Source organism: Meleagris gallopavo, chromosome 10 (genome assembly GCF_905368555.1).
Source record: "Meleagris gallopavo chromosome 10, MGAL_WU_HG_1.1, whole genome shotgun sequence".
Taxonomy (NCBI): Eukaryota; Metazoa; Chordata; class Aves; order Galliformes; family Phasianidae; genus Meleagris; species Meleagris gallopavo.
The window spans coordinates 1-143,814 of record NC_139413.1 but is presented as its reverse complement, the minus strand read 5'-3'; the positions used below and the strand labels follow the sequence as shown (position 1 = coordinate 143,814).

Genomic DNA, 143,814 nt, shown 5'->3' with positions numbered 1-143,814 from the left:
ATTAAAAGATATATATTTGCCCCAAGTGACAATACTTGTGAATGAAAAATCAAAAAAAAAAAAAAAAGCACCAGAAAATAAATATGGAAAAATATTTAATAGCATAAGTTGTAAAGTACCTTCTTTTCCACCAGGATACAGGTTAATGATCAACAGAGGTTTAAAACAATACCTTTGGTGCTAGCTTTGGAACTCGAGAAACGGCACAGCAGGTACACTGTTCATTTAGGGACACCTATATGCACAGCAGTGCTAAATGAGCAGTTGGCCAAGTGTTTGAAGCAATATATTGCATTTCTGCATGAGTCACTTGTTTATTGTCAGATGAATTGATGGACATTGTATATCAAAGTCTCAAGTGTTGATTTGTTTTGGTTTGTTTTCAATATGTTAAGTTTGAAACATTCATTCTTGTTACAAGATAATATTGCAAAAATGTTCATACTGCAATCCACAATAAAATAAATAATCAACAGCAAAACAGAAACCTTACCAGGGCAAATCATTGAGACTCAATGACTGCCCAATCATTGAGAACAAAATGCAATCTTTAAACATTAAATTATTTCTAATTTGAGTTGTTTTTATTTCTGCCTTGGAAAATCCAACCTAGAATGAAAAGGCTCCCTACAAAAATACCATCTTTCCAAGCCTGAATTTCTCTGAAAATTGCAAATAGCCTCATTGTAGGAAGGAAAACAGCAGGACAATGAATCTCCTGACATCTGTGACACTTAGAATCACGGAATCGTTTGATTTGGATGGTACTCTTAAAGGTCATCTCATCCAACTCCCCTACAATGAACAGGAACATCCATCAGGTGCTCAGAGCCTGGTCTAGCCTGGCTTCAAAAGTCTTCAGGGACAACATATCCATTACATCTCTGAGAAACTTGTTCCAGTGCCTCACCACCCTTTATTGTAAAAAACTTTTTCTTTATATCCTATCTAAATCTACCCTCTTTTAGTTTGAAACTATTTCCCCTTGTTCTACCACCAGAGACCCTGCTAAAAAGTCTGCCTCCTTCTTTCCTGTAGCTCCCCTTTAGATACTGACAGGCTTCTCTCAGATGACCCTGCAGCTTTCTCTTCACCAGGCTGAAGTGTTCCATTCCATGATCATTTCTGTGGCCCTTGTCTGGATGCACTCCAACAGATCCACATCTCTCCTACACTGAGGATACAGTACTCCAGGTGAGGTCTCACAGAGCAGAGGAACAGAAGTACCTCCCTCATCCTGCTGGCCATGCTGCTTTTGATGAAGCCCAGTATACAGTGGCTTTCTGGGCACATTTATGGTTCATGGATGGCTGCCATCCACCAGCATCCACAGGTGCTTTTCAGCAAGGCTGTTCTCAGTCCTTCATCCACCAGCTTGTACTGATAGTGGGGGTTGCCTCAACCTAGGTGCAAGACCTTACACTTGGATTGATTGAACCTCATGTGATTCACCTGGCACGCTGCTTAAGCCCATTGTTACAATTGAAAGATTAACACAGTAGGAGGGCAACACAGGAGCATAACAACAAAGGGACTAGCACAGATAGGATGGTATTTCAAAGGGAAAGTAAATGTGCTCACCCACCTCTGAACACCTAGGCTCTCAGGAAAGACTCCACAAGGGAGGGATCTCCAACCAGAGATCCTTCCCCAGTGTCAGTAAGCTCTTCAATGAGGTCTAAGAGACATGCAGCCAGGCTCCTTCCGGTCACACACTGAAATGCCTTCAGCTGTGTTCCCAGGGCTGACCCCCATTCTTCCCCAGCTGATCAATCAGTGGTTCAGGCCAGGACTCAACAGTTACCATACACCTGTCTACGTCTCTCTGGATGGCATCCCATTGCTTAGTTGTGTTGATCACACCATGCAGCTTGGTGTCATTCGCAAATACTGTTTCAAGTCACAATATTTTTTCTTCCTCTGCCAATAATATTTAAATTCAGCTAAAATTGGTTCAAAGAAACTGTACATAGACTATCTTTCTGGGTTTGTCCTTCTGATGAAATAATAATTTGTTCCCAAATACAGCGTGGCTTATCAGCAGAGCAACCCTTTGAGAAATTTCAGTGCACAATTCTAAAAGAAAGCATCAGACACTGAAAATATTTGTCTTCTGAGAACAAAATTCATATTTATATCTGCTGTGAGAAAAAGCCTTCACTATATTATGAATATAATTAATAAAGGCCATATATTTGTAATTCTAGCTTCATTTAGGCCACTAAAATCAATCCTTAAACATTTAATTTGCCTTATCTCTAAGTATTTCCTCTTTCTCTGGGGACACAAACAACACCAAAAGCTAAAACTCCTGCACATACCTCTTTCTGTTTACCCATTACAAACAGGAAAAGGCCCAGAGTTACCAACTGGAGAGCGAGATCTCAGCTGACCCTAAGACCAGAAGTGTCCAGTTCTCAGTGTTGGCCTTCCTCCCATTATCAAGCTCTTAAGTGACAGGCAATTCCTAAGAAGGTAAAGCTCCAAATATGATTCAAGTCAGTAGTAATTTTGATACTGATTTCAGATCTACGTCTGCATCTCTTTCTCCCTTTGAAAGTAAATGCAGGATTTTCAATGAGATTTTCATGTGTCTCTGCAGAAAGTAGATGCACAAATGCCATGAAATAGTCCCATTTCAGGAGTCCAACTGCAGCCTCAGACTTAATTTTCAGTCTCAAGGAATGCAGCCAGAGTGGGCCTTGTAACACTTCACTCCTGTTTTTACAAGAAACATACTTCCAGCAGGGCCTCTTCCACCTCAAGAAGTCAGTTTGTAGAGAAGCCAGTTTGGGATTAGCAGGGACTTGGCACAAACTGAGCTCCTGATAGTTGGAGGATGCCTTTCAGAAGTTGGTGTTAACATTAATCGGCTCCCTGATAATTTGCATAACAGATAAAAAGCAGTATGCTAGAGGTTCAATTTGCAAATTAAAAATGTTCCTCTATAACCCTCAGATGGCTCTAGATTTGTACTTATGTAGCAAAAAGAATATCACCTTATATTTTGCAGCTGTTCACTTCTACTTATGAAATCAACAACAAAACCAACAAATATTGGTATATTTCCTGGGGCTGAAAGCCCCACGTGTTTCCTTTTTGTGCCTTATCTGGCTTGTACATGTGATGTGTATAATGTGTTAGGCCTTTTCTAAAAGTAAATTTTTAATCAATTTCAGCCTCAGTGACCTCCTCTGGAGCATTCAAGGTACAATCCAGTCTTGGATTACACATTGACAGGTCACTCCTGAACAAGATCAGTCAGCTATAGAAGTGTTTCACGTGAAACTTGGACAACAGCTGATTATACTGAAGGTCATCTTGAGCACTCATGCTAACTAACTTCTAGCTGAGCCTGGCTCAGTCTCCCTTTAGGCAGTCATTACTCTATTGCAAGGAGATTTAGCAGTCTCGCATCATTTCATTGGATCCAGGCTAAATCCAGTCACTGTTTCCCCTTTAGAGGTATTTCAGGCATGCCTGCACACAGATTTCCTGTCCCACAGCTTTCTGTAGACATGCTTATCTGTGGTCATTTTCACTTTCCAAAACATGGGGGGAAAAAAAAAAAAAAAAAAAAAAAAAAAAATCAGTGAAATCCTCCCAAACCCAAATGCTGCATAACTCCTTAGGCACCTGGCAGCAGACAGTCTCTTTACTACGAGTGGGATCTGCTGTGCAGTGACAAAGCAGGCAACCAACCTGTGTACACAGCATAGGTAGATCTGTTAGCAGATCCCTCCTCAGTTCCTGCATCTCGAGATGTAGGAAAGCCAAGGAATGGCCATGGGCATAGCACTGAAGGAAAGGCAGAGGGATATGCCAGGCAGCAGGGATACACACTACCATCTCCAGGCCATGAGGAGGAGTTTTCCACAGCACTTGGAATTTTCTCCCTTTGGCAGCCTTAGAGTTGGAACCAAGTGGTCCTAAGGACACCTCGTGCACCTTGCAGGAAAACAGCTGTCAGGTCTGTCTTTTGGTGGTTGTGCTCTGGGGGGGAAAGGGAGAAGCAGCTAGGCATACAGACTTTAATCAAAGCACCCACATATTACAGAAAGAAGTGTTGTTAACATGAGTAATACAGAAAGATCTACACAAAGGCAAGAGAAAATGCAAACCTAGGCTCCCTCAAAATAAATCAAGCTTGCTTGTTCTGCTATCATAGATTATCCTGCAGCTTTGCCTGGACATAGTTGTAAGGTTTCTGACTCAACAGAAATACATCTTACTGTGTTTACTGGAGATAACTCCTCAATGCACCAGCAGGTTTTTTGATTTATTGAAGGTTATACAAGGTTACAGCTAACTAGCAAGATGGATAGAAACCTACATTTCTGTGTTTTTAGCCAGCCTCCCATGAGCTACTTTTAAAGTGTCCTGAACATGGCAAAAATCTGGAATACTACATAAAATTGGACCTACTTCAATGCCAGTCGACCTGTGCTACCTACCACCACTTGCTTTGTATACAATACACAAACAGCACAAACAGTTTTGTATAGTTACTATGGGAATAGTTAGTTCATCTCCATTTCCTCTCTCAAGGCTGCACAGAGTGTTCCCTTGGCTTCACACTTAACCTACTCCTTGTGCTAACATTTTGTTGATTATTTAAATCAGCTGAAATATATTTGTTTTAATGACCCATATGCTGATGTCAGCCTGGCCACAAAAATAATTACAATCATAAAACTACCAGGAAACAGAAGACACAAGTTCAAAGGTAGGCATTTCTGCTTTTCCTGGCTTAAGGTTGTGCTGGCCAGCTTCCAGGAAGCTGTGGCTGCATATTGCTCACACAAATCTGGGCAGACACATTTCAACCATACATATTTGAAAGCCTGCTATCAGGTGGGCTGCCTGCCTGGGGAAATGGGCAAGGCAGGCCAGAGACCTCAAGGTCCTTTCTCCCAGAGTCAGGAGGAGAGCTGAAACAACATCCCCTCCATGTGCATTGTTTTCAATTCTGAATCAAGACTGCAGCCTTGAAAGTGTCAAACCCACTCCCCAAGCTTTTAATGACTCACATCCTCTTTTGAATATTTGCAGCAGAACAGAAAGCAGCACAGGTTTTGGTCATTTTACCCCAGAAGTGTATGTGACTACTGTACAGCTACAACACACGTGCAGTCATGGACTCACCTCACATTGCTTTGTTCAGTGCTTTCTACAAAGATCTGGGCTTACAAAGATCAGTAGATTGGGCCTCTGCAGTAAAACACAGTAGTGCTGTGTCCTTGCGGGGATGTGGGCTGTTTACCTAAGCCTGCTAAAACAGGATTTGCCCTGCTGCATATTGAACAAATATACCACTGTCTTAAAGGTGAAAGGAGAATCTCAGCAGTGCACAGTCAGCCAATCTTTAATCCCTTGCAAAGTCATGCACAAACAAACGTGAAACAAGAATACAGGCTCATTAAAGCAAGGCAACTAGTATGCAAAGGCAACATCCTTCTTGGATGAGGCAAGTGGTCTAGGGGCAAACAGTTTCTAACTTCTTGAGTTAGAAAGGGACATCTCCACAGGGCATTGTCAGGGTGAGCTGTCACTCAGCACATGCCTATGGAACCATAGGTGTACAAGATGCTGAAAAAATTCCTCTCCACATGTAGCCATCAATGGGAGATTTTTAACAGATCTGGGGTGGGGAAATGCAAGTGGGACAATATCAGGCTTAGGGTGAATCTAGAATTCATGTATTAATGCAGTTACTTGGATGAGAATAGAGAAAGTTTGATTACAACACTTGCAAAGCAATTGCAGATGCTTTGGAAGATGGGATAAGAACTCAAAGTTGTCACGACAAGTTGAAAAGCACATCAAAAAGAAGAGAGACAGGCTCCATAAAGAGATTACCTTATTTACCCGCTGACCCACAGAATGAGATCTGCCAATTCAACTCCTTCAATTTTTTTTTGGTCATATTTATTCTTTAATTCCTCTACTAGAGAAAGATTCCACGTGTTCTGTATTTATTTTTGCCACATTTACTGCTAGAAGAACTTTCCAAAAACCAACCCAACTCTCCCCTAATTTAATCAGAGGGCTTCTTTGCTTTTGCCTTGTCTATTGTAGATACAGAGAACATGTTGTTTTTCTTTCTTTCACCAGCTGCCTTTCAAGAGTTTACAGATTTTTGCCTCCTTGAGGTTATGCCCCCACACTCCTTCCTGAAGGAAATGGGTTTGTTTCAATCTTTCCCCAAAAATGACACTCTTTGTATCTCCAATCATACTGCTCTCCTCCTGATGCTCTCTGACCAGCCCACGACTCTCCTGAAACATAGCTTCCATTGCTGGACTCAGTTCTCTAATGCTGAACAGAGTGGATACCTTAATACACCTCATGAAATAACACTCATTCATACTCTCATACAGTATTTACCTTCTCCATAAGAGTACAGCACTGCTGAATAGTGATCTGATCACTGCTGAATTTATGATCTGATTTGGGATTCCCTCTGCTGACCTCCATTTCTTTGCTGCAGAACAGCCTCCTCAGTATGTGTGGTCAAACTAGAAGTTAAGGGCTCTAAAGTCAGAAGTCTACTTTTCCACAAGTGGTTATAAACTTGCCTGGTGATATAGTTGTGACAGTTTTGTAGAAGGGCAAATACTAATACTTTTTGGGTAGAAGGAAGTGGGAAGAGCTGGCTCATTTACCCAAGGGGACTCATCATTGCAATGTGGAGTTAGTTTGCCAAAGGGAAGACTGCGCCCAGTACACTCATAGCATCTTCTGTGTGAATGACATCTCCTTCGAGCCCCTGCTTAAACCAGACTAATCCTGACCTGTTTTGAATCAGTGTCATTCTGCTTACCAAGGAAGTTGCTTCAATCAATGGAGCACCTCGCTGCAGCCAGCAACCTCTTCCCTCTGATCTTTCAGGAAGACCTTTGTACAGCTGGTCTCTCCTTTGATCCCTACAGGTCCCCCCTTCCATCTCTGCCATACCAGCCACAGACAATAAGACCAGTACATTAAAGATTACTGAATCTTTATGAAATATGAATCACCTTCTGCCATATGTTCCACAAGCCATAGAAAGCTAGAGTCCCATTTTCAGTGATATCAATGTCAATGCTTTAAAAGCTTAGAGACATACTTGGCAAATACTACAGTTCCACTACAGATGAGATTTCTATTCAATCATAAATAAACAAGCATACAGAATACCCCAAGTCAGGCTTTCACTTTTTTTTTCCTGCTTAAAATCTATTTCTGTTATTACAGATGCTTTTGAACTGTGACCATACGCACAGGATTCTGATCTTTATCTACAGAAATGTGCTGTATATGACCATTAGCATTTCCACATTACCGTGTTGTGATGGTACAGCCTTTTACAGGCAAAAGTGCAATTTGGGTGCTGTCACCTTGAGGAGACTAATAATTTGTTATCGAGAGGACAAAGTTGAATGCTAATAGAACAGGAGGTGAAAGACTGGAGCAAGAACAACTTTCTAATAAGTCACTGTTGAGCTCCACTAGCCTGATATCTCTAAGCCTCTACTTAGCAGATGGAAAGCCAACCATATCCCCAAAGAAATTGTGGACAATACATCCCTGGAGATGCTCCAGATCAGGCTGGATGTGGCTTTGAGCAACCAGCTCTGCGGGAGGTGTTCCTGTCCATAGCAGGGGTTTGGAACAGGGTGGATTTAAGGTCCTTTCCAGCCCAAAACATTCTGTGATTCTATGACTTTGAGTTTTACAAGCTACACTGTCCAGGAAAAGACTATATAGATAAATGCTGTTTTATTTGTGCATCTTCCTCAATTGGACACAAGAAAGATTCCCTCTTTTTTCCTTCTGAACTTCCAAATCATGCATCACTGCTATTGCCAGTATTCTGTTGCACAATCTTAAAGCAATAGGAAGCCAGTAGAACCACTATTAGATATCCTTATTTTTCTGTTATAATAAACCAAGTAATAAAAATAGCCCACAACAATTGATCCAGGAGAGCAATAAAAAAAACTTCACTTGAAGAAAGATAGGGACGTTGGCTCAGATCATATCTGTTGAAGAAAACTTCTGGAGAACAAGGAGAGTAGCCTAGAAACAGAAAACAACTTAAATTCTATAACAAACCCCATTTGAAATTTTTCACTTCTACTTAAAACTTTTGGTATTGGATCCTACATACACCTCTTTTATGATACAGATCTTTGGAATAGAATAAAGATCAGAAGCTTATCTTTGTCTAGAAACAAACAACAACAAAAATGAAACAACCCTAGGAAGGTAAAAAACAAACAAACAACAGCAACAAACCAACAAAAATCCCAAAACCATGAGCTTACCTTAAAAACCAGATCAGCAAGACCTTCCCAGTGGGATTTTAAGTGGTAATCTGCTTCTAGCAGCACTGCTGCAGCAGCGATAACAGTTACAGCTTGTGGTATTTCCACTAACAAAGCAAGTGAGCTGATGTTAACAACAGTGCAGCTTTTCCTAAATACACACTTATGCATTATGAAAGTCAATTTGCTAATTAGAATTTGTGAATATTTATATATCACACACTAAATAAGTAACCTAAGCAAGACCCCTATTTTGAGATTGACATTAAGCTACAACAGGAAGATTTTTGAAATTGTCTTTTTCACTTAGATTTTAAAATACTGTAAACCTGTAAGAAGATGAACAATGTTTTTGTAGACATTATAATTTTTTCAGAATATACTCAAACAACAAATTTTATATGTTGGTAAGCTCACCTCCATTTCCATGAGGACACAATCCTTGTTCACATTAAATACAAAACGCTTTCCTCTGTACTAAAAGCAAACTAATTCACACATGATTAAGAGCGTAGACATGGTAAATTATCTGGCTTGCTTCGGAATAACACACCCACATCAGCAAGAGCTGAGTTTCACTACTATGCTTACTTTTCTCTACATAGGTGATTTCACTTGGTTTTATAAAAGGCAACTGGTATCTCTCTTGATTTTGCTAGAACAGTTTTCCCCTTGAACATGATGAACTTGCTTTCTAAGCACATCAGCTACTACTTCACTGGTCTGCATTGTATTGGAAACACAGGCAAAGATTAATTTTTTTTTAACCAGGTCATTGCTTCCCTCTCCCTTATATACTTACAGTATGCTACAAGCTTGCTTACTACTTATCTTACTTCACAAGAGTTATGCTCTAATGAAACTGCAAGCTTTTTTTAATACCCTCAGAATAGTTGCTATCAGTAGGTGGAACTGATACAATTCTTTAATTCTTACACTTCATCCATGCTTAAAACAATATCACAAAAAAAAAGATAAATATGAACGTCAGAATTTTCAGAAATTAGTTTCGGGAAAAAAGACAGTTGGCAATTTTCAACTGCTGGATGCAGCAAGCACTTTTTGAGATTTTATATTATATTTGTCTTTGGTGCTGCCTCTCGCTTCCTGTTAATAACCTTATGAATGTAGGTGGTGAGAAAGCCCCATATTTAGTCTTGTGCAGCAGCTCCACAGATTTTCACACTGGTTTGATGTTGAATTGGACACTGAATCTGACCCAGCACATGGAAATAATTTGTGGATGACAGTGACTGTATTTCTATTTGCAGCAGAAAGACTGAAAAACCTGAAATATGTCAACATTTCTCGTTTCCTAAAGAACAGTCTAAGTGTCCTTCCAAAACACTGTGGTCCATACTGTTTGTCATAGAATCAGAATTTTTTGATTTGGAAGGGACCTTTAAATGTCATCTAGCTCAACTTTCCTGCAATGAACAGGGACATCCACAGCTCAGAGCCCCATCCAGCCTGACCTTGAATGTCTTCAACGATGGGGCATCCACCACCTTTGGGCAATCTGTGCCAGTGCTTCACTGCCCTTATTATAAAAAGATACACTCCTCAGTACCCATGATGGGTACATTGGGTCATGATTCCACTGTCAGTGTCACTGATGAAGATATCCCAGATCCCAGTACTGACTCCTGGGAGACACCACTCATCACTGATCTCCATTGAGACACTGCAACACTGACCATTACCCTCTGAGAAATATATTTGTCTGCAAGTACATAGCATTTCTCTTAATACATTTTATATTTTTACATTTCATTACACTTCTCTAGTTCCCACGTGGTTTATTTCCAAGCAGGGTGGCAAATGAACCTATTTTCAAGAACAGTTACAGAATCTTCAGACTTTAAAAATCAAAGTCCTAAAAATGCTATTTTTAAATGAATGAATCAAAGTTGATGTTATCACATACTCCCATTACCCTATGAGGCTTAATATATCACTCTTTTGAAAAATTTGGAAAGCTGAGGGTTAAGAGGTATTATTAGTGCAGAATAATTATTAACTTGTTTTTCCTATTAAAAACAGAAAGAGTAGATACATGTGCAGAGAATCTCCTATAATTCCAAAATCTTTCAGTAAACCTGAAAATATAATTTGGGTTTAAGTACCCAAAGAATAAGACTACTGTAGTTTTGCTGCAGACATTACTGCTTTAAATAACCTCTCTTTTTTTCCAAGATTTTAGCCAGATTCACTTAAAGATTATTCTGTTCCCTGTCCATTTAGGAGTAACTAATGAAAATTCCCTTTTAAAAGTGCTTTCAGAGAGACAGGAATGTTCTTTTATTTCACGATTACCCAAAGCCCTTATTTTAACCCAAAGAGCTACAACTTCAGGTCTGCTACACTCTGCTACAGAACAGCACTCATGCACTGAACAGGGCACACTTTTTGTATGGTCCCCCACAGTACATTTCCTGGCATTACAATCAGCAAGCTCTGCAGTGTGCCAGGAAACACAGACAGAAAATACTAGTGCATTTTCATTGATTTATAGATAGCTGTGACAAACATTAACGATGAGAGATGAATGTGACCTACATCTGTCAGTAGAAACATGGAAGAAAAAAAAAAAAAAAAAGAGAAGTGGGGCACTTCTCAAGCAAGATAGAAATTTTTTTTGTTGTTGTTCTATCTTAATTAGCTTCTATCAATCCTGTTGCATAAACTGATCAAAGTCATTGAATGACTATTTGAATCAAATGAACAGTGAAGCCTTCGCTGCATTTTTTCTTTGTTAGCTTTCCAAAATTCCAAAGGGAACAGAGGTGCCAAGAAAATTACACCCTAGCTACATGTGCTGCATAGCACAGAGCCAGCCTTAACACACTGAAAAAGCAAACCAAGCCTAGAGAACAGCTGATTAATAGTCTGGGCACCAATTTTATGACTAGTATACAGAGAACACAAATTCATTTTTGTCTACCAAGAGAATGCTTATTGATCTAAAAGCATGCTGAAGTATCATTAAGGCAGTCATACAACCATGTGAGCAAACTAATTTACACCTATTGTGAGCACATGGCCAGGCAGCAGCAGCAGGGAGTGAGAAGCAGAGGCTGGGCTTTGTAGAGATTAACAGAGATTTTAACCTAAGCAGAAATTCAAAATGCAACTGACTCGCTGAACATGATATATAAGTTTTGCAGATGTGTATATGCTGTCTTCATTTGTTAAAGACACAAAAAGTCTCAGATGAAAGTACGTTGATGTTCTGCATCTGGACCTGGATCCAGCCTTGTTGAGGAGTCCTTTGAAGAGGCTGAATATCGCCTTTTTTTAAAGCATTCTTTTCATGACATTCTCATATTGCCCAAAGTTTCAGAAGTGCATTTCTACTGATGTCCCATCTCATTCACCCATCAGTGAGTATCACAGCACTGACTTATGGTGGGATTGATTGGTTGTGAACTACAGCCATCAGTCATGAAGGTACAGCAAGAAACGACACATTGCCTCTGCAGGTATTTAAGGGCAGCTCTGCTGTCAGTTTTGCAGACTTTCAAGGAACACTACCACTGTTTCCATGCAAGGTTTTAAAGCAAACATTGCAAGACAGACTTTAACTATGGAAAATAAACAGTGTACTGAACTTCTCTTTAAGCTCACTGCAATGATCTCAGAAGGAAATAGCTATAGAAACAATCTGCTGCATGACTTGGTAAAATAAACAGTATCTTATAGTTGAGAAATGAAGTTGTCTTTGTGCTACAATTCAGTTCTTTATTCAAATTATTTTCTTCAGGCTGGAAGTGCTGTTTCTTTCCTCTACTGCTTTGAGTTTGCTAAACATGCCATCTTCCATTTCTTTGTAGCAGCTACATCTGCAGGCACTGTCAGAAACTTTGCCTTAAACTGAAGTTGGCAAATTTTATTTCTGTAGTCATCTTACTGAGATATTTTAAGCATAAAACACTGATTTCTGATTTCTCTGCACTTTAAGGAAATGACAGTAATAGTAATTTGGAAATCAAATGAAGAATCACTGTATAGAAAGCAATCCTGGAGCCTGATTCTGATACCACACTTCAGTTTTTTAATGCTACTGACTACAGAAGAACTGTAAATATCGTAGGCAAAGCACAAGATCAGAATTAAAAGTTTAAACCAATATCTTGACCAGTTATCAGAGTATCACTTCTATGCAACAGGTAGGCAATGTTTTGACTCTGAAGCGTGCAACATACCCAATAAACAGTGCACTCAATAATCCTGTAGAGGATATGGAGCATTACTGACCGCATGTTACAGATGTGCAAAACAAATGTAAAACTAAGAACTAATGCTTACCTATGCTGAAGCACCAGAAATAAGCCATAGTTCAGTATGGGGCTCTACAAACCAAAGTTAACTTTGACGTCAGCCGATGATATGATAGAAGTGTAGGTTGCCAGTAGGATCAAAGCCCGCCAAAAGTCTAGTTTCTAGTTCTATTTTCAGGTCACTAAACTATCCAATTAGTGCCACTGAGTCTCTGGTGCTGATTTTTGCATAGAAAGGAGGAAAAAAAAAAAAAAGCAAAAATGAGAAGGGAGAAAGGGAGTACAGCATTTGGTGTCTGTGACCACTTAATAATTTTTGAAACAAAGGCAATTTTGGAAACAGAAAAGATTCCAAAATACAATGGAAGATTAGAAGAACTTCCTGCCTGCAGTGTAACCAGTTTTCCAAACAACTCTCTGACAGACCAAAGTAGGTTAACTCCTCACCCATGCTGACACGAGCAAGCTCTTAGCATGCAAACTTGATGAACTGGCAGCATGAGATTCTTTGCTTGCTAACGCCCTTATTATTTTCCCTCAGCAAAGTAGGGTAAAAAGACCATCAGCCTTCAAACTCAATCAGGATTGTGCCTGGCCCACCAGCCTGGCAATACAGCTCCCCTTTCTGGGCTGCTGCACCTTTCAGGATGTAACAGAGCTCTGTCCCTGCCCCCATACCTGCTGAAATCTCCAGGAAAAGGGCCATTCCTCCATCTCACATCTTCCCTTGCACTATTTACCACTGCCAACCTTCCCCTCAGAACAGTTTTTCCTTATGGTTCCATCTGCTTGGTTCAGTATGTTCCAAACCTCCTCCATAGGCTTCAGCTATTGCTCACTGACCCCCTTTTAGGGACCATCTCCAAATTGTGAAGGCTTCCCTGCTGGTATTACACGTAAGTATCTACTATCGTTCTGGTGTCCTTCAAAATGTCCAGTGTCCTTCTCTTGCTTTTGTTGTGAGTCATAAGGCCAGAATTAAAACCTCCAATCAGTAAAGAATTCATCTCATCATTTCCACAGCTCCATCAAAATACTTGCCTGTCAAACAGGATTTTTGTATTTTGCTTCTGTTTCTAGAAGAGGACAGGCTGGTGGAGAATAACCTCAGATACATGCACAGTAGTAGTATTTAATATATAATTCAGGTGGGAACATAAGCCAACATCAAACAGTTGCTGTCTGTTTTTCCTGTCATTATTCTCTTTTTTGAAGTCCCACAAAATGTTACAGGGTGCTGGATTAAGTATAAGCCAACTTCTGTGGACTTGAACAAAGTATAGAAAAAATTTGTCTAAGACAAATGTACAGGGCATCCACAGCCTCTCTGGGCAGCTGTTCCAGTGCTCTAGACAGTAAATTGATTTGAGCTGGCTTGCCCTATTTTTTTTTTTTATTTTTTTTTTCCAGCTTCAAGATATTTTGCTACTAGGTTTAACAGAAACAGAATCAGGCTGGTAAAAAACAAAGTATGCCCAGATTTGTAGAACAATCTATAATTGCATAGATCATAAAAGTACAGGAAATTGTATTTGTTTGAAATAAAGGAATTACAATGCAAGAAAAAAAGCAAGACACAACTGCCAGATGTCGTGTTCAGACCAAACAGTAAATCTAGATATGTCATTGATCTTTCTCTGTAAGAATGTCACTGTCAACTACAGGTAGTACTGGGAAGAATCTCTGCAAGGATATTTTCATCCTCGAGATAGGTTCAACACACCTGCTGTTTGACATAGGAAGTCTGCAGAAACATGCTGTAATATCAAATACATTTTAAAACTTTCTCTCTCTCTACAAAGAGTGTACCATAGGTCTTTCAGAGCCAAAGATTCACCTGCAGGGAAAGGAAAGCAGCAGGAACTAGGTTTAACACAAAGAATTTTGTAAAAATCATCAACTCAGTGCTTGGTAGTTGTTGAAAAGGATAACCAAATGTCACAAATATTCACAATCCTTTCACACCACATGCTCGGTGAGTCTTTGGTCAAATGCAAAATGTAAGAAATGAAAAAGGTCCCTAAGAGAAGGCAATGAAGATGTTCGGATGTATAAAATAACTCCCATATAATGAACAACTGAGTCAAAACTCTACAGCACAGAAACAGCTTGACTTAAAGGTTGATTTTAAAGGTAACCAGGAGGTATAAGTGCTCTTGAATAGCCTGAAGGATATAACCAAGAATCAATCGTTCACTGCATGCACGAGTCCTCACAATGAGGAAGAAGGAGTCAGGTTTAAAACAAAACAAAGTTGTAGATTCTCTCTAAAGCACTTCTTATTTGTCTTTCAAGCTCCTGTCAATTTTTGTCAGCAGCAGCACCTTTTGGTAAAGACCTACCACTAACTGTGTAAAGGACTGCCTTCTCTTACATTTTGGCTGTAGAATTCTCAAGTAAACCTCAGGTGAAAGCTGTCCTTTCAGTTAGTTACCTTGCCCAGTGTAATGATCAGAAAGACCAATGTAGTGGAATGGTGATACAGGAGGTACAATTTCAAAAGGACGAGCACGATGGAAAGAAAAAAGTGCTCACCCAACTCTGAACAGGGAAAACTCCACACGGGAGGGATCTCCAACCAGACATCCTTCCAGGGTGACACTCAGGCCTCAAATAAGGTCTAAGAGAGGTGCAGCCAGGCTCCACCCTTTCCTGTCACACAGCTGAATTGCCTTCACCCTTGCTCCCAGGGCTGACCAATCCTTTCTCCAGGTGCTCAATCAGTGGTTCAGGCCATGACTCAACAGTTCCCAGTTGAGTCACCCAGTTCTCACAAGGCAGCAGGACAAATGTTTAGAAAGAGCTGCAGCTGTCATTACAGAACTGACAAATCAGACTCAGGAACACCCTTTCCTGAAAATGGCTGGGGATGGGAAAGCACAAGGAGATATGTAGGAAGAATGGAGGAAGAGGGAAAAGGGTCATGTATATTTACCCTATTTTTCCATGGTAGCCACCCACTTTTGCTCACTGTTGGAGTCAAGGCAGTGGACCACATGAATCCTCAGTTTGAACCAATATGTCCACTTTTCTGATGGCTATAATCTTGTTGATGTTAAAAAACATTATGCATGTACTTTTACTCAAATAACTATGTAGCATTTACTGTTCTATCTTGGGCTGATATGCTTGGAGCACTGTGCTTAGAGGTAACGATAACTAACAAGAAACAACTGGTAAAAAATGGATAGCATTGGGAATCTTGCTGTACAGTTTATGATTTATGAAGAAGCTTTGTCAAGGTGCTTTTTCATGACTTAGTTTCCCAGGTTAATTTTTCCCTCGGGACTGCCATAAGCTTACCCTGATAGCTCATTCCTGTTACTTGTTCTTCATGAAAAGGGTACAGCTGTTTTGTGAGAACGAATGACAACACTGATGAATTATCATCAAGGTCAAAAGAAAACAGGATCCACAGCTTCAAACTCTCACACAATTTTCATCTTACTATACAAATGGCCCATAAATTGATCTAGAAGACACAAAATTATTCCAGATTTTGAGGTATGACACATGGAAGTTGCTAAGAAAGATCTTATTCCCTATTTTTGATAAGGCAAAGGCCAGAAATGCATGATTCAGTTCTGCAAAATAGCTGACAAGCACAGACAATTGCTTCCTGCTAGATACTGCCATGGATTGAAAGAGCCCATTGTATCCAGTATCAGCATTTGCCTGACACTGACAAACAACTCTTACCTATGCTGTTACTTTGATTCCCTTGATCCTCTTATTTCATATCTACATCCCAAAACTCCTGATTTATCTTCATTTTAGGCTTCTCTAGTGAGCACAATCTTTTAAAGTCCTTGAAACATCTGAACAGTGTGATACAATATATTCTGTATGTAATTTTTGAAACCCAGCAATAGCATTCAAACAGCAAGGCTGGGCTCAAAAACAGGATTGCAACTGTCCGTGATGGCATTTTTATAGAAAATGTGGCTCCCTGTTATAGCAACATAGGTTCAAAGCATATTTATTTCCTCTAACCCTGCACGGAACAAGTTCATTGCAGATGAAAGACAGCCTCAGAAATCTTAGAGCTTCACTGTTTCAGATTTACTCTGCCATTTACAAACTGAGAACTCCCATATTCAAAAGAAAAGTAGACTAATATTCAAGGTTTTTTTATTGGATATCAAACTCTTTTGCTCAGTTCTTCTATTTGTGAAGCCATTCGCTAAATTAGCGTACATGCAATTCTGCTGCATTTAAAAATTCTTTCAGATAGCAATATTTGGAGAGCACTATGAAGAAGATTTTTTCAAAGAACAGACAAACTATGAATAACCAAAAAAAACAGTAAAACTTTCCTGTGGAAAAATAACATAAACTGCATAAGTATTTTTGCATTTCAAGACTGGTAAGCAAACAACAGAAATTCTAGAATTAAAAAGGGAAAAATAAACAGATAAAACAGGATGAAAAATGTATTTCCTGAATGCACTTTGGAAGCTTCCCTCCTGTGAGACTGCACGCTGAGTCACTACCAATAAGTTGCTGTAAGCAAATTACTGTTACGTAGAATTCAGTGGTAGCAGCTCAAATCTCATAAAGCAGAGGCTGTATATTTAATTCTTACAAGGTTCCATTGATTTCCTTCTTTCACAAATAGATGAGTGAGACAAGTGAAGCAAACTTAAACTCATCAGAAGCAAGACCTTATTCCTAGCAGAAACATCCATGAAGTGACATCGCAGAGGGGAGACTTCTCGATTGATCCAGTTTACATTGTCTGATCTTCTCCAGAGACAAACACATTTAATTCCAGGAGAGGTAACCTGAAAGCAGTTTATGAGGCTGTCTTAGTAGGCCAAGCCATCTTTACTAGCCCCAGGTGATCCTACACTCACCTGTAAATTTGGGTCACTTGTATTTTGTCTTTGTGATTGCACATCCTTCATTTGCTTCATGGAAAAGCAAAGTGTGTGTGGAGACCAGCACCTCTCTCCAAGGAAGAAAGCAGGAAGCGGCTGCTGAAAACAACACAGGAGAAAAGAGATTTACCTGTAAAAATCATTGGAAAATGTCTTCAGTAATGTAGACAATACATACAGTAATGTAGTCTGACCACAGAAAAATTATCAGCAAAATAGATTGTGGGATATATTATTTTCATAGAACGTATGACTTTTCAAGCAGCCTCTCTATACAAGAGTTGTTATTACTAAATTTAAAAGCATAACTTCAGGTGATTTGTTTTGTTTGGATTTTTTAATTTTTTTTCCCCTGAGATGGAAACACAATATTTATCTAAATTGCAGCAATCAGTGCTGCTGTAGCCAGATGCTTGGGAGGGACAGCAGTTCCCAAAAGTCTGTGGAGAGGTATATTTTTCCTTTGTCTACTCAGGCAGCATTTCCTCTTAGCCCTGTCATAGTGCTCTTCCCACCAGATGGTTTGCTAGTTCCTATCCTAGCTAAGAAGGATTTAACCAGCTTGAATTAATCCTTACAGTTGTCATCAACTAAGTGCTAATGCACTGACACTGATCTAATCTGGTAGCATTTCTCTCCCTCCTGGCCTCAACCTGCCTTTTGGAAAAGAAAGGTGGAGAAATGCATGGTGTGAAGCTGGGAGAACAAAGGAGCGCTGTGCTCCATTTCTACAAGGCTGCTGATAGCCTGCAGGCCGTGGTGCTGATATCACCAGGTACAACCAGACGGGAGATGCCAATGGCTGGGAAGGGGCTTTTCCTGTCATAGGAAAACTCAACAATTAAACTGATTATATGTGAAGCAGAAGCTAATACATATGTAAAAAATTGGTTTGACATTTCTTAATGTACTCAGGCTATTTCGAGGTATCTGCTGTCTTAGCTTTAAAAATTTTATTTCCCTGACTTAATATATTCCCTTTTCAACTTTTAAAACTATAATCTTCTTTAAGCAGCCCCAACCGGTTCCTTTCCTACTAGAGACTGCATGCCCCACCGTACTGCTGGGATGATACACCTGCATATGCCCTCTGTGTGCATTAAGAACAGCTCCTGGAGTCCAGGTCATCTCTGGAAACTAACTATGAAGCACATGTTCAATTTCCCACTGACTGTTTCACTACAAGATAGAATCCGGCTAAATAACTGACAGACACTTTTTCAGCTTCCACTGTCCCTTTGGGTAGACAAGGTTAGCAGGTTCTTTCAGTACATACACCTGGTGGGCAAATGTTGTAGCAGATGGTAATGTCTTTTGTTTCTTTATCAACAAAAGCTAATATTTGAGAAGGAAAAAGGGAGGGCCACCAAAACAAGCATCTTTGCTACTGATGCAGCTCCTCTGTGCTAAAATTTGCCTCCAAAACTCATTCACAAGTGAGAACTTAGTATCTGTAAATGTCTGCAGGATGAAGTGTTAAAATAATCATTTCCAGATATTGAATGAGTAATTTCAAAAGAAAATATAAGCATTCTGTGGTTATGGCTGGGGTCCTGTACAATCATTCATATTTCCAATGTTAACTTTTCCGCCCATTTTTTTATGTTAGTGGTGGCTCATTTGGTTTTCATTTCTTTCTTTCTTTATTTCCATCAGAGCTTTAAGGACTGTGGTCAAAATGTTTTTACAATACAAATGTATAATTATTCTAATTTCCTGCAATGGTTGAAAAAAGTAGCAAAGGGATTTTCCTTCAGTTTTTCCAAAACACTGATCTTCAAGAAGCAACGTCATGCAGGGCTGCTGCCCAGAAGTGAAACACATGAAAACATGCTATAACAGAAACTCCAAAAAACCTGCAGTTGGTATTACCAAGTTCCAGTATTGAGCTTTAGCTTATATTTATATTTCTAGATGCATATGTTTTCCAGAGGCCTCTCCTATTGCTGTGTGTGTTTGTACACATTCCCTGTACATTTTATGCTGTATTTCAGCAGGCTTGCTTTCCCTCCCTTCTGGAACGCCTTAATTTTCACCCCTCACTAGTTTTACCAAGGAGAAAAGAAACAAACACTTTTTAATCAAATTGTGTGTATTATGCTTCCTGAATTTATATAGTAGAATTAATTTTAAGTATACTCTTGAATATTGATACTAGAACATAAAAAGGTAATGCAATTACAAGTGGGGTTGCTAGGCTAGAACAGCCTCTATTATCCATTTTTCCACCACAAAGAAGTGTGCTGTATACTTTTAATCCAGACCAGCATTTCTTCCTCCTGCTGCGTCATTCTAAATAACTCTGATAGGGCTGAAAATGTTAAGGCAGAAAATTTTTAGGTCCAAAATTCTTTCTCTCTCACAAGTATAACGTTTGTTTGGAGTTAGGAATTGGCTCTACCATCTCACTTGCTCTTTCAAGAGCTTTTGTTAGTGAGCATACTGTGTTTTCAAGGGTCCCAGTTCAGCAGAGCTTAGCTGTGGAACTGGTTTCTGATGTAGGTCTCCCTAAAGCAAAATGATTATTCACACAATTGTGGTAAATCTCTGGTGTCAGCCTGAGAGACGCAAACTCAGGAATAACAATCACTGTGCTTCTCTTTATATTTCTGATCCCTTTCCTCTAAAAATTGAAGGTGTACAACTAAAAATTAAAAGCAACCTAGAGGTTTCTTTATGCTGTTCAATTTTTTAAACACCCCAGCAATGGAGACATAAATGGCAGCTGCAGCACTGTTTCTTCTCACTGGAAGAAACTTGAAAACTTTAGTTTGACTCAAGTTTAAACATAATAAAAGCACAGTGATGATGAATTTACCCTGAGTTTGGCAAGAGGCTGTTCTTGGGGGGAGGGACTACCAGAAATCCTAGTTCCAGTGACACTACTTAGCACTGCAGCCCCCATTGAGCAGTTAACCCCAATTCTGGCCCCACTGCCAGTTTTTGCATTCTGATCTGTCCAGGATCAACCAAACAGCAAATTTTCCCCAAAACTGCTTTTCCTTGTCTGCTTTGGCATGCAGCCATCTCTTTGTTCCCTCCGTCCCTGAGGGAAGTGTTTGCACCTGCACTGATTGGTAACAAGCATACAGGAGATGTCAGTTTTCTGACAAAATGGTGCCCACCAGGCCATCCCTTGAGGTGGAGAGAGGCTGAGTGCAATATAGATGCCACAAAGGCAGATTAGCAGGTACAACACGATGCTGCAGCCAGAACAAGGGGCCAAGTAGATTTGTGACTTAGTTTCAGCTAGGATGGAATTGTCTTCTTCAGAGTGCCAGGTATGATGCTATATGTTGGTTCTAGGAGAAAAACAATGTTGATAACACATGCAGCAAAGAACTCAAGGAGCTGAGAGGGAACAGAATTAGGACAGCTGACTGAAATTGGCCAAAGGAATGTTCTGTACCATATGACATCATGCAGAAGGAGTTTTTAAGGGGGGTGGGGATTCATTTGGCTCTCTTCCACTGCTCAGGGGATTAGCTAGGCATCGGTCAGGACAAAGGTATCCAGTACTTGAGGAAACTAGCTGTGGTAGAAATTATGTGTAGTATTAACTTGAACAACTCCCAAGACCTGGATGACAAGGTTTGTGCACAACTGACACGATGGACAGTTGTACAGAATGTACTACCACAGTATGCCAGCACCCTGGCTAGAATGATCTGGAAAGATAACCAAAGGTGGATGAAAGTGGCAAGCCTGCTTTGACAACATGAAGATAGGCTCTATTCCTCCATATGGGTTTGTATCTTGGCTGTGGAAGAACTGTTCCAGGAATTCCAGCAGTTCAATGATGATATGTCTTACTTCCCACCTGTTCAAACCAATGTCTCACCTACTAGCTATAAGCATCTGCTGAAGAAAGAGGGCATAGTGGGTACATATCAATAGGTGCTGGGATTTTCAAACATTGGGGCATGCATTTAGCAAAAGCCACCTAGTTAATCGACACTCAGGGATCTACCAGTTGAGTTGGTCCTGCCCATTCAAACCTCCTACATACTGTAGAAGAGGACAAAGCCCTGATGGTACGCATAAAGAATATGCTGGGTGTATAACAAAAGAAATGATGACAGTGCCTTCAATCGGGATACAGACACTGCAGAGCAATAACAGGTAATAAAGGAAAATTGCCTCATTCCTTCCAATGACTGGTGATGGCTGAAGAGGAGTGCAATCTCTATCCAGAGAAATGCTATTCCCTCGGCTGCTAACACTTAAATGAGAGTGAGGAAGGGTGGATCCAGGCTCCACCCCTTCTGGTCAGTCGGGTGCATTTCTTGCACCTGAGCTCCCTGGTTTAGCTACGCCTTCTCACCTGGTGCTCAACCATTGCTTCAGACTGTAACCTGGCAATTCTACTGCACTGGGAAAGAGAGTCTGGGTCATTTCTACCTTAGGCAAAAGCAAGCCTGTTCATGGAATTGCTTTTGCTCAGGGACCTGGTTGTACATAGTAGGCAATGTAGAAGGATGGGGATGTTTGTTGTGTACCTCAAGATAATTTGATGCTGAGTGACAATAACCAATAATTTAAATTGTGTTTGTTAAATTGCTATGTAATATTGTGTGTCATCACTATTAAGGTTTTTGTATGCCTTGTTAACAGCATTACAGTAAGAACCACCCAGGTTAAAGAACAAACTCATAGAACCAGAACTAGCCTCTGCATGCAGTAACCTAGCACTGTGAATCATCCCTTCTCCACTGAAGGACTGTTAGGAGAGATGGAGCTTAAAGTCATGAACTAAATGAATACCGTGGATAATTTAAAAGGATGGTCCACAGACAATGAAAATAATGTGTGGAAATTATTTAAATTTAAAAAAAAAAGAAAAAAAGTTAGGTACTTAGGTAGGATGTATAAAAACTGTGGAACCTGAACACGATGTAAATTATATAGAATAAGGGGTCAATATTGTCTTAGTATCAGCTGAGATGGAATTGTTTTCTTTGAGTGCCTGGTATGATGCTGTGCTTTGGTTCTAGAAAACCAATGCTGGTAACACACCAATGTTTATAACTGTTGCTGAGCAGTGCTGCACAGAGCCAAGGCTATTTGCAGCAAAGAGCCCAAGAAGATGGGAGGGAACAGAGTGAGGACAGTTGACTTAGACTGGCCAAAGGGATATTCCATGCCATGTGACATCGTGTGGAAGGGATTTTGAAGGGGATGGGAGTGCATCTCACTCTCTTCCACTGCTCAGGGGCTAGCTGGGCATTGGCTGGGGGGTAGTGAGCAATTGCTTGTGCATCACTTGTTATATTTTCCTTTTGTTCATTTTACTTTTTTCTATCTTAGTAAATAGTTTATAGGAGTCAGTGAATGACTGTGTGCTGCTTAGCCATCTGTTGGGTCAAACCACAACACTTTGCCATTATGCAGACACTTAAGAGAGACGGATGAGGAAAGCAATATCCTAAGCTGAAAGGACTGGAGCAATCACTACTGAAAGGCTATTCTGTATGCCATGTGTGGAAACTGGAGACTGTGACCTCAAGGAAAATAGAGCTTCACATTTTATGATGGTGTCTTTCAAATTTCCTTTTCAAATTCTTCCAATCTGAGGAGAAAAGATTTCTTTTATTTTCTCTAACAGCACCATGAAGGCACCCACCATCACCCCCTCACCTCACCAGGCCCAGGCCAGGAGCTATGGCATTGCAGGGCTCTATCCTGGCATCAGGCAGTAGAGAAGTAGTAGTAGAAGCTTTCTCTGGAGAAAGGAAATACATTCCTGGTATGAAGACAGCTATGCAATGGATTTACAGAATGATTTAAGTCTATAAACACAGACATTTTGCTCAAATCTGCAGATCCTTGGAGGAAGGTGGGAGGAGCAGGCAGCATGGCACACGAGTCTTCCAGGTTGTTTTCTTTTCCATTATTTAATCCATCCTTCATGTTATGGGGTTATAGAACAGGCCAACCCCAATACTGTTCGGGCTGGATCTATCCCCCTGTGGGCCAAAAGAATCCATTCTTCACATCCTACTTTCTCCTCTTGCTTGTCTGCATAACAGACATCTAAATGTAGTTGCTGGACTTATTCCTTATGGAAGATAGTACAGAAACATTTTCAGGATTTTATCCGTTGATTCTTTTAAAGAGCAGGAATTCATATTCAGTCCGCTGTGAGTTTTAGAATAAAGCAGATACGTGTTAGGGTACCCTATCTACTCAGTCTTAATTAATGATGTCTTCCCTTTCTATTTCTGAATGAGGTGTTGATTGCATGCCAGCGCACAGCCACCACACAGACGGAGCAAGATGACTGATGGCTCTTCTGCTGCCCTCAGTTTTCATGCTTTGTACTCCAAGTCTTTCATCAAATGTCTTTTCATTTGGACTTGTCTTTTCGTGTGGACTGGTGGGAGCTGGTATGAACCTGACTGAAAAGGAGTGCATTTTTCCCTTTATTCAGATGAATGTTGGACCAGAGAATGAGACTCGCTTGGCATCAACAGCAGGGACAGCTGTACCTAATCTATGATTTAATAACATTTCCAGATCTTAAGTTGTTCAACAGATAAAAGTTACCTACTTCCTCTCATTTAATTATCCATAATGTCAATCACCGTCAACTCGTTACTCCTGTGAAAATGCTTATGCAGACATAGTATTTTAAGCTTATGAATAGAGACTGATCAGTACCAAATAATCATTGTTCAGATCATCACAAGAATTTGTCTTCCATCAAAGATGTTTTGTATCGTGCTGCAGAAAGCCTGGGTCAAACACTGTGTGTGTTAGTGGCAAAAGCTTTATGTGATAAATGGTGTACTGACTGATGCACGGTGATCTAATATTTGTGATTTCCCTGAGGTGCTGATGGAAATAGCACTCTACTTTAGGAAGATTATGTTTTTATGGTAATGCTCTGTGTCTTTATATTGAATCTCTAACACTTTTCTCTGCTGTGCTTCAGAGGTTTAGATTTGCTTTGGTTACATATAGTTCATTTACTTGCAAATGCAAGTTATAATCATTATTGTTATCTCCTAAATACTGTTAATTAAAAAATAAATCTATTCATTAACATTGCAGCATTATTTTGCATTATGTCAATGATTATCTCTGCTGTTACTCAGAACAACACCTTGTACAAACCTGCATCCCACAGTTAACAGGATGGCAAGAGGGTCAACAATTATTTTACTCATATTCTTTCCTGAAGTTAAGCCCTGGCATGTGAACATGCTCATGTTAAATACCTGTATGGTTACAAATTTTATTAAAGGTAAGCATAGATGTATTATTATATGTAAAACAAACATAGAGATCTGGCTAGAGCATGTAACAACTAATATCCTTGGTCTTGTTGTAACCTGTAATGATCACCATACTTTCCAACAGTCTGGTTTAATGTTTGCTTTTAGGAACAGTTAAAAAAGATTCAAAATAGAGAGGGAGGAAGTTTACCTATAATAGTGGATTTATGTTACCCAACACATTTTGTCATCTTCTGTGAAGATGGGGACAGAGGAGCACACCTGCCATGTTGTACAGAAAGGAAAAGAGCTCTTAAAATGAATAACTGTTCTTAAAATGAATAAGATGTCCCCTTGTGCTGCTGCTGGCTCTTCACTCAAGCAGTCTCTGGCAGAGAGCAGAAGAAATTCACAGAGCAGTTTGCTTCCCTGCAAGGGAAATAAAGATAAAACAACAAGAAGTTGAGGTACTTGTGCACTCAAAAGCCCATCAAAGCCTGTTCTCTCAATTGTCCCTCATAAGAGGAAGATCTGGAAAAGATAAGAGGCAGTAGATATCTTCGGCATTAAAACTGCCTACTTGGCCCTTCCATATTGATTTAACGACACCGGTAGAGAGGAAACAGAAATTCTGCACTCTACTGGAGTGCATCTTTACCCTCTTTGTCTGAAAAATCTCTGTGCCTCGAGGAACTGGAAGAGCTCCAGGGTACCACGTACTTCGCTGCTCAAAACAGTCAGGAACTAAAGAAACCACCTTTGATTTAGACAGTTTACCAGAGCTCTGTCCTTCCTCTCTGCATACTGTTGAAATGGTCACACAATTACAGTGCCTGTTGGGCTGGGCTTTTTCTGCCTGGAAAGGTAAAGTAAGTCCCACACAGCTCTGCACTAACAGCTTGCACAAAGGACTGGAGCTACCTGAAGACCTTTTTATAGACCCCTGGCCAAAAAACGTCAGTAATTTAAAATGCTCAGTTTATATCCCGCTGCGGATAATTGCAGAAAACTGCAGATTTATTCTAGTGAAATGTGCTATAACTTAACCAAGTCAAATACTTTGTTTTGTCAAGTTAATAAGAGGCTTTTATGTTCCTGGTTTTATTACAGAAATCTAGAGCTTTGCTTTCAAAGGAAATAGGCTGTATCACATGTTATAACTCCATATGGTGAGTTATAAAACCCTTCCCTTAGACATATCCAGGAAAACTCAAAGTTGCTGTCAAAGCTGACAATAGTCTGCTTTATCTACTTAACGCATGAACAGACTAAAATAGCCTTTTTCTCACTGAATGCTAACATGGTTCTTATTCTTCATAAAAGGTATGGAGTTACTGCAAACCTACTGATAAAACTAGCACTACAATAGCTTCTATGGACTACTTAGTGATTTTTTTTCCCCTGTGGAAAATTCAAATATACTTGGAGTACCTCTCATTCTAAATCTTTTTAAGAGTTTATTTAGGAAAACAAAGTATTTTCAGTGCACTCCAACATTTCCTTATTTGACAAACATCTCCAAAAACAAACTCAAGAATGCTAATTCACACATTTGAACTGAATCCACCAACTACAGAAGTGAAGTTAGCATTCTATGTAGGCATAAATGTCCAACTAGCAGTATCTTGTCCAAACCAATTGCCAGTTTTGTTGACAGCAGCAATTTCTGGCTGGGATTTAAACTGGTGGCCAGTTTTCAGAAGACTGCACACCACTGCCAGTCGTAGGAGCTGTGCCAGCTGCCACAGACTTTCCTCTCCTTTATAGTTTAGTCACATAATCTGCATGCATCCTACTGATAGGCAGTGGTTTGGTTTGTCAGCACCATTTCCCATTTCCAGTTCGCCAAACAAATTTTTATGCACGTAAGTTTTCAGTAAGCTGGGGAGAGGAAGAAGAAAAAAAGAAGGTCACTTATTGTAAGCTTTAAGCTCTATTCCTTCCAGATTCTTCTTCCAAATGTCTTCTTTCTGTCTTCCTATCTTTCTTTCTGCCTATGCTACTGGCAGGCTCTAGCTGCTTTCTCATAGTGTGCGTGCAAGCTGGAGATGATGTAATTATGACAATAGACTGCGCCTTTCAATGGAAAGTTTCTAAGGTGTGGTAACAATTACAGCCTGTGCTGCTTGGAGGGATAGTTAGATAGGCACGGTGCAGCTGGATCTCAAAGCGCTGTTGCGTAGTGCACTCAGCTTAGCTGTGATTGTCTAGTAGATAATTTTTTGTCTTCTTCAACGTCTCCTGGGTAAACTTTTTTTTTTCTCCCCTGTTGCATTTTAAAACAACATAGGCTTTAAGTGTGAGAATCTGCTTTTAATGCTGCTGTTCAGCTAACATGCTCAATTTCTTGGTAATTAGCAAGTGTTGGCCTAGATATGCTAGAGCTAGAGAAGAATAAGGGCAAAAGCAGTCTTGGATAAAGCTAAAGTGGGGGCATACTGTGTCTTGCCTTCTATCTTGACAATTTTTTTATGCGGCTTCTTTCTTTTTGATGTTGCAGTGGAGGTTTTGGATTTTTTTTAAGGTATTTTATTTTCTCTAAATACAGAAAATCACATAAAAATACAGTTGGCCACTGCTGCTACATATTAGCACCAGATGTAAATTTGCACAGAAAGGCCATGGCTAGTCAGATGTCTGAAGCACATCTTGAAATTCAGGAGTAGGAGGGGTGGGCATTTCTGTGTCTGCTTGGGTATGATACTTGAATTCTCCTTTGTTAGTTACACACTGACTAATAAAAATCAATTTTACATCAAATAATTGTATTACTGCTCAACTCTGATATTTTGCTTTTAATGCTCCTGTGTTTTGCTCACTTCTGTTTAATGGGGTGGCATTGGTTTTTGGGAAGGACTGTTTAAAGACTGTCACAGAACGTGAAATTGAGCCAGCCAGAAAAGTACAGGTTGTTCCTTTCTCTAAAAGAAAGTCAAATAGAATAAAAATGAAGAACAGATCTTGCAGCACAGTTCATATTTTCCACTGCTATTTGCACTGCCTGCACATTGGAGGCGTCAAGAGAAAATAATTCTGCTCTGAAATCTCTTTTCATTGCTCTGAGTAACCTTTTTCATCCATTTCTCACCATTCAGACAGATGTTCCTATTGCTTTCACCTTCTTTCTTTGTTTATCCACGAAGGCATGTTTGTGTTGATTTCTCCTTTATCATGCAAGTAGGTGTTACAATTTGTGCTTTGTTTTCTCAAATAACCTCACACATCATACACATTCATCTTCCACACACAATCTGCAGTGCAGTTGTATTTTTCACAGGCATCAGATTAGGTACCATTCATGTTTTCATTTCTTTGATCCCTGAAGAGGGTCAGGCTGGCTGGAACTGAGCATGACCTACTCTAGTGAGGCCTGCCAGCCACATCCTGGATGTAAAAAAGGTGATGGAGTAGCCATGGAATGAAGGGAGTTCAGTCTTCAAATCTCTTCAATCCTTGTCCTTTTTACTGAACTTTTGGTAACAGAAATACTCGTCCCTCTGAAGTAGAACAAGTGTCACATTTCTAGCAGGCCAGCACAAATTGTACAGTTTTTTGCCCAAGCTAACCTTGGCATGGTAAACATATAGATGAAAGTAGTAAAAGCCCATCATTCAAACCAATGTCACTACAGGACATTACACATTCAGTTCCTTAGTGCTATATCATCAATTTTTTGCTCAAGGAAAAGAAAAACTTGGCACCTACTACCGAAACAGAACAGGGTAAATAGCAGGACCGATACAACGCACTTCACAATGTGATCTGCTATTTCCCAAATACAAGGAAAGTATTTACATTACAAACTAATTATACACTGAATGAAAGTATTCTGAAAACTTTATCACTGGGTAAATATCTTAAGCTAATTGTTAACACTAAATGCTAGAATACAAATTCTCAACTTCTTTATACAGTATACTTTATACAGTATACTTTCTTCAGTATGTTTTTCTTTTAAACACATATTTTAATTGATTTTGCTTTGCTTAACCAATTACTAGAGGAAGTTCACAGGATAGGTATATGTATAATCAATGGATATACAGATGGTGGGTGGGTGTGTGTCCGTCCGTCCAGGAGCTTGGCTAATATAATTTATATTGGAGTAATGAGAGAAAGTCACTCACCCTATCCTGGGCTCGTGAGATGAACTCCAATGGAGCAGATCTCCAGAGAGATCCTTCCCCACTGGCAGTCAGCTCTTAAATGGGTCTAGGAGAGGTGGAGCCAGGCTCCACCCCTTCCTGCAGCACAGGTGATTTGCCTTCACTTGTGCTCCGTGGCTGACTCATTGCTTGCCTCAGGTGATCAATCAGAGGTTCAGGCCGTGATTCAGCAGCCCCATACACCATGACTTTCCAATAAAAAGATGACTCTCTTAAACCATGAAGTCCTAACAATCATAAGGTCTTCTAGCCCTATGTTGTAAGAAAAAAAAAAAAAGTACCTATATGCTCACAAGATTATGAATGTTTAAGTTTACAAAGATGCAAAGCTAATTGTATGCTACCTTAATTCAAATATCCCATATGGCTTGCCTTAAGAAGCATTTGCTCTGCCACCATCAGTGCAGAGATCTAGGAGGGAAGCTGATGGGAACTGCTGAATCACAGCCTGAACCTCCCATTGATCCCCTGAGCCAAGGCCTGGGTCAGCCGTAGGAGCACAGGTGAAGGAATTCAGCTGTGTGACCAGAAGGGCTGCAGCCTGGCTGCATTCCTCCTACATCCCATTGAAGGGCTGACTGCTCTGAGGAAGGATCTCTCTCTGGAGATTGCTCCTTTTTGGAGGTTTCCACTGTGAGACTAGATCCTCAGATATGAGTTATATTTCCTCTTTTTCACCACAATAATCTTTCCAACTGTAACGCCTGTAAAGTACCATCTTAACTGTGCTACTCTTCCAACTGTACAGAAGCAAATATTGAGATTTTATTTCCCTATGTTTTTTCTTCAGACAGAACCATGTGTCCATTTTATTTTTTTTTTATAAAGTGGAGAAGCCTCCATCTTTCTCTGGTTCTTCCATATACAGAGGCTGTCTTGTAACATAACTTTGTCAAAACCTACTATGTTCTAAGCATGAAAAAAAAGGTTGTAATAATAAGGCAGAAAATTTATTTTAATAGAAAGATCAGGCAGGTTTATACTACTTCATCAGTACGAGGTAGCTTCTGCTCAACTAAAACTGAGGCTATTTCTTCTGCGTCTCAAACTGTGTTCACAATTCTTGTTTGTCTTCAAATCTAGCCCTTTGGCCTATCACAGTTCCCTTTTTTCATCACAGAATGCTACTGATAGTTACATACCCTTATTTAAGCATAAGTGCTGAATGGTACGTACCACATAAGTGTGCTTGCTCCAGAATTCTGTTAAGTTCCCCAATGCTCTATTAGTTATCACTGCCATTAAAAAAACAATATGTATTTCAAAATAGGTCATTTTCAGACAAGTGCATCCAGCAACACTTGCTCAGTACAGACAATGCTTCCTACTGATTGTGCAAACAGCTAATGTTTCTTACACCTTGAACTACAGTCTTTAAAATATTTGCTATTTGTTTTTATCTTCCCTTTTTTCTCCTTCTCCCATGGTGTCATATGAGATCTGACTGTGTACTGCTAACTGTTTGAAATGTTCTGGATGTAATTTGGAACCAGACTGTTTTCATGAGAAATTATTTTAATGGATTTTAAATGAAAAGTTCTAACTCCACCTATTAAGTATGTTTATGTTGGCTTCACCTTTGAAGCTGAAATGCATGAAATCTCGTAAAAATTTACCATGCACATACTGTGAAGTGATACCTAATTTAGTTTATGCTATGATATTCTGGCCCAATTCCCATAGAAATAAGTGAAAAGGACTGTGTTGATTTAATGAAAATTGACTTTGACCCTAAAAGAGCAGAGACCTGCTACACTATGTGGTATTTCTCTTGATGATTTAAGTAAGTATGAAAATTCAGGAATCTCTTCTCAGAGAGGAGAGAGATAAAGACATAATACCAGTGAAGTCAGCAGAGATAAACTGATATAAATTATTTCAAATGAATTGTTCTGTTGTAACAAATGAAGCAAAGCCACAATAGCTGTTACAGCCTAGGTAAAAATCAAGACAAAATAAAAATGACTTGCATGATAGAGATTCAATTGCATTTATATTCAGCTCATATTTTCAACTTTTTTTCACTTTATGCTTGCGTTTATGATCTCATCTAGACTTCCTGCCCTTGATTTCTTAGCAGTTGAAACCTGCCATGCTCTTTGCTTAGAGACTTTCTGGAGAGTGTGTATTTCAGTCCCTACAAAGTACTGCCCCAGCATTATAAGCTGGCTTTTTGTGTAATTTGTGTGGTATAGCTTCCATATTTGCAAATTGTATTTCATGTAGGGATAAAGAATTCCTTGAAAAAATGCTTGGCCATCTCAGTAGAGGTCCAGATGTCCTCCTGTGCTCTGCATACAATGTGCTGAAGAAAGCAGCCCTCCTAAAGGTTATGGTACTCTGCTCTTGCTTCCTTGAATCTTCCAGAAGGAAGTATACTGACTAAAAAAAAAAAAAGCTTAAGATTTAAGACTGTGTGATTTTGTATTTGTGGCTACCTATGATTAGCAATGATAGCTAATAGGTCATAGTGAAGCTGTTACTACTCAGTGGGTGTGGAACATAGTGGCACTCACTTGTTTCCTCCTTCTCTAAAACTCCCTACAGCATTACACTCTAATAAGACAACTACTGTGTATCTAGAATCATCCTGTATTACAGATAGTCTTTAAATGTGAATAATCATCATCAATGACATGACAAAGCATTATCTGCTAAAGCTTCAAATACTTTTATACTTACATAAAAGAAAGCAATAATTTACCCAAATCTGGATTTTTGGAAAATCATATTTAAAAGAGAAGAATCAAGAGCCATTGTTAGAGAAAATCACATTGCGTAGGCTAGAATCAGATATAGACTTTTTAGCAACCAGGTTTGATCTGTTTCTGCAAGTGAATTAGTGTATTAGATGTTAGGCCCAGCCACTCTTCAGTGTGACAGTTCCCTTAGCTATAAAGAGAAAATGAAATCACATGTTCCTTGTAACACTGAGGGTCTTCATTAAAAAGGTACACAGTAAGCATGGAGTGTAAATAGTGTTTACAGAAAGAAAGGGAATGCTCTTAGTAAAGGCAGTGAACAAGAAAAGATAGCTGAGATGCATTTGGTTATACACTATGAATCACAAAATAATCCAGGAATGTTAAGCTTCTCAGTGTTAAGTAACCTCAATTAGATTCTACTTCTCTAACACAAACCTATATGCTTACTGCAGCTATGTTGAAAAATAAATTATATTTATATACTTCTTAGTACCAGCAGTCAGTTTTAAAAAGCATAATAAATTAATAGTAGTTTGTATTTAGGGGTCTGTTTTATAGCCCTTACAGTCAAATGCAGTCTCTCACTGAATCCCCAGTATTAAACTGAACCTCATCAATTTGAAATATTTCATACTGCATAGTATAATAGCTCTCAGATCTGTCTGCCATTCACCGAAGCACCGTATTTACCACTCTTCTGCAGGTGAGAAATTGAGTACCAGAATTATAACTCAAGCTCTCTACCAGGTTCAACAGCTCTGTATACTGCAAGGGGGTTTTGGAGAGCAACTGTGACCAGGAAAGATTTGGTACTGCTGGATCCTTAGCAGCTCAAACTCAGCACAACTTAAGGCAAATGCAGACTGCACTCAGTTCTTTCACTTGTGCCCAGCCAGTTATGAATTGGTGAATGTTGTGTGCAGTGGAGCCCTGGGCCCCACTGGTTCTTCCCAGATGTGCTGTGCCCTCTCCCCTTTCAAGACCTGAAGCACGGCCAGCCTGATGCTATTCAGTTGCAAGCATTTGCCATTGCTCTTTAGCATATGCACACTGCCAATTGACTGAAGACTCAACCCCCAAATGAACTGTTAAAGTACAAAGAGGTCCAAGGTAAGAGATAACACGAAGCATTTGAAACCATGTTCTTCTATTTGTAAATTCAGCCCTTTTCACATTTCTCTGAATGAAAATGATGAAGGGAAATAGATAGGAACTGTTTATAAAACTTGTAGCATGTGTTGTTACTGTGAAATAAGAGCAAGTCCTAAAAAATGTAAAATTATCTGCAGTGTGAGAGAGGATGCTGAAGTCCACAATGCTGACACTTAGAATGGTAAATACTGGAATGAAGCAAGAAGTGAATAATGCCTTTCCACAAAACACTGCACATAATAATCAGCCTTTTTCCAGTTCCAACCTTATGCCTTGCTGTATGTGAAATACTATTGCCACGTTAAAATATATATTTCAAATAATATAGAAATAAGTCTTGCTACCTTGAGGAAAGATTTTAATGTCAAATGCAATGAAGTCATCAGCAAAACAACAGCTTATCTTCTATTATGGACACCGCAAAGATGCAGGAAAACATTTGTACAGAAGTTAATAGGTTTAGAGCAGAGGATTACAGTATCACTGGAGGAATTTGCATGTATTACAAATATATAAATACCCGAGTTCCCTTCTACCTGTGGTTATGTTTATCATGCATACTATGAATGAATTAGATATAATTACTGCTGGTGTGAGGAAAGGTACAGGGAAGGATAGTGAAAAGGGACAGGGAGAAGGGAAGGAGAGTCACCTTCCACATCCTCTACCTACCTCTGCCAGCCCTCCAACTCCATTCTCCTGCCTTCAGCTGCAGAAGCACAGTCTGGCAGCTGTATAGGCAGAGGAACTCTTCTGAGAGAAATCTTCCCATTTTCTGTTTTCAGGTTTTTGTCTACAGAGTGCGAATACCACATTCTGCAGTCCAGCACTCAAAGCAGTGAGAAAATGTAAAATCCATAAATCCCTGGATAGCTCTTCCAGACCTCATGGCCCTGCAGCTCTTCATAGGAGCAGGGGAGTCTGGTGGGGGTTAGGAAAAGAGTCTGCTCCAGAGGGCAGTGGGCACAGCCCCGAGCTGCTGCAGCTCAGGGAGTGCTGGGACAGTGCTCTCAGGTATAGCGTTTGAGTTTTGGAGGTTCCTATGTGGAGCTAGGAGTTGGATTCAACAATGCTTGTGGGTCCCTTCCAACTTGGGCTATCCTACAACACTACATAATTTATACTACAAACGCGATGCTCTGGGTACAACAGAATCATTGTATTGAGCCTATCCACTACTATGCATTCAGTTTTCATTGCTGAATATCTGAGGTTTATGAACAAAAAGTACTTTTAATATTTATTCTGCTCATTTATGTGCTATAACTAAAGCCAATTTTGTACTTCAAAGGGAATTGCTGTATTTATCCCTTCTTTTAAGGAACTTATTTTTCAGCTGGAGACAGGTTTCCTGTTTTGCAGCTTTAATATTTAAAACTAATATCATCTTATGTTAAGGAAGTTACCTAATGATTTAAACAGAGATCTAGCTTAACTGGTCAGGTTACTTCCTCTCTCTTAAAAATGCCTGCTTTCACAGAACTGTAGACTCATGGAATGGCTTGTGTTGGAAGGGATCATCTAGTTCCAACTCCCCTGCTACAGACAGGATTGCCTACCACTAAACCAGGCGTCAGGTCAGGCTGCCCTGCGCCCCATCCAACGTTGCATTGAAAACGTCCAGGGATGGGGCATCCATAACCTCTCTGGCTAACCTGTACCAGTGCCTCACCACCGTCTCTGTGAAAAATTTCCCCCTTACATCTAATCTAAATCTCCCCTCTTTTAGTTAAAAACATTTCCCCTTGTCCTACCACCATCTACCCACATAAATAGTTGATTTTTCCTCTTGTTTATATGCTCCCTTCAATTACTGGAAGGCCACAATGAGGTCTCCCTGGAGCCTCCTCTTCTCCAGGCTGAACAAATCTGAGCTCCCTCAGCCCTTCATCGAAGGAGAGGTGCTCTGACCCTCTGAGCATCTTAGTGGCCCTCCTCTGGACCCACACCAACAGCTCTGCATCCTTCTCATGCTAGGGGCACAGGCCTGGATGCAGCAGAGGGGCCTCATTGAGGCAGAGTAGAGAGGGACAATCCCCCCCCTCCCTGCTGCCACCCCTCCTTTGATGCAGCCCAGGATTCCATTTGTCTTCCAGGCTGCGAGGCCGTACTGCTGGCTCAGGTCCAGGTTTTCTTCTGGAATAAGACCCCAAGTCCTTCTCCACAGAACTGCTCATGAACTGAGATTGTTCACACCTGTCTCCCTCATGCCAAGTCAGTATAAGGTTTATTAGTTCTTTGTAACATTTTTTTCAGTAATGGAAGTGAAGGAGGTTTTGCTCCTTATTGTACCCTATCCTCCTGAACCACTGACCAGCTTAAGACTCATGTTTTGCATTCCGTAGCTGGCGTTGTTGGGCTTTAGTAACCCACTCAGACCCTAAGGTGATGTGAGTAGCATGTAGCTGAGCACTTGAAGATGAAAGCCTCTTTTGTAGAAGGAAAACTGGTATCAGATTAAGTAGCACTCAAGAATTTTAGCTTTTGCACTGAATAGCGCACAATACGTATGAGGCAGAGCAGCCCTCTCCTGAGTTTAGCTGTTTGGGTAACATTTCTCAGTGTCACAGCTCTGAATGTGAAGGCTCTGCTAGTGTGATGTTATGGCTTTTGACATTTTTTCATTATCATATTGATTCCCAGAAAGTATTCACTTTGTGTGAAGGAGGTATGTCTGTTTATTCTTAGGTTGTTTCTGACTCATGGTCCTTTCCCAGTTTAACTTTTATATCCAAGATACAATCCTGGTTTCAAGTTTAAGCAGAACGAGCTAATTGCTATGAGACTTCATGCACATGTTTCTTAATTGCTGAGTGTATAATAACACACGGGAAGTCTGACAGAGATTGAATTTTGTTATCTGGCTGCAACTAACTCACATGGGCTGGGGCTGTAAACTTTATTTCCCATCATATGACTTCTTTCTCTGTTCCTTGGTAGACAGCCTTGAAAGATGCCAGTTATAATCTACAAGTACAATTAAATATTCATAAATGTACTTTTATAATGCTTAATCTTATTAATGATAGTATTAAGTATATGGAATGCTTTCTTAAGAAATGCCTGCAGCTGTTATTCCCTTGCTCAAAGCCCTCCAAGGGTTGGTGACAGTGTCAACATGAGTTTGTACAAAAGCAGCCTTCAGGGCCAGAATGAGACCTACTAAAGTTTGAAATTCTCCACTAACAGTTCTTAAACTGATGAATGTATCACTTTACTTTTAGTATAAGTTAAAAAACATCATCATTAAGAATTTGCAAATGTTCTCAATTCTCTTCTTTTTTAAGGGAAAGCTGTCACCGTTCTACTGAAGATTGCCAAGTCTTATCAAAATCCTCCCTGCAAAAATTTCTGATTTTGTTTCCTTCCACTTGCCAGGCAATTCTCCTGTCTTCTTCTTTGCTGCAGCTGCAGGAGTCAAGTTGGTTGCCTTTGGCTTCCGTGAACAAGACCATGCAGACATAAATCAGATAAAATCACCCAGCAAGGGAATGAACAGAATCAAAGAACGCCAAGAAAATCTGTGCGTCCACTCCCCTCTGATCTCTGCTGTCACCTCTCTAACCAGTGCAAGGCCAAATCTGCTGAGCTCCTCCTGCTTTAGGAACTAATGTATTTGGATGTCTTGCAACACTGGGCCGAATTCTTATAGGTCACGTGTGATCAAATCACCAGATAAATAATCACTGAGGCATTTTCAAGGAATAAAATGATAGCTTTCTTGTTAATGGAAGTGTATAGCAAAACAATCTGTTCCTTGCTGGTTGGACTTTCAAAGTAAGGCCACAATTTTAGCATCTAAGGTTGGTTTTCCTTAACAGTATATCCTTTATATCAGTTGTTTGGAAGCATTTGAAATGAAAATTTTCAGATGCTTTTGAAAATATCATCAGGCCTCTGTGTTTTTCACATGCTAAGCAGCAGCCTTTTCTGCTGGAAGAGATGCAGGGATTATCTCTCTGCCCCAGCATCTTTTGATGAGGAGATATAGAAAACAGTGGGGCTTTTCTGCCTTGTTGAACATTTGGGCAGAATTTATGTTTACTGAGACAGGTATTGGGCCATGACTGTGTGATGTGGTTAGAAAAAGTGAGAGGAATAGAGAGACACATACACAGATATCAGGTCACACAGATATACTCTACAGCCCACCTGGGAAGTGTAATGTGAGGTGGGAGCATTTGTACTGTGAGTGAAACTGGTTTTTTTTCTTCCACTTTACAAAACAGACAGAAAAGGATATAGCAGTGCATGTTCACAGGTGAGCAGATGTGAATCAGGGATTTACTGCATCTATGGGATGACAGGCCAGCTGAGAAGGTGAATGAATGTGGTAGAACAGCAATCTGTGTAATGGGGAGTCAGCCTGAGTCAGGCTGGGGTGTGCAGGCATCACACTGAGAAAAGATGCTTCAGATCTGTTCCCTGCAGGCTCTCCATCTTGCTGTTTCCAGATTGCAAACCAAGGGGCTTGGCCACTTTCCTGTAGCCAGTCATGATCAAAGACTCACATTACTTGTAAATCATGTGAAGAAATTACCTGGTTGCCTACCTTGCAGCTCTCTCCAGTTTGAGCTGAAAGATTTCTGTTTGAAAATGTCTAGGTGACAGCTACATTTCTGGGGATACAAACATCTTTGTAAATCTGACTGTTAACAACTTGCTAGTGAGCACCTTGCTATCAGCAAGCAAACTCCAGAGCAGCAGCTCTCTAGCCTGGTGACAGTGGCTCTCTTTTCAAAGACTTGAGCATTAATGAAATTTCAGTGCATGAGTGTCTCTGACTGATATGAATAAAAACAACTAAATAAATGCATCAGAGGCAATTTCACATCTGCTCCATTCCATACTGAGGTTTTTTTGGGGGAAAAAGAACAGATATTTGTAATTACTACAGTAGGGTAAAGAAAAAATAAAAAAGAAATACTTTAAATCCATTTTAGATTTTGAATATAGAAGTCCAAATTTGTTATGCTCTACAGTGGCTGAAAATTCTCAGTGCATCATATTTCTTTCTTTTCTTTCTTTTGAAACCCCTCCTCGAGTGTTCCGAGCCCTATCCTGTTTTTGCTTGATAGGAAATTTTACCATGGGAAGAAAAAAAAAAGAAGCAGACTGAGTTAGGCAAAGAACACCACTTTATTTCACTTGGCCTTTGCACAGACCTGCGTATTTGTTTATGATTTGCAAGGTTTCTGCTTTCATCCAGGCAGAAAATGATTGCTAAGCAGCACTGCTTTTTGAAATGCTGACCCAGGGCCTGATCCTGCACCAACTTGAATATGTGGTTATATAGCACGGTGCCAAGGAATGGGAAGAAGTCAGCTTATGTGCACCTCCCACCTACAGACTAATTTATCTCAGTAAAACTCACATAGGTGTGTACATGTGAATATTTATGTGCCCAGAGTGAGAAGAAGAAATACTGTTTGTCTTATATGTAATTCTGGGTACACTGGGATAATTTGACCTAAAATCTAGTATCTGTCTTATGGAATGGAATGCCTAAAATTGTTGTGGAATGAAGTAGACCCACTGATCTTTACCTTCAAACTATCCACCACAAATGCTTTGCATGAGCAGGTTTTTTTTGTTTGTTTGTTTGTTTGTTTTTTTCTGCAGGCTTCTTGCCAGACTTCAAACAAACCTGAAAACCTTTGAAACAAACGTATATGACAGCTATCCAGCAATGCATCAGCCATTCTTGCATTGTCACGTCACTGCCATTTATTTTTACTAAAAGTTACGTATTTGTTGAAGTTTATGCAAGTGTGTGAGATGCACGGCTCTAACAGCACCTGCACATTTCACTCAGTAATCTTTTACTGGATTTTTTTACTTTCGATCTTGAACATGGCAGCCAGGAAGGTTCATGCCGTGCTTTCAGCACATAAAACAGACCAAAAGCCTTAGAGAAGATCAGTGCAAATATATGGACTAATTTTAGATGTGCAAGATGTGGCTTTAGCAAATGCAATCTAAATTGCTGGAAAGCCACTGCTCCCCTATAGTACTGACAACCTTGCTGCCTTGCACGCTCTAGCTAATTCTCAGCAGTGCTATTGAGAAGTGAGTTGAGTATCTTCAGTGCTTGTGTGGAACCTGGGAAACCTAAGGACCACAGTGGCTTTTTAAAATGTTGTTGGGTTGAGCAGAAGTATCATAAATTCCTTCCTTATAAACCTTGTGGTAAACAGGCTAGTCTGCAACTAACTCATTTCTCAGACCTGGAACAGGTTGCCAGCTGACTTAGAGTGAACCACACGTCATTTTTTTCTTTGCATTTGTAATGCACTGCTCTGGCTCAGCTTTGTGGCCCATGAGGGGAGAGTGTGCTAGCAAGCTGGGCTGCACACATGTGCCAGGCAGCTCTGGGTCAGTACAGGACTCCATGCATGCACACATAATTCTGGCTCCAGATCACTGTACTCTCTTTCCTCCAACAACGTCTGCATTTTGTGGCAAATCATGCAGTCGCTAGTATTAAGGATCTGAACGTTTTAAAGTGTAGATACAACATCTGACAAGGAACGAGGTTATTTTTTTGGACAAGCTTTGGTCTCACTCTCTTTCTCTCTACTTGTATAAAAACAAGAGACTACAGAGAACTGCAGCTCCTTTGCACAACTGGAAGAAAGTTGAGCATCAAAGGCTAGGAACTGAGTTCTGTCAAAATAAGTCCCACATGTGATTCTATGGACACAGAAGGGAATGGGATGGCGTTACTTCAGAAGGGCACAATGAATTTGGCTGTACATGGCAGTAGCAGTCAGCTCCTGGCACAAAAGCTGGAGGAAGACAAATCAGGGTTGAAAAGTGAACACTGGTACTGGTGCCAGGCTGTCATACCTCTGCTAGAAATACTATAGGAAAACCCAGGGTTAACCATCAGGGTAGTCTCCTTAATGCAGACATGATTATACAATATACTTCAATGAGCTTGCTTTGTATCCCTGTCCAAGCAGGCCTCTTTAGTAGTTATAATAGTTAAAATTCATTAACTATGTATAAATACATTGCCACGAGAGTGGGACTGTAGCCTAAATTTCTCTTCTTTTTTTTTTTCTTTTCTTTCACAGAATCACAGAATCACAGAATTGTAGGGGTTGGAAGGGACCTCTAGAGATCATCGAGACCAACCCCCCTGCCAAAGCAGGTTCCCTACACCAGGTCGCACAGGTAGGCGTCCAGGCGAGACTTGAATATCTCCAGAGAAGGAGACTCCACAACCCCCCTGGGCAGACTGTTCCAGTGCTCCGTCACCTCACCGTGAAGAAGTTCTTACGCACAGTCGTGCGAAACTTCCTATGCTGCAGCTGATGTCCGTTTCCCCTTGTCCTGTCTCCACGTACCACTGAAAAGAGACTGGCCTCACTGCTATGGCCGCCACACCTCAGATATTTATAAACCCGGATCAGGTCCCCTCTCAGACGTCTTTTCTCAAGGCTAAACAGACCCAGTTCACTTAGCCTTTCTTCATAGGGGAGATGCTCCAGGCCCTTCACCATCTTTGTGGCCCTCCGCTGGACTCTTTCCAAGAGATCCCTGTCTTTTTTGTACTGGGGAGCCCAGAACTGGACACAGTACTCCAGATGAGGCCTTACCAGGGCAGAGTAGAGGGGGAGGATCACCTCCCTCCACCTGCTGGACACGCTCTTCTTAATGCACCCCAGAATGCCATTGGCCTTTTTGGCCACGAGGGCACACTGCTGGCTCATGGCCAACCTGTCGTCCACCAGGACGCCCAGGTCCCTCTCTGCAGAGCTCCTCTCCAGCAGCTCATCCCCCAGCCTGTATTGGTGCATGCAATTATTCCTCCCTAGGTGTAAGACCCTACACTTGCTTTTGTTGAACCTCATCCGGTTTCTTACTGCTCAGCTCTCCAGCCTTCGTATCATCAGAAAACTTGCTGAGGGTGGCCACTATCCCCTCATCAAGCTCATTGATGAAGATGTTGAACAAGACCGGACCCAGCACAGACCCCTCGGGGACACCACTGGTTACAGCTCTCCAGACAGACTCTGCACCACTAACGACGACCCTCTGCGCTCTGCCAGTCAGCCAGTTCTCAACCCACCTCACTGTCCACTCATCTATCCCACACTTCCTCAGCTTTGTTATAAGGATGTCGTGGGAGACAGTATCAAATGCCTTTCTAAAATCAAGGTAGATTACATCTACCGCTCTTCCCCCATCAACCCAGCATGTGACAGCATCATAGAAGGCCACCAAGTTGGTCGAGCACGACCTCCCCTTGGTGAACCCATGCTGACTACTCCTGATAACCTCCTTTTCTCCCAGTTGTCTGGAGATGGTATCCAGCACAAGCTGTTCCATCACCTTTCCAGGGACGGAGGTGAGGCTGACAGGCCTATAATTACCCGGATCTTCCTTCTTGCCCTTTTTGAAGACTGGAGTGACATTGGCTATCCTCCAGTCTTCAGGGACCTCCCCTGTTGTCCAAGACCTCTCAAAAATGATGGAGAGCGGTTCGGCAATGACCTCCGCCAGCTCCCTCAGCGTGGGGTGCATCACGTGGATGCACCCCATCAGGTCCCATGGACTTGTGGACCTTAGTACTGCCTAGGCGCTCACGCACGTCCTCTTTCCTGACTAAAGGGAAGTCTCCCATTCCCCAGACCCTCTCACTAACCTCCAGGGTGTGGGATTCCTGTGGGAGAGCCTTTTCACTGAAGACGGAAGTAAAGAAGGCATTCAGTATCTCTGCCTTCTCAGCATCCCCCGTTACCAGAACCCCCCCCTCACTTAGTAAGGGGCCCACATTCTCTCTAGTTTTCCTTTTGCTGTTAACATACTTGAAGAAGCCTTTTTTATTATCCTTTATCACTTTAGCTAGATTCAATTCCAGACGAGCTTTAGCCTTCCTCATTGCATCCCTGCAGGCCCTGACTACATTCCTATATTCTTCCCAAGTGGTCAGACCCTTTTTCCACATTTCATGGACCTTCTTCTTTCCTTTGAGCTTGCGCATGAGCTCCTTGCTCATCCACACAGGTCTCTTGCCACCTTTTCCCGATTTCTTGCTCACAGGGACGCACCGATCCTGAGCTTGGAAGAAGAGCTGTTTAAATGCTGACCAGCTCTCAGAGGCCCCCTTACCTTCTAACACCTGAGCCCACAGGATAGCTCCAAGTAGGTCCTGGAAGAGATTGAAGTTGGCTCTCCTAAAGTCCAGGGTAGCAATCCTACTTATTGCTTTGCTTCTTCCACTCAGGATCTTGAACTCCACCACCTCATGATCACTACAACCTAAACTGCCCCCAGCCTTTACTTCCTTAACAAGTCCATCCCTGTTGGTGAAAATAAGGTCCAGTAACACCCCTCCCCGCGTCGGTTCCTCCACCACCTGCATCAGAAAGTTGTCTTCAACGCACTGCAAGAACCGTCTGGACCGTGCGTGCCTGGCCATGTTGGTCGTCCAGCAAATATCTGGATAATTGAAGTCCCCCATAAGCACCAATGCCTGGGAACGTGACGCTACATCCAGTTGCTTTTGGAAGGCCTCATCAGCCTCCTCATCCTGATCAGGGGGCCTGTAGTACACCCCCACAACAGTGTCACCCTTACCAGCCTGCCCCTTGATTCTCACTCATAAGCTCTCCACTGCTACATCACTCTCTCCCAAGTGAAGTTCAATACATTCTAGCTGCTCTCTCACATAAAGAGAGAGAGCTTTCTTCTTCACCTCTTCTCCCCCCCACCTGCTAACATTATTTTGCTTTTAGGTATTCCAGCAACAAACACTTTAACAACTCTGATGCTAGCTTGGTCAGAGGTCTTGACTGCCTGGTTATCTAAAGCAACTTCAGCAGCCAGTCAGTCTCTGTGTTTCATCATTGCTTAGAGACAACAATTTAAGTGCCTCCAGTCTGAATTTTACATGTATGCAATCATATATACTTTCCCATATTTCATAGCATCGTGTCAATGTCAGAATTTAAAACAATTTCACAGCACAACATTCCCATGAAAATTTTGTTTTGGCCAAATCTTCTGTTGGGAGAACTTATTGCTGTTTCTCTTCACTGTTGAAAACCAAAACTGATTTAACTATATTTTTTAAAAGCCAATGGGAAAATAAAAGAGAAGTCATGCTCATGACCCATGGTCTTGGGAACAGCTGTGCTGCTTTTGGTGACAAAGGGCCGCTTTTATGTCTTACATAACTAGCAAAATCAATATACAGCAAATACCCTGAGCCAGAAAGAAATTTGACCCAAAATTTTAAAAATAACATAAGCTGTCCCGTCTTATTTCTTTAAAAGAGACTTCTGTGTCTCTCCAAAGATGTTACTTTCTGTCATTTCCAAGGAAAAGAAATTGCAGGGTCACTGGGGAACACCATGGAGGAATGTGATATTCAGAATTTATCACTGCTACACTGAGAGAATTTAAAAATATAAGGCAGTCAATAAAAAATGAACACCAAGTTGCACCTAGTCTAAATGCAGGCATCTTCATGAGAGATAAAAACGATTATATGGCAACAGCAGTTGAATGCATTTGTACAGCAGCTACCTTTCTCTGAACTCTCTGCATAGGACTCTCAAAGCCCCTCACTTCCACACCTCCCAAGTATTGTAGGTACCAGAGCAGGAATACTGGCAGACTCATTTAGGCACAAATTCTGTCTGATACCAAAAATGAAAGAGTAAGTTTTCTTCAATGTGTATTTCAAATGGTTCCATGTGTGCCTGGCTATACTTTGTTGCCCAAAATCTTAACAATTTTATTTTATTTTTTTTAACTATAGTATTCTGTTCAGATGCTCTTGAGCGCTGTGCTGCTCAAAACTAAAGCAAATCCAAGTACCTGAGATGCCTATTTAGCAATGCTAAATCTACACTTACATAGTGGGTATAAGAAATGCCCTCAGACCTGGTGCCTGCCTCTTACACGGTCAATAGGAAATGCAAATTCATTGATCAATTTGTCTAATTCCATTTTAGATTTGCAGATATCATTTACCTCCAGGACCTCTTGTGGATACAAATGTCAGATATTCAGTCCACACCTTCTAGAAAAGTACTTTCTTTAGTCGGAGTTTTAACTCTGCTTCTTACTAGTTTCAACACCTGGACCTTCCCACTGAAGGATTTAGTGAATAGCAGTTCTGCATTCATCCTCTGTCTCTATTATTTTGTACTTATTTTGCAGCACTATTAACCAAAAAAATACAAGTAGCCACTTTATGCTATGGCACTCTCTCTGCTTTCTACTGATCTTCTCATATATCAAGTTGGTGATACCTTGGACTTCACTGCATGCTGTACAACTGTCCTGACACCACACACCCTTGTGCATCAGCTGTAGTGATAAAAGTGCAAAGAGTGCCAGCCCGCTGTTCATTCCCTGCAAACTCCAAAAGAACTCAGATAGAAAAACAGAAAAAACTCCCTAGAAGTTGTACTTCAGCCCGTATAATTTACACGTTCTCTGTTACAGCACAACCCAGCAAATAATTGTCTTCGTGCAACAGAGGGATAAAAAACAACGGGGTTGCTCTTCCCAACCATTCATTTCTTCAGCTGGATTTGTAGAACTACAGCAATGTTGGTAACACTAAGAAAGGCACACGTTTATCATATTCCTGTTTTCTGTTAGAAGCAGGTCTAGATCCATGTAAATAACCTCTTTTTCTCATTATGAATATAATCACAGAGGACTGTAGAATATGTTCAGTTTTATCCCTTTTTAACCCTAATTTGCAGAACTTCTTCACTCTGCATCAAACAGATGTATATCCTGACGTGTTTGTCCTATTGTATCTCTCAAAACTGTTTATTTGTTGCAGGTTTTGGATCTGCTCCTGGAAAATAAAAAGCCATTCCAAGTAATCCAGGGGGCTGTGCTGCAAGAAATGGATCCCTTCTTGTGGCAACTGACACTCTCATCCTCTAACATTCTCCTGAACAGAAAAGAATACAGCTGCAGCTCGTCTCTCTTCCTCTGTAGCTCATCTTCTGTACGTCATCCATATCGTACATCCACCACCAAAACTATAATCCTGGTAGTGAAGTATCTACCAAAAATCACATGGCAGTGCTGTACCTAAAATCACATGTGGAGACAAGTGGGGTGCAGTGGATCCTACAGGTCTGTTTCCTGTCCTCACCTCGTGCCTGCAAACTGCTGTCAGAGGCATACTGGAGTTGCTGTAGTCCTTGAAATGCACAGTGCATGTGCTTCTCACACAGCGGTGCCAGCACCACAGCAGAGAGGAGGCAGGCTAAACATTGCTCTGCAGAGCTGACTTTCTTCCGCCATACAAACTACAGACATCTTTTCCATATCTACAAGGGATAGTTTTTTGGCTGCCTAGTATGTTCCTCTAGCTATGGCAGCAGCTGCATGCATAGTGTACGAGCGATCTGAGAGAGAATGGCAAGCATCTGCCTGTGGGTTTGTGGAAGAATAACATCTCACTTCACCAACTGCTTCTCTGACCTAAATTCTGAGTAAGGGGGAGAGCAGTGAGCTTGGGAGCAAGCAGGGAGAGTTCAGAACTGAGAGGTGATGAAAGGCTTGATAATTAATGAAAGGTTTTCAGGCAGCAAACCTACAAGTGTGCCTAGAAATGTGAAGAGAGAATGGATAAAGTGACTTTGGATAAAGATGAGCTAAGCAAGTCCCAAGTCAAGGAGGAGTCAGGGCTGGTGAAGTCAAATTCATTAAGAGTCTTCATTAAGAGAATTTTAGGATGAAGATGAATTGAGTCTGTAGGTTGAAAATGGTAAAGGGAAGTGCTGTATGGGCTACATCTGAAAAAGGAAAGACATCACAAAATTACAAATACTATTTCTTCCATTTTGGTTTGTTTCTTTGTCTGCTCTTTTTCAATTTGGAATCTGAGGAATCCTGGTAAGATTCAGAGCATTTCCTTTTTTTATTTCCTTCCTCAGACTTCTTGCTATGATCCTGCTGTTACCAATTCTTTCCCCAAAAATACATTTTCCCAGTCTCAACATTTCATTTCTAAAGCAGTGGCTAGGAAGTATAAAAAGATACCATATCAATACCTGCAGGTAGCAGATTATTTGGTCAGCAGCCTTCACTGATGAATTAAAAAAAAAACTCAAACGTTTAATTTTAGCCAAACTTGTTTCTGGATATTTCTTGCTCAACGTCATGCTGAGATACTCATATCTTTAAGGCAGTACTCTTCTAAATAGTTATACAGAAGAGAAAAAGAAGCATATATCCATGAATCATTCCTCTTATTCTTTGCATCACATCAGAACAATATCTGTATGTTGAAAGTGTTGATAGAGGAATTGGGTAATCTGAGTCTAACTAATGATTTTGTTACATACCTCCTTTGTTACTAAAATCCACAGTTTAGCCTTTTTGAGCCTCAGTTGCTTAATCTGTAAAACGAGTCTATAAATCCCTCTGTGCTGTTGTAAGACAAGAGTCATTGATCTTGGCAATGGGATCAGAAACTATAGTGGGAAAAAACTTAAAGAAAGGTAAGTATACTAGAACTCCAAATAATGACAGTACATAATCCTGATCAGCTCATAAAAAGAGAATGACTGCAGAACAGGATCAAGCTTTCATTTAAAGATTTTAATTGTGTTTCCTTCTATACAATGCAACTGCAACTCTACAAATAGCTATGATGCTTCCCTTTTTCCATCTCATTTTCAAATCTCATGCAGGCTGTCATTCATAACTGAAAGGAAAAGACAAGACATCCCATAAAAGTGCCACAACAGTAAAGACACTGGTGATGGGTCTCTGTAATGAAGAGTCTATAATTTATCACTTCAGTTTTTGCCAAGTGACATAAAAATAGACAATGAAAATCACTGAAGAACATTCAAAAGACAGACCATAAATGAACAAGACAAAACAAGAGAAATGAACAAGAGACAAAATGTAATAGATGAAGATAGATGATTTGTTAACTTCCTTAGAGAAAAGCAAGAAAACATTATCAGTTTCTCTTTGGAATTCAGATCCCAGCTATACAAATTGAAAATATTTCTATGAACAGATATAAAATGAGCATCTGCCTTGTTTCCTCTTGTAACCACCAGAATTCATATAAGCTGATTACACACTCTATTTTTTCTTAGAATTGCAGAACATCCCGAGTTGGAAGGGACTGACAGGGATCACTGAGTCCAACTCCTAGTTCCACACAGCATCACTCAACCACAAGCCCTATGTCCGAGAACAGCGTCCAAATGCTTCTCGAGCTCTGGCAGCTCGGGGCTGTGCCCACTTTCCTGGTGAGTCTGCATGTTATAAAAGGAGAGGTTGTATGTTTTATTTGGTCTGAGGGCACTATCTGAAGACAACTGATAGAAAAACACTAGCAACTTTCTCTCTTTTTCCTAAATATATATCTTTCTAATATTATAAACTTGCAAGATTATTACAAATGTACAACCATAAATAAATCATGCTGCAATTATTAGAGTAACATAGTAAAAAACAGCACATAGGACCGATCAGATGTGTGAAGTCTATTATTTCATACAATTACCCAACAGGCCAGTTCTTGTTCCCAGAGTTGAAAGGTAAACATGCTTTCAGCTACAGTAGGAGTAGGAACTTGATGTTGCCTGGCAGGGATGGCTGATGAACTTTGAAGATGGAACAAGACATGTATATCACTCACCAATAATTATCTTGGCACCAGAAACATTTTTTTTACCAGCATGTTGCAAACTCTTTGTCTTAGGTATGATAACAACTTAACATGAAGGCCAAAGTATTTCATCTTAATAATCAGACTGCTTTTTTTTTCCAGTTTACTTGTATTTAAATTCTCCATAAGGAGAAATGTGGAACTACTCGTGTCTTTTAATTTACATGGTGATGATATCCTTATGTATAAACAGCTCACGCTGCAGACATTAAATATGAACATCTCCTATTAAAACTGTGAGAGATCTACTCATATTAACAATGCAATTGGAAGCTACTAGACTAATATTAAAACAAAAACTGGGAATAGTCACTTGCACAGCTTTCAAAGGAAGTATGCAAGCAGAGGGATCTCAGTTGCCTCACTTATCCTTTTATCCCAACCAATGAAGAGGTTCCTACTGCAATGAAGAATATAATAAAATCCCTATACCAGCAAGATTTACAGCATTCCTTACACATCCCCATCTCTCATATCCTCTAACATGAGTCCTGACCTCTTCCAGGCTCCAGGGAGAGAAGAGAGCTGCTAAAGACACACGTAGTTACCGCCTCCACAGAACAGAGGAGAGGTCTCCCTGCCAGGTATTTTGTATCACCCCTAGAATGGGAGTACTATGCATCCAACATAAGCCCTATGCTGTACTTGCTGATGTCACACATAACGTCTGATTCAGGAGTTGGACAAGTCACTTTTTGTCAGCGTTGCTGGTTCTTGCACAGACCTCATGCAAATTAGAATTCTCTTCAAGCAGCTGATTCATCTGTGAAAAAAAAACAAACACAACAAATAAGAAAGCAGAGCGTAAGTATAAAATGGTTGTCTCTCTCATGCATTTCTGTGCTGCCAAATTTGTTTCCATACGGTTCTGAGGTTGTAAAATAGAACAGAATTGCAAGATATCATGACTCACAAAAGAAATAAGACATACTCTAACAACTAAGCTCTACCTTTGGTTCAATGACAGTTCATTTCCACCAAAGCATTACTGAGCCCTATCAAAATCGGAGATTAAGTGCAGGCCAGTTGTAGCACTCATCACTGTTTTTGGAAACAAATCCTACCTGTAAAAGAAACATTTGACAAATGTTAAACAAAAAGCCATAACTCACATGGATGAAATCAAAGAGGATCTAAGTCCATGCATGTTATTTATTCGGACACTGTCAAACTGCAGCATAATACAGAGCAAGGACACAGTTATGTCTTCTTTGTATCTCATGGAGGGAACAGATTATATGAGTTTTTAAGATTAATTCATTGTTATTGATCAAGAAACAATATCACTCATCTTTGGCTTGTTCCTGTCCACTTATGAAAAAAAAAGCCTGAAAGGAGTTTCTCTCATTAACTTCTGCCTTCCTGTCAGGATGATCTAAAAAGGACTTTCCTTTCACAGGACATAAAGGACATTCTGTGTATTTCTTCTGCTATTTTGAAATTAAGTCTCATAGCATTACTGTGGCTAAAACATATTAGCAGAGTTAAAGTAACCTCAGAAATAATGCTGGCCTTCTCTTTCTGAAGGAGACATGCAGAGCCCAGATTTTAAATCAATTTTATTCACATTATTTTTAGAAGCCAGCATCATTTTAAAAATAAAAAAATAAGGGCAATAGGTTTTTCTGCAAGTATGCAGAAACACTAAAAAAAAGAGCTTTGCTTGAAAAAAAAAAAAAGCCTGTTAGTACAAATCAGTTTCTGAAAAGGGATTAAAAGGAAAAGAAAGGAAAAGGAAAGAAAGGGAAAAAGGAAAGAAAGAGAAAAGGAAAAAGGAAAAGCTAACTGGGAGCTACCATGTTGCTTGATTGTTTAGCTTCGAGAAGAGAAGGCTCCAGGGAGACCTCATTGTGGCCTTCCAGTACTTGAAGGGAGCGGATAAACAGGAGGGGGAATGGCTGTTTGTGAGGGTGGATGGTGATAGGACAAGGGGAATGGTTTTAAAGTGAGACGGGAGGTTTAGGTTGGATATGAGGAGGAAGTTTTTCACCCAGAGGGTGGTGAGGCACTGGCACAGGTTGCCCAAGGAGGTTGTGGATGCCCCATCCCTGGAGGCATTCAAGGCCAGGCTGGATGTGGCTCTGGGCAGCCTGGTCTGCTGGTTGGTGACCTGCACATAGCAGGGGGTTGGAACCGAATGAGCACTGTGGGCCTTTTCAACCCAGGCCATTCTGTGATATGATTCTATGTTGCAGTAAAGTCCACAAACATATTTTGTAAAAGCAACACTAAGGATAAATAGTACAAAGATCTTAACTTGCCTTCACAGCCAGAAGCTGGCAGGGTCACACACAAAGAATTTAAAAGCAAACAGTTTTACAGCCTTCTAGTGCAACACTCTGAACAGGATGTTTCTGCCAAAGAAAATACTGTCCTTATGAAGCCAAGAAAGACATACAATGCAAGTATATGGAACGAGTCATCATTTTTATATTAGACAAGTAAAACATATTTGCAAATTTCCCCACCTAGCAACCATAATTCAATACAACTAGAAAATAGGTAAGAGTTCATTTCATTTTACCAATAACAAAATTCCAAGTTCTACAGGAAAGCCATAAACTGGAGATTTTTTGAAGGATGGTTCCTGGCCAGTCTTCTGAACACACATAGTTCAAAGGACCAGACTTTAAGCAAGCTTCCTTTACACGTCCATCACCATTGTTGGGGAATCAGATTTACAAATCAATTTTGATTTGCTTTCCTAGAGAGCAGTAGCATGGCAGATACTGCTTTGTACATGCTATTACATGGTTTACATAAGCACATCCATTCTTTCAGATTGGTATTACTTGTTGGTTAAACACTGTTGAACCTGTCACAAGCAAGTAAAGATAGCTTCTAACATAAATTAAAGCAGTATCTCTATGTACTGAATGCATGTGCTCACAGCCACAAGGTGCAAATTGTCTTGAAAGAGTTGAAAGAGCTATAATTTTTCAAAAATTGTAGTTATTTTCTGAATGCAAGCTACATTTTCAGACTGGAACTCCCACGATACTTCATCCTAAAGGCTGTGTTTTTGAGATTAGATCCTTCAAGTTAAAAAAATGGTGGGTTTTTTTTTAAGACTTTAACTAGTGGCTCTGACAGAATCCTGTGCATGTTTCCTATGGACCTAATCCAGTTTAATTAATTAAAAAGACTTCTGTTTATTTCATGGAGATTAGATGAGATGTAATTTATAGTCTTGGTGTGGGAGTCTGGTTTTCCATCAAACACAACACTATCTCTAATCAAAGAAGGTCACTGTAGTGTCTCATGAAATTTAGGAGGAAAATTGTTTACATCACTTAAGAAGAATGAACAGAGACTCAGTAGAAAACTGGCTTGTAAAATGCATGGACACAGCTACTAACACCGTTCTCTCATATCATATCTAAATTTTCTCAACCAGATATTTCATCTAGATAGAGTGATCTCACACGCTTCAGTATTTGCCAGCAGTCAAGTTTTAACTCAACCAGTTTTTAATGTGTTGAGTAGTAGAGGGAATGGGGCAGCTGCCACCTTGGACTGGTCACTTAAATGATTATGATATTCACATAAAATTGCTAATGATCTCTAAACACGCTTTCAGCCAAGCTACTTGGGATCCTAGATAAAGTTCAAGCAGAAGATGCATTTGCATCTGCAGTGTTAATTCTACCACTGGATAGCTTTATATGAAAGACGAAACAATTTAGAAAACCAGAAGAGTAATACCTTGTCTTTCTGAAATAAGGATTTTGTTTTCTTGAACAAAAGTGACAGCTGAGGACAGCCTGTTTCTCACTCTACTGCTCTCTTTTGTAGGAAGAATGATAACTGTTTAACATTTAGCACAAACTTCATATGGAAGAAAACACATTGAAATTTGCATGTTACAGAAGTCTTCACAGGACACATAGCCACATCTTAGCTGTAATAATGATGTTTTAAGGAAACTTATTTGTTTCTTATTTATTAAAACTTTATTTCATGGAAATTAGATGAGATGTAATTTATAGTCTTGGTGTGGGAGTCTGGTTATATAAATTTCTTTCTTTCTTATTTATTAAAACTTATGTTTTAAGTGAAACTTATTTCATGTTAATTAGAAAGCAATCTTTTGGGCAATGAGTTTCAGTGACCAAAATGCATCTGGACCCAAGAAGACACTGCCTGAGCTCAGAGTTTAGCCACAGCTTCAGAAGCCCAAGTGCATCCCTTGTCACAATGACCTCTGTGAAACCAAGGGGAGAAAGCCATCTGTTAGCTCTGTGCTGTAAAGAAGATGCCATACTTGCTCTTTGACTAGCAATAGCTGATAATTAATTGTAATTATAAAGACAAATCCTTTCCCGAGAATACTGTAACAGCATTTTGACTAATACTGAGATTCTAAGGAACATCCCCAGGACAGCTTTATTTGATCACAGAACTTATGTCTTGTCTTCACCTCCTTCCTTCTCCCAGCTTTACCACAAGTGCCTTTGATTAACACATCCTTAATAAGATACTTCACTGAAAAAGAGCAGAAAGGAAGGCACTGAGTTGTGGTTGTAATTCAAGAACTGAAAGGAGCAGAGAGTGGAAATACATCAGGGATATAAGAAGCCAAAACAGTCACCTGCCTTCCAGATGACCATGGCGCTTTTCAAGAAATAAGCCCGTGGAGGAGAAATAAGAGGATCAGCCCAGATCCACCTGCACATTTTAGTTACGGTGACACTGCAGGAGCACTGAGGACTCCAGCCATGAATCAGAAACCCAGCACGCCACCTCACACGCAAACACATAATAAACAGATGGAGCTTCAAACACCCTTCATTTGTCATAGCGACGTTTTAAAACTGCTTTAGCCGGGAAAATCTGGATTTGTCTGGAGGAACAGGGGCACATTTCTCCACCACAACAATTAAAAGCCGAAGGCACCAGAGGGCCGGTCTCGTCGCTACAGAGATCGGCCCTCTGCCCGCCCCCGGGCCGCGCGGACTCGACGCAGTTTGGGGGCAGGTTTACGCTACGAAGGCTTCCCGCCCAGCCGTCAGCAGGCCTGCAGCCCCGCGCCGCCCGGCCTCGTTTCGCGGCAGAGCTCCGCCTCCCATCCGCGCCGCAGGCGGAGGGCAACGGACTACGGGCTACAGGCTGAGCCGCGCCTGCGACGAGGCCTCTCTCTTCAGTCGCCCGCCCGCCGCCCCCCAGCCCCGCTCTCCCCCGCAGCCCGTTCTCGGCGGACTGGGGCTGCTTCTCAGCGTCGACTTCCCCCGCAGCCTGGAGGCTTCCAATATGAGCTGCGTCCTTCGCGTTGAGAGACAGAAGGTAGGGGCGGCGGGCCGCGAGCGCGGCCCTTTGTTCCGGCGCGGGGCGCGGCGGCGGCGGCGCGGCCTCCCTCCCCCTCCTCTCCGCTCCCGTCGCCGAGGGAACGCGGGCCCGCCGCCTGCCCGCCGCTCTCTGGGGCTGTTCTCCGCGCCTTTTTCACGTTCCGGAGGCGAGGCGGAGCGGGGAGAATCGCACTGCGACTCGCGCTTCCCCTGCGCCTGGGGCGGCGCGGCCGGCGGCCGTAACTTGGCGGGTGGGAGAGGGGCGCCGGAGGGCGCGGAGCACAGCCCGGCCGCGGGGCGAGGCGGTGGGGCTGCCGGCCGCCTGCGGCCGCACGCGTCGTTCCCGTCTCTTCCGGACGGACGGAAAAGATTTCCGGTTGCATGCGAGCGATCGAGGAGCGAGGGGGAGCGGGGGCCGGGGGGAGAAAGAAATCCGCGCGAGGGGAGGCGTGGGGGAACGGAAAGATCGGGTTTGAGGAGGCTGCGGGGTTGGCACCGCGTAGCAGAGCTGTCGCTCGAACTGGAGGCCGGCTTTGGCGCGGCGCTGGAAGCATGGGACTGACGGCCAAAGCGGGGAGCGGTGCGGCTGCGAGCGCGGCGTTGCGCGGCCGTGGGAGCGGCGGGGCTCCGCTGCAGGAAGTGCTGCGGGAAATGCTGCTTCCAGCCTTTCGGACGCACGCTTATGCACGTGGAGCTCCTTAGGCTGCTCGCTGTAAGGACGGCCCAAATACTGAATTTCCTTGTACTGTACGTCAAAGACACGTACTGCTTCGGAGAATGTGCTTCCTCCTTCAGTCCTTCACCGCTGCCGGTGATGCTGTGTGCCTCTCTCCGTTGGTGGACCGTAACGAGGACACTGCTTAGGTTGACAGCAAAATATATCTGCAGTTACAGCTTGTAGTTACCAACAGGACAAAATCTGTAATGAAAAACAACCAAAAAGCGAACGTGCAAAGGAAAATTGACCCAACATCCACTAGCGTTAACTTAAATTACATCTCTGATGTAAAGAAGTTGAGTCTCTTCAGTGGTGTCAATATTCATCTTAGTCTGTAATATTTTACCCAAATACAGACTCAGACATGAATCTACATTCTGACACAGGCAGTGAGCTGCAAGTGCTGCAGCTCTGACACGTTTCTTCTGAATGAGGCTGTGAAAAGCCAGAGGGGCCATGGTGAGCAAGAAGTCTTCAGGAACACCAGCTACAGTACTGAGTTCCATTCTGCTTTCACTGTGTTGTAGCTGTCACTCATTCTATCACCAAGCATCAATTGAAAAAATAATGTTTTGGTGTGAAGTTGGAGAGGTAGTGCCTTAATTGGCAAGTGTTAAAAACCAATAGCTTTGACTCCTTTTTTTCTTACTTTCACCTGAAGTAATGAAAGTCCCACTGAGTTGTAGCAAAGACCACAGTGCTCAGTGGGGGAAGAAGGCATGCACAGCCACCATGAAGCAGTGGGCTGGGGGCTGTGCTCCTGGTGCCACACTGCTCTGTTCCCACAGTGGCTGTGTGGTGAAGAGTCCTGGCCTTGGAGGGCCTAACAGAAATTCAACAGCGGTCACAGTGCAGCAGGTTTGTGGGTTGGGTTTTTATGTTAATGTTGAAATGTCTTCTGCAGTGATGTAACAGTTTATAAACAAAACAACAAAAATACTCATCTTGGATGAGGGAATCCTATGTTTTCAGCACAATTAACAATGTGAAGTTTGTTAATTTTGACTTCTGTTTGCTCTTACAGCTACCTGAGCTAATAGTATTTCAGTATATTTGCATTACAGGATGCAGGTAAGAGGATAGCATGGTCAGCGAAGGATAAAAAGAACTAATTTCCTGTGAAGGTGACAGAGCTGCCCTGGGGGTGGTGGAGTCTCCTTCTCTGGAGATATTCAAGACTTGCCCATACACTTTCCTGTGCAACCTGCTGTAGGGAACCTGCTTTAATAAAGATGAATTTAAAAGGGGAAAACTTCACATCTCAAAGTCAGTTTAGGGCAGTGGATTTATCATGGAGAATTTATCTGTGAACTGTGAATCCTCCAAAAGATTCACCCCAGATGTGAGAGCCTCAGTCTCTGCACAGGCAGAGTGTTTGGGAAGCAAATATTGGGCTGCAAGGAAGCTCTGCTGAGTGAGGTGCAGGTATGTGGGTGCTAGGCTCAACTGTGGTGCTGGAACTGCAGCGGGAAGCAACCCAGTGTTTGCATTGCTCCTCTTTGCTTTGGTTTAAAAATAAGTGGAGGAGACGTTTGCTGGAGATGAGGCCTTTTCTCAAATGGAAGTTCCCATTCTGGAATGCTGATCCTGTAGCTTTAAAATATTTTAATTTTTGTGGGGTTTTTTTTGGTGGAGCTCAAAAAGTAATCATTTCAGGGATGTCAGGCTTCATGTATGCATAGTTTACAGTGACCTCTCATTATTGCACTTGATTTAAAAAATAAGGCCTTGGAAAGTTGCAAAAAGAAATCCAAAGCTACTGGTAGTTCTAGTGGCAGTCATGGATGGGGAGCTGGAAGGGAGTGTAAGCAGTAATCAGAAAAGTTGGAAGTGACAGAGTTATTTAGGTTTTTAAAATAACTGTTGAAAGAAATTTTATTTACATTAGTTTAAGGCAGGAAATGCTGCCTCTTTGCTGAATTTCATCTCATTGAAACCGTTGTTGTAGCAGTAGTGTGCTGAGACAGCACAAGTAAGTAACATAAATCTGCATCCAGGGGTGGAGCTTGATGATCCTCGAGCTTCCTTCCAACCCAAGCCATTCTATGATAAGCATATTTGTTATTGTGAATTTTGAGTAATTATGTTAGCCACTGTTCGCACACCCCACAGTCTTGAAGCTTTGTAGTACTGAGGTAGTTGGGGTGTTGGGATTTCTTGGCACTGATGGTGAGGTCTGGAACTGCAGGGCTACTTGCAGAGGGCTGTCGTGAGCCCAGTCTGCCTTTGGGCCAGCATGGGCCTGAGACAGAGCTGCATGAAACAGTGGTGGTGCACTTGTATCTTCTTTTTAAGCTAATTCATTGTAACGCTTGTGTCCTAACTGCATTTTTTTTTACCGATTGTATGTTTCAAATAAGGGGATTCTTAAGGGGAAGCATGTAGGCCAGTCTGTTTTGGCTTTGTTTTTAGGAAATGAAATGTTTAGTTTGCTTTAGGAACTGAGCTGTACCTGTTTTGCCAGCAAGGGAGAAGTGCTGACTTCCAAACAGTTGGTGCTGAATAATATTTGGTAAATAGAGCTTGTGGAGGTGTTTATCCTCGCAGAGCGCGCTGCCGTGCAGGCAGAGGGCCGGGGCGCTTTCCCAGTGGTGCCGCTGCCGTCCCAGAGCAGCTCTCCTGTGTGCGCTTCTGCCTTCTCCAGCGGCCAGACGCAACTTCTGTGCGCCGGGCTGCTGCTGGCCCCGCCGCCCCCGCGGGCTGCTGAGCCGCTGCCGAGCTGCGCGAAGGCTGAGTGGCTGCGGCTCCAGGCCGCCCCCTGGAGCCGGCGGTGTGCTGCCGGCAGCGCGGGGACTTGGCCTTACTTCCGAGATGGAAAGAGCCGTGCCTGTTTTCAGGAACGTGATTCCAAATGCCACGTTTAATCTGTTGCTGCAAGGATGGTTTTGGAACACAAGCGGTAGAAGAGATTGATAATTCCTGAGGCAGCAGCAGGGTCGTGGAAAGTTCCAGAATGGGCATTTGTTGCCTGCCCCCTCCCCGCTGCTGCTCCTCCTCTCCTCCCCTCCCTGAAAAGCCCGGCATAAACGACTCACCCACACTTAGCGTCCCAGCAGCCTGCCCTGGGATGCGGTGCTGCTGGTTGTCTTCGGGCACTGGAGAGACTTGTTAGCAAGAGGCTGTCGGAAAGAGTGGCTGGCTCTGACTTTTCCATGTTTGGTTTGGAAGTACCTAGGACTGGAGACATTCCCCATCGCTTCAGACATGTCTGTAGTCCATCCTCAGCCCATTTTAAGCATTTAGGAGAAGAAGGATACAAGTAGATGAGTTACGGGAAAATAAAAAGGTAGGAGGCATATGGAGTGGCTTTTTTTTTTTTTTAATGTAATAGTTCTTGTTGTGTTACATAGGGATTGTCTACTTGTGTAAGCAAGCACTAATGTCTAGGTACAGAAAGCACTGGAGTTAGGCTTGTCTCTCTCTATGGATGCACAGAAGGATACCGTTCATCTCCTGTTAGGCAGGTGGACGTGCTGTGGGTATGGATTCTATAGGTTGTCTCACCTTTGTAATGGAAACCTGGGTTTAGCAGGGCTGAAGAAATTCCTCAGGAGACCTGAAATTTGACCTGATAGTACACAGCTGTGTTGTGATTTGTCCTTACTTGATAACTTCTCCTTTATTGCAGATTATGACGCACGATTATCACAGAAGAAATTCATGTCTATAGCTTTTAAGGACTTGATTACATCATCTTCAAGCCTGGTAGTTTTGGAATCCATATTGCAGCTGCAAAGACAAGTTTGCTTTTGCGTTTCAATAAACATCTTTCCTATTAGAAGATATTGAAGTGCTCTGTTTAACCACAGGGATACCACTGAAATTTTGTAAGATTTCCCAGTTGCAAATTTACAGTCATATATTTAGTAGGTAAGTTATTACTGTTAGCTGTGTTTGTGATCCTCAGAGTTCTGCTGAAATTCTGGGACTCTAAAAACTTGATGTCACTTTTATTTTTGTTTGCATTCAACAAAGCATGACAGTTGAAAATGTATGCAAACTGAAACACTTCTGGGACTGTTGTCAGCTTGGGTCAAATACTTGTAGTAAGTGAGGTGAAAACAAGTGGATTCAAGCTGCAGTTACTTGTATAGGCCTTGCTGTAACACTTACATTTTGTCACAGGTGGCTTCTCTTAAACTTCAGATGGAAATGCAGATCATTGCTGATAGTGTTAGCACTATCCCATGAACTCTTTCCTCTAAAACTGTTGAGGAAATCCTTCTCTTGCTACACTGGCAACTCAGACCTGCAGATTCAAGAGAGACAAATTTAGTATGCCATCTCAGGCTTATGTTTTAGTATTAATTAGCTTCCTGTTTGCAAAGTGGAGTTTTCCTAAAGTACTTGACAAAATGAAAATTAATTAAATGATAATGAAACAGCTTTCAAATTCAGAAGTCAGTTTTCTGAAGTTATTTTTTCCGATTTTGACCCTGTGTGTTTGCGGTGGCACCTTTGTGTACGGGTGAGATGCTCTGGGAAGTTATTTTGGCTTCACAGTGACTTAGATTTATAGTGGCTTTATTGGTGCTGATGTTCTTTCATAATTTTCAGCTACTCTGAAATACTTAAGTTGTTACTCTCAAAATTTAAAAAAAATTGAGACATATTTTTTTTCTGTAGCTGTTCTGCTTCTCTTGTTAATTTAATTTCTCAATTCTTAGTTTTCATTTTAGCTGCTCTTCAGGTCTGTGCAAACGTGAAGCTGGCTGATATAACGCCTCGTGCAGTGAGCAGGCAGTGGCAATGAAGCTACCAGATTTGGTCTTTACAGAGGGCCATAAAGCTGTTTTTGTGATCCACAGGTCTTACACAGTATCTAGTTTTGGAGCTGTTACCTGCCGAAGTGATGTGCACTACCTTTTGGTTATTTATCTTATTTTATTTTAAAAAGTAGTGGCTTCTCTCACTCTGAAAAATCATTGATCTGGTCAGTCCAGAGAATTGTTGTCAGCACACCCTGCAGCAGTAGAACTCTTACAGTTTGTTTGTGTTGTGAGGGAGAGGCTGCTTTGAAACAGTTATGGCCAATGTCCAGTGTTAAAAACAGTCTGTACTTCCGTAGCAAAGCAAAATGTTTTATCTGTAAATGACACACGTTCCGTTTTCAGCCAGGCCAACGCCAAAATGATTCCTAATGGATATCTGATGTTTGAAGATGAAAATTTCATCGAGTCGTCTGTTGCCAAACTAAATGCCTTACGTAAGAGCGGTCAGTTCTGTGACGTCCGACTCCAGGTAATTCTTTTCTCTTCAGAACGGCGCTTATGTTTCTTTATTCTTTATAGCATGTAAAGCTATATGTTTGTGCTGGGATGTAGTGTCAGCTATGATGCTGTGTTTTGGCTTTTGGAGAAGAGTAGCGTTGATAACACACTGATGTTGAGTTGTTGCTGAGCAGAGCTGCACAGAGCCAAGGATGTTTCAGCTTGTCCTGCACTGCCAGTGAGGGGCTGGTAGGGGATGGAACCAGAACAGCTGCCCTAAGCTGGCCATGGGGATCTTCTGTACCACATGGGATTGCCTGAAAAACTGTGAAACTGAAGGGTGTTGGTTGGGAGGAGTGAGGACTGCTGGGCGTGCTTGGCTGGTGCTGAGCAATTGCTTGTGCATCACTTGTTTTGTAAACATACTTTTGTTACTGCTATTGTTTCTCTCCACTGTCTTGGTAAATAGCTTATATCTTAACCCACAGGTTCTTCCTTTCCTTTTCTGATTCTCTCCTCTGCCACTGGCAGGGAGATGGTGAGCCAACTGCTGGGTGGTGCTGGGTGGCCTGGAGGGTTAAAGCACAGCAATAATTTTTCCTCAAAAATCCATGTTAAAAAAGTTCAGGTACTACTTTGAGAGGAGCAATGCGCCACACTAATGTGTTCTTTTCAGGTGATGTAAACTGAAAACTATTGCTTCTAAAGTAAAATACAAAGTAATTGAACTGTGCTGTTCATTTGGGTAAGCCTTTACGCTGTTATAATAGAAATGTATTTCTATAGAAATGTATTCTTACGATTCTTATTTGTGTTTTAAATAAAGGTGTGTGGGCATGAGATGCTGGCGCACAGAGCTGTGCTAGCGTGCTGCAGTCCCTACCTGTTTGAAATCTTCAATAGTGATAGTGATTCTCATGGAATTTCTCATGTCAAATTTGATGATCTCAATCCAGATGCTGTTGAAGTTCTATTGAATTATGCCTATACTGCTCAGTAAGTATTCTTCTGAGAATTTAGAGAGGGCAGACTTGAAGTTTGAAAAATCAAAGTAGTGAAGTTGTATTTCTTTCAATAGGTTGAAAGCTGATAAAGAACTGGTGAAAGATGTATACTCTGCAGCAAAGAAGTTGAGGATGGAAAGAGTAAAGCAGGTACAGTTCCTAGCTATTCCATGTGTCCTGTATGGTTTCTCAGGCAGGCAGTTCTAGGCTTTTTGGTGGCAAAAGGATAAAAAATGGACTGTGGAGAAAGCGCTTGAGGGGATGAGCTTCTGTTTGTATTGGTTTGAGTGGTGTCAGCATCTGTTCCTTCTGTGGGTGTTATCTTTGTGCCAAAGGGCTCTCTGAAGCTGTTTTTATTTGTGTGCTTGTGTAAGTAAAATGGTATATGAATTGTAGCTGGCTCCCTTCGTGGGAGGCAGTGAAGTGTGTGGTTGTTTTGGGGGGCATAATTAGACCTGCAGCTCTGTGGCTCTGGTATGCAAAAAGGGTGTTGCTGAACATTAAGTTTGCCAGTGCTTGGCTTTAGAAATGCTCATTCTTGCTGCAAATGGGGATTTTGACAAGAGAATTTGCAATTGAGTGTAGACGCAAATCCCTATGGGCAGTTTTGAATAGGTAGAGAAGTTTTGAATAGTAGAAAAAGATGGGATCAGAATGTTATGTCAGTAACTTTTGTGTGTATATGACTTTTTTTTTTTTAATAAATGTATGCTTTAATGGAAGGGGACATTTCATTTACAGCAGCTAGCATGGGGGGCATAGCAACAGACAGTCACTGTTCTGCAGTCAGAAGTGAGTTGCTGTATATAGGAGTGGATAATTTATACATACCAAGACCTCACAAACTAAGATATAGCCTTGTTTCTGAAAGGTCTGTGGTGACTACCTGCTCTCCAAGATGGATGTTCAAAGCTGCATCTCTTATCGAAACTTTGTAAGCTGCATGGGAGACTCGCGCTTGTTGAGCAAGATTGATGGCTACATTCAGGAACATCTTTTGCAGATTTCAGAACAGGAGGAATTCCTCAAACTTCCACGGTTAAAGGTTAGCTGAAGTTTGTAGATATAGTTCTATTGTGGGATTCCAGGCAATGTGAAGGGATTTTCCAATCAGCTTTCCAAAAAGTTATCCAAGGAGCTACTATTTAATTTTTCTACTTCTAGTTAGGAGGCCATAGCATGTTGAGTTTTACCAACAACGTGAGCATTCTGCGTGTATTAATATTCATACTACCTTGAAGCTTAACTACAGAGAGTACATGCTGTCATCCTTCTTTAACGTAAGAGATAACTGCAGCTGCACTTAAATGTACTTCAGAGTTTTTGTTGCACAGTCTGAGAGCTGCAGCTGTCTTGCAGCTCTGCAATACAGTGAGAGTTACTCTCACGATGCAAAGTATGGTATGCTAGGGTAAAACCTGTAGATCCAGCATCATCCAGTAAATGCTTTCCTCTTCTATTTAAAGCTTGAAGTAATGCTTGAAGACAGTGTTGGCCTACCCAGCAATGGCAAATTGTACACAAAGGTAATCAACTGGGTACAGCGCAGCATCTGGGAAAATGGAGACAGCCTGGAAGATCTGATGGAAGAGGTTGGTCTTTAAGAAAATGGGGTTAAACACTTTTCTTTTTTTTAATTATTATAAAGGATGAACCCTTTTTCTTTCTTTTTTTTTTTCTTTCAATTTTTTTAAACTATGACCCTCAAGAATTTAAATTTTACTGTAGGTACCCCTAAGCTGAGAAACTGGGGGGGTATTCAGGTGAGCTGAATAAACTGTTCAGTCTGCTCTTCTGCTTTCCTTTTTTGCTCACTGTGTGCTGTATAGTAATCAAATAAGTGGCACGTATCTTGCTTTAGAGCTGGGGAGGTGGTACTGAAACATGCTGTAGGTCTTGATGCTTTCCTTTGCAGGTTTTGCTTGTAAATAAAAAGTAGGTAAAAGCTTCTAATGGTTGTTCCTCCCCATTGATTTATCTCCCCATAGGTTTATTAACAAAACTAGGATACCAAGGCTGAAGAATCAAGAAGAACCCTCAAGTGTATTGACACGTACAGAAGCAGCAGTCCTGCCCCAGTTCTCCTAAGAAAATCCACTGTGGGCAGAGAACGATGATGATGATTTAATGGTGTTTACTTACTCATTTACAGGATACATTATTTTAAAAGTTTTGTGTTATTAAATGGCTTTGCTCGTGAATACTAATACAAGATGTAGCCCAGACAGTTGTTAATGGAAAAATTAATGGGGAATCTAAATTTCTAATTGGCTGGAAAAAAAAAATAGACTTCAGAAATATCCAGGAAATATCAAAATTTTCCCAGTTTGTTCTACAGGCGCAGTAGATCTTGAGAAATGTTTGTATAGGCAGAAGTACATGTTGATGCTGTCATATTCTCAGTGTACATTTCCTCTTGGATTAACTCTTTTTAAGCTTTGATCGTATTGAAATTCAGATGCATTTCACTGAAACAGTTGCATCTGATGTTTAGATGTGGATAGCAGTTTCCTCCTCTGCTTAAATTTGTGTTGTTGTCCCTCATCCCCATTCCTTTCTTTTAAGAGTCCATTGTTGGCTTTTCTTAACTTTTTTTGGTCAAGATAAATATGTGTATTTTTCAAAGCAGAAAACTTGTTTGTGGGGATAACAAATACTTGCATGAGATTGTGAACTTATGTAAATCTTAAATCTGCAAATTAATGTACTTGCTTGTCTAATGTTTCTGTGCTGGAAAACTCAGTAGAAGTCCTTGGAAACAGAAGATTTCTTTCAAGCTGAAAAAGTAAGGAACTTCCTCCAATGTTTGATGATTACCACCATGACATCTGCTTCCTTTTAGTTTTGTCATTCTGCTAGATTGAGATGAGATGACAAGAAGTATGCTGGCGACTGCCTTTTGTTAATCTCCCTGTAGCGAAGTAGCAATGGAGTGGAAGCCGCATGGGTAATCTGTTGTTGTTTTTGCAGGTTCAAACGCTGTACTACTCAGCTGATCACAAGCTGCTTGATGGAAATCTGCTAGATGGACAGGCTGAGGTGTATGGCAGTGATGATGACCACATTCAGTTTGTGCAGGTACAAATTGCAGACAGCCTGAGGTAACACCAGATAGACTGGGACAGTTCACAGCAGCCTGCAGTTTTGCGTACCATAGCAGAAGAAGTAACTGTAATAGTCAAATACAGGACAAGAAAGTGTATCTAGATCAAAATGGCTTGGAGGCAAATACTTAGACTCTGCTGCTGGGTTTCCATCAGTTTCCATCAGACTGCTTAAAGTGAGCCTGTGCAAAAGGGTGCTTTGGGTTTGATGGTTTCACTTTGAAGTAGGTCTTAGGCTGTTAGGAGGAAAAAAAGGTAGAGAAGCTGTAGCAGATCAGTTGCATGTTAGTAGGGATGTCTAGGAAATCATCTCCAACACACAGAAAAAAGTCTGCATGACATGCAGTTTTCCTGTTCATGAGAACAAGATGCATCTGTTAAAATTTCAACACCGAAAAATATTCCAGACATAAGTTCTAATCCTTGAGCTGCCAGCATCTTTGTCTTCTGTTCATCTATACTGATAACATGCAAGAGAGATTTTAAAAAACAGCAGGAAATGGTATCTGATCAAGAGAGAGATTATGCTTTGAGTGTACAAATCAGTCTTATGCTTTTTGAGAAGAATCCTTCTTACAAAATCCTTTCTATAACAAGAACTCGCTATTTCAGAAACTTGAATCCAGCTTTTTAGAAACTGTGGGCAGCCAAGAGAATGTGAAAAACCCACAGGCAGTGAGTCTGGGAAAAACTGATTATAAAATTTGAGTTAAAGGTGTTACAATTTCTGTGGCTGTTAAGGCAGTTTAAGGAAAAGAGAACAAAGTTTTAATTGAAGATTGAGAAGAAGCAGGCCATCCACAAGCAAATTGCTTTTCATGCTGAGCTAAATACAGCTGTTAAACTGTACCGTGTGACTGTTATGAGTGGTGTAGTCTGGAAATCTTATAACAGTTTCTATAGAAATCAGACTGCAAGTAACTGCACGGGCACCAGAAACTTTGGTACTGAGGTTATAATCTTTGTTCCTAAACAGAATAGGCAAGAATTTTAACTTCTGTGTTTGGTTTTCACCATTTAGAAAAAGTCTGAACAGTCCAGCTAACTGTGCAGTGTAGTCTGAAATGGGAAAGTTTGTCTTTTCTTGGTAAATCACAGTACAAATTTATTGAAGAAGGAAGCAGAATCTCTCACTGGTGGGAAGTATCAAGGGATTAAGAACCAGAAAGCCAATCTGAACACAGAGCAGAAATGAGTTAATTTGTTTCCATGGAATGAAGAGGATAGTTAATCTCTTCCAAATAGCTTTATACAATTAATTTCCAGATACAGGATCTTCCAGTGAGGTATTTAGTTTGTAAGTCACTTGTCTCAGATGGAAGTGGGTTTTCCCTTTGGCTTGAAATTCTTGCTAGTGATTGTCTAAGAATTAGCAGTTATTTCTGGTTGCACAGTGAGAGTACAAAGGTGCAAGCAAGGGATGAAATGAGTACTGAGCTAAGGTGTAGGGTGGTTTTGGCCACTGTTTCTGAGTAGGCAGAATACTCTTAAGCTGCGCTATAAATGATGCTCTGCCTAGGTGGCAGAAGGAGTGTCCTCTTGAATAGTTCTGTATTAGCTGAGAGAGGAAAAGGTAGAAAGAGGTAAAGTCTGTGGCTAGGTTTCTGTAGCTGTAGCTGCCTTTTGATTTTGCAGAAGAAGCCACCACGTGAGAATGATCACAAGCAGATAAGTAGCAGCTCCTCTGGAAGTCTTTCTCCAAGTGCTACTGTGCACAGTCCTAAGCATGAATGGAAGATCATTGCTTCAGAAAAAACTTCAAGTGAGTATCAGAGGAAGCGGGGAGATTGTCTAAAGGATGCATTATGTACCTGCTCTCTCCCACTCTGCAGGGATTCCACACCTGTGAAGGCGATGCTGATGATTTGAATCGAGTAATCTGCCCGGTAGTGTGTGGGCCATTTCCAGTATAACTGGGGCCAAACTGGGATCGTCTGCATTTTGGTTACATATCTAGGGATATCTGAAATCTCGTAGTGTGTACACTTGACCCAGAAAGTCCTGAGGAGATGGGCAGTCTGGTTAATTAACAGTTATTTGCTGTGCATTGGAGGAGACTCCTGCCATTACTTCAGATTACTGTTGTATGTGTTATTAGCACTGTTTTAGTTACCTAAGACTAGTGTTTTTCAGTAACTGGGCTAACACTTGAAACTAATAACCATAAAAAATAGTATGAAAGACTCTTTACACTTAGGAGAGAGGCATGGTCAAGAGGACCTAACTGGCAGTCTGGTCTTCCTTTCTGTTCTCCTTGCTGTAGGCAACACATACCTGTGTCTGGCAGTTCTGGACAGCGTTCTGTGTGTGATCTTCCTGCATGGCCGTAGCAGCCCTCACAGCTCTCCCACAAGCACACCACGCCTGCTGAAGAGTCTGAGTTTTGAGCTGCAGCCAAACGATGTAATAGAGAAGCCCATGTCTCCCATGCAGTATGCTCGGTCGGGGTTGGGCACAGCTGAGCTTAATGGCAAGCTAATTGCTGCAGGTAAAATAAACACTAGCTGTTCTTTTAAATAATGATAATAATAAACTTGCTTGATCTGGGGGACTCAGTAAACAAGTGAAGCAATGGATCTTTGGAGATTTGGTACCATTTAATGTTTTGCCTTTTCTTTTAGGTGGCTATAACAGAGAGGAGTGTTTGCGTACAGTGGAATGCTATGATCCACAGAAGGACACTTGGACGTTCATCGCGCCTATGAGAACACCCAGAGCTCGGTTCCAGATGGCAGTTCTAATGGTGTGTGGAGATGAGGTGAAATGTTGAAATTATGTAAACGTAGGTGGGACAAATATTGCAAGCTTCATAAAACGGTAACAAAAGTTGATTGTGTTTACAAGATGAGTAGAGTGATAATGAGTTGACTCGTTGCCTACTTGTAAGTGAAACGGGAATTCATGTTTTCCATTTAGGGGCAGCTGTATGTTGTGGGTGGGTCAAATGGTCACTCGGATGACTTGAGCTGTGGGGAAATGTACGAGCCAGAAATAGATGACTGGACTCCTGTTCCAGAACTGAGAACCAATCGCTGCAATGCAGGTAATTGATCTGCAGCTGATCAACAGCTTTTGTTTTTTCTATATTAATGTAATAGTTTGCTTACTGTTATTTCCTGTATCAATAGGAGTGTGTGCCCTGAACGGAAGACTGTACATTGTTGGTGGTTCAGATCCTTATGGCCAAAAGGGACTTAAGAATTGTGATGTGTTTGATCCCATAACAAAATCTTGGACAAGCTGTGCCCCCCTCAATATCCGTAAGTTTACCATGCAGCTGAGAATCATAGAATCATGGAATCGCTCAGGTTGGAAAAGACCTTAAAGATCATCAAGTCCAATCATGACCTGGCCACACTACCCCAACTCTAAGAACCCTTCGCTAAATCGTGGCTCTGAGCATCACATCCAAATGGTTATTAAACACATCCAGGGATGGTAACTCAACCACTTTCCTGGGGCGGGAGGGGAAGGAGATTGTAGATTTGAAGCAGCTGATACTTACAGGTTTTTTTTGTTATGGCGTGCTGTTAGTGCAGGGCCTCTGTACTGAGCTTTAACTTCTGGCATTTGCTTGCAGGGAGACATCAGTCTGCGGTGTGTGAGCTGGGGGGCCACCTGTACATTATTGGTGGGGCAGAGTCGTGGAACTGCCTAAGCAGCGTGGAGCGCTACAATCCTGAGAACAACACCTGGACCCTGATGGCACCCATGAACGTGGCTCGGAGGGGAGCTGGAGTGGCTGTGCACGATGGTAAGCACACACGGGCTTAAGCAACCTCATTCATTTCCTGAATTTGTCTTTGAGGAAACATTATAGGAGGAACCTGGCTATGCTTTAATCGATTAAAAAACTATAACCAGAAAAATAAATATTTATATATTTATTTTACAAGCATCAGCTCCACCCTTTCTTTTCAAGGTATCACACTGCAGCTTCCAGACTGCAACTGTTTGAAATTAGGTGCTGGAAATTATTCAGAGAAATCAGCTCTAATGAACAGGATAACCCGGCTGATCAGTGCTGTGACTTCAGATCTCGAATGAGTGAAGGTTTCTGACAGGAAACCTCAAGCTCTTTCATTTTGGTGTGATCTCCCTTGAAAAAGAGAGGCTGTTGTTGGAAATGTAGAGGATGCTTAAAACTCCCATTTTTTCTCCTTTGCACAGGAAAACTTTTTGTTGGAGGAGGATTTGATGGTTCTCATGCAGTAAGCTGCATGGAGATGTATGACCCTGCTAAAAATGAGTGGAAGATAATGGGAAATATGACCACTCCAAGAAGCAACGCTGGGATTACAACAGTCGCAAACACTATTTATGCAGTTGGGGGATTTGATGGCAATGAATTTCTGAACACAGTTGAAGTCTACAACCCAGAATCAAATGAATGGAGCCCCTACACAAAAATTTACAAGTTTTAAGTGAATTAAATTCCCATTTCAAACTAACAGGCTTAGTGATGTAACTGTGTTTTAGTAGAGGTATACATGTGAATAGGGCTGGGGAGGGCGTAGATGTTGCCAACAGCAACACAGAGCTTTTGCATATTGCATATTAATGTGCTGTACATATTTGTTTTGGAAAGAATATTGAGATAAAGGGGTTTCTGGCGTATTTTAGAACTTTATTTTAGTTTTTTTAAAGACTTTGAAGATACTGCAAGAGAACCTAGACTGGGCATATCATTTCAGGAGCTTCCTCCAGCGTTTGTTTTTGTCACTTTGCACATTAAGCAACTTTCTTTTCTCATAGTGTGTTCTTGGGGCAGGAAGTGCAAGGACTGTGGAGGATAGTTTTCTCATTGGGCCTTGTTTTTCTTCAGTAACTGAAACAATCTGTAACAAGCCTTATTTAAACAGATATAATGGATTTTTTTTTTTAATTAAATATATGCCTGCCACTACCTTATCTTTTATGATTGTCTTTTTATAACAGTTTTTATATACTCAGCAGAGTGTTTTATCTGTTGACATAAAAATGGCAGATAAAGATATTGAAGCAAGGAGGCAGCCTTGGACTTCACAGCAAATGAGTGGGACAACTGATTTGCCCCTGTACCTGAACTTTTGCCTCTGCTACAGTATTGCAACTTAGCATGCAGAACTTTGATGAGATGGGAATGGAGTTTCTGAATATGATGTAGCTGTGACTTTCCAGTATGGGAAACTTATTTTGGCTCCAAATAATTTGACGAAAATGCAGACGGTGATTTCTGTACAGCAGTTTTGTTACTATGGTTGACCTAACGTTTGTAAAACAAACTTTAAGTGTGGGGTTTTTCTCATGGTTTTTAAACTGTTTCTGAGTTGGCAATGAAAATGTATTCATTTGATCTGATTAATAACTGTCTTATTTTTCTAATATTACAAATTTAAACTCTGGTAGAACACATAAGAAACCAAATTATGTGCTCATAGTACTGTGTTTTAGTTCACTTCCTGTCTTCATACAGATGTGTTGGCTTGGATGACTAAATGTGTCTAAATGTGTAGTTCCTGCACATCTAACTCCAGGTGCCAAAAGCAGCACTTATGGCTTGCTGATGATGCAAACATTAAAGGTACCTTTTGGGAAATCCTTGCACCACAGGGTTGCAGTGTGGTGTCTTTGTGTTCTGTTCTTTAGTGCTTATAAACTGTCCCTAATTAAAGCAGAAGTTCAGGTGTCCTGGTGTGTTAGGCAGACAAGGTAGCACCTGTAACTGAGCCATAGGCTGAGGGAACCAGAAGTGTGAGGGGCCTCCACATGCCTCCCACTGTACTGATGGCACTAGCACCTGGCTCGAGGAAAACCACTGTGCTTGCCCCAGGGAGTTGCAGCAGCTGCCAGCTGGCTCCTCGCTACGTCCAGCTGCTGCCTCGCTCAACTCCAGAAAACTGCTTCTCTTTCTATGTGCAAATGGAAGTGAGGTGATGTAACAGGAGGTGAGATGAGAAATCAGCCCCATAACTGAACTGTTGTAAAAAAATTTTGCACATTTAGGCATGTTCCAAAGTGTCAGTCAAGTAGCTGTGGAAAATAAAGCTGATGGTGCTTTGGATGCATGGATGCCTATGATGGCACTGCATTCTGAATTTACTGCTTTGACTCACATCTCTGTAAGGCATGAGTACTGCTAGAAACAGGCCTCAGCTACAATTCTTCTGTTTCACATCCCAGAACACATGAGCAAAACGCTAAGGCTATTTAGTGGAGCAGAAAAACTGAAGAGCGTTGAAAACCAAGCTCTAAAACAGAGTGCATTCTAACAAGGAGAGTCTGTATGAGAAATCCAGAGTAGTTGTGATCAGTCTTCCTCCAAACTTTATCAGAGCTGTGAGCTCTCATCCTTAGTTAATGAAGGTAAATACAATGTGCTTAAGTTGCTCTAATTTCCTACTTGTATGGTACAAACTATCAAGTAAGCAACTTAGACAGCTGTGGGACAACAATTTCAGTGAAAATATCCCCCAAAATGAATTTTGCTCTGACAAATAACTTCTAGAGGCCACATGCTATCACAAGCTTCACTTCAGTCAGGGAGGAGGAGAACTGCATTAGATTGCACTCCAAGGAGTTAGGCAGAGTGAGAACAGAGCTGATCAAAGCAATGCTGTCATTGAGAATTCACTGACATTTATTATAACAATATATTAAATTTTTACAATACAGATTTTACAATCCAAAAAGTTAATATCAAAATAAATGTTTGTAGAACTTTACCAGTCATCTCATCTCTGTATAAATACATAAAAGAGGTAGCTTTAAAGGCCACAGCAGCATTGGAAATGGCTTTTAGAAAGTTTTGTTGACTTAATTAAAGCAGTTTTGGAGAGCAACAAACGATAGATTTGAATAGAGTTGTCACCTGAAAGCAGACAAACCACGGGTACAACACACAGGGAAAGAGGTGCTTGTGCTTTTGTAATAAAAGAGGATGAGAAGAATTTACCAAAAGAGTTTTTCTAGCAAGTTTCTACTGTATGAAGATTAAGTGGATATTTTAAAAAAGGAAAAACACCACTTTCAATTTGATAACATTTCAAGGGTTTGCTTTTTTCTTTTTTTTTTAAGTATAATTCACATGCCTAATTACACACATTTCAGGTTTCAATACTTTTAACAGATTTGAGTTTTCAATGGAAAAGGTATTCAGGATGTTCTGACAAGAGCACTAAAGAGAGGCCCAGGACAAACATCTACAGGGCAGCAAACATCAATCCACTTCTTTCCTTACCTTCTCTCTCCAGCCTTACATAGTGCAGTATGCAGGACGCACACATTGCATTTGTGTTTAAATCCTTCCTAGCTATAGGAATGGCAAGCATCGTGCCTCTAAGGCTTTGCATTCAACTGTGCTCATTCCACTCCTTTCAAGAGCTTTGAATGTTTTTTTTTTTTCTTTTTTTTTTTTTTTTTTTCTCACCAGCACTTCCAAAAAAAATCAGCAAAAAAACCCCCAGACTTACTGATTTTTCTATATAACCACGCAATCATTAGTAACAGCTCTAACTTCTAACTCAGTATATCACAAAACTTTTATCAGACCAGAGATCTTCACTTGAAACAGGAAATGCTACTAGTAAAGAGTCAAAAGATCTTTTTTTTTTTTTTTTTTTCCTTCAATTCAATTATAAAACAGCACCATTGAGAAAAAAAAGAAGGCAGTTTTGGCTTCTTGAACATTCCCTCTCACCGCTCTCCTGACTTCATCTGGACCAAAATCGAGGGGTGAGCACCGTGGTTACAGACCTTGTGTTGTCACAGCCACCCCCTGGTCTTTGCTTCCATGTGTGCAGATGCATGATGCTGCTTGATGCTGTGATGCAGCTCAGCCAGTTGGCAACAGCCCACCTCTAATCTTCCTCTGGAGAAGAAAGGACGGTTATAAAAGATGGTTATTAGGACACGAGAGACCTCATTTTATAGACAGGAACATTTCAGTATTCAAAGGAATTCTATTGTTGCACTCTAATGCTGTCAAAAGCAGAGAACACTTAGTATCTCTAGAAATCTGAATGTTTTATCTTTAAAGCAAAAGACTAAATTTATTCACAGATAGCTAATCATTATGTGCTTTCAGCTGTATTCTGCAATGAAATCTTTAAAAAGGAACAGCCTTGCACACAGCAAGCATGACTTTGTTCTTCTCAACACAAAATTGTCTTCAGCTCATACAAAACACTGCTGTTTCTCACAGGCATGTCTGAGCTGCAAGTCAGCTCTGAACATTTCTGTCCCACAGGGCGAACAGGTACATCCTGTACATCCATCCCAGGTACACTGCATCAGACTGATGGGGGCAGGTGAGGACTCTGACTTCAGCTTCACAGTGCACTCATTATCTAGACTGCTGTTTCAAAAAATGAACCCAAACCTAATCATGTAGGAAGCAGGCCAGCAGGACGAGGTGGTCAAGTCATCCCTTATGTGGGAGCACGTGCAGCATGTGGAGCTTTGCCTCTGCTATGCAACTGGCAGAACAGGAGCTCGCGGGTACAGATGGCAGGGCAGACTTATGCTGTGACTGGGGTGGGTTTGCCACAGCCTGCCTGATGGGTGGAGAAAGTGGATGAGGCCCTTACAGGCAGCTGCCAGCCACTGAGCAGCAGCACAAGCACAGCGCAGGGGGGTTCTGCACAGCACTGCTGGTGGAGGAGCCCACAGGGGCAGGTGTGCGGCCAGGCCTGACAGGACAGGAGACAGCAGACGAGAACTGAAATACAGAGGTCTGGCTGAGCACAGCACCCTGGCACAGGCTGCGTGGAGGCGGGGCAGCCACCCCTCAGGCTGCCCACTTCAGTGCAATACCAGGTGACATGTTCATGGGCCCTGCCTGAGCACAGAGGTCAGGCTGGGTCACCTCCAGAGGCCTCTTCTACCTCAGCCATCCTGCAGTTCTGTTCTGTGTTACAGAAGCATAGGACATCCCCATAGCAAGGACCCACGAGGATCATGGAGTTCAGATATGGGCTCCACACAGGACCACCCAAATCCAAATCCTGCTAGGTTCCAGTTAATTCTTGTCTATACCACAGACAGCACGTAAGGGGAACTCTGAAGAAAATATTTACCCAGCTTCTAATAACTATTTCTGGTTTATTATAAGTAAATATTTTTTGGCATTTTAAGAACTCCAGTGAACTGGAACTTACTGGGACCCCAACTACACAAACTCAGGAAAAACTTACGAGTCATAAACTTTCCAGTGAAGAACTAAGACTTGCACAACATTTATTTCAAACTAATGTTTTTAAGGCCTTTGAAAACATCAGCTGTGCAACAGAATATTTATTTCGCTGCAACTGAACCATAAAAACCCTCCTAAAATAGATACAGTAATCAAAATCTTAAGTTGGCTTCTCCATTTTTTCCCACAAGTAATTACTAACCACAGAGTAACATACAATAGTGTAATTTACAGTCTTAAGAACAATGGCCACAGTGCAGCACACAGCTGCACACACACCCAGTTTCCAGTGCTACAGGGTTTGAAAACCACAGGCTTTTTCCTCTGTGGACTTCAGCAAATTCTTCACAGTGATTATGAGCTCAGTCGCAAAGAGAACTGCAGGTACACTGAAATTAATTTAAATGCTCTTCCACATTCTATCCCCCTTTGAATGGATGTTGACTATACTGGTCCTGCCCACTGCAAAACCAGCAGTGCAAAACCAGGAAGGCAGGCCCAACACCTCCCCTCATGTCAAACAGCTGACAGCTCTGTGCCAGTGCTGCTGCCTGGTCTCTAAGCACGTCCTGCTCTCACCCACTCTGGTCTAATAGCCTATCACAAAATTCTTCCCGTTTGTCTTCTCTATCCCTTTCTTACAGAAGCAATTATTTCACTTAACAAGTTCTCTTATTGCATTCAGGCCCACACAGTGCACGCAACGCTGCCTCAGAACTCATCTGAGTGATCGATGAATGGCTTACCGATATAACTCTTGTGAGACACAATCATAGAGCTCCTCTGCAGTAAATGTTATACTACTATTTATCTAGAACAAAGAACAAAGAATTACTGCAATAATTTACCAAGTATTTCACACCAAATAAATTATGCAGCTAGTATGACAGATACCGTTACTATATTACTCAACAGGCTCTCAAGCTGAGACTGTACATAAAAGAAAAAAAGTTACATTATGTAGCATAAAATCAATTATCACTAATTATTATGAGCACATACAATGAGACTGACAAATACCAGTCCAGCTCCATTTTCTCACAATTCCTGCAAAAACGTACATCTACCTTCCCTCTGTAATCCTATAGCAACCAAAATAAGTTCTGACTCACTTTAATTCCATGAATACAGTCATTCTATACGTGCAGGCCTGAAAAACAGTAATTTCCTCTATGGGAGAGGACTGAAAATCTGAAATAAAGGTGTATTCAGTAGAAAGACACATATATCCTACTGTAAGCACTTACTTATTTCCTCTTCTTAAAATCCTTCAGCACTGAAAAATTCAAGAAGAGCTGGTAATTTCTGTTTAACCTTTTTTTCATTTTTCTGCCAATTGTAGCCAGTATTCTCCATAGTCGAACACCTCATCTTCTAAAAATGCTTATTAGGTCAAGCTCTTTTGGTGCCTTTAGCTTTGAGGCTTTTCTTATGAAACATTCATAACAAATGCGTGCTCCAAAAGTCATAGAAGCAACTCAAGTACTGGTACAGATTCTACTAATTTTTATAGGTTTTGGCCAAGCATCTTGGGTCTAATATCTAGTAAAGTAAATAAAAGTTAATCTTCAAAATTCTAGCTTAATAGAAATGAACTGCTGAGACAGCTAACCTCCTAACTACTTTAAATCAAAATGAACTGAAATAGAAGTGCACCTGACAAGATGTTAAAGAAAACTTCATACCTCATGGCTTATGAGGAAGTTATACAGTGTCCAAATATCTTGGAAACTACTGTTTGGGGCCAGAACTCTGAAAAAGAAAAGGTTTTGGTTTTTTTAAGTATGCCAAAGGAATCCATGAAATAATTAAAAACCAGCAATCAGATACGCTTCATAAAAAAAAAAAATTAGTTTCCTTAAACAAAAAAAGACCTCTAATTTTTTAAGATTTTTTCTTCCCACTCATCCCTTTCCATTTCTCTAGCTATTGCTGTAACTCATTCTCTCCAATACTTTGATGCACAACTCAAATTTTACATTTTACATCCAATTTTTGCTGCTTCTAAGAATAACCTGCTCAACCCAATACTGAGAAGTGAAACTATGATGTGACAGCTGCAGAGGGTTATTCTGAAGAACTCGATTCCACATGAAATACTGGTGCTCTGTGCACGCACAGAATGCACAGAGTAGCCCACAGCTCCTCTCCAGAGCCCGGTCCTTGCATGCACGCTGCATGCAGAGCTGCCCTCTGCTAGCTTTGGCTCTCCATGCCGTGTCGTGAGGCTGAAGGATGTATGCCTTTTACTACAAGGATCCAAAAGTGACCCAACAGAGAAGCAATTCTCCCAAAGAAATACTTCTCCTTTCTAACTTCATTTGTATTGTTGTGGGAAAAACCCACAACATTCTTGTATTACACTACACATCGCATAACACTTTGCATCTGTTAAGAAATCCTGATAAAATTCTGCCTTGTGTTAGATTTTAAGTAAATAAATTAAGAAAATTACTTAACTTAAAAATAATTATTTCGGAAACTATTTACTTTCCTGCTCCCCAAGCTGCAGGCAGCATTCAGTGGTTACGAGGAAGCCAATTGTGTATCTGTTTAAATCCCTGAATCCTGACATCAGTGAGAATGCTGCAGACCCAGTGGGGGTTTCACAGAACACACACTGCAGGCTCTGAGAGGCAACCCTCTCTACTTCTACCAACCCCACGTAAGTACACTGGGTGTGAGAACATGCTTAATTTTGGTACTTGCTGCCAAAGTATACAAGCAAGCAGCTCACAGCATCAGCTCCATTCACTGAATGTCCCCAGGCCCCAGCTGAATGAAAAAGCCAGCCATGCTCCTAGTTCTCCGAGGAAACCCAAGCAAAATGTGTTAATAAGCAAATAAATAACGTTAAATCCTGCAATGGACTTTATGGAGGTAGTCTGGAGGAGTCACTATAGTTCCTCCTGGCTTTATAACACATAAGAAGAGGCATAACATTTGGCTCAAAGCACTACAATATCTTCAAATGAAAGACAATTGTTTAAGGATCAAACACTGCAGTACACGAAATTCAGAAAACAATTTGGTGAGAGAAGAGCCTACACATTAACTTCCCCCACAAATCCTTAACAGGTCAACATTCATCCTCCTACTGCTGTAGAATGTGTGGGATATTTGACACAGTTTTTATGAAACCAACGCATCAGTCTGGTTGAATGAAAGGCATTGCTATTGTCAGTAAGTTCTCAAGGTGTTTGTCTGAAATTTTTGATGAACTTTTACTCCTCCTGTATTTCATCCTTGACAACAACCGTTTGCAAGCACACATAATAGCAAAAAGTGATGACACAAATCATACGTCATAGTGAAGTGTGGGGTATTTTTATCTGGTGCAGTGGAATTCCAAAGTCACAGCCCCAAGCAATAGGTGAGCCCGTGGCTGGGGGGGCTGCAGACAGACACCCTTCTGTCTCAGTGATGCTTCTGGGAGCGCAGCCTGAGCCTGCACATATCCCCCTCCCCTCTTCCCCCGCCCTTTCCTCCTGTGGCACGAATAGGAACGGGGAAAGCTGCATTCCTCAGCTTGCCCCTGTCTCCAAACTGTTACTGAGAGGGGTGAGTTAATTTCTCTTTGGTATCTTCTCCTATAGCACCTATTTCACAAATAAAGACTCTGTCATCGCCTTTGATTGCTCTGTGCTCTAGTAAGAGAGATGTTATAAAAGTCTCTAAGTTTCAGCTGGGACAGAATTGTTTTCTTCAGAGTGCCTGGTATGATCTTGGTTTTAAGAAAAAAAGCAGTGCTGATAACACACCAATGTCTATAGTTACTGCAAAGCAGTGTCACACAGAGCCAAGATGTTTCCAGTTTCCCATCTCATACTAATAAAGTGCTGGGAGGGGACAAATTAGGACGGCTGACTTAAACTGGCCAGAGGGACATCCCATGTCATACGACACACGTGGAAGGAAAGTTTTGAGGGGGCTTCTTCTTGCTCTCTTCCACTGGCTGGGGGCTAGCTGGGCATCGGTTGGTGGGTGGTGAGCAATTGCTCCTGCATCACTCCTTATATACATTCACAACTATTATCCTTTTTCCTTTCTCTTACTTTTATCTCAATCCATGAGTTCTGTCCTCCATCCCTCTGGAAAGAGGAGGAGAGAGTGAATGACTGTATGGTGCTTAGCCACCTACAGGTCAAACCACAGCAGTCTGGTAGAGATACCATCAGATTCGAATATCTGACTTCGAAAATTGGCAAGCAATGTTTTTATGCCAACTGAAAATGGATTCACAAATATATAAAAAAACTGATGATTTTTTCAGCACTCTTGAAATCTCAAATTCCTTTATCAAAACAAAGCAAGGTTGCATATTTTTCACTGCTCACAGGACCATCTCTAACTAGTGTTTCAAAATGCATGAAATTGTTTGCCACAACTTGGTTAAGCACTCCACTACACCCTCCCCGTGCCCTGGTTCCAGTTCAGACAGTGGAAGCTGCACATGATGAGCTGCTGCTGTGATGGTGCAAGGCACAGGTGCCACTGTATGGGCTGGGCTAAACCACATGCAGTCGACCACCGGGACATGCCTGGCTTAACCCTGTAAGGCTCTGGTTAACTTCGATGTCAGAAGATCAGAAAGGCAAATAGGAATGACAAATGGAAAAACAAAACTTCTGTGCCACCTAAAATCTTGGTAACTCAGTAATTCTGCATTAGACTCCTACAGTAAGGGACAACAAGCAATTTAACAGCTTTTCTTCAGTCGTCAAGAATGTCTTGGGTTTCACAAAAATTAATAATAATAACAAAACCAACAAACAACTATTGCTAGTGTTTTTTCAAGTGGGATTTTCTCTCTGTTTTACTTCCAGAAGGAGATGGCATAAGGAGAAAGACTGAAAGCAGAGCCCTTAACATAGAGACATTCTGATGAAAATAACTAAACATCTTAGCAGTCTCAAGGAAGAAAGAATCTACTAAATACACATCAAGAAGAAGACCCCTCAATTCCCTAAGAAAGGCCAAGGAAACAGTTTCTCTGCACCTGCTGTTTTCAAATCAACAGGATTTGTTTTTAAGTTAGTTAACTGCAAAACATCCAACTCAGAGATAAGATTGGACATGGTAACACTGCACTGCATTTCTGAGACCTCTAAAAAATTATACTTCAAAATTAAAAATGTTTAGATGAGAAATTAATAAACCAGTGCGTTTCAAATTGTAGATATATTAGAAATTCCACTCAGATACTACAGAATTCAGGTTACTTCCTGCAGTAGGTAACAGATACCTGCATACCTTGCACTGCATTAGTACAAATGTCTGAGTACTGTAGCTAACAGTATTTGCTGTAAGCCATTTTTTGTGAGCAATTTTGAAGTTGGCATGTGAACAAAGTATTTTTTTTCTTAGTGTACAGCTTAAAAAAATACCAACCAACCAGAAAGAACTACATAGATTCACCAAAGACTAAACACACTTCTGATGTTGAAAAGGACTTCATATCTAAATGAATTTGGTCGGGAACCACAACACAGTAAGGTTCCATGTAAAACTCCCAGTGGGGCATGCAGACCCTCGAATCAGAAGTTACACTCAGTCGAGTGACTGCTGGTTTGCACAAACACCTTCAGACACACTTAAATGCTGCCCATAAAGCTTTCAAAAGGTTAAGAAAGCTGTCTGTTCCTAGCATTCCAATCACTATGTTTAGGGGAAGACCAGCAAGACATAAGAAGATATTTCAGAAGACAAGACATAAAAGGCTGCAAACACTTCCAATCTTCTTCTGGCACACACCTCGACTTCAACAGGTGAAAAGTTAAATACATCCTCAATGCTTAGAAAGGAGGGAAGTGATGCAGCTCCAATACATCTATATCTTCCAGTATATACACCCCAGCAGCCATTTCTTGTGATGCATTCTGCATTTCTTCAAAAAGAATTTCTGAAGAACTAATCATCTGTGATAAATACTTAAACTTTTCTTCCCTCCAAACATGAAGGGCCCAAATACCTTCCAGTGGGATCAATGGAAGAACTTTTAAAGTGATGAAAAACTTGGCACAAACTTGGAAACCCTGAGTCGCATAAATTCTTCTGTTGCCTCAAAGAGCTACTTGAAAACCAAAAAATATTTCAAGGATCAGGACCCACAACAGGCCCCTTGTAAACTAGTTCAAAATAATACCTAACACAACCAACACACAATACTCAATACAATACTACTGTAAGCCATCACTGAAAAGATGCAGAAATACTACTCATTGCAATTAAAAACAATTTATATACTTTAGTTATATAAAATGACTTGTGGACCGATATCACTGCTTTGGAATAAGTGAAGATTGCCAACAGATTTTTCTTCCTACTCTTCCTGCCTTTGGCATTTTATAAATAATGTAGTACATTTGCTCTAAAGCATCCAGAGAAACACTCAGGTAATCTCCAAAATGCTGAGAGCAATGGATGAGGTGCTGATTTTTGGTAATGATGCACACCTGAGAAACATTTCATGGCTTCACAAACAGATGTACAAACTTTGGAGATTTAATCATCTTTCTTTGTTGTGAATCCATGTAATGCACATGAGCACGTACCATGCCCTTCTCTATGTAAAGGGGAAAGAAGCCATTTGTGCTCACTTCTTAAGCAGTGAATCTCAAGAAGACAGTGATAGAACAGGAGCTCCAGTGATCAGCTACATGTTAGACAGCTATGAAGCAATGCTTTGCTTGCATGGAGCCCTGCTGTCAACAGGCAGGTTACATACAGATGCTAGCCATACTAGTTATTGCCTTTACTATAATGCTGCCCAACATCTATGGCATGCAGCACATTGCCATGTAACTTCTGTTCTGCTATCAGTGTCACTGTAGGAAGAAACAAAGATAAAAGTCTGTACTGCATGATGGAAGTCTTGAGGGAAGAGTAAGACGCACAGAGCTATTGGTGAGAACTCCCCCAAGAAGCAGCCTGTTTTTTATAATACCTGTATTTGTCACAAGCATGTTCAGGCCAGGAGGTCTGGACAGACATAGCAGTGTTGCAGAATATGTTTGTTTATGAGGAAGTGTACAGTCACACGCTTATCTCAAGAAGAGCAACTGTGCTTTTCTAACTGTTTTTAACAACCACAAAGCCTGAACTTCTAATGCAGCTGCACTTTCAACACAACTTATTTTTAAACATTCCAAACTTTCACAAGACTTTCTTTCTTAGTTGTTTTAGATGGCAAGGAACAGAAGCTACCGTGATTTGTCACTAAACCTTTACTGTCTCCAAATTTTCAAGTTAAAACTTTTTCACTACTTTTTCTCCAGATGCTTCATTTTCTGTAATCATACCAATTGCTGTAAGGCACTATTTCAAAAAAAAGAAAAGAAAAAAGGGAAATAAATGCATATTAAGTTCAGCCTTAGAAAGGCTGAGATAACTCCAGTAAAATGAGCCTCCTCCCTTTCACAAACTTCAACTTCCTGTTTTGATACTCTGTTATAAATATATACCATGTATGTGTTCTGCATGTTACATATGTAACTGCAGTGTCCCTAAAAGCACAGCTTCTGACTCTAGCTGGAAAACCTGCTCAGAAACCTCACACTAAGATGAAAACAGATACATGTTGTACGACTCCAGAATTTCCTGCCCCACGACGCCCCCTACTGCAACTCCAGGGGACAAATTCACAGCAAGCTTTTCAAATTGAAACATTCTAAGAAAACCACTTTTATTTACAGAACTAATAATAGTGTACTGTAGGTTAGTAGTAGAAAAGAAAAATTTAAGAGTATTTCAGAATTATTTCATAAACGCTACGGAGTTTCAGCGTAGTCACATGGAACAGAAAATAGATTCCTCATTTCAACAAAGAACCTGAATCCTGTTTGCCTCAAGCACTTTTCTAATCAAAAGGCACATTTTCTGAAAAACAGATTTCTCTGACATAATGGCAGACGTTGTTATTTTAGAGTTCTTCCACAAGGGGGAATACAGAAGATAGGTTGCTTCCAGTAAAAGAAAAAGTGTCAGAAACACCTCCGATAAGGATGCTTACAGCAGTATCTGTAACTTCAATCACAATTACAAAGCAGTTCCTATTAGCACCCTTTACAGGACATGAGCAGGAAAAGGAGAGAGCTGCACAGTCAAGAGAACTTAAAGCATTCTTCTGTAGCTGTTCCTGCTGCTGATTAAACTTCACTGCTACAAAATGAGGACTGTGTAAAGACTGCACAAGAAACACCTTCATCTTTCTGCAGTCCATATTTATTGTTGAGCACGCACACACATTAAAAAAAAGAAAAAGGGAGGAAGAAGGAACAGAGGGAACACTATTCTGCCAAAGGAGAGAGTTCAGCTTGTTACCACTGCAGCAGCACAGGTTTTGACTCATTAAGAATACTCTAGAATTAAGCAACAATGAAATCTCAAAATTCCATCTAAACATTAGAAATGTACCCAATTCCAGCCGGCCTCACATTTGAAAAATAAATGTTCTAAATGATTCTCAGCTCTTGCCACCAGAGCTAATGCAGCATTTAACCATGTCCCAGTTGCTGTAACACTACAGGCAGTTGCCAGTGGCTTGTTATCACATCAAAACAAGTTCCAAGTCATAAAAGAGAAAATTCACTACAAGAAATCTGGTGGTCTACCAAGAGTTAATTATTCTTTCATTACCAATAAATCGTACTATACACATATAATACTGAGATGTTACTGAAAATTATGAAACTAAGCATGCACATGTAACCTCTAGTTTGGTTAAGTGACTTTTAGGACTCTGTGACTGCTATTCTTATGACTTATGATTAGCTGAAACGCTTACCTACGAATTCCTTCAAGGATATAATTCACAGCTGCTAACAGTTTCTGCAGTCCCGAAAAAGCTTCTTCAAATGAGGACTTCACAATTACTGTGTTGGACTCTAACTTCTGGAAAATTTCAAGCCTAATATTACAAAAACAAAGATGAAACAAAGAAAAGTAGTAAATAAAAATCCTTTAAATTCACTGTTGTTTGTATGCACTGCATTCTGACTATTAATAAAACAAGATCAATTTATACTACAGCCATATCTTCTAAAGAAGTCTAGGAAGCCTATGCCCTACAATTGTTCTTCTCTGCTTAAAATTGTCCTTGACAACTCTCTAACAGTATTTTACCTCTGACCTTTACTTAAATAGATTTATCATTAAACTATACTTGAGATGAAAACATCTCTTCATATGTAACTTGAGCAAGCCTCTGCAAACCCCCCAGAAGAGGATGTTTAGGCTGAAGAAGCAAAGAAAATTGCTTTCTATGTACTTTTCCAAGCTTTTTCATTTTCCATATTTAGTGGAACAGGACTGACACCTTTTCTTCACTGGTTGCACTGGGACCACAAGCTGCATTGCATTCATGAAAAATAGCCTCCACTGGTGGGGACAAGCAGGATTTTTTTGATGTAAGATGAGTGTGAAATGACCAGCAATTCTAGAATGTCGTATTTTCTTCACACCACGGTCTTTAACAGGCAGCGAGATCCAACAACTCAGCTCCATTTTCATTTCAAGTGGTATTTTTGGAACAGATTTTCCTCATGAAACAATGTCTATTTGCAACCATGAAACTGAGAAATATCCCAGCCAGAGAACCAATTATCCCCACTATGGAGGAAGAATTGTTTTACACTGTGACTGTTTTCTGATGCAGATCCTCATTTGGCCTGAACGGCACATGAAGTCACCTTCCAGCCAGCTTCAATTCAGATTAATCTGCATTGGTGTAAGCCCAAAAGAATTACACTGGTGCAGCTCCACAGCATACTGAAAGGTTAGTTTAGAAGTGGCATGGGTAGAGATATTATCACTGTTTATTATGACAGTTCTTAACAGATAATAAAAAAATAATGTTCCTTTGTGCTTGACAGAACTCAGATCCCACGTCTCAAAAAAGATTTTAGATTAAGACTACAAAAACCTCACAGTATTTATTCACACTTTTTTTTATAACATGCAAAAAAAAGCACAGTGTTAAAATGATTTTCAAGCAGAGTCTTCAAGAATAACAAAAATAGCAGCAAGACTTCTATATGGAGTAACTTTTCTTACATGCAATTTTGAGTGTATGTGAGAAATGAAATGAATGAGCAGACTCTGCATTTGGATACTTCACCTTTAAGGTGAAGAAATTTGCTTAAAAGGAAAACTATCTCCAATCAATTAAGGTTTAAAAAATAATTTAAGAAGTGCTTTTGCATAGGCTAGTATAGTTCCACAGGGTTTGAGAAGTCACCAAAGGAAAACACAGAGCTTGAATGCCTCTTTCTATGGAAGAAGATTAAATTTTCATTGAAGTCTCCCATTTGTGCATCTTAAGAGCTCTTTAACACTGTTCTCTTAAGTTACTCATTCCATTAAGTTACTCATACACTGCCAGGAAAAGGAACAGCAGGCTATACAGATCAGTGACTGTATCTATATAACATTTCTTATGCTCCTCACTTCTTTGTGTCACAAGCTGTGTGATGCTTTCATTAATCTCAGTTAATTACTAATAGCTTCTTCTGAGCAAAAACAAGCAGTTCCTATGGTATTTTTGAATGGAAATGACATAAACTTATGTTTAACTTTGATATTTCTGTAGTACACCATACCTGTACAAATTCATTGTATTCCATATACCTTCAAGGACTGACCAGATTTCCTGGTGCCTATCTTCTTGAGCAACATGCATGCTTGGAGGCAGCCGTTTTTCTTCAGAGTTTTGAAGATTTGGTGTTGTTTCTTCCATTCTTTCGCACAGAGAACTTTTTGAAAGAACCATGCTGTCTTCAGATAAATTCTGCTCACTGTCTGACCTCACCTTATAAAAGTTTAGAAGCAAACATTGAATGCATTTAATTTCCTAACTTAAGGAAACTTGAAAACTTCTAATTGCTTCAGGTTGTTTTTACTGTTGTTAAGGTGACACTCAAAAAAGCAAGGCATATCTTTTCCAATTTTAACCACCCTTATGACAGTCTCTGTATCTAATGCACCTCTTAGTCTTTTACCAAGGTTTTCTTCTATAACTGTAGATCAGGAAACTGAAGCAAAGGTTAAAACCCTACATCAAAGCTTCACAGGTAAGTTAAAATCAACTACAACGCTCTTACTTGCGCATGGAAAGCCAACACTGCTTTCCCTCCCATGAGTGGTGGCACACTCCTCTGCAATAGTAAAAGTATTCATAGATCAGTGGCAAACCGACACAGGAGATGTATCCAGGTTACACTGATGTGACACAAACAAGTCTGTAAAATGACATTTCCTTGTGAGGTCAAAAGTCAGATAAGGACAGAAGGAAACAAGTTTTCAGACAGAAAGCCTCCTTCTCAATGTGGCACTGATCACAGAATAGTGGCTGACTGCAATGCATGCAGAACTCAGGAGTGCAGCAGAGAACCAAGACTCATGAGCACAAGATACTGGATCGTCCTTCCCCTCCTTGATCTTTCTCTTCTTCCTTTCCCTTCCAGCATTTTCCAAAAGTTAAAATAACTCTAACAGATATTCTGACTTCCACTCTTTTTTTCCACATGAAGAAAGATTTCAAGTCACCCAGGTTCACTATTTCCTTTGTATGCCACTACACTCAGAACTAACAATCATCGCAAACCAATGACATTTCTTCCACAAAAACTCAGAGATGAACTGCACTTAAGGACATACTTCTCAGAGCACAAAAGGTATCAGAACACTCTCTACTAACTACCACAAAGCACATGGTATAAAAGAAGTCCCTCCTGCGTATGTAGTAATACAGGAATACAGCTACTGAGACAAAGAAAGATGAAATAATGTGGCCAGGAATAATAACACAGGATCGATATAAAAAAATAAATCCTTAATTTTAATCCCTAAGACCATCTTTAACAGTTACAAATGCAATATAAAACCAAGACGTTTTTCCTGAAGGCAACTGAAGGTAATGTTTTTCAGTCACATTCCAAATACTAACACATTTATATTAGAAAAAAGCCTACCAAGCATACATGTAGAGATAGATGCTTGCTACAAGAAAATAGAAGTTAAATTTGGGGGGTTATTAGAAAACAACCAATGTATTGCAATGTTTTCTGCCATAATTTTTTTTAAAATTCTGTGAATAACTTAAAAATCGAAGCCAGGTTTACAATACGAACATAGAGCAACTTCAAGAACCAATTAGGTGAACGAATACTGAAACACCTCTCACCTCTGTACATGTTTGGTATAGCTTATTCACTTTCTCATAAGCCCGGGGCAGCACTCCATCATAGTCAGACCTCAAACTGAAAGCGTGCAGTAATTGCTTGGTTTCCTGGAGCAAGACAACAGCTGTTGAGGTGTCCAGTGTTTTACCTGACATTTAGATATTAACATGGGAAATAAAACAATATAATAATTAGATGTTAAGCATTGTTAGCATTGCATTTTTAGGAGGCAATTTTAATACTCAAATATCTGAATTAACTAAGGTGGATATAAGGCCTTGAAAAATGGCTCAGAAACATCAGATTAAGAAGCCTCAAGAGAAATATTAACAACAAGGCGTAGAGCTAACATTTCTCCATCTTAACCAAGTCCTCCAAACTTATCCACAACCTGGCAAGAGGCTTAAATGGCATATTTAACATAATAGATATGGAACAGCAATATCCCAGAGGAGCTGCATCTGCTAAAATCCAGTTCTTAAACATCACACTAAATAAATGGAAGGGTTCTTTTATTTTTTACTTTAAAAAAAAAAAAAACAACAACAAGCCACCCTGTCCTCCTTTACCACATTAAGTCCACTTTATTCCTCTACAGATTATTTATCAAATGCAGATCATTTGGCAACATAAAACACAGAGGGAAATGAAGGGAAGATTATTTTCTTCCTAAAAATAGTTGAGAGACTTCAGTGACCATCACTGTAAACATTCTTTAAAATGCTTCTACATTGATTTTGGTTCTACATTACTAGATGGTTGAACTGGGTGATCTTGTGGGTCTTTTCCAACCTTGGGGATTCTGTGATTTAATCATATAGAGTACATGCCCAGCTAAGATTACTTCTGTAACTGAAAATTAACATTCTTAGAGATTCTTACCTGTACAAAAGTGTTTATAGAGAAATTCAATAGTTGCAAGTAAGTTCCTTGGCACAACATAACCAAAAACAGCCACCCAGTGCTTTTTGTAGCACTGCAGTAAGTTTGCTAATGTCCATGGTGGCTTCAAATATAGTATCTGAAAGACAACACATTTCAAAAGTCAAACAGACATATCCAGTTCTGTTCTTCAATAATGTTATTTGTATTTGCTGAAGCAGAATTCCAATGATTCCTCAGAAATAAAGTTATATTCAGATTTAACAAACCAAACAAAGTTATCTATTTAAAAATTTTGATTCAGCAATATCATTGCATAGGCAAAGATGTCCATGAAGAAGCATCCAGTGTACAATAATAACCTTTCAACATTTGCATGATTTTTCATTCTCCTTTTCTCAAATATTCAAAACACCCCTGAGTAATCTCATAATGCATTACCTATGTACAAAAGCCAGAACAACAGAAAATATGCCTTTGATTATCTACAATTATCCTTCCAATTCTTATTAGTAAGAATAAGCATACTTTTCACAGCTGTGTCTATTATGTGCATACTACAATTAAATTATAATTTATTATTATGATGTGAAACCAGAATTTGGAAAGATGTTGACAGGAACAAGTTAAGCTAATTGTAAATGCCTAATTACTTAGCAACTAATCAAGACTCCATCCTATGAAATAGTAATCATCCCATGCAAACAATTTTTTTTTAAATCACAAAGGCATATGCACAGTAAATTTAAATGTCTCACTAACCCTCACCAGCTATAAAATGAACTCTGTACCAAAGCAGTGTATAATTTAAAAATGTATTGTACCTGAGTACTTATTTTATACTAACAGTAATTTGAAAAAGCGAGTGCTTGGAGGTTAACATCCCTGTAATTCTGCATCTGCAATGTAATGTGTGAATAATTATACTCACATGGTATATAAAAGCACTCTGATGGGAGACAAATGCTTTCAACAACTGTAACGTTGTATAAAATATTATATATATTATATAAATTATATAAACTGTGATGGAATATTTTACTGAAGGATATATCTACAATTCAGTGATTTAACCACACTTAGAAAAGTCTAAGTGCAGTGAAATTAATGCAAAGAGTTTGGAAAATTCACACTGCACAGCCACATAGCCAGAATTTCTATTACCATATTATTAATACTGCAGGAATTACTGGTCAAATAGAATCATCTTATCACAAAATGAAATTGTAAAATTAAACACTCATGTTAAACAGACTGTTACATTAATAAATTACAAGACTTAGCTGTTTAGTTTAGCACAGGTACTGAAATCACTGAAGTATTAAACTTCTTAATACTTGATATACCAAGAAAGATGACATATGAAACTACCTCCATCCATAGGTTTCCAAATACAATTTTCATTTCAGTCTCCAAAATACAAGACAAAGCATCTCCTAAGTTCTTTTCAAGATCTGGAATTATATTTGGAAATTGAGAAGTAAGATGAGTATCACTTCTTTCTGTTTTCTGGAAAGTAAGATGAGCATCACTTTCTTTTCTTTTCTGGAATTCTCTATCTGTAAAGCCAACAGCAATAAAAGATACTAATCGCAACAGCTTCTATAGCTGATACAGGTTGATAGTATACAAATCACTTGTTCCCACAAATAAAAGACAGATTGCACTTTACACTGTGGTACAAAGCAGATAAGGTACACCTAATCAGGTTTCAAGCATTTCTAGTTATACTCACTCGTACTGTGGATATTTTTATTTATGAGCAACTAAACAAGACAATCTAATTTCCACAGGGTATTGCTCATTTGTGCTATCACTTATCTTTTATTAAATACCTCAGATTATATACAGGCAGTGGAGCTATCAGCAAGTATGAGAAGATCACTGCTTACCATTGCAAGCTGTATTTGCATCTTCTGAAACATTAACAAGTAACCCCAGAATCTAGCCCTACTGGTTGGGATGCATGTAAAGCTATTGCTAGAAAGTGTAAAGGATGGGCTCAGTATAAAGGCTTTATAACTAAGCAAGAATAGGACCCAAACTGCTTCAACTGGAAACATCGGTTTTCACTCCTGTAACGTAGGACACAGTTTAAAGGACTGTAAACAAAATTAATTCATGCTGTGCTTTGTTTTGGTTTTCTGTAAAATGAAAAGATGCCACGTGAATTTCCTCACATCATAAGAGACAAATGTTTTAATAAAGATTTCAAACTTTCAGGAAACTGCTTACCTTTGAAAACAGAAAATCTATCCAAAACAAACACTGAGGATTCAAACTGTATAAAAATTGAGGCTATATATATGATCTCCTGCACTGATCAGTAGGTCTCAAAAGCCAGTGTATGTTTATGCACACATTAAACAAACTTACCACATTTCGATTGCTGCAGTTCCAGGCAGTTCAGACGCTTGTTTACATTCAGGTTCAGTAGAGCAGTAACCAAATCCACTTTACAAAGTGCCTTGACCTCACACACAATGGCTTTATTGCATAAATTTTTGTCATCTCTAGGAAAAGATAATTAATTTTTGACATAAAGCTGACAGTACTTCATATTAAGTAATAAGTTACGAATAAAGCACTGAAAGATTTGAATCCTGTAAGCTTATTTTGTGATCTTCTGAATATAAGAAAGTATACCTTCTTACAAGGTTAGAATCAGTTCAGAAAAAAAAAAAAAAAAAAAACAGAAAATGAACTGAACTAGCTACTCTGAAAGAGTATTTGTCAGGCTCTGAGCTTGCTTTAAGAAAAGCAAAACCACAAGTACTGCAGTAGTGATGCTTAGTTGCTATGATCTTAGAATGCAGACAAGGCTATGATTTGAAGACATTCATACCTTATTACACTGATATAATGCAGCCCTATTTTCCATAAACTGCTGACTGAGTTATATTCACAGATACCACCTTCAGGCACATATACTGGAGCACAACTGCTACAAACTTGGGCTCTGGTACTCTCTCACAAATTCCCATTGCTTATACTGATAAAGGATAAAGGCATTTTCAGATGAAAAGCACTTTTAAGGTCACCAGCAACACCTTCTGTTCTTTACTCAGAGAAATCTAAAGGGTGAGAGAGCTGGAGCTCTTCAGCCTAGAGAAGAGAAGGCTCTGAGGGGACATTATAGTGGCTTTCCAGTACCTGAAGGGGCCTACAGGAAAGCTGGGGAGGGATGTTTTACAAGCACATGTAGCAACAGAATGAGGGGACCTTTAAACTGCTTTAAACTGGAAGAGAGTAAATTTAGACTAGATATTAGGAAAAAAGTCTTTACTGTGAAGGTGCTGAGACACTGGAACAGGTTGCCCGAGGGCTTGTGGATGCCCTCTCCCTGGAGGCATTCAAGGCCAGGCTGGATGGGGCTGTGAGCAATCTGGGCTATGGGAGGCGTCCCTCTTTATAGCAGGGGGCTGGAACAAGATGGTCTTAAAGGTCCCTTCCAACACAAACCATTCTACCATTCTATGAAATAGTGTTTTCAGCAACAACCCAGTCAACACATCAACTTACACAAACCAACTGATATGCAGGTAATCAACTTTATTTCCTGAAACATACCTAACTGTTTATGGTCTAGGAATACTAGTCTTTTAAAAAATTAGCTTCACATCACTTGATCCAAGGGGATCCAAATGAAGAATCAATTCTAGAAACTCAGCTGTAACCATCACAGAACAAGCACAGAAGTCAATCTGTCTCCCTCTTCTCTCTTTCTAAGATTAATTGCAATGGTGTTTATCACCCTCCCCAACCCAGAGACAAACCCACCTGGTAGCTAACTGGATCTCAGTCATTAATAAAAGTACATTTTTTAATCTCATAATTCCAATATTTGTTAAAAATTTGAGTAAGATTTTGAAAATTTGAGTTATTCTTTCAAAAGTTTTGAAGTTGAATAAACTTTACTTCAGGCCTTGTACACTTGAAGGCAATTACAGCTACAATCTTCATGTTTTACTGTACCCTTGTACAGCAGCTTCTAAGGGAGCAACTGCTCCTCAGAAACTTATTCCAGAAGCAGTTCTTCGTTTTAAGATACAATTTGAAAATGCTGTATGCTGAATGTATGCATAAGACTACCTTAAATCTCATAAGAGCTCGAGAAACACCCAGGAACTCACGTGCACAGTATAACAACAGCTTGAGGAAAGAGGCTCTGGTACTGCAGACAACACTGTAAAACACGATCATCATTGTTCTCATCACTCAGGCCATCTGCAAATTTAGTTAAAGCAGTGATGACACGTATAGAAACAACTAAGCATAAGAAAACTTCATTGCAGTCACAGTACTATTTTTAAATGCAGCACTCCCTAGACAAGGACAGAGCAGTGTATTCAAAGCACAGATCTGAGATTTGAATTCCCAGGTTCTGCTCCTCTCAAAGAAAACCACTGTTGGGGCAGAAAACTTCCAGTGAGCCCTGCACAAACTTCTAAGCATGTTAGATTCTATGACAATGGACTCAAAAACAAAAGCATAAAATAGATCCCTAGCTTGTAGATTAAAAAAAAAAAAAAAGTAAAGATGAATTTTCATTAAGTAATTATCCACACAGCAACTTAATAGACGCAGTTTAAAGTAGAAATAATCAATAAAACGACAGAGAACATTTGCATATTATAGCCATAGGATATGCTCTGAAGACTCCTGTAAACAATTAGCAAGTTTTAATTAGCAAACTGCAAAGTAAGAGTGAAGACCATATTAAATTACAAATTTAGTGCAGAAGTTCACATGAGGATTAAGTACTCCAAGTCAAACTGCATGTCTTACATATTTTTTGTGAAGCAAGTTGCATGGATTGCCCCCACAGTTTTGGATCCTGATTTTTGAGACACGTGTAGATGAATTGGACTGCAGGAACAGCCTTCTGTCGAACATGCACTAACATCTTCCCCTTCTTCAAGTTGTCCAACTCTTGTAAAACAACCCAGGGAATTATCAAGGCAAGTTTGCCAACCCCTACAATGAAAAAAAGGCCAAAAAAAAAAGACATTTTGTAAGGCTAATTGAAGTCCCACAGTTTTTTATTAAATTTTATTTTAAAAATTTTAAATAAAATAAATTTTATTATTGAAATTTTATTTCAAACACTTTATTTATATAAGCTCATGTTTTTTGTTTTTTGTTTGTTTTTTGTTTTTAACTAATAGTTTTCATATTTAGTGCTCAAGAAATACCGAGCATTAAAAACGAACCAGTGAAATCAACCAAGCTCCCTCTTTCATTAAACCTCAAACTAAAAGTACATTGGCTACATGTTAAAAATAAAACAAAACAAAACAAAACAAACAAACAAAAAAAACCTACCAAACGAACAAAAGGAATAAAAAATTTTCAAGAAAGTATACTGACAGCAGTGGGTAGCAATATTATAACACACTTAGAATGATCAACGTCCTGTCACATACTCACTGTAATACTTTAGAGCAAGATAACAGCAGCTGAAAAGAACAGGCTAAAAACACTGGATGAGTCACAGCAGCCACTGTGCAAAACCAATCAGTAAATAAAAGGAGCAGTGGGTTGTGCTAATTCTCAACCAACATTCTTAAGCAAGGAACAGGAAGAATGGCTATTAAACCGTATTTTCATTTGTATCTAAGTATGGTTTCAGCTTCAAAACTATTACAAATAAAATGTATAAATAGAATACACTATAAATATTATAAATGGAATAATGGTAATTCAGAGATTTCATAACTGCTTTCTTGGTCCACCCAGGACAAATACTTAATTATATGCCTTCTCATTCATGTGGTAAGAATGCAATTTTTAAGATATCCACTAGCACCCACCTGCTTTGTAGTAAATAGGTAGCAGTCTGCAATCTTCTAAATATTTTGCATAATTGGGCTAGTGTTTAATTGCAAAATTAAAAAACAATGCATTTAAGGCAGCAGTTCCCAGTTTACGCAACACAATTCCTATCTTGACAAATAGACAATCTGACACACTCTTGGAAATTACTTGGGCTCTTACTAACGTTATTTTCCACATGGCTGGAATACCTGCATTTGTTATCTACATGAACCAAACCACCACAATTATTCTTAGTTTCCAAATATGTCTAACAGGAACTAATAAGCACAATCCTAATTCTGCTAACAGTAAATCATCGTTACCACTAGTAATGGACTAAATGTTTCAAGGTTTCTCTCAAAATATCTTTATCAATGACCTTGAAAGTGGTGGAACGCACCCTCAGCAAATTCACAGACTGAACTGAGTGCTAAGACAGAAGAAAGGGATGCCATTTAAACAGATCCGGACAAGCTTTGAGAAGTGGGCTCATGTGAACCTTCATAAGTCCAAGTCCAAGGAATCCCAGATATGTGTACAGACAGGGAGAAGAATTCACTAAGAAAAGTTCTTGCAGAAGACTTGTGGGTTCTGGTAGACAAAAAGTTTGACATGAATGCAAGGCATGCAGCTTGCATGGTGAATTACGTATCATTACATCATTATTACATCATACAACCATTTCCAAGGCTGTATCAAAAGAGGGGTGGCCAGGAGGGCAACAGAAAGTGATTGAAATCTCCTACCCTACTCTTCAGAGGCCCGACTGGAGTATTGCATACAGGTCTGGGGCCCCCAGCTCAGGAAAGACACAGAGCTGTTGGTGTGAGACCAGAAGAAGTGCACAGAGATGTTTGGGGGGATGGAGTACCTCTCCTTTGACAGAATAGGGGAGCTGCTGGGCTTGTTCAGCCTGGAGAAGAAAGAATTCAGGGACCAGGTGGGAAGGGGCAACCTCAAAGATAGCAAGGGATGCAAATTTGTCCCTGCTGGGGGCAACAAGCAGACTGCCCCTCAGCCTGTCCCACCTTCCCAGGTGCTCTTACAGAACTCTGTGCGCAGCACGGGAAATAAACAAGAGGAGTTAGAAACCATGGCGCAGTTGGGAAAGGATGACCTAACTGCTATCACAGAAACATGGTGGGATGAATCCCATGATTGCAATACCCTGATTGAGGACTACAGGCTTTTCAGAAGGGACAGACAGGTAAAAGGGGCGGCAGTGTTGCTCTCTGTTAGGAAGTGGATCGATTGCCAAGAGCTGTGTCTGAGGAACAGCCAGGATCAGGTCGAGAGCGTGTGGGTAAAAATCAAGGATCAATCCAGTAAGGGGCATCTAGTGGTTGGGGTCTGCTGCAGCCCAGCTGATCAGGAGGAGCCTGTTGACGAGGCCTTTTTGCTTCAGCTGCAGAAGGTATCACACTCATGGACTCTTGTCCTGATGGGGGATTTGAACCACCCAGATATCTGCTGGGATAGCAGCACAGCGGGTGGCAGACAATTCCTGAAGTGTCAAGAACAACTTCCTGGTCCAGGTAATAGACAGACCAACCTGAGGTGAAGCCTTACTGGACCTAGCGCTCACTAACGCAGAGCAGAGCATTAGAGAGATTAAGACTGGAGGCAGCCTGGGCTGCAGTGACCATGCCTCAGTAGAGTTTGTGATCTTGAAGCCTGGCAAAAAGCAGAGCTGATGTGCTTTAAGAGAGCAAGAATACAGGCCTGGCAAAAGCAGAGCTGATGTGCTTCAGGAGACTAAACTTTCAGCTGCTCGAGGAACTGCTGAGTGGGATCCCCTGGGAAACTGTTCTTAAGGGCATGGGCACAAAACAGAGCTGGCAGCTCTTTAAGGACACCCTTCTGAAAGCACAACAGCTCTCCATCCTCAGCAGAAATCATCAAGCAGGGGAGGCAGGCAACCACTGTGGCTGTGCAAGGACCTGCAGCTTAAACTGAGAGAAAAGAGGAAATGTACAGAAAGTGGAAACAGGATTGTGTATCCTGGGAGGAATACAGGGCTGTTGTCCATGTGTGTAGAGATAGGATTAGGAAAGCCAAGGCACAGATGGAGCTGAACTTGGCGAGGGATGTGAAAGATAACAAGAAGAGGTTCTACAGGTACATGGGCAGGGGGAGACAGGCCAAGGAGAGTTTTCCCCTTTGGATGAAAGGTAATGGGGAACTGGCTTCCTCAGACATAGAAAAAGCTGAGGTGCTCAGTGAGAGCTTTGCCTCAGTCTTCACGGGTGATCAGGCTTCCCACATCTGCCAGGACCATGAGCCTGTACGTGAGGGTGTGGGGAGTGGGATCTATCCCACTGTAACAGTGGAAAAAGTCCGAGTCCTCCCATGAAATTGAACACGTATAAGTCCATGGGGCCAGATGATATCCAGCGTAGGGTTCTGAGAGAGATAGTTGATGTGGTTGCCAAGCCGCTCTCCATCATATTTAAAAATCACAGCTGTCTGATGAAGTTCCCAGTGACTGGAAAAAGGGAAATGTTACTCCCATCTTTAAGAAAAGGAGAAAGGAAGACACGGGGAACTAAAGTCAGTGTGCCTCGCCTCTGTGCCTGGAAGATCATGGAGCAGATCCTCCTAGAAGTTATGTTAAGGCACATATGAGATAAAGAGGTGATTGGAGACAGCCAGCATAGCTGCACCAAGAGCAGATCACACCTGACCAATCTGGTGGCCTTCTATGATGGAGTGATGGCATTGGTGGATGGGGGAATGGCGGTGGATGTCATCTACCTGGACTTCTGCAAGGCCTTTGACATGGTCCCTCACCACATCCTTCTCTCTAAACTGGAGAGATGTAGATTTAAAGAATGGACTGCTCAATGGATTAAGAATTGGCTGGTTGTAGCCAAAGGGCTGTGATCAGTGGTTTTGTGTCAGGGTGCAGGCCGGTCACAAGCAGTGTCTCTCAGGAGTCGGACTTGGGACCGGTGCTCTTCAACATCTTCATCAATGACAGATGATGGCATCGAGTGCACCCTCAGCAAGTTTGCAGATGACACCAAGCTGAGTAGTACAATCAATACACTGGAAGGAAGCGAAGCCATCCAGAGGGACCTGGACAGGCTGGAGAAGTGAAAACCTAGTGAGGTTCAATAAGGCCAAGTGCAGGGTGCTGCACTGGGTCGGGGCAATCAGGTATTTATACAGACTGGGGGAAGATCTCCTTGAGAGCAGCCCTGTGGAGAAGGACTTGGGGGTCCTGGTGGATGAGAAGCTAGACATGAGTCAGCAGTGTGCGCTTGCAGCCCAGAAGGCCGACTGTGTTCTGGGCTGCATTAAAAAGGGATGGCCAGCAGGGAGAGGGAGGTGATTGTCCCCCTCTGCTTGGTTCTTCTGAGGCCCCATCTGCAGCACTGTGTCCAGGCCTGGGGGCCCCAGGACAGGAAGGATGTGGAGCTCTTGGAGCGGGTCCAGAGGAGGGCATTGAGATGATCAGAGGGCTGGAGCAGCTCTCCTATGAGGAAAGGTTGAGGGAACTGGGCTTGTTCAGCTTGGAGAAGGCTGCAGGGAGACCTCATTGTGGCCTTCCAGTACTTGAAGGGAGAGGATAAACAGGAGGGGGAATGGTTGTTTACGAAGGTGGATGGTGATAGGACAAGGGAGAATGGTTTTAAACTCAAGACAGGGGAGACTTAGTTAGATATTAGGAGGAAGTAGATAGAAGGAAGTTTTTCATACAGACACTTTGGCACAGCTTGCCCAAGGAGGTTGCGGATGCCCATCCCTGGAGACATTCAAGGCCAGGCTGGATGTGGCTCTGGGCAGCCTGGTCTGCTGGTTGGCGATCCTGCACATAGCAGGGGGTTGGACCTAGATGATCATTGTGGTCCTTTCCAACCCAGGCCATTCTGTGACTCTATGATCCCTCAACTGTGACCATCCAGTACTTGAGGGGAGCTATGGGAGGGAGATCAACTTTTGATGTGGACAGACAGCGTCAGGACAAGGGGGAATGGTTTTAAACTGAGAGGAGATTTAGGTTAGATGTTAAGGGGAAATTCTTTACTCAGAGGGCAGTGAGGCCCGTCACAGGCTGCCCAGAGAAGCTGTGGGTGCCCCCTCCCTGAAGGCATTCAAGACCAAGTTGGAAGGATCCCTCAGCAGCCTGACCTGGTAGATGGCAACAAGCCCACAGCAGGGGGAGTGGAACTGGATGGGCTTTAATTTTTTTTTCCAAGTCACTCTATGATTCTTTGAAGACATATTTACTGAGAATTTAAGTGCATAGGTATAAGCATAATAGGCTTTACTTAATATCTGAACTTTTCTTAAGAAGCCTATTTGGGTTCATAGAACCAGCATTGTTAAGTGAGAGCCTTCTGGCTCATATGACACCTACTGTCTTTTTAAGCTCAGATGTTTTTTTGTTGTTGCTGTTTGTTTCATGCAGCCTGAAATTCTTATATCTGTTTTTCCCAAAAATTCTTGTTGATCACCATGTATTCACATACCTGGTATATCCTCAGATTTCAGGGACCTGACAAACTCAAGGTGACTAATCATTATATTTGTGTCAATCACTACTAGTATGTTCAGACCGGAAGAAGTCTCTGGCAAAAAGAATAATAGCACAGTTATTATTAGAAAATCAGTTGCCTGCTTTCTACACAGGGCACTAACTGATTTTAATAACCAGATGCTTGTACCACCAAAAAACACAAGATCATGACATACCAGCAGAAATATTTAAATCCTGTTCTGGTAGATCTATTTCCATACTTGTCAGTTCTCCACAGGTCTGTACTACAGATTGGGCCATCCTCTTTTCAATACGAGCAACATGCAAATCCTCAACTATCTGCATCTACAATAAAAAATACGTGCACTTCTGAAATCAATTATGGGTAAGAAATCACTTTTGAATTGTAACAAAAAAATTTACTTTTGCATTAATTACTTTGTTTAGCTGATTAAAACTGAAAGACAAAAAAAAATTAAGTTGGTACAGAAAAATGTAAGTTATGAGTATCTTGCAGCCAAGAAATCTTTGTTCTGAGAAACTTTTTGGCTTAGTATTCAAAACTTTTCTTCCATTTTTTGTTAAATAGTCTGCAAGTAATCTGCCAGATGTTTCTCAAAAAAAAAGTCTCTCCTCCTACTGGAACGTAAGAGGTGAGAAAATGAGATAGCTGAGTATGCAAGCAAGTATGAAGGCCTCTGGTGTTGCAGAGAGTAAAAAGAAGGCAATCTTCCTACCTCAAAGAGTTCCTGATTACTATTTCATCAAGTTTGTTTAGTATTTGAAAAAAAGGTTCCAAGTATTTAGATCATACAGATCTTAGACCAGCAATGCAAAATACTAGGAAAGGCCATGGAACTACTAACTGCACAACCTCAATGCCATGAATTGTTAATTCCAACTAACAAGTGTTAAATGAAAGCATTACTAACCTCTTGGTCGCCTTCTAGGTATTCACAGCCTTGAGGCAATGGAAAGGTTGTACTGCTTTGAGGGGATGGAAAGTCCTGCAGGAAGAATTAAAAACAATATACCAACACCACAGAATAGCAATTAAGACTGAGGAAAAAGCATCAAGTTTTTTTAATCCTGTCAAGAGTCAGAATATAGCTCTTTAATATTATATAAGTACACTTACTTAACTTTTGGGTAGATTTTATAGTCTCTCTTACTTGGTAGAGTCAGATGCGAGTGAGAACTCAACAGAAACAAGTAATAATAGAAACAGGACATAGAACAGTCTTTTTTAAAAGGTTATTTTTAGAAAACACTCAATACTGCCAACTGAAATTGGAAACAAAACATATTCTCAATACCTCTGAAAAAGGATCTACATCATTTCAAAAGGCCTCTCTAGCTTTCTTTTAAAGTAAATACAGTAGTTAACACAGTAAGGCTCTTCCTGATCTTCTGTCGGTTTGTGACTAGGAACAGTATGAAATAAGTTTTCTTTTAATAACCATTTAAAAGTATTACTGAAATATCTGATAACTTTAATGGCTTTTGTTCATTTGTTTCAAAAAAAAAACTTTAGAATTTGTACTAACATTTTAGCAATCAAATTAACTCAGTGTCTTCATCTGGGCTCCCCAGTGCAAAAAAAAAAATACATTAATAGAGTGAGTTGAACAAAAAGTTCATCAAGATAATTGAAGGTCTGGAGCACGTCACGTAAGAGAGAGGCTGAAAGAGCTGGTATTGTTTAGGTCTGAAAGAGATGGCTAAGGAAAATCTTATCAATATATATATGTATCTAATGGGATAGTGTAAAGAAGATGGAACCAAGATCTTAGTGGATCCCAGTGAGAGGACAAGAGGCAAAAGGCACAAACTCAAACAAAGAAAATTCCATTTGAACATTAAAAAAAACAACCTCTTCTTTTTCCACTGTTAAGATGTTTGAACAGGTTGTCCAGAGGGGGTACGGAACCGCTGTCCTTACAGATGTCCACTGGATGCAGTTTGGACAACTGCCTCTAGCTGAGTCTGCTTAAGCAGGGAGAAGGACAAGCTGACCTCCCAACCTCAACAATTCTGTGATTCTGTACGTAATTACTATGTTGCATACATCCAAAATGACCACAACAACATAAAATGAACAGAAATCTCTAATAATTAATGGTAGGCATGTTAAACAACAAACAAAACAAAAAAATAAGGACAATCAAGATAAAGGTGATATGTAAATTAGAGGTGCAAAGATGAATGCAAATCAGAACTCAAGACTGAACCTGATCACAGCCAGCAAGTTCTTCCGGCATCACTTGGCTGGCAATAAGCACCTGTTTGGCAGGGGCTTTCATTGGCTCAATTTGTACACACAACCACATCAGCTCAAAGAAACATTGTTGAGTTATCCCTGAATTAAGTATCCCACACCCCTGGCAAAAAGATAAAGCTACAAAAGCCTACATACAGACACAGTCCTAGTTTGACTAAGCATTTAGTAGAGCAGATAAGCATTTTAACGTGATTTACAGTGTGACCAGAAAAATCCATCTAGCAGGCTATGGCATCCTGAGCCTTGCAAGAAGGCAAGTCTACTTACATACAAACTACCTGCCATTCAGAAACCAGCCTAGAACAGATATTTGCGTAATACAGAAATAACTGAGTTCTCATTACCTGCTTAAAACAAAACGCTGTGGCTTCAAAGTTCCCTTTTTCAGTCCCTGAACTACAACTAACTCGATCAGCATTCTGTTTTTTCCATTTACAACAGTCCCATTGCTGCAGTGTTTCAGTTGAGCAGTGTGATGTACGCTTGTTAGCATGTTGATTTTTCTTAGAAAATTCCTTATATTCTTCTTTATACTTTTCTTCACAAGTCCTAGATAACATATTTGACTTCTTAGTGAAAGGTCTATCATGACACACAGTCTCTGCAGATGTGCTAGGTGGCTTTTTTTGAATTCTGACATCTTCACTCGTTTTTCTAGATCTGTCTGCCTTTTTATGAGGCACATATAAATTATACACAGATGACTTCAGTTGTCCCAACACAGTTTGTTCAACTTTTACGTTTGGTTTACAAAGTTCAACTTTCTTTTTCTTCACCACCTTGTCTCTCTGAACCAGAAAGCTATGACAGTGTCTTTTTCTTTCTTTACCATCAAAAGGACCTTTGTTATGATCTTCCCTGCTAGTTATCACTACATCAGCAGTGCCTGAACTTTTTCCATGTGTAGCTTCTTTGGATTTAAATTGTATAACTATTCTCTTTCGCTTTTCATATTTGATTAAAGAATTAGCTGTGGTTTTGCTTCCATTTGGAGATTCTCCTTGGGATTGTCCATCAGCACAAGTATTAGAACTTCGGTATGGTTTCTTCTCTTGTCTGCCTTTCTCTTGTTTGAATCTACAGAAATTTTACCAAAAAAAAAAAAGTCATGTAATCTAGCTCAGTTAACATCATACAACAAAAGAAAAAAACAACAAGAAACATTGCCTTCGATTTAGGCAGTTACAACTGCGTATTTATGGGTACCACTTTGATGTATCTTTAAACAAGAACTTGCAATATCTGTCCTCTATGAAGCTTGCTGTAGGGCTTTCATTATTTACATCTATGACTGTAGAGCCATTTCAAAGTACCAAAATAAGAAAAAGCTTTTTCTGTATTTCACTACCTGGAGAGATGTCCTATTACAGCTTATTCCTATCTTACCGCACAGATGAATTTTAACAGCATTTTAATTATACGTAAGGTGTACCACTCTAGAGATCAAGTATGTAGCAGTTAGGCTTGGTCACACATTGCCAAACACTTAATGGCCCTCAAATAGGGCAGAATAAACAGAATGAGTAACTTGCAAAAGGAACAACTGAGGGAAACATATAAATGTTCTACAGGAATCGTGATATGAAGACCAAATAAGAAATTATTTCTTATAAAAGCAGAGAAAATACTCATTAGATTTATTAGACACTAGGTTTAAAATACCCCTGACATTTACTCCCGTGCCCTGTAATAGTACTATGAAAGTGCTGAGGAGGTAAAGGCCATTTAAGAAATGCCTGTAGAACAGATAACTAGAATGTCCTGGCAAATATGCAACAAGCTTTTGCCATGATTAAGAAACAATCCAAAGCTTTACCCTCTCAGGACTCATAAGAACATTCTTACTCTATATTAGTTTTCAAATACCTTTTACACTTGCTATGCTTAAGGTGAAAGTTACTTTATTTGCCTCAAGTAGCCTATATTTTGCTAACATAACATGAAATATGTGGTAAAGACCTACAAGGTACTGCTCAAGGCAGGAAAAAAAAGGCTTTTTATAACAGTAGTGTTGGAAGGATACTATTCTACTTTATTTGAAGTGCAATGATATACTTTATAGTTTAAAATTGTTTGAATCCTGTTTTCTCAACAACCTCAAACTGACTAGTTCAGACAGAATCCACCCATAAATCTACTCATAAATGCAATGCCAACACATCAGTTAAATTGCCATATTTTATTTACTGAAAACAAAAGTAGAAAACAAATCTTAAATTCAGTATTCAAAACAATCCAATGGTAGTTATATTTAATGCGAGAGAATTTACCTTTGAAATTCTGTCTGTCTGTCCACAGTTTGGCTATAAGACTGCGTGACTTCAGAGTTCTGAAAGAAAGAAAAAAAGCCCAAGCGCTTTTAGAGAAAACTGCTGTAACAAACTCTTCACAAGATGGAACAAGCTATTATTTCATATTAGAGTCACAGTGATTTTGAATAAGGTGACCTTGAAAAGGGCAGTTACATACCTCAAGATCCAAAGGGGAGAAGTGTTACTGTATAATGAATATTAAGATGTTATAATTACAAAATAAACAAGAGAGTTAGGCAGAGAATAGATAGAAAGCTTACCCATATCCTGGGCTCGCTTATGAAACTCCAGCCCTGGAATATACAATACATGAACAGTCTGCACATATGGTGTCAGCACCTACCAGAGACAGCACGCTGGCACAGGCTGCTTAGAGAGGCTGTGAATACTCCACCCCCCGCAGACATTCAGGGCCAGTCTGGATGAGATTCTGGGCAGCCTTATCTAGCAGCTGGCAACTCCGCCCATGGCAGAGGGGTTGGAACTAGACGATTTTTAAGGCTCTCTCCAACCTAAGCCATTCTATCATTCTATGCCTTTCACTCATAAGAAGGAAGTAGTAATGTGCTTTATTGACACGAGACAGTGACTTAACAGAGCTCAACAGTAAACATGGCAGTGCTTTATCAAGATTCAATTGCATGGTATGCTTATTTATTTCGCAGAGGATTGAGTCAGATGAAAATCATCGGGAAGACCTTCCTATGAGTCACAAGATTCAGAGTCAAACTCCTTGCCTTGCCAGAGGAGCATGGGAGCAGCTGGATCCAACCTTAGGCCAAGACTTGGTCAACAGTTAGCTCTAAAGGATTGTATGCACCATCAATCCTTTTTATTACTTAGCTAAAACTACACAGTAAGCCAGCCACTAGTCACTCACCAAGTATTTGTTGCAAGGATTTTTTTTTAATCTCCAGGATTAAATAATCACCACTTTGAGAGGTGTCCCCACTCAAGGGAAAATCCTGGTGTGGGGCCCACTGCCACGTAGGAAGGCTGAGGAGCTCTGGGCTGTCCCCTTTTTATCAGGTGAGACCTGGGGGTTCTGATGGATGAAAAGCCAGCATGAGCCAGCAGTGTGCTCTTGCAACTCGGAAAGCAAATGGAATCCTGGGCTCCATCAGAAGAGGGGTGGCCAGCAGGGACAGAGAGGTGATTGTCCATCTCTACTCTGCTCTTGTGAGGCCCCATCTGCAGTACTGTGTCCAGGTCTGGAGCCCACACTACAAAAAAGATAGGGAGACGTTGGAGAGGGTCCAGAGGAGAGCCACGAAGATGATCAGGGAACTGAGCACCTCCCCTTTGAGGACAGGCTGAGGGAGCTGGGCTTGTTCAGCCTGGAGAAAAGAAGGCTGTGGGGTGACCTCATTGCAGCCTTTCAATACCTAAAGGGAGCCTACAAACAGGAGGGGAATCAACTCTTTAAAAGGGTAGATAACAGTAGGACAAGGGGAAAAGGTTTGAAGTTGAGGCAGGGAAGATTTAGCTTGGATGTCCAGGGGAAGTTCTTTGCTGGGAGAGTGGTGCTGGAACAGCTGCCCAGAGAGGCTGTGGATGCCCTGTCCATCCCTGGAGGTGTTCAAGGCCAGGTTGCATGGGGCCCTGGGCAGCCTGGTGTGGTGTTAAATGGAAAGGTTGGTGGCCCTGCATGTGGCAGGGGGTTGGAGATTCATCATCCTTGTGGCCCCTTCCAAGCCTAGCCATTCTGTGATTCTGTAAATAATAATGAGGAATTCAGGAAGAAAAAGAAGAGGTACGAACAACTGGCTGTATTTTCTACACAAGCAAAAAGCTTCTAATGTGTGTAACTCAGGTTATTAAGTCCATCATATCACATTCATCTACAAATGCCTGCGAACATTTTTCGAAACATTCATATTAAGATAATTAAAAGCTCTCTCATTTCATATATACTTTGCAAAATTAGACAGAAAAAGTTAGCAAGCTGGACTTATTAAATTACTGATTTACTGGCTATGTATTACTTGCAGAAAATAACTTTCCAGGAGCATATATGAAAAAAGAAGCAAAGCTACAGGAAAGCACTAGTAGCAGATGCATTTTATACAGATATATATCATGCACTAATAATCTAGATCTAATTTTAGTAATTGATTTGTATCTCAATTGTTAAGAAGAAGTATCTGAAAGTCGCTTTTTAAGATGCTAAAAAGTGCAATTTGTAAATAATCAAAAAATCAATATATATTGGTACAAGATAAAGAATAGCCAAAGAGGAGAATAATTTTTGTAAGTTTCATGCTCAACAGCCCTCACCAGACAGATATAGTATAATTAAAAAAAAAAATCCCTTAATTTCTGATACCTATCCTACCCATGGGCTCTGGAGGAAAAGAGATCAGTTACCCGGCTGGAACCTGCAGCTATCTGAACATCCAACCCTCCTGCTGCTCTTGGTGAAGAGCATTTCATTTTAACATTGATTCATTCTTCCATCACAAAACTGCTAAATAATTCACTCTTCTTTTTCGTGTGGGGATCCAATTAAAAAAATACAATGATACAGATAATCCTACTTTGTCATCTTGGCCATTCAAACTGTTTTCCTTTATTTTCTTCAGTTTCTGTTTGGACATCTTTCAAACCTATGAAGAAAAGAAACAGCATCCCTGTTATTACTTCACATTTTTATTGCCTGCCAGTAATAAAAAAATACTGCAACTGCACTGAGAAAAAAATTCTCTTTAGTTTCCTCTTCACATTACACAGCCACAGCCAGTCTGAGCAGCACCAGGGATCCGCATATCACTCGGGGAACTTCACAGAAGAAAGGCTGTCCACTCCTTGCTCTGCTACCTGCTTGAGACTTGCCACCACAGCAGACACAGCAAGCTAACAAAGACAAACACCGTGCCGTGCCTTCAACACGGCCTCGGACCTCTACAGCAGTTCCAGCTATTTTTAATTAACACCTCCACACATCATCCCACTGCTGTACGACAGAGCGTTTCTCGGATACGAAGCACTGAACTGAACCGAACCGAACCACTTCTAGGCTAACTAAAGAACGGCTTCTTGCTAGGAATAAGCAAAGAGCAGAACGGGGCAGAAGCGAAGAGCCGAGGCAGTCAGCTGCCAGGTTCGGGCCGTTGCGACGCGCGGCGCCCAGGCGACCCGCCCCGCTCCCTCAAGTCACGATGGGCCGTACACTAGGCGCCCCTCGGATGGCGGTGAGCGCTCGCTCAAACCGCGCGGACGGCGCGCGGGGCTGGAAAGCCTTTCCGCCCACTGCGAGTTTCGTCACGCGGTTACTTCGGGCCCGGAGAACTCGACACACCGCCTCCCGGAGCGCAGTCTGTGCCAGGACGACGAGCCCTCAAACGTTCCTGTCTGAGGGAAGCACCGGTCCCTCGGAGCGCGGCCTCCCACCATAGTACGGCCCACCGCCGCCACCCCTTCTCTTCCCCTCGTTCCAGCAGCCCCACCCACCGGGCCGAAACAAATCTCCCTCTGGAGCAGACCTCCAACAGCACCACACTATTCCAGCCCGGAAGGCCCTTCTTTCTTCTCTCCTCCTTCCACCGCGGTGCTCTGGGAAATGTAGGCGGTGCGTCCCGCCTCCCGCCCGGCCGGGGAAAGAAAGGCGTGTGGGTAAGGCAGTCTGCCCGCCGGCTCATTCTCACCGCAGAAGATGGCAGCGGAGGAGGCTGTGGAGGCCGGGCTGTCTGCGGAGCGGCTACAGGAGGATGAGGAGGAGGTAGCAGAGGACGGGGGAAGCCCCGCGGGAGGTGGTGAAGCTGCGGCACTCAGTAAGGGCTGAGGGGGGACGCACGGGCTGAGGGGGGGCGCCGCGAGGCGGAGACGGCGGCCCACTGCGACGCGGGGGGGGGGGGGGGCGGTGCGGCCTCACGTGGGCCCGGCGCCAGCGCTCCTGTCAGCTGCATCGCCCAATTATGGCTGCAGGCCGGTAGCTCGGGCCTGCCAGCAACGCTTACGGTCCTGGAATCCCGCTTCAGCAACGTGTGCGTTTGTCAATGGGCTGATTAGAAAGAGCGCGCTTGTTTTCACGCGGGCGGACGTGCGGAGCACGATCGCTCGTTCCCGCGTGCGGAGCACGATCGCTCGTTCCCGCGTGCGGAGCACGATCGCTCGTTCCCGCGTGCGGAGCACGATCGCTCGTTCCCGCGTGCGGAGCACGATCGCTCGTTCCCGCGTGCGGAGCACGATCGCTCGTTCCCGCGTGCGGAGCACGATCGCTCGTTCCCGCGTGCGGAGCACGATCGCTCGTTCCCGCGTGCGGAGCACGATCGCTCGTTCCCGCGTGCGGAGCACGATCGCTCGTTCCCGCGTGCGGAGCACGATCGCTCGTTCCCGCGTGCGGAGCACGATCGCTCGTTCCCGCGTGCGGAGCACGATCGCTCGTTCCCGCGTGCGGAGCACGATCGCTCGTTCCCGCGTGCGGAGCACGATCGCTCGTTCCCGCGTGCGGAGCACGATCGCTCGTTCCCGCGTGCGGAGCACGATCGCTCGTTCCCGCGTGCGGAGCACGATCGCTCGTTCCCGCGTGCGGCCGCTCCAACCATCCAGGCCCATGCACGTGCTCGGGACGTGCCGGCGGCCCGGCCGTGCGGCGCCGTACGCTCCTCTGCCTCTGTGCTGACTGCAGTGGTGCACGTGCGCTCAGATCCGCAATTTGATTCTGGCTCTTTTTATTAATAAATTATGTCGAAAACGCCACCGGACACTTTGTGACTTTAAAATAGATGAGCAGATGGGAAGTAAACGTGAGAATCGGGTGAGCTTCCAGCTTTGCAATAGGTCCTGCAGTGCTGCAGGAGTACTGAGAGCTGTGCTGATCCCGGTTTGTTTTCCTTAAGGCAGTAAAGAAAACTTTAGTGGGCGTTTCTTCTTTTCTGAACAACTTACCTGACCTGTGTCTGTAGGCGTTCCTGCAGTTTCTTCTTTCTAGTTTTCTGCGATGGGATTATTGCGACGAATCTGCAATTTTCAAAAGCAAAACCACCTTAAGAAGTGCTACAAGATCTGTCCAGCCCTCGTTCTGCCTCCAGTGGTGACTGGGAATAGTTGTCTGAGGATGAACAGACTGTATGAACCCTCCAGAAATGCCTTCCAGCACAGAACAGCTGGCGGCTCATTGTTTCCTTGAGCTGATGGCTTTGGGTTTAAAAGCTTACTGGCCATTTTTCTCCGCTAACATTTTTGCTTTGGCACCTGCAGACTTGAAGAAGGCGGTGGCAGGGAGCTCTGCAGCATAGCACTAGCTTATGCAGAAATCTTCTAGTATGATTGAAAAAGCTGATTTGATCCATCCCGGGTTATGTTGGGAGTGACAGAGAGCTGCTGCACCTTTTCTACAGGTGTCTGTCATATATGGGCTGAGAAGCCATCTAGCCTGTCCTTTGGTTCTCAGTGGCTAGGAGGCTATGCCTTAAACTTGTTGTTTCTTGTCGCTCTCTTCCGAAACTTTCCTAGGACTATGCACGTTTTTAGTGGAGGGATATGGAGCAGTACTACTCCATATGCAGGCTCTCCACACTTTTTCCTTTCAGCTCCTAAGATCTTTTTTTTGGAGGAGGCTTTATACCTGTTCCTTTAGTCAAAACTGTCTTTTAAAACCTGAAGATAGTCATCTTGACTGGTGTTGCTCGGGAGACAGCCCACCCGTTCATTTCATTCATATGGGAAATCGAGATTACCTTTTACCCTGAGGCCCAGCACTTTACTGCTCTTTCTTTGTTTAGTTCCCCGATTGCTAGGCCTGCTTTTTCCAGGCTGTTGAACTAGTCAGAGTTAACTACTGTTTTCAAACTTTTTTTTTTTATCAGTACTACGATAGTTAAGTATATTTGGACCTCCTGCTTGCCTGCTTGCTCACGCACTGCGAGCAAGACAATATTATTGCAAGACAATAACATGCCAACGTTTTACTGTTAGCTTCAAACTTGTGATAGTACAGATGGGTGAATGGTTTCTTCTGTCCAGGATGGTGTCCTCTCACCCTGGTTTCCAAGGGTGAGCAATAATTTTTCAAATATTCTTCTCCAATACTCTGATTTTAAAACTTTTCTCTTTTACAGTAGTAAATATGACTGAAAGCGAATGAACACAGTATTACAATTCTAATGTATCAGTAACATTTTTACTTTAATTTCTGTTTGATTTTCCTAAGATGGCGAAGTTGACTGTACAAAAGTGGAAAGCAACAACCTGTCTGTGAAAGTTGGTGAATCAGAAGTAGAAACCAAAGAAGAAAGAACAGAGCATGAATCCTTAAGGGAGCCTGATAGTAACATTTTGGATATTTCATCTGATTATCCAAGAGGTTTGCTCATAAATATAAGAGTATTTCTGTAGTGTCTGAGCCCTTGCTCAAAGAAGGAAAAGGTAGAAATGGTGGGTAAGAGAGGCAAGCGGAATGTGTGCAATTGAGTTTCTATGCATCTAGTGGGTTGTGATACTTTTTCCCATCATCTGTATGAAATATTTTCCTGTAGTGTTGAAAATGTCTTTCAAGTGAGATGCCATTTCCTCCTCTCTACAATTTCTGGAAGCCGCTTCCAAGATTAGTGCATGTGACAGCAGTGCAAAAGAATATCCATACAAATTGGGAAGCAGGAGTTGATTTTAACCTTAGCTTTAATGCTCACTGTCATATCTTTGCATATCGGTCAGTTGCTCTTTTCATTTCATGTAAGAAAATCTGAAAGACTAATGTTGTACAAGCATTGAAAAGTTTTAAAGTCCTTGCAGTACTGGTCTCATAGACTGAGATGCTCTGTGTGCTGCAGCCAACAGAACTTACTGGATAAGCTGATCCTACTGGGCTTAGTAAATTCTACGCTATTTCCATTGATAATTTGAAAACTGGGAAGGTAGTTTTAGATGTTCTCAAACATTCTAAGAAAAAAAAAAAAGGTAGAATTGAATGTGTCTTGGTTATATAGTAAATAATTACTATTTAAAATCTACCCACCTCTGGCTGGCATTTTAGTTTTGCTAGGCCACTCATAGAATGATACTGGTTTGTGTATGGCTCACATTCAGCAACAATGGTGTGTAGTAAAGTCAGAGACAAATAGTATGTGACTTGCTCTTTTCAGCTTGAGTTTTTCAAATGAAGATCACTTCAGGTGGAGAATTCTGATATGTGTCAGCATTGAAAAGCAAGTAGAATATCTTCATCCTACTGAAGAACCAGTTTGGGGATTAATTTTGCATGTTACTCTTTCTACTGGAAACTAAAGGATAGAAACAAGTATTCCATTTGGTGTTACTGACCTTTTCCACTACTATCCTTGAAATGATGAACTGAGTAATAAAATAGTAATGAGTAGAAACGCATTTTTAAGAGTATGTTTTTGAATCTCTCCTATTTTAGAGAAACATCTTTCCATTCAAAGACAACTTGCTGATCTAGAGAAATTGGCTGACCTGAATGAAGGTGAGTTTACCTTGGCAGTACCCCAGAACACAAATCTTCATGTTACAGGTATTTACATTCTTCCTCAGCAGCTATTTTTCAAATGCTGCATCTGTTCTGTTCTTCATTTGTTTGTGGTGCTCAGAGACTATGGGATTCATTGCAAAATAACTTTATAATATTTATTCTTTTTTTTTTTTTATCAAATGCTGTACTTCTTTCAGTAAATTGATACCCTTAATGAGCACTTTTTTTCTTCTGCATTTTTTTAATATTGGTGGCATGCATGGATTAGCAGAATGTTTACTATACTATACTTGCATCAGCAGCTCAATATCGCTTAGGCTCATTAGTCTCAGTGTGGCCACAATAGCAGGGAAGCTAATTGTTGTCTTTACAGCATTTAATTTTCTGTTTCAGTTGTTTGCTTACTTTCTTTATCTTTTCTGATCCATTTTTTTAGTAGAGGACTGCTTAGGAGTGTTAAGCATTTTTATTACAACTCTTAGCAACTCCTATTTCTTCTCAGATCACATGTCTGTCTTTAATACAAATAGTGACAGTCCTTGCACCTGAAACTGGTTTTTATTCACAGATCAAGAAAAACATCAGTGTGTAAGCTACATCATACAGCTCTTGCACCTTAATAATCTTCTGGGGCATTCACTGATGGAAGTGATAGCCTGCTTCTGTAGCTGCTTAGTTTGACCAACAAATATACCAAGAGAAAAGTTTCTATAGAAAGTTAGATCATTCTGTATTTAATGAAGTGATGGGTAATAGATATTTCTTAGGTCCAATGTTCGTGGGTTTTAACTGTTATCAAACTGAATTCTGTGTTAATCCATGGTGCTGATTAAAAAATAAAAAACAACAAAAGCAACTCTATTCCCTTGCCTGTTCTCAATAATCAGTTTTTTCTTTCTACCATGGATTTACCATTCTTCTGCTCTGTGTGAATGAACTGACTTGTATTTATTGTCATTACCTCGCGTTTGAGATTCAGTAATGTGTGACAGTAGCAGAGCCTGATAAACATTAGGGAGAAGCAATGCTTGATTTGAACTGTTGGCTGCTTCTACTAGCTTCAGAGGCATGGGATTCTGCAGGGGTGTGGTAGTCTGCCTGTAAGAAGCCCATATCAGAGGAATTCTGTTGTTTGTGAGACTAAGGAATTAGTATATCAACATCCACACTGTGTAGCAAGTTCCAGTATTCATCCTGTACTGTGGTACTACAAACCTTTCTGCTAAATTCTACATGAGAAATTATTTGATTTTCAGCAGTAGAAGATCCAGAGGCAGCTGTATGTGTGCCCTGGTCTGTAGTTCCCACAGACAGGTGACAACCTGTGTGTCTCAGGAGCTAGCTTTTACTCAGAATGTACTTGGCTTGCTTCAACACCTTTGTTGCCAGGTAACTTTGCACTTGTTTTTGTGTTCTAAAAACAAGATTTCCAGAAGTTTATTATTAGCGCTGAGTGCAGTATTTTTACAGCTTAAAAAGATACCAGGTGCTTGCTTTACCTAAAGCCATGTTCAGAGGCTCAGGAGCATGAAAGATAGGTTTTTGTTCTCTCACTGGTTGGGTTTTCTTGAAACATTGCAAGCCTCTGGATGTCTGTAAAATTCCCTCATTCTGCAACACTATTCAGAAGTTAGATTATGATCAAATGGCTCTGAAATTATTAAAAAAAAAAAGTCAAAAACGTGGAACTGACAGTTGTAGAAGATGATCTTGAAAGAAATCATGTTTTTTGTTTGTATTCCTTTAAGTAGAAAGCAAAGACAATCCATATATTGCAAGTTTGTCTACCCCTGAACTAGAACATACCCTGAGAAACTAATCTTCAGTTCCATTGGTAGGACTTGCCTTCTCTTTTCTTTAATGTGCATCTCTCTTAAAAGGCATTGTAACTGCGTTTTACACGTTTCTCCTCGTATTCCTTGTTGGTATTTTCAGCTGAAAAGAAGCCTTGTCCGTTGTGTCCTGAAGAGAAATTTAAAGCCTGCTATGGCCATAAACTTCATCGTCACCTCCAGAATTTGCACTGGAAAATTTCTGTGGAATTTGAAGGTAAAATAAGTCATTTTGAAGGTAGAATAAGTCATTCAACAGTAAATAGCAAAAGAAGGATGGATGTGGAGGACATTGGTCTGCGGTCTTTTTTAGCTCCTCTTGACTTAAGTATGAGTTTCATGCACCTTATCAGCTCTAAACCAGAACTATATCTTAACCGTGAACTTTGCCATGGGATGTAAAATAGAAATGTAAGATAGCTCTCCATTTTTTTAAGTGCCAAAATAGTTTGAATTGTGCATTTTCTTGTTTAAAAAAATGTGCTTGGGGTGTCATGATAATAAAATATATTTATTTGATGCAAACTACTTTAATAAATGTTTTGATTGTGTTAGCGATTTCAACCATTGCTCCCACCTCACCCTGCTGTCCTTTTTGCCTTGTCATAATGTTTCTTTGAGTTCAGATAACTACTCCAAGTATTGATTCAGTGTAAGTGTTTTATATTTTGTAGCCTTATCTTTCACACTACCAAACTCTGTGATCTGTTTACAAGATACATTAAAATCTTTACAAGGAGTTTTAAGAAAAAGAGTGAGCATTATATGTTTTTTAATGAACAAGATGTATGAGTTTGCAGGAAATAAAATGACCACCCAGAGTAAGGCAAAACTGAAGTTAAATTAAATGAAACAATTTTCAGACTGTAATGTGCTTTTGTTTTATAGGGTACAGAATGTGTATCTGCCACTTGCCTTGTCGTATAGCAAAACCAAACTTCGTTGCAGATCAGGTAAAAGTGCTGAATCATAGAAATGTTTCTTAGCCTATGCAATGGGGGAGATGGGTGATTTTGAGCAACTTTTACAGCCTGTCCTTAGTCTGAAAAGTATGACTTCTTTCCATTGCACTACACCAAGTGTGCATCAGTCCAGAATGATGTTTTAATATAACCCTGTTGAATGTCACATCTCTGGTATTTTGGTGGACAGCTGCCTACGTCTTTAAGCAGCAGCTCTCTGTGGGAGAGATGAAGAATCATGGCAGTGAGCAGTGGGCACTTCTCAGCTCCGTCCCAGTGTGCTGTGTCGTGCAGCTGGATAGGCTGTGTTGCTGTGGTAGGACCGTGAGCCGTGTGGGTCTGGTTATTTGCAGTCTCCAGGCTGCAGATTCACGATGTTTTATGTGTAGTAGAGTTAAGACAGATGACTTCTTCATCAGCCTGTGCTTAGGGGCGGTCCTACTTGAGCCACGCTTATGTATTCTGAAAGTACATTTCATGTCACAGACGTTTTCAAAGATGGGAGCACATTACCACTGTATCATCTGCTCAGCAACTATCACACGAAGAACTGATATGATTGGACATATTAATCGCCATGTCAATAAAGGAGAAACTGAATCAAGATTTATTACAGGTAAGTTCTCACTTCTGAAAAACATCTGATACGTTGCAGCGTGGGTTATCTATGATGACAGACATGGGAAGAATTCATAAACAGAATTATTTGGGTTTACTAATGAGAATTCTGCTCTTAATTTTTCAGAATGTGTGTTTTCCTGAAAGATTTGGGAATGCTGTGATTTTTGTCTCCGTGTTAGCCAGTTACTCTGTTCATAGAGATGAATAACATGCTCTTCACAAACAGATCAGTGCTGTAAATGTAGGTTTCTGCATTTCCAATACAATGGAGAACCTGGTGTCCATTAAAACAAATCCTGCGCTGAGAATTTCATTCCTCCCCTTGGCTGTGTTTGTTGTTAAGTCAGTCTTCAGTAAATCTCTCTACAGCATACATGTATGGTGGTGGTGGTGGTGGTGGTTGTTGTTTTTTACTAAATGGCATCAGCAGGAGTTCACAAATCAATGTGGCTATTATTCAGTCCTGGAGAGTTGTGATGGCAGTGTTACAAGTTCTTTGGATTTTAATTTTGTCTGACCTTCTCAAGAATTAGACTTCTTGTTTCTAAGCTTGGATAAAAATGAGACTGAAAGCATTCTAGATAATTGGAACACCAGATGTTTTAAATTAATTTAATTTCCTTTATTTTCACAGACTTTCTTTTATTTGCAAAAAGTACATTGTTGTTTTGCTTTTGAGTAAAAACTAAGATTTTTTTCATTATGGCCCAGACAGTTCACTATTGAAACTTGTCCTTTTTGTTTGTTTGTCTATTTTGTTTCTGGCTGTAGATGTATAGATGGGATGTTTCTGTCTGTGAGCAGATGTATGGATGTTTCTATCTGTAGATGTATAGATTTTACCTGGTTTTAGTAAGAACGGGATGTGAGGATCACACTTAGTTTTGTTGGCAGTCTACCGTTTAGGAATAGCAGCTTAAGCCTGGGGTCAGTTTTTATGTCTGTGAAATAGAAGTAGAACATGTTTCCATGGAAACTTCATGACATGAGAAACTTCAGGCTTCTCTTGTCTGTTGCATCGTATCTCTGTGTGATTCCCTTCAGAGCAGTTAGTAAAAATGTTGTACTTATTTAAAATGCATGTGAATAGTTTTCCTGCTGGGTAAATGAGAAGCTCATTTGAGAAGCTGGATAAATGGATGACATTTGGTGCTTAGGAGGCACCAGCAAATGCTGAGGGCTGTGAACATGAAGCAGCATGGCAGAGCAGCTCAGATGTGCTGCCTGCATGCTTGGAGCACTGTGAGATGGGCAGGCTGTGCACTGAGGGGGGTCTCTGGCTGAAGCTTCCACGTTTTTCCTGGTTATCTCTGGGTAAATTTTGCTGCTGTCAGACTGGGGAATAACTGCTCAGAGAAGTGACAGTGTTACAGCTGTCAAATCAAGTACACCTGTTTTTGCCAGTCTGTACGAAGCTTAAACACTGAAATTGTCAGTGTCATGAAGCTTTTTGAAAACTCTTTAAAAGAGATTGGATCAAGGAATTAAATGGTTCACATTCGTGACTGTATTAAAAGTGTTTTAGTTACCTAGCAAATACTATTTGAACATACAGAACAAATGTGATAAGCCTCAGGTGGATATAGAAAGTGGATATAGAAGAACTGAAGTAAGAAACAAATCCTGTCTTTTATGGCAAGAAAATCATGGTAGAGCTTGAGCCTTGTCTGCTGCTTTCCAGACTGTAAGATACATTATTTTTTCCTTCCTTCCTTCTTGTAGATAACTGGTCCATGTATGCCATCTGGACGATTGCACTGTTTGTTACCTGGGAGCAAAAATTCAATGTCATGTATCAAATGTCCTAATCTGAATTTCAATTCTCACTTTCTCCTTGCTCTGTAATTACTTTCTTTTCAGCTCCTGCTCCCAAGTCATCTTGTGAAGTACTGAAAGAGGCAAACACAGATGTGCAGGTTCTTCCCAACTATTTCACACCTCAAAAAACAGACTCCTATTTTAATCCCAAAATGAAGCTCAACAGGTGAGAGAACTGGGAGTGGAGAAATAGGAACGAGGATAGGTGACTTTGCAGTGTGAAATACCAATGTGTTATGAAGAACATACTCTGTGGATGCTTTATTTGGAGGAGAAATAGCTTTTGTGAATAACAAGAAGGTTTCTGGAATAAGAATTCCATTTAGATGTGCTTCTAACTTGTCTAACAGATAATTTCTGTTAATTTTGGAAAGTTTTCCATCAGTAAGCTCTTGACAAATACTATTAAAACACAGAAATGCTTATTATTTCTGAAGTGGCTAAGGCTTTATAATAAGTATATGCAAAAGAGCAGGATTTTAAAAGAGCACGCTTGAAAGCTGATTTCCCTGTATACACTGAGATCTTTTTCTGTGAATCACCACAGCTGCTCACTGCTTGCTCTTCTGTTACTGAAGGGCAGGATACCTAGGCCTTGTTTATTTAGGCCTTTTTTTTTTTTTTCTTGGACTTCAAATTCTCATAGGTTTCTTCCTGTATTTGTATTAGAAAAGATGAAGGAAGGAAAGCCCTTTTTAGGAAAATTGTAAATGTTTGGTGTCTCACAATAAAATGTGCAAGCATTACCATGAAGGCAGTGGGCTGGACTTCACCCTGGCTGACCCCTCGTTTTGCTGCTGTGAATGTTCCAGCTTCCAGGCTTAAAGTTAGTTCAGATACATTTATGAAAACTGAGACGTACTTCTGGAGGAAGCCAGTTAAGGTTTGTGATCAATACCTCATTTCCTTTCAAATACAGAGCAGTTAATAGGGTAACCTCAGATCATGCTGGGATAGGAGGAAAAACTCTACTTAAGATACCTGGAAAATTACTCAGGATCTTACCTTAGGAATTTTCTGCTGTGCTGAGTCACTAAATTGAATGTGAAATGCCATGGTATCCATTAAGGAGGTTAAAAGTAAATCTAACTACTGGAATTAAACTTTCAGTGTTAGTTAAGGTTTCTGATTTACAATCCTTTTGTTCAAAGGTGATCTGCCTTAATTGTTCTGGGAAGGTACTCAAGGGACACGGGTAAGAGGAATAAAAAATTTTATCACCTTCTAATGGCTTCTTACATTTTTTTAATTTTCCAGACAACTGATATTCTGTGCCCTGGCTGTTTTAGCTGAGGAACGTAAACCAATAGAATGTTTGGATGCATTTGGTGCTACGGGTAAAATGAAGCTCTTTATCTTCAGCTAACATCTGATAGTACGAAACTGCAGAAATGAGTAGTAACAGTCTTGTCATGTTGTGTTTGAGTATGCCATTTTCTTGCTTAGGCAGACAGTCATTGGCTTCCATACAACCTTCAAGAGCTTAGATTAAGTCCTTTGAAAAAGATTGCAAATAATATTAAATTGAAGTTGAGTGATATGCTTGAAAACAATTGTCTTAATGTTCATGAAATTCTATCTTCAGAGGTGTGCAATCAAGATCTTGGATCTTTTGAGACTTGGTGGCTGTAAAACCAACCTCTGGTTAAACTGTGGTACTGTATCCAGATTTCTTTACTGAATTCTTTGTGATTGATAACAAAAATTCTGAACTTGAACTAACTGTAAAGTTGTTCTGCTGGAGTCCACTAGCATTCTGGAACAAAAATCTGAAGAAATCTGAGCTGCTGCACTATGATCAGTCTGCTATTGTAAACCTAAATTTATCGTTGAGAACAACAGTAGCCACTCAGCATTTTGCGTAAACTTTGTCACTGTTCTGAACCAGGTGAGATTTCAGAGCTGCAGCCCATCCTGCATTTCTACAGGATAATCCTGGAGTTGGCTGAAAGTCAGCAAGAGTATTTACAGGTTGCATTTTGCTATATTGGAGCACGGAGCAAGCCAAGGATCTTCACCACAGATTTTAACTCCATCACTCATCTTTTGGTCTGTAACTCCCAATTCTTGTATAAGAAGGTGACAGATAGACTGCTTTCCATCCTTTCGCTAACTTCAGTGTGACTGTAGTGATGCAAAAGGGTCACCAAGATAATTGTTGCAGGAGCACACTAAAGCTTGCAGCGTGCTGTCGTGTTATAAGCATTTAAAGGGATGTGGGTTTGTTTTGAGTTAGATGAACCAGAAGCCAGCTCCCTTGTTCCATCATGGAGTTACATTTCTATCTTTCCATAGGTATAATGGGATTACAGTGGGCAAAGCACCTCCGAAGTTCTGTCAAAGTTACAATTAATGATTGTAATGAGAATTCTGTGACAATGATTCAGGAAAACTGCCATTTAAACAAAATGAAGGTGAAAGTGAACACTAAGAAAGAAGACAATTACGAAGCCATAGGAGATGGAGATGAAAGTACTGATACAATTGAGGTGACAAAAATGGATGCCAATGTTATAATGCATTTGAGATCATTTGATTTTATGTAAGTATTACATACTTCTCTTAATAAGTTCTCTGTTTTGATTGTGATACTCCTTGTCCTACTTCATGCCCCACTGTACGTATGTTGGAATTAAAGAAGTAACCAACATGCAGGTGATGTATTTTTCCGCATAACACATGAAAACAGAAAATTAAAAATTATTTTTAATATTTTAGAAATTACTGGAAAAATATTAAAGCCTTTTGACATCCAGAATGAAATATGAATGTGCACGATCATTTTAAGCTGAACAGTTTTGGGTATAATATCATTGCCAGTGTGATAAAGAGAAATGTCACAGAATGAAACCTAGTTCTCACTGTGCACATTAAGGGATCAGCTGTAACTCAGATCCTCCCTAAAACCATTGTCAAGTCTTTTCATGAGCTATTTCCAAAGATGAGGTTAGTCTTTTGGGAAGCATTTTCATAGGCTTAAGGGATGGTTTGAATGGAAGGAGCCTTGAAGCCCACCCAGTTCCAGCACTGTGCTGTGGTTAGGGAACTTCCCACTGGATCAGACCTCCCAGGGTCCATCCAGCTTGGCCTTGAGCAGCTCCAGGGGTGAGGCATCTTCTGTGCTCAGCCTGCATCAGGGCTTCACAATCTCATTGAGAAGTTTCATTTTTGTATCTAAGATCTGCTTCCTTTATCTGATCTAAAACGTTTTTTTTAGTTATCCCATGTCACAGAATCACAGATTCATGATCAATACCTCAGGGGTTGGAAGGGACCTCCAGAGATCATCGAGTCCAGTACATTCCTTGATTAGGAGTCTCTATCCTCAAATTTGTCAGGTTTTTTTTGTTTTGTTTTGTTTTTTTCCTTACAGCATCTAATGGACTTTAAATGCATGCATTTCCATTCTACTGGATGGGCCTGAATTCTTACTGCATGACATGATCTCCTGTAATGCGTTTTTCAGCACATTCATTTTCAGTGGAGGTGTGCTGCTCCTTTCAGGTTGGGCTTACAGATGAGATTGAAAACTCTACAGACATCAAAATAAGCGCTTGGATGTTTTTGTACTGTTCAGCCTCCAGATCTAAGCTAATTAAGCAGCAGGTATTCAGGCTGATGGTTAGCTACTTAGTACATAAACTGGTGCACATGCTTAAAAAAAGAAAAATAATTATATAAAATGTTCTTAGCAGTTTGTTTGTTTTAAAGACAAAGGTAATTGTCAGGCCAATATTCTTGTCACTTGAGTTAATCAAGGAATCAGGATGCAAAAAAAAAAAAAACTTTCTGGCCTTGCATTTTCCAGTACATTCAAGCGCTGGCTCTTGTAATTTTGGCACTGAATCCTCCAGTGTTGTGGAGTAATTCAAGGGAGTTTATTTTTAAAAAGAAGGAGAAATGGTTAATGCAGAGTGCAACTTGCTTTCTTCTTAGACATTTGGACCCATTTGGAACTTCTGTGAATTACCTGGATTCTGCCTTCAGAAACGTGAGGAATCTTGGAATTGTGTCGCTGACATCCACAGACATTAGTTCTCTGTATGCAAAGGCTCAGCACGTCGCCCTGCGTCATTACGGATGTAACATTGTGCGAACAGAGTACTACAAGGAGCTGGCAGCCAGGACAGTCATTGCTGCTGTGGCAAGGTATTGTTAAAACAGATCAGCTCAGGCTATGGGAGCAAATTATTTTGATGCATGCTGAGTTTCCAGAATTCTTGGATTCTAAAAGCCAGACTTCTTGGTACAGAATCTATGCTTCGTATTTTATCTATGCTACTATGTAAACTTAACTAATGTACTTTACATTAGTAAACTTTTTACATAGTAAATTTTAAACTAAAGGCTCAGGAAAGATGAAAGTACATAAATAGGGTAGGGGTTTGGGATGTTGAAAGGGTGGTGAGTTTTGGTTTTGGTGGGGGGTGTTATCCTGAGAACTACTAGCTGGACTTGCAGATACGTGAGTTTGTTGGTACTTTTCTCAACTTTGTTGCCATTTCAGTACTGCACACAGCTTTGTGAATATTAACTAAAACACTTCAGTGGCTTCTAGCTAAGAATTACAGTTTTGTTTTTTTTTTTTTTTTTTAATGGAAACTAGTGTTAAAGGAAACTGGTGTCCACTTTGGAATCTCATGCTTGAGTTTAAAAAGATATTTGTAATTATTACCTTTTGAAATCAATTCTTTGCATCTAGATCAGGCATTCCCAACCTGCAGGCGCATGCAGCACAGCACAGCTCTTGTGGTGACCTGCCATCATTGCAGCTGTTCTTCCCTGCTGAGTGACCCAGCCGAACCCTCAGGCACTTGTCTGGATCGTCAGCATCCACAACTTTTGTGCTTGCCTGGGCTGTGTTTGTGAAGAGGAATTGTGTTGGACTCGTGGTTTGGATGCTGTTGAGCATAGTGTGCATGCCCAGAGCCCTGCTGAGCTGCTTCCATCATGGCACAGGGCCAGGCCAGGCCACCTGCTACCCCTGGAGCCTACCCCTAGCCCTGCTTCCCTGACCTGGAGCAAGGTCAAACTGCTTGGGAAGAAAAGGGGAGAAAATACATGCAGAGGTCTTCAGAATGGCAGAGCTAAAAAACTGATGGGAACGCATTTAGATTTTAATTTTTTCATCTCACTTCCTGTGCTAGGTTGCAGAACATTCTTAGACACAGTTACACTGCATCTGATTAAACATAACCTTACTTTGAAACTACTTTATGGACTGAGATTTGGAGAGGGGATGAGGTTGAACTTTTTAGCTGTTCAGATGAAGTTTGATCTGCTCTGGTTTATGCGTTCCAATTCTCCGAAAACTTTCTTCTTTTCAGCGCTTAGCTGCTCAGGAACTGCTCCCTTGTCCTCCTGCAGTCCTTATTTAATTAATGTTTGATGGTTTACCATCGTGCGTGTCATTCTCAGTCTCAGCTTTCTTGACTTTTCATCTAGTTTGTTTAGATTTTTTTGTTACGTTACCCTGGCAGTAGGTGGGTATTGGGATAGAAGGATGATGGAAGAACAGACCAGTATTTGTTAGTTAATGAAAACTGGAGTGTGACGTTCTTAGTGTTACGGGAAGTAGGCTACACTAAGCATTTAAGAAGTGACTGTCTTCAGATTGCTTTTCTAGACTTTCAGTATTGGTTTCTAGAAAGCAGGTGAGCTCAGAAGTCTTTCAGCAGCTTCAGGTGTCTGTGGAAATGATACTCTACTACATTCAGCATCATTCGGAATCATTCGGTGTGTGTATGTTTTTCCTCTGTAGATCTGCAGCTCGCTGTAACAAAGGCATTGAAGTCTTGCTTGCAGTAGCCCTAGAACACTTTGTTCTTGTAGTCGTCAGAGTTCTAAGGGGACCATCTCCTGCAGATGATTCAGCGAAGAAAATAAGATATCTCATCCACTGTCAGTGGTGTGAGGAGAGAATTTTTCAGAAAGAAGGCAATATGGTAGAAGGTAAGCAAGTATTTCTTGTCACTTTCTTGAACATATGATTTCCTTTGTGGGTTTGGATTTGTTTTTTTCTTTTGCTTGTTAAGGTCTTGTTTATATTTAGATCTCCTTAAGAAAGTATTGTTTCTATTTAATGTAAAGATGCATACAGTGTATGAAGCTGAGAAGCTACTTCTAATACAAGCTGTCTGTTTTATGGTAGTTGCTTAGATTTGTTATGTTCATGGATTTTGCTGTAAATGTCTTGGATTTACTGCTAGGCAACACTCCAGCTCACTGTAGCTGCTGAGGGATGCCTGATATGCTGTTCAGTCCAGCCTTCTTGTGAGGAGCTTGAGGAGTGGGGTAGCTGGCTGCCATTCTGTTCCCTCCATGCAGGGATAGCTTGATGGATTTAGTATCAGATTGCTTTCTGCAGAGCGTCACGTTCAGTTACCTGAAAGTACAATAAAATCAACAGTATCACTTTCCCTTAGATGAGGGTATGTTTTTCCTGCTTGGGCCTTATCTGTAAATGCCAGATGGAAATAATTTTAGTTGGTGTGCTAAGAAAAGTTCGCAGCATCCCTGCAGTTCATCTAATGCTTGGGAATAAATGGAGGCAGCCTTTGTGTCAAAAGCTGAGCTCGAGCTTGCGAGCTGTCTCTGTACAAAACTCAAGCTGGAGGGTGGGCTGGCCAGGTAATAGTTGGAATGGATGTAAAAGAAAAAACCTCATTTATTTCAAAGTTGCAGGTTCCTGGATATTTTGCTGTTCAGTGGTGGTGTCTTTGAACGCCCTGCTCCAAGTTAGGTGCAAGAGTGTGCAGTGACTTTTTTGTTAAAGAGATTCAGTCCTGTTTTTGTAGACGTAAGTGAGTAACTGATAAGTGCAGTGTTATGGTGGAGATCTTAATGTATAAATTAATGGTTTATTTGATATTTTACCTGCTAGCAGTCTCACTTACAGCCTAGAAATCTTGTAGGCGAGCTGTATTTTATGTATGTGATTGACGGATGTTCAAGTTTTTGTTGTTGACATGTACTGCTAGCCTGGGCATCTGCACATATAACTGTAGGAAGATTAGTAATTTCCTTATCATTTCAAATCTGCCAAGAAATGGCGCAGATTAAGTGGCCATTTGTAGAGCATCATTTTAACAATGATTACAGCTCAAAATTGTCACTCACTGAACTTTCTTAAGCACTGCTGCAGTGTTCGACAGAAGTGAGAGTGGTGTTGCACTTGTGCTGTTGCTTACCCTTCTAATTACTTCAGTAAATTTACTTCATGTCTGTATCATCTCAGTAAACATTGATGACTGTTCCAGATTCACTGAAATCCTGTTTTCCTGTTGCAGAAAATCCTTATCAGCAGCTGCCTTGTGATTGTCATGGCAGTATGCCTGGGAGGACAGCGGTAATTCTTGGTCCTCTCTGGTAAGTTCAGAGAACAGCATGGAATTGCAGGGTAACTGGGGCTGGGAAGACCTCCAGCGGTCGACTGCTCAGTCACATACAAATGCAGGTCTGCTGGATCATCCATCGCTGTAAAAGGAAAGTGTGGCAGTCAGGATAATTCAGGAAACGGTTAACTGATTCTGTTCTCTGAATTTAGGAAGGTGTTCAGGTTTTTGTTTTGTTCATAGCACTCAAACCAGCAAATAAATAACAAATTCACTTTAAACTTTGCATTTAGTGCAACTGTTTTAGTATGTCCTGCACTGAAGAACCTGGCTCTGTGTTCCTCTGGTTGCTAAATGTCATGAACTTGTTTATTACTGGATACTTACAGAGTGTACATAATAAATCCTAACATGTGCTGATGGAAGTACACTACTTGATGATTTTTGAATTGTCTCTTATGAGAAATAAAAATACATTCTTTAAGTCTTCTAATGGTTTCAAAGCAGCATTAAAAGCAGTAGCTTTCTTCCTGATAAAAGTAGGACTGAAAGACTTTTTCTACATAGTACAGAAAGTCAGTGATAGGAATAATAGTCCTGAGATCTTTGTTTTTAGTGCGAGACCAATGCTGCTGTCCTTGGAAACCAAGCCACTGTGTTAGGCAGCAATACAGTGCAGCTCTTTGGTGTAATTTAATTGCAAATTACTGTGAGTGATTTTTTTTCAAGGGAATTTTTTGCTTTCGTTGGTAAAGTCTTCTCACTTCTCCTGCGTTTCTTAGGTCAGGAGCTCTCTTTAATACTGGATTCCTCAGAAGAATGCTGTTTGAAGCTGTTCAGTATGGCTTAGATGAAGTCCAGCCACTTTTGAAGACAGTGGTTTGTGAAGCTGAGTGTACAACTTCCAAGAATTTTTCTACACATAGTCCTTCTGATGAAAACAAACAAGGTAAGAAAAAAAACAGCAACCTCTTCATGAAGAGGCTGGCTTGGTGGTGGTTTCAGAGAGAGATTGCTCTTTGGTAACGTAATGCTAACAGCAGAGTATGTGCCACAAGGTCAAGGAAATAACTGTTGCTTTGAATCCAGCGTGAGGCTTGGTAGTGCTGTAAAAACAGCAGGATCTATCGAAGGCAGAGTGCTGGATTTATACCTATGTAACCACTATGGGAGATCCTGAAACAGATAAGCATAATATGGGCAGGCTGACCACTGTGAAATCCAACGTATTCCCTGAAGGAGCTGGAGATGGTGCGTGTCTCTCAGTTTTCTCTTACGCTCTGCTCCTCACCACTGAGGACTGCAGTTGTCCTGCTCTGTATTCTCTGCTGGAGTAGCAAATCATTCCACCAGAAGGAACAACTTTCTGCACCTGCATGCTCTTTTACCGTTAAACAAAGTTACATTTTTAATATTTCCTCTAAATTCAATTACTGAGCTGGTAAGCAAATGAACTATGTGCATGCCTCTCACTGTACTTCTGACTTCAGGCTGGGAAGTGGTGGTGGGTTTTTCTGTTGAACTCAGGCATTTTGCCATTCCACTGTTTTACAGTAGACTTAATTTTGACCCTTAATTATATTCTAGAAGAGTGTGGCGTATATATTAAAACACCAGATATGCTGGCAGAGTCTGATGTGATGCCTGGTAAGTTGATTATTTTTGTGCAACCTCAGCAACTTCAGAGTATGATTTTATACTTGAAGTGATGGCCAAGCCAAACTAGTATTCACCTATAACTTCTCTGTATTTAATCATACTTGAGTAAGAATTATTTTCCCATTGCATAATTATTTTACTTCATCTAAAGTGATATGTGTCATTTTTCCTGGTAAAAGCATGATGCTAATTACTTAATTAAGCATAAATACATCCATAAAGGTGTGGTTGCTGTCTGGGTTTTCTGTATGTACTATCTTTGGCTTTGCTGGCTTTTTTTTTTTTTTTTTTTTTTTTTTTTTTTTTTTGTGGACTTAGTGGATATTCATAGGTTTCACTGGTCTTTTTTGTGATTCAGGAAAAAGAAAAAATAACGAAGTGATGCGAAATGCAACGAAGCGACAAAAAACTGATAACAGTGCTGAGCACCCTGCATTTTACTACAATATCCACAGACACAGTATTAAAGGAATGAACATGCCCAAGTAAGGCTTACATTTACATTCCAGTCTTACAGTGCTATGACAACTAACATATCATTTGTACTGAACCAGCCTCACCTTTTTCAGGTTAAATAAGTTCTTAAACTACCTCTCTGAAGCTGGATACAGAGTCAGCAGAACCCACTTTGATCCTATGGGCGTTCGCACCAACGCTCCCTTGGCACAGTTCAAGACTGTTCTCATGAAGCACAGCACTCCCACATATGCTGGGGGGCAAACAGAAGGCCCTCTCCATCTGACAGAAGATGTCCAGGTGGGAGACCAGCTTCAAGCTGCTACAGACAACAAGGCAAAGGATGATGAGTTTCTGGAAGAGAATAAATCTGGAGACAGTGGCACTGTCTTTGCAGAAGACTGCCCTACTTACTCTGCAGCTGATTAGTCCAATCCTTTTGGGTTTAGATGAGAACTTGCACCTACACTCTGTTCAAATACACCGATACTCCTTGCAGACCTGGAATTTGACAATTTGAAACCCCTGCAACTTCAATTGGAGAGGGTGTTTTAGAATTCTAGAACTTAACACTGAATGCAGCAGTGTGTATGGTCAAGATGCTTTTCCTGTGGGAAAATTTCTAGACGGTTCTTTCACACTCACATCCACTTTCACATTGAGCATTGTAGCTAGCACCAAGTCTTTGTATGGCCTTATTCAAGCTGCTGGAACAGAATCCAGGAGAGTGGATGGGGCCAAAAGTCTGAAGCATTTCTGAACATAAATTTAGTTTGAATCAGACGATCGTTCCTAAAACCTCGCCTGTTAGAACTCAAAGGGAGGTCACATTAAGGTGATAAAATACTGCAGGACAAAACATGATGTGAAGCCAGAAGGTGCAACTTGGTGCACTTGTAACTCCTCGTTGCTCATGTAATTTGGCCTTCCGTTTATTTCTGTAGATATACCTACAGGCAAAATCCTAGCACAAGTGAGAGCAGAAAGGAACCCGTACAGAGCTGTGACATAAAACTTCAGTTCCTAACTAAGCTTTAGTGATTTGTCTGTACTCACTGTGGGTAGTTTGTTTGCTCTGAGATTTAATTTGGTTGTACACTTAAAAAAAAGTTATAGTGACCAGACATCACAATCTGAACATCACAATCTGAAGTTCCAGAAGAATTTGTTAATAGTACAGTTTGCTGTTAAAAGATCTCTTCAGTGACTGAGCAGAGATGCTATTTGTTGGTAATCATTTGGGGTTTCTTTAAATACATGGCAACGTTCCAATCAAACAAACTTGCCTTCATTTTTATTTTTTTTGTCCCCCAAAAAATCATTTTACTTGGAAAATAAAAATACATTTTACTTGGATTCTTAGACTCACAGAATGGCTTCATTTGGAAGGGACCATAAAGATTGTCTGTTTCCAGCACCCTGGAGTGAGCTGGTAGCCACCTACCAGATCAGGTTGCCTGGGGCTCTATCTAGGCTGGCGTTTATGCCCCCAGGGATGGGGAATCACACAGCTTCTCTCGGTGGCCTGTGACTGGCATCTCTACCCTCTGAGTAAAGAATCCCCTCCTAACATTTAAACTAAAATAGGGGAGATTTAGGTTAGAACTCTTCCTTGTTGTTCTGTCTTTCTTTGCCCTCATAAGAAGTCGGTCTCCCTTACTCTCCCTTTAAGTACTGGGAGGTTATGACGAGGTCTCCCCAGATCCAGATCTCCCTTCTCCAAGCTGAATGACCTTAGCTCTCAGCCCTCCTTCATATGAAAGGTGGTCCAGCTCTCTGATCATCTTAGTGGTCCTCTGGACCTGCTCCACCAGCTCCGCATCTTTCTTACGGTGCAGTGTTCCAGATGAGGCCTTACAGGGGTGGGCTAGAGGTGGACAATTGCTTCCTTCTCCCTGCTGGTCACTCCTGATGCAGCCCAGGACACAATCAGCCTTGTGGGGGCTGTAAGTACAAACTGTCCAGCTTTTCATCACCAGGACCCCTAAGTCCTCCACAGGTCTGCTCTGAATAAATGTCTGGGATTTCCTGACCGAGATGCAGCATGCACTTTGCCTTCTTGAAACTCATTGGGTTTGTATGCATCCATTTTTCAGAGCTTGTCCAGGTCTCTTTGGATGGCACCCCTTCCTTTTATCGTGTCAGCTGAAGCACTTGGCATGGTATCATCTGAAAACTTGCTGCAGGTGTACTTGACTTTGCTCTAGCTCATTGATAAAAGAGCACTGATCTTAGAATGGAGTCCTAAAGGATGTCCTCCCCCTGTCCTCACCTCCATAATGCCATTGACCAAAACCCTCTGGATGTGACTGACCAACCAACTCCTCATCAACCAAGTAGTCCACACTTAGTCTCTCTCTGATTTAAAGGTAAGGATGTATTGTGGTCTAAGGCCTTGCAAAAGGTAGATGACATCAGTTGCTCATCCTTTGTCCACTGATGACATAGCTCCATCATAGAAGGCTGCCAGATTTGTCAGGCACAGCATGTCCTTGGTTGGCTGTCTCAGATCAGCTCCTTGCCTTGCACATGCCTTATCTTAGTGCCCAAGGTGTTCCACAGTCTTCCTAGGCATAGAGGTAAGGCTCATCAGTGTGTAGTTACCCCGGTTTTCCTTTCTCCCCTAAAAATGAGTGATGATTTGTTTTTCCAATCACTGGAGATTTTGCTTGACAGCCATGAATTTTCAGATACGATGGAGAGTGATTTGGCAACCACATCAACTGTTCCTTCCAGACCTGGGATATATGTCATCTGGCTGCATAGATTTGTAGTGCAGTGTTTGATGAGTACGCTCAATGATAGCTTGTCCAGTGGGAGAATGAGGAATGCCTGTAATACGTCGAATCCCCTGATCCTGGAGGAAAGTTGAGCGGCCTCACAAGCACGTGCAGGTCCTTTACTGCCTATGAGCAGGTGACATGCAGGCTGCAGAGGCGCACAGCAGGGACGTGTGCGGGGCGGAGGAAGGCAGCAGCATGGCCAGCGCTGCGGGAGGGCAGAGCTGAGAGCAGGACGAGTGGTGGGGCGGGTCTAAGCCCTTCCATTATTTGGTGCCAAACAGGTAGAAGTTCAGCAGCCGTTCTGTCTTTAGCAATAGAAGCCTCCTGGTGTTTTGTGCCAGCTTTGTCCCAAAGCTCTCCATTGAGAAAGAACCCAGCTTCTGGAAATGCAGGGACATTATTGCTTATCCATTTAAGAAAAGGAACTGATGCTGAGGTAGACACAGGCTGACTCAGAAATGATAAAACTAGCTGTAATGCTGCAGGATTTCCTTGCTGCTCCTTCGTTAGTGCTCCTGCAGTTCTCCACTGCTCGCCTTCTGTCCCGCAGAAGCTGCAGGTGCACACCAAGCAATCAATCCCCACACTTCAGTTGGGCCAGGCTCACTCAGCCTCGGCTCGCTTTGCCCCACACAGTGAGCCATCTGCAACATCTGATGTACAGACTCAGATGTTAATGACCCAAATCGTTTATTACAAGTGCTCACACCACTTATATTCCTTAACAAGTTTTCTTTTTCTAGAATTCCCACACATCCCTACAACTTTCCCACCCACTTTCCATGCTAGCAGAGCATTCTACAAACACTCCTTAGCCGTTCATGCGGGCACTTCTCCAATCAGAGCCATCAGACACTCTTTTTTCTTCTAAAGGTGTCCTTGGTTTTGATGCTGTTTGTCTTGCTGCACAGCTGCTGCTCTGAACAGTTTTTTTCTATTCCCTCAGTGCACTGCTCTGTCCAGGCCCCGTAATGGACATTTTCTCCACGAAACACACTTCTCTCACACATACGTGAACGCTTCCCCCCAAAACAAGACATTTGCTCTCCAAAATACCAGCACTCTTACACATACCTCCCATTTTCTAACACAAATACTACTTGACACTCCTCAATACCACACTTACTCCCAGCAACAGGGCATTTTCTCCCCAAAACACCACTTTCTGCCCCCACAACAGGACATTTTCTCTCCAAAACAAGACATTTGCTCCCAGAAATACCAGCACTCTTACACATACCTCACATTTCATCCCAATCAGACTACTTGACGCTCCCCACTGTCACACTTGCTCCAGTGAAGATGGCATCTTCTCCCACATAGACCAGTTGGCTCCCAAATAGACCGCCTTTTCTCCCACATAGACCAGGTTTCTCCCAAAGATGTGCCATAGACCCCCGGAAATACCAGCTGATTTTTCAAAAGATGGCATTTTTTTCCCCAAAACACCAGCTTTCTCACCAACAGATGTCATTTTCCAACCAAGGGTGCTACTATCTCCCAGAAAGAGCACATTTCTGGCAAGTACCTCCCACTTGCTCTCCAAAATACTACTTGGCACTCCTCAAGAGGACATTTTCTCCCATACACACCCTACTTGCTCCCCAAAGGACCAGTTCTCACACCAAAAATGCCACACTTGCTCTCCAAGACAAGACACTCTTTCCCAGAAGGGCCCACTTTTCCCCCCACAGACATGTCCTTTTCTCCCAGGAATACCACCTTTCACTTGGACAATTGGACCTTTTCTTCCCAAAATACAACATGGCAATACTAAATCGGACACTTGCAACCAAGAAGAGGACATTTTCTCCCAGAAATATCACTTTTCTCCCAACAGAGGAGACTTTCTCCACATTGGATGACATTTCTGCTAAGAAGAAATAGTTTTCCTCATTATGATACTTACTCCCAGACTTTGGGGCATTTGATTTCAGAAATACGATTTCTGTCAAAAATAGAGGGCATTTTCCCTCAGAAACACCAGTTTCCTCACCAATATGTGGCACTTTCGACCAGAAATACCATTTCTGTCCCCCAGATGGGGGCATTTTCTCCCAGAAACACCAGCTTGCTCACTGATAGAAGACCTTTTCTGCCCCAAAGTAAGACGTCTTCTCCCAGAAATGCCAGTTTGCTTAGGAGTACCTCCCATTTCCTCCCTCATAGACTACATGACACTCCGCAGGATGACATTTGCTCCCAGAAATAGGGCATTGGATCACTCAGAGACCATTTCTATCCCAAATACAGGCCATTTGCTCCCAGAAATACCACTCCTCTCACAAATGCGTGACATTTTCATCCACCAACACTACTTGAGACCCCCAAAGATCTCATCTTCCACCAAAAAGCAATGACATTTGCTCCCAGATTTACCACTTTGCTAAGAACTAGGCCTCTCATTCACCCGCAAATACCTTTTCTTTCCCAACAAGATGGAATTTGCTCCCAGAAACACCAGCTTTCTCGCAAATACATCATCTCTTCCGCCCATTTGCTCCAAGAAACACACTTCTCTCACACATAAGTGAACGCTTCCCCCCAAAACAAGACATATGCTCTCCGAAATACCAGCACTCTTACACATACCTCCCATTTTCTAACACAAATACTACTTGACACTCCTCAATACCACACTTACTCCCAGCAACAGGGCATTTTCTCCCCCAAATACCACTTTCTGCCCCCACAACAAGATATTTTCTCTCCAAAACAAGACATTTGCTCCCAGAAATACCAGCACTCTTACACATACCTCAAATTTCATCCCAATCACACTACTTGACGCTCCCCAAAGGACCAGTACTCACACCAAAAATGCCACACGTGCTCTCAAAGACAAGACAATCTTTCCCCACAATTATTTCAGAAATACCGTTTCTATCCCAAAGAGATTTCCCTGCCTTTATTTCGAGCCACAATTCATTCTAGTGAAGTTTTCCACTGCTACACATCTGCTTTCAGAGTGGAAAAGAGTGGACGGGAAAACCCGCACTAATAAGACACCTGCAAGTCCGAGGTGAGACAGATGTAGTGCTCTCAGGGAGCGCGTTTCAGAAAGTTGGGAGAGACCCTTTCAGGACTTCTGAGAACAACGCCCAATCGCAGGTAGTGCAGGAGGCTGAATTCGCAGTTGTCGGCATCGGAATCGCACTCCTTCGCTCTCGCGCAGAAAGCGGCATTCGCGCTGAACCGCTCCGGAGACTATGCCGTAGCTGGCCGAGAAATCGCTCGTCTCCCCGAATGTGCAGAATGCACTTCGCCTAGCTCTGAGTACTATGTCTCTGCCTTTATTTCGAGCCACAATTCATTCTAGCGAGGTTTTCCACTGCTACACATCTGCATTCAGACAGGAAAAGAGTGGAAGGCAAAAACCCTCTCTAACAAGGCAACTGCAAGTTTGAGGAACGACAGATGCAGTGCTCTCAGGGAGTGCGTTTCAGAAAGTGAGGAGCGATCCTTTCAGGACTGCGGAGAAAAAACCCCCCACTCGGAGGTAGTGCAGGAGGCTGAATTCGCAGTTGTCGGCATCGGAATCGCACTCCTTCGCTAACACGCGCAGAGAGCGGCAGTCGCGCTGAACCGCTCCGAAGACTTTGCCGTAGCTGGCCGAGAAATCGCATTCATCCCCGAACGTGCAGAATGCACTACGCCTACCTCTGAGTACTATGTCTCTGCCTTTATTTCGAGCCATAATTCATTCTAGTGAGGTTCTCCACTGCTACACATCTGCATTCAGAGAGGAGAAGAGTGCAAGGGAAAACTCTCTCTAACAAAGCAACTGCAAGTTTGAGGAACGACAGATGTAGTGCTCTAATGGAGTGCGTTTCAGACAGTGAGGAGCTATGCTTTCTGGGCTGCGGAGAAAAAAACACCCACTCGCAGGGAGTGCAGGAGGCTGAATTCGCAGTTGTCGGCATCGGAATCGCACTCCTTCGCTCTCATGCGCAGAAAGCGGCATTGGCGCTGACCCGCTCCGGAGACTTTGCCTTAGCTGGCCGAGAAATCTCGTTTATCTCCGAACGTGCAGAATGCACTACGCCTACCTCTGAATACTATGTCTCTGCCTTTATTTCGAGCCACAATCCATTCTAGTGAGGTTCTCCACTGCTACACATCTGCATTCAGACAGGAAAAGAGTGGAAGGGAAAACCCTCACTAATAAGACACCTGGAAGTTCGAGGAGAGACAGATGCAGTGCTCTCAGGGAGCGCGTTTCAGAAAGTGGGGAGTGATCCTTTCAGGACTGCGGAGAAAAAAACCCCCACTCGCAGGGAGTGCAGGAGCATGAATTCGCAGTTGTCGGCATCGGAATCGCACTCCTTCGCTCTCACACGCAGAAAGCAGCATTCACGCTGAACCGCTCTGGAGACTTTGCCGTAGCTGGCCGAGAAATCGCGTTCATCCCCGAATGCCGCTTTCAGCCGTCAGCAGCGGTCTCGTGTTTCTTGCTTGCCGAGAACGGGCCACTTCAGCCCGCTGCTTTTGTCTGATGTGTAAGCGGGCTCCTGTGCGCACATCGGAAGGAGCGGTTTGCACTTCGCCTTGGCTACATGCAGAATGCACTACGCCTACCTCTGAAAATGATGTCTCTGCCTTTATTTCGAGCCACAATTCATTCTAGTGAGGTTCTCAACTGCTACACATCTTTTCAGAGAGGAAAAGGAATGAAGAAAACCCTCTCTAATAAGACACCGGAAGTTCGAGGAGCGACAGCTGTAATGCTCTCAGGGAGCGCTTTTCAGAAAGTGGGGAGTGATCCTTTCAGGACTTCAGAGAAAAAAACCCCCACTCGCAGAGAGTGCAGGAGCCTGAATTCGCAGTTGTCGGCATCGGAATCGCACTCCTTCGCTCTCAACGCGCAGAAAACAGCATTCGCGCTGAACCGCTCCGGAGGCTTTGCCGTTTCTGACCGAGAAATCGCGCGTCTCCCCGAATGTGCAGAATGCACTACGCCTACCTCTGAATACTATGTCTCTGCCTTTATTTCGAGCCACAATTCATTCTAGTGAGGTTCTCCACTGCTACACATCTGCATTCAGAGAAGAAAAGAGTGGAAGGGAAAACCCGGTCTAACAAAGCAACTGCAAGTTTGAGGAACGACAGATGTAGTGCTCTAATGGAGTGCGTTTCAGACAGTGAGGAGCTATGCTTTCTGAGCTGCGGAGAAAAAAACACCCACTCGCAGGGAGTGCAGGAGGCTGAATTCGCAGTTGTCGGCATCGGAATCGCACTCATTCGCTCTCACGCATAGAAAGCGGCATTCGCGCTGAACCGCTCCGGAGACTTTGCCTTAGCTGGCCGAGAAATCTCGTTTATCTCCGAACGTGCAGAATGCACTACGCCTACCTCTGAATACTATGTCTCTGCCTTTATTTCGAGCCACAATCCATTCTAGTGAGGTTCTCCACTGCTACACATCTGCATTCAGACAGGAAAAGAGTGGAAGGGAAAACCCTCTCTAATAAGACACCTGGAAGTTCGAGGAGAGGCAGATGCAGTGCTCTGAGGGAGCGCGTTTCAGAAAGTGGGGAGTGATCCTTTCAGGACTGCGGAGAAAAAAACCCCCACTCGCAGGGAGTGCAGGAGCCTGAATTCGCAGTTGTCGGCATCGGAATCGCACTCCTTCGCTCTCACACGCAGAAAGCAGCATTCACGCTGAACTGCTCTGGAGACTTTGCCGTAGCTGGCCGAGAAATCGCGTTCATCCCCGAATGTGCAGAATGCACTACGACTAGCTCTGAATACTATATCTCTGCGTTTATTTCGAGCGACAATTCATTCTAGTGAGGTTCTCCACTGCTACACATCTTTTCTCAGAGAGGAAAAGATTGGAAGGGAAAACCCTCTCTAATAAGACACCTGGAAGTTCGAGGAGCGACAGCTGTAGTGCTCTCAGGGAGCGCGTTTCAGAAAGTGGGGAGTGATTCTTTCAGGACTTCGGAGAAAAAAACCCTCATTCGCAGGGAGTGCAGGAGGCTGAATTCGCAGTTGTCGGCATCGGAATCGCACTCCTTCGCTCTCATGCCCAGAAAGCAGCATTCGTGCTGAACCGCTCCGGAGACTATGCCGTTGCTGGCCGAGAAATCGCGTTTATCTCCGAACGTGCAGAATGCACTACGCCTACCTCTGAATACTATGTCTCTGCCGTTTATTTCGAGCGACAATTCATTCTAGTGAGGTTCTCCACTGCTACACATCTGCTTTCAGAGAGGAAAAGAGTGGAAGGGAAAACCCTCTCTAATAAGGCATTTGCAAGTTCGAGGAGAGACAGATGCAGTGCTCACAGGGAGAACGTGACAGAAAGTGGGGAGTGATTCTTTCAAGGCTTCTGAGAAAAAACCCCCCACTCGCAGGGAGTGCAGGAGCCTGAATTCGCACTTGTCGGCATCGGAATCGCACTCCTTCGCTCTTGCCCAGAAAGCAGCATTCGCGCTGAACCGCTCTGGAGACTTTGCCGTAGCTGGCCGAGAAATAGCGCGTCTCCCCGAATGTGCAGAATGCACTACGACTAGCTCTGAATACTATGTCTCTGCCTTTATTTCGCGCCACAATTCATTCTAGTGAGGTTCTCCACTGCTACACATCTGCTTTCAGAGAAGAAAAGAGTGGAAGGGAAAACCCTCTCCAATAAGGCATTTGGAAGTTCGAGGAGAGACAGATGCAGTGCTCTCAGGGAGAACGTGACAGAAAGTGGGGAGTGGTCCTTTCAGGACTGCGGAGAAAAAACCCCCCACTCGCAGGGAGTGCAGGAGCCTTAATTCGCACTTGTCGGCATCGGAATCGCACTCCTTCGCTCTCACACGCAGAAAGCAGCATTCACGCTGAACCGCTCTGGAGACTTTGCCGTAGCTGGCTGAGAAATCGCGTTCATCCCCGAACGTGCAGAATGCACTACGCCTACCTCTGAATACTATGTCTCTGCCTTTATTTCGAGCCACAATCCATTCTAGTGAGGTTCTCCACTGCTACACATCTTTTCTCAGAGAGGAAAAGATTGGAAGGGAAAACCCTCTCTAATAAGACACCTGGAAGTTCGAGGAGCGACAGCTGTAGTGCTCTCAGGGAGCGCGTTTCAGAAAGTGGGGAGTGATTCTATCAGGACTTCGGAGAAAAAAAACCCCACTCGCAGGGAGTGCAGGAGGCTGAATTCGCAGTTGTCGGCATCGGAATCGCACTCCTTCGCTCTCACACGCAGAAAGCAGCATTCGCGCTGAACCGCTCCGGAGACTTTGCCATAGCTGGCCGAGAAATCGCGTTCATCCCCGAATGTGCAGAATGCACTACGCCTACCTCTGAAGACTATGTCTCTGCCTTTATTTCGAGCGACAATTCATTCTAGTGAGGTTCTCCACTGCTACACATCTTTTCTCAGAGAGGAAAAGAATGGAAGGGAAAACCCTCTCTAATAAGACACCTGGAAGTTCGAGGAGCGACAGCTGTAGTGCTCTCAGGGAGCGCGTTTCAGAAAGTTGGGAGAGACCCTTTCAGGACTTCTGAGAAAAAAAACCCCACTCGCAGGGAGTGCAGGAGGCTGAATTCGCAGTTGTCGGCATCGGAATCGCACTCCTTCGCTCTCATGCCCAGAAAGCAGCATTCGTGCTGAACCGCTCCGGAGACTATGCCGTTGCTGGCCGAGAAATCGCGTTTTTCTCCGAACGTGCAGAATGCACTACGCCTACCTATGAATACTATGTCTCCGACTTTATTAACAGCCAGAATTCATTCTAGTGAGGTTCTCCACTGCTACACATCTGCTTTCAGAGAGGAAAAGATTGGAAGGGAAAACCCTCTCTAATAAGGAATTTTCAAGTTCGAGGAGCGACAGCTGTAGTGCTCTCAGGGAGCGCGTTTCAGAAAGTGGGGAGTGATTCTTTCAAGGCTTCTGAGAAAAAACCCCCCACTCGCAGGGAGTGCAGGAGGCTGAATTCGCAGTTGTCGGCATCGGAATCGCACTCATTCGCTCTCACGCATAGAAAGCAGCATTCGCGCTGAACCGCTCCGGAGACTTTGCCTTAGCTGGCCGAGAAATCGCGTTTATTTCCGAACGTGCAGTATGCACTCACCTAGCTCTGAATACTATGTCTCTGCCTTTACTTGGAGCCACAATTCGTCCAAGTGAGGCTTTCCACTGCTGCACATTTGCATTTTGAGAGGAAAAGAATGGATGGGAAAACCCTCTCTAATAAGAAACCTGGAAGTTCGAGGAGAGACAGATGCAGTGCTCACAGGGAGAACGTGAAAGAAAGTGGGCAGTGATCCTTTCAGGACTGCGGAGAAAAAAAACCCCACTCGCAGGGAGTGCAGGAGCCTGAATTCGCAGTTGTCGGCATCGGAATCGCACTCCTTCGCTCTCACGCGCAGAAAGCAGCATTCGCGCTGAACCGCTCCGGAGGCTTTGCCGTTTCTGACCGAGAAATCGCGCGTCTCCCCGAATGTGCAGAATGCACTACGCCTACCTCTGAATACTATGTCTCTGCCTTTATTTCGAGCCACAATTCATTCTAGTGAGGTTCTCCACTGCTACACATCTGCATTCAGAGAAGAAAAGAGTGGAAGGGAAAACCCGCTCTAACAAAGCAACTGCAAGTTTGAGGAACGACAGATGTAGTGCTCTAATGGAGTGCGTTTCAGACAGTGAGGAGCTATGCTTTCTGGGCTGCGGAGAAAAAAACACCCACTCGCAGGGAGTGCAGGAGGCTGAATTCGCAGTTGTCGGCATCGGAATCGCACTCCTTCGCTCTCATGCGCAGAAAGCGGCATTGCGCTGAACCGCTCCGGAGACTTTGCCTTAGCCGGCCGAGAAATCTCGTTTATCTCCGAACGTGCAGAATGCACTACGCCTACCTCTGAATACTATGTCTCTGCCTTTATTTCGAGCCACAATCCATTCTAGTGAGGTTCTCCACTGCTACACATCTGCATTCAGACAGGAAAAGAGTGGAAGGGAAAACCCTCTCTAATAAGACACCTGGAAGTTCGAGGAGAGACAGATGCAGTGCTCTCAGGGAGCGCGTTTCAGAAAGTGGGGAGTGATCCTTTCAGGACTGCGGAGAAAAAAACCCCCACTCGCAGGGAGTGCAGGAGCTGAATTCGCAGTTGTCGGCATCGGAATCGCACTCCTTCGCTCTCACACGCAGAAAGCAGCATTCACGCTGAACCGCTCCGGAGACTTTGCCGTAGCTGGCCGAGAAATCGCGTTCATCCCCGAATGTGCAGAATGCACTACGCCTACCTCTGAATACTATATCTCTGCCTTTATTTCGAGCCACAATTCATTCTAGTGAGGTTCTCAACTGCTACACATCTGCTTCAGAGAGGAAAAGAGTGGAAGGGAAAACCCTCTCTAATAAGACACCTGGAAGTTCGAGGAGCGACAGATGCAGTGCTCTCAGGGAGAGCGTGTCAGAAAGTGGGGAGTGATCCTTTCAGGACTGCGGAGAAAAAACCCCCACTCGCAGGGAGTGCAGGAGGCTGAATTCGCAGTTGTCGGCATCGGAATCGCACTCCTTCGCTCTCATGCGCAGAAAGCAGCATTCGCGCTGAACCGCTCCGGAGACTTGCCGTTGCTGGCCGAGAAATCGCCGTCTCCCCGAATGTGCAGAATGCACTACGCCTACCTCTGAATACTATGTCTCTGCCTTTATTTCGAGCCACAATTCATTCTAGTGAGGTTTCCACTGCTACACATCTGCTTCAGAGAGGAAAAGAGTGGAAGGGAAAACCCTCTCTAATAAAGCACTGAAGTTCGAGGAGCGACAGATGTAGTGCTCTCAGGGAGCGCGTTTCAGAAAGTGGGAGTGACCTTTCAGGACTGCGAGAAAAAACCCCACTCGCAGGGAGTGCAGGAGGCTGAATTCGCAGTTGTCGGCATCGGAATCGCACTCCTTCGCTCTCACGCAAGAAAGCAGCATTCGCGCTGAACCGCTCCGGAGACTATTGCCTTGGCTGGCCGAGAATCCGCGTTTATCTCCGAACGTGCAGAATGCACTACGCCTACGCTCTTGAATACTATGTCTCTGCCTTTATTTCGAGCGACAATTCATTCTAGTGAGGTTCTCCACTGCTACACATCTGCTTCAGAGAAAAGAGTGGAAGGGAAAACCCTCTCTAATAAGGCATTTTGAAGTTCGAGGAGACAGATGCAGTGCTCTCAGGGAGCGCGTTTCAGAAAGTGGGGAGTGACCTTTCAGGACTGCGAGAAAAAAACCCCACTCGCAGGGAGTGCAGGAGCTGAATTCGCAGTTGTCGGCATCGGAATCGCACTCCTTCGCTCTCCCGCAGAAAGCAGCATTCGCGCTGAACCGCTCCGGAGACTTTGCCGTAGCTGGCCGAGAAATCGCGTTCCCCGAATGTGCAGAATGCACTACGCCTACCTCTGAATACTATGTCTCTGCCTTTATTTCGAGCCACAATTCATTCTAGTGAGGTTTCTCCACTGCTACACATTTGCATTTTCAGAGAGGAAAAGAATGGAAGGGAAAACCCTCTCTAATAAGAAAACCTGGAAGTTCGAGGAGAGACAGATGCAGTGCTCTCAGGAGACGTTTCAGAAAGTGGGCAGTGATCCTTTCAGGACTTCGGAGAAAAAAACCCCCCACTCGCAGGGAGTGCAGGAGCTGAATTCGCAGTTGTCGGCATCGGAATCGCACTCCTTCGCTCTCACGCGCAGAAAACAGCATTCGCGCTGAACCGCTCGGGAGACTTTGCCGTTTCTGACCGAGAAATCGCGCGTCTCCCCGAATGTGCAGAATGCACTACGCCTACCTCTGAATACTATGTCTCTGCCTTTATTTCGAGCCACAATTCATTCTAGTGAGGTTTTCCTCTGCTACACATCTGCTCACAGAGAAGAAAAGAGTGGAAGGGAAAACCCTCTCTAATAAGAAACCTGGAAGTTCGAGGAGAGACAGATGCAGTGCTCACAGGGAGAACGTGACAGAAAGTGGGCAGTGATCCTTTCAGGACTGCGGAGAAAAAACCCCCCACTCGCAGGGAGTGCAGGAGCCTGAATTCGCACTTGTCGGCATCGGAATCGCACTCCTTCGCTCTTGCCCAGAAAGCAGCATTCGCGCTGAACCGCTCTGGAGACTTTGCCGTAGCTGGCCGAGAAATAGCGCGTCTCCCCGAATGTGCAGAATGCACTACGCCTACCTCTGAATACTATGTCTCTGCCTTTATTTCGCGCCACAATCCATTCTAGTGAGGTTTTCCACTGCTACACATTTGCTTTCAGAGAGGAAAAGATTGGAAGGGAAAACCCTCTCTAATAAGACACCTGGAAGTTCGAGGAGCGACAGCTGTAGTGCTCTCAGGGACCGCGTTTCAGAAAGTGGGGAGTGATCCTTTCAGGACTTCTGAGAAAAAACCCCCCACTCGCAGGGAGTGCAGGAGGCTGAATTCGCAGTTCTCGGCATCGGAATCGCACTCCTTCGCTCGCACACGCAGAAAGCAGCATTCGCGCTGAACCGCTCCGGAGACTTTGCCGTAGCTGGCCGAGAAATCGCGTTTATCTCCGAACGTGCAGAATGCACTACGCCTACCTCTGAATACTATGTCTCTGCGTTTATTTCGAGCCACAATTCATTCTAGTGAGGTTCTCCACTGCTACACATCTGCTTTCAGAGAGGAAAAGAGTGGAAGGGAAAACCCTCTGTAATAAGACAGCTGGAAGTTCGAGGAGAGACAGATGCAGTGCTCTCAGGGAGCGCGTTTCACAAAGTGGGGAGTGATCCTTTCAGGACTGCGGAGAAAAAAACCCCCACTCGCAAGGAGTGCAGGAGCCTGAATTCGCAGTTGTCGGCATCGGAATCGCACTCCTTCGCTCTCATGCCCAGAAAGCAGCATTCGTGCTGAACCGCTCCGGAGACTATGCCGTTGCTGGCCGAGAAATCGCGTTTATCTCCGAACGTGCAGAATGCACTACGCCTACCTCTAAATACCATGCTCTGCTTTTCGTCCGACGAGTGACCGGTCTGCTTTCCGCACATCGGGAAGGAGCGGTTTGCACTTCGCCTTGGCTACATGCAGAATGCAATACGCCTACCTCTGAATACTATGTCTCTGCCTTTATTTCGAGCTACAATTCATTCTATTCAGGTTTTCCACTGCTACACATCCGGATTCAGAGAGGAAAAGATTGGAAGGGAAAACCCTCTCTAATAAGGCATTTTCAAGTTCGAGGAGCGACAGCTGTAGTGCTCTCAGGGAGCGCGTTTCAGAAAGTTGGGAGAGACCCTTTCAGGACTTCTGAGAAAAAACCCCCCACTCGCAGGGAGTGCAGGAGGCTGAATTCGCAGTTGTCGGCATCGGAATCGCACTCCTTCGCTCTCATGCGCAGAAAGCAGCATTCGCGCTGAACCGCTCCGGAGACTATGCCGTTGCTGGCCGAGAAATCGCGTTTATCTCCGAACGTGCAGAATGCACTACGCCTACCTCTGAATACTATGTCTCTGCGTTTATTTCGAGCCACAATTCATTCTAGTGAGGTTCTCCACTGCTACACATCTGCTTTCAGAGAGGAAAAGAGTGGAAGGGAAAACCCTCTCTAATAAGGCATTTGCAAGTTCGAGGAGAGACAGATGCAGTGCTCACAGGGAGAACGTGACAGAAAGTGGGGAGTGATTCTTTCAAGGCTTCTGAGAAAAAACCCCCCACTCGCAGGGAGTGCAGGAGCATGAATTCGCAGTTGTCGGCATCGGAATCGCACTCATTCGCGCTCACGCATAGAAAGCGGCAATCGCGCAGAACCGCTCCGGAGACTTTGCCTTAGCTGGCCGAGAAATCGCGTTTATCTCCGAACGTGCAGAATGCACTCGCCTAGCTCTGAATACTATGTCTCTGCTTTACTTGGAGCCACAGTTCGTCCAAGTGAGGCTTTCCACTGCTGCACATTTGCATTTTGAGAGGAATAGAATGGAAGGGAAAACCCTCTCTAATAAGAAACCTGGAAGTTCGAGGAGAGACAGATGCAGTGCTCACAGGGAGCGCGTTTCAGAAAGTGGGGAGTGATCCTTTCAAGGCTTCTGAGAAAAAAACCCCCACTCGCAGGGAGTGCAGGAGGCTGAATTCGCAGTTGTCGGCATCGGAATCGCACTCATTCGCTCTCACGCAGAGAAAGCGGCATTCGCGCTGAACCGCTCCGGAGACATTGCCTTAGCTGGCCGAGAAATCGCGTTTATCTCCGAACGTGCAGAATGCACTCGCCTAGCTCTGAATACTATGTCTCTGCCTTTACTTGGAGCCACAATTCGTCCAAGTGAGGCTTTCCACTGCTGCACTTTTGCATTTTTAGAGGAAGAGAATGGAAGGGAAAACCCTCTCTAATAAGAAACCTGGAAGTTCGAGGAGAGGCAGATGCAGTGCTCACAGGGAGAACGTGACAGAAAGTGGGCAGTGATCCTTTCAAGACTGCGGAGAAAAAACCCCCCACTCGCAGGGAGTGCAGGAGCCTGAATTCGCAATTGTCGGCATCGGAATCGCACTCCTTCGCTCTCGCGCAGAAAGCAGCATTCGCGCTGAACCGCTCTGGAGACTTTTCCGTAGCTGACCGAGAAATCGCGTTTATCCCCTAATGTGCAGAATGCACTACACCTACCTCTGAATACTATGTCTCTGCCTTTATTTCGAGACACAATCCATTCTAGTGAGGTTTTCCACTGCTGCACATTTGCTTTCAGAGAGGAAAAGAGTGGAAGTGAAAACCCGCTCTAATAAGACACCTGGAAGTTCGAGGAGCGACAGCTGTAGTGCTCTCAGGGAGCACGTTTCAGAAAGTGGGGAGAGACCCTTTCAGGACTGCGGAGAAAAAAACCCCACTCGCAGGGAGTGCAGGAGGCTGAATTCGCAGTTGTCGGCATCGGAATCGCACTCCTTCGCTCTCACACGCAGAAAGCAGCATTCGCGCTGAACCGCTCCGGAGACTATGCCGATGCTGGCCGAGAAATCGCGTTCATTCCCGAACGTGCAGAATGCACTACGACTAGCTCTGAATACTATGTCTCTGCCTTTATTTCGCGCCACAATTCATTCTAGTGAGGTTCTCCACTGCTACACATCTGCTTTCAGAGAGGAAAAGATTGGAAGGGAAAACCCTCTCTAATAAGGCATTTGCAAGTTCGAGGAGAGACAGATGCAGTGCTCACAGGGAGAACGTGACAGAAAGTGGGGAGTGATCCTTTCAAGGCTTCTGAGAAAAAACCCCCCACTCGCAGGGAGTGCAGGAGGCTGAATTCGCAGTTGTCGGCATCGGAATCGCACTCCTTCGCTCTCACGCATAGAAAGCGGCATTCGCGCTGAACCGCTCCGGAGACTTTGCCTTAGCTGGCCGAGAAATCGCGTTTATCTCCGAACGTGCAGAATGCACTACGCCTACCTCTGAATACTATGTCTCTGCTTTTCCTCCGACGAGTGACCGGTCTCCTGTCCGCACATCGGGAAGGAGCGGTTTGCACTTCGCCTTGGCTACATGCAGAATGCACTCGACTAGCTCTGAATACTATATCTCTGCGTTTATTTCGAGCGACAATTCATTCTAGTGAGGTTCTCCACTGCTACACATCTGCATTCAGACAGGAAAAGAGTGGAAGGGAAAACCCGCTCTAACAAGGCAACTGTAAGTTCGAGGAACGACAGATGTAGTGCTCACAGGGAGTGCGTTTCAGACAGTGAGCAGCTATGCTTTCTGGGCTGCGGAGAAAAAAACCCCCACTCGCAGGGAGTGCAGGAGGCTGAATTCGCACTTGTCGGCATCGGAATCGCACTCCTTCGCTCTCACGCGCAGAAAGCAGCATTCGCGCTGAACCGCTCCGGAGACTTTGCCGTTGCTGGCGGAGAAATCGCGTTCATCCCCGAATGTGCAGAATGCACTACGCCTACCTCTGAATACAATGTCTCTTCGTTTATTTCGAGCGACAATTCATTCTAGTGAGGTTCTCCACTGCTACACATCCGGATTCAGAGAGGAAAAGATTGGAAGGGAAAACCCTCTCTAATAAGGCATTTTCAAGTTCGAGGAGAGACAGATGCAGTGCTCTCAGGGAGCGCGTTTCACAAAGTGGGGAGTGATCCTTTCAGGACTGCGGAGAAAAAAACCCCCACTCGCAGGGAGTGCAGGAGCCTGAATTCGCAGTTGTCGGCATCGGAATCGCACTCCTTCGCTCTCACGCGCAGAAAGCGGCATTCGCGCTGAACCGCTCCGGAGACTTTGCCGTAGCTGGCCGAGAAATCGCGCGTCTCCCCGAATGTGCAGAATGCACTACGCCTACCTCTGAATACTATGTCTCTGCCTTTATTTCGAGCCACAATTCATTCTAGTGAGGTTTTCCTCTGCTACACATCTGCTCTCAGAGAAGAAAAGAGTGGAAGGGAAAACCCTCTCTAATAAGAAACCTGGAAGTTCGAGGAGAGACAGATACAGTGCTCACAGGGAGAACGTGACAGAAAGTGGGGAGTGATCCTTTCAGGGCTTCAGAGAAAAAAAACCCCACTCGCAGGGAGTGCAGGAGGCTGAATTCGCAGTTGTCGGCATCGGAATCGCACTCCTTCGCTCTCATGCCCAGAAAGCAGCATTCGCGCTGAACCGCTCCGGAGACTATGCCGTAGCTGACCGAGAAATCGCGTTTATCCCTAATGTGCAGAATGCACTACGCCTACCTCTGAAGACTATGTCTCTGCCTTTATTAAGAGCCACAATTCATTCTAGTCAGGTTTTCCTCTGCTACACATCTGCTTTCAGAGAGGAAAAGATTGGAAGGGAAAACCCTCTCTAATAAGACACCTGGAAGTTCGAGGAGAGACAGATGCAGTGCTCTCAGGGAGCGCGTTTCACAAAGTGGGGAGTGATCCTTTCAGGACTGTGGAGAAAAAAACCCCCACTCGCAGGGAGTGCAGGAGGCTGAATTCGCAGTTGTCGGCATCGGAATCGCACTCCTTCGCTCTCACGCGCAGAAAGCAGCATTCGCGCTGAACCGCTCCGGAGACTTTGCCGTTGCTGGCCGAGAAATCGCATTCATCCCCGAACGTGCAGAATGCACTACTCCTACCTCTGAATGCTATGTCTCTGCCTTTATTTCGAGCCACAATTCATTCTAGTGAGGTTCTCCACTGCTACACATCTGCTTTCAGAGAAGAAAAGAGTGGAAGGGAAAACCCTCTCTAATAAGACACCTGGAAGTTCGAGGAGCGACATATGCAGTGCTCTCAGGGAGCGCGTTTCACAAAGAGGGGAGTGATCCTTTCAGGACTGCGGAGAAAAAACCCCCCACTCGCAGGGAGTGCAGGAGCCTGAATTCGCAGTTGTCGGCATCGGAATCGCACTCCTTCGCTCTCACGCGCAGAAAGCAGCATTCGCGCTGAACCGCTCCGGAGACTATGCCGTTGCTGGCCGAGAAATCGCGTTTATCTCCGAACGTGCAGAATGCACTACGCCTACCTCTGAATACTATGTCTCTGCCTTTATTTCGAGCCACAATTCATTCTAGTGAGGTTTTCCTCTGCTACACATCTGCTTTCAGAGAGGAAAAGATTGGAAGGGAAAACCCTCTCTAATAAGACACCTGGAAGTTCGAGGAGAGACAGATGCAGTGCTCTCAGGGAGCGCGTTTCAGAAAGTGGGGAGTGATCCTTTCAGGACTGCGGAGAAAAAAACCCCCACTCGCAGGGAGTGCAGGAGGCTGAATTCGCAGTTGTCGGCATCGGAATCGCACTCCTTCGCTCTCATGCCCAGAAAGCAGCATTCGCGCTGAACCGCTCCGGAGACTATGCCGTTGCTGGCCGAGAAATCGCGTTTATCCCCAAACGTGCAGAATGCACTACGCCTACCTCTGAATACTATGTCTCTGCGTTTATTTCGAGCGACAATTTATTCTAGTGAGGTTCTTCACTGCTACACATCTTTTCTCAGAGAGGAAAAGAATGGAAGGGAAAACACTCTCTAATAAGACAGCTGGAAGTTCGAGGAGCGACAGCTGTATTGCTCTCAGGGAGTGTGTTTCAGAAAGTGGGGAGTGATTCTTTCAGGACTTCGGAGAAAAAACCCCCCAATCGCAGGGAGTGCAGGAGCCTGAATTCGCAGTTGTCGGCATCGGAATCGCACTCCTTCTCTCTCATGCCCAGAAAGCAGCATTCGCGCTGAACCGCTCGGGAGACTATACCGTTGCTGGCCGAGAAATCGCATTTATCTCCGAACGTGCAGAATGCACTACGCCTACCTCTGAATACTATGTCTCTGCTTTTCCTCCGACGAGTGACCGGTCTCCTGTGCGCACATCGGGAAGGAGCGGTTTGCACTTCGCCTTGGCTACATGCAGAATGCACTACGCCTACCTCTGAATACAATGTCTCTGCGTTTATTTCGAGCGACAATTCATTCTAGTGAGGTTCTCCACTGCTACACATCTGCTTTCAGAGAGGAAAAGAGTGGAAGGGAAAACCCTCTCTAATAAGGCATTTGCAAGTTCGAGGAGAGACAGATGCAGTGCTCACAGGGAGAACGTGACAGAAAGTGGGGAGTGATTCTTTCAAGGCTTCTGAGAAAAAACCCCCCACTCGCAGGGAGTGCAGGAGGCTGAATTCGCAGTTGTCGGCATCGGAATCGCACTCATTCGCGCTCACGCATAGAAAGCGGCAATCGCGCAGAACCGCTCCGGAGACTTTGCCTTAGCTGGCCGAGAAATCGCGTTTATCTCCGAACGTGCAGAATGCACTCGCCTAGCTCTGAATACTATGTCTCTGCTTTACTTGGAGCCACAGTTCGTCCAAGTGAGGCTTTCCACTGCTGCACATTTGCATTTTGAGAGGAATAGAATGGAAGGGAAAACCCTCTCTAATAAGAAACCTGGAAGTTCGAGGAGAGACAGATGCAGTGCTCACAGGGAGAACGTGACAGAAAGTGGGCAGTGATCCTTTCAGGACTGCGGAGAAAAAACCCCCCACTCGCAGGGAGTGCAGGAGGCTGAATTCGCAGTTGTCGGCATCGGAATCGCACTCCTTCGCTCTCGCGCAGAAAGCAGCATTCGCGCTGAACCGCTCCGGAGACTTTGCCGTAGCTGGCCGAGAAATAGCGCGTCTCCCCGAATGTGCAGAATGCACTACGCCTACCTCTGAATACTATGTCTCTGCCTTTATTTCGAGCCACAATCCATTCTAGTGAGGTTTTCCACTGCTACACATTTGCTTTCAGAGAGGAAAAGATTGGAAGGGAAAACCCTCTCTAATAAGACACCTGGAAGTTCGAGGAGCGACAGCTGTAGTGCTCTCAGGGACCGCGTTTCAGAAAGTGGGGAGTGATCCTTTCAGGACTTCTGAGAAAAAACCCCCCACTCGCAGGGAGTGCAGGAGGCTGAATTCGCAGTTCTCGGCATCGGAATCGCACTCCTTCGCTCGCACACGCAGAAAGCAGCATTCGCGCTGAACCGCTCCGGAGACTTTGCCGTAGCTGGCCGAGAAATCGCGTTTATCTCCGAACGTGCAGAATGCACTACGCCTACCTCTGAATACTATGTCTCTGCGTTTATTTCGAGCCACAATTCATTCTAGTGAGGTTTTCCTCTGCTACACATCTGCTTTCAGAGAGGAAAAGATTGGAAGGGAAAACCCTCTCTAATAAGACAGCTGGAAGTTCGAGGAGAGACAGATGCAGTGCTCTCAGGGAGCGCGTTTCAGAAAGTGGGGAGTGATCCTTTCAGGACTGCGGAGAAAAAAACCCCCACTCGCAGGGAGTGCAGGAGGCTGAATTCGCAGTTGTCGGCATCGGAATCGCACTCCTTCGCTCTCATGCCCAGAAAGCAGCATTCGCGCTGAACCGCTCCGGAGACTATGCCGTTGCTGGCCGAGAAATCGCGTTTATCTCCGAACGTGCAGAATGCACTACGCCTACCTCTGAATACTATGTCTCTGCGTTTATTTCGAGCGACAATTTATTCTAGTGAGGTTCTCCACTGCTACACATCTTTTCTCAGAGAGGAAAAGAATGGAAGGGAAAACCCTCTCTAATAAGACACCTGGAAGTTCGAGGAGCGACAGCTGTATTGCTCTCAGGGAGTGTGTTTCAGAAAGTGGGAGTGATTCTTTCAGGACTTCG

General features: G+C 42.1%; 4 protein-coding genes across 14 annotated transcripts; 2 read left to right on the top strand and 2 right to left on the bottom strand.

The window, feature by feature from the left end:
- Positions 1-47,194: 47,194 nt before the first annotated feature.
- On the bottom strand, positions 47,195-53,930 carry LOC146543663 (uncharacterized). Its single transcript, XM_085231791.1, has 4 exons — positions 53,889-53,930; positions 49,647-53,556; positions 48,340-48,449; positions 47,195-48,152 (listed from the first exon to the last, which is right to left on the bottom strand). The coding sequence occupies exons 1-2, from the start codon at positions 53,928-53,930 to the stop codon at positions 52,492-52,494; spliced, it is 1,107 nt and encodes a 368-aa protein (XP_085087917.1). The 3' UTR covers positions 47,195-48,152; positions 48,340-48,449; positions 49,647-52,491.
- Positions 52,528-77,040, top strand: IVNS1ABP (influenza virus NS1A binding protein). Of its 4 annotated transcripts, none has more exons than XM_085231989.1 (15): positions 52,528-52,672; positions 57,021-57,262; positions 58,507-58,633; positions 59,429-59,598; positions 59,681-59,756; positions 60,478-60,651; positions 61,073-61,198; positions 62,577-62,684; positions 64,346-64,472; positions 64,974-65,198; positions 65,332-65,453; positions 65,627-65,753; positions 65,839-65,970; positions 66,291-66,464; positions 76,709-77,040. In XM_085231989.1, exons 3-15 carry the CDS (start codon positions 58,523-58,525, stop codon positions 76,765-76,767), a joined length of 1,731 nt encoding a protein of 576 aa, XP_085088115.1. In that variant the 5' UTR covers positions 52,528-52,672; positions 57,021-57,262; positions 58,507-58,522; the 3' UTR covers positions 76,768-77,040. The 4 variants fall into 4 exon arrangements, with proteins under 4 accessions (XP_085088115.1, XP_085088114.1, XP_085088112.1 ...); XM_085231988.1 differs by lacking the exon at positions 76,709-77,040 and adding an exon at positions 66,881-68,301 and having other exon boundaries at positions 58,511-58,633; XM_085231986.1 differs by lacking the exon at positions 76,709-77,040 and adding an exon at positions 66,881-68,301.
- Positions 69,307-103,449, bottom strand: SWT1 (SWT1 RNA endoribonuclease homolog). 8 transcript variants are annotated; one of them, XM_085231980.1, is made up of 19 exons: positions 103,319-103,449; positions 102,374-102,442; positions 99,795-99,853; positions 97,869-98,601; positions 96,176-96,250; positions 95,459-95,588; positions 95,236-95,334; positions 89,732-89,920; positions 89,077-89,170; positions 87,320-87,456; positions 86,315-86,502; positions 84,944-85,082; positions 84,064-84,209; positions 82,982-83,035; positions 82,481-82,689; positions 80,668-80,790; positions 73,568-73,634; positions 72,629-72,693; positions 69,307-70,559 (listed from the first exon to the last, which is right to left on the bottom strand). In XM_085231980.1, exons 2-19 carry the CDS (start codon positions 102,431-102,433, stop codon positions 70,454-70,456), a joined length of 2,673 nt encoding a protein of 890 aa, XP_085088106.1. In that variant the 5' UTR covers positions 102,434-102,442; positions 103,319-103,449; the 3' UTR covers positions 69,307-70,453. The 8 variants fall into 8 exon arrangements, with proteins under 8 accessions (XP_085088106.1, XP_085088105.1, XP_085088107.1 ...); XM_085231979.1 differs by having other exon boundaries at positions 103,287-103,399; XM_085231981.1 differs by lacking the exon at positions 103,319-103,449 and adding an exon at positions 103,135-103,278.
- Positions 103,450-103,462: 13 nt separating this feature from the next.
- On the top strand, positions 103,463-123,303 carry TRMT1L (tRNA methyltransferase 1L). Its single transcript, XM_085231985.1, has 16 exons — positions 103,463-103,606; positions 105,988-106,140; positions 107,197-107,259; positions 109,201-109,314; positions 109,986-110,050; positions 110,546-110,675; positions 112,541-112,664; positions 113,756-113,835; positions 114,794-115,040; positions 116,435-116,647; positions 118,260-118,450; positions 119,788-119,866; positions 120,615-120,781; positions 121,420-121,479; positions 121,850-121,976; positions 122,061-123,303. Exons 1-16 carry the CDS (start codon positions 103,489-103,491, stop codon positions 122,374-122,376), a joined length of 2,247 nt encoding a protein of 748 aa, XP_085088111.1. The 5' UTR covers positions 103,463-103,488; the 3' UTR covers positions 122,377-123,303.
- Positions 123,304-143,814: the final 20,511 nt, after the last annotated feature.

Excerpts from the sequence above, each read along its gene's own strand:
- TRMT1L (XM_085231985.1), top strand. The coding sequence starts at position 103,489 with ATGGCAGCGGAGGAGGCTGTGGAGGCCGGGCTGTCTGCGGAGCGGCTA. Across the intron at positions 113,836-114,793 it reads GGATGCATTTGGTGCTACGG|GTATAATGGGATTACAGTGG; the intron begins GTAAAATGAAGC and ends ATCTTTCCATAG. Across the intron at positions 121,977-122,060 it reads AAAGGAATGAACATGCCCAA|GTTAAATAAGTTCTTAAACT; the intron begins GTAAGGCTTACA and ends CACCTTTTTCAG.
- IVNS1ABP (XM_085231988.1), top strand. The coding sequence starts at position 58,523 with ATGATTCCTAATGGATATCTGATGTTTGAAGATGAAAATTTCATCGAG. Across the intron at positions 60,652-61,072 it reads TCAAACTTCCACGGTTAAAG|CTTGAAGTAATGCTTGAAGA; the intron begins GTTAGCTGAAGT and ends TTCTATTTAAAG. Across the intron at positions 65,971-66,290 it reads CTGTGCCCCCCTCAATATCC|GGAGACATCAGTCTGCGGTG; the intron begins GTAAGTTTACCA and ends ATTTGCTTGCAG.
- LOC146543663 (XM_085231791.1), bottom strand. The coding sequence starts at position 53,930 with ATGAGTGACAGCTACAACACAGTGAAAGCAGAATGGAACTCA. Across the intron at positions 53,557-53,888 it reads TGAAAGCAGAATGGAACTCA|ATATATTTTGCTGTCAACCT; the intron begins GTACTGTAGCTG and ends CTGTAACTGCAG.
- SWT1 (XM_085231978.1), bottom strand. The coding sequence starts at position 102,269 with ATGAAATGCTCTTCACCAAGAGCAGCAGGAGGGTTGGATGTTCAGATA. Across the intron at positions 89,921-95,235 it reads GAAATCTGAGGATATACCAG|GGGTTGGCAAACTTGCCTTG; the intron begins GTATGTGAATAC and ends TTTTCATTGTAG. Across the intron at positions 72,694-73,567 it reads ACTTCCTCATAAGCCATGAG|ATAAATAGTAGTATAACATT; the intron begins GTATGAAGTTTT and ends TCTTTGTTCTAG.